The sequence below is a fragment of the Haemaphysalis longicornis genome, unplaced genomic scaffold (assembly GCF_048455015.1).
Source record: "Haemaphysalis longicornis isolate Haplotype H1 unplaced genomic scaffold, Haemaphysalis longicornis Haplotype H1 scaffold_2, whole genome shotgun sequence".
NCBI classification, from domain to species: Eukaryota; Metazoa; Arthropoda; class Arachnida; order Ixodida; family Ixodidae; genus Haemaphysalis; species Haemaphysalis longicornis.
In genome coordinates this window covers 67,239,061-67,361,918 of record NW_027526295.1, presented here as the reverse complement: position 1 = coordinate 67,361,918, position 122,858 = coordinate 67,239,061, and the positions used below count along the sequence as shown (strand labels likewise).

At 46.3% G+C, this 122,858-nt stretch overlaps 2 protein-coding genes across 2 annotated transcripts; both read left to right on the top strand.

Annotated features, from left to right (window-relative positions):
- The first annotated feature begins 8,880 nt into the window (after window positions 1-8,880).
- Window positions 8,881-34,159, top strand: LOC144168033 (phospholipid-transporting ATPase ABCA3-like). Its single transcript, XM_077697122.1, has 8 exons — window positions 8,881-8,983; window positions 15,283-15,437; window positions 18,347-18,502; window positions 22,501-22,673; window positions 24,177-24,387; window positions 31,858-32,023; window positions 32,824-33,083; window positions 33,965-34,159. Exons 1-8 carry the CDS (start codon window positions 8,881-8,883, stop codon window positions 34,157-34,159), a joined length of 1,419 nt encoding a protein of 472 aa, XP_077553248.1.
- A 194-nt stretch (window positions 34,160-34,353) lies between these two features.
- On the top strand, window positions 34,354-121,971 carry LOC144168032 (retinal-specific phospholipid-transporting ATPase ABCA4-like). The gene is made up of 12 exons (XM_077697121.1): window positions 34,354-34,362; window positions 37,183-37,452; window positions 49,536-49,689; window positions 52,437-52,562; window positions 56,125-56,382; window positions 62,953-63,203; window positions 66,215-66,367; window positions 90,132-90,290; window positions 91,680-91,861; window positions 95,199-95,372; window positions 112,270-112,492; window positions 121,733-121,971. The coding sequence occupies exons 1-12, from the start codon at window positions 34,354-34,356 to the stop codon at window positions 121,961-121,963; spliced, it is 2,190 nt and encodes a 729-aa protein (XP_077553247.1). The 3' UTR covers window positions 121,964-121,971.
- The last annotated feature ends 887 nt before the right edge of the window (window positions 121,972-122,858 follow it).

The following is a 122,858-nucleotide window of genomic DNA, read 5'->3' as shown; positions in this document are numbered from 1 at the left end:
AAATTATGGGGCATGCCATCAACGGTAGGAACACAAGAGCGCAACGGTAGCTCCTGGGAGGGAATCGTTTTAATTACCCCTGTCGGATTCCCCAGATGTAGTTGTTTGCCGTAAACTACCAGGGTTCTGTTGATATGAGTAAGGTTGTAATTCTTTGTTGTGATTTTCGGTATACAATCCAGGCATACATGAAACGTTTTATGTGCAGCTGGATACAATTCGGCTATAAATGAAAATTGTAACTACGGGTAAGTGCAAATCTAGAGTGAGAAAATAGTGCGGATATTTATCGGGCTTACCTGCGGTTTTTGTGATAAGTCACGTTGGCTGGCTGAAACGCGGGCTCCAGAGAGCAGAGGTGGTGTGGAAGAGGTACGCGACCGCGCTGTGCTTGGTTAGGGCTGTGAAACCATTTGTCGAATGGCAATTCGCAGAGGGGGAACTTGAAGGAGGGGGTATTCGATGCGTGGGGCAATTCGTAGTAGGGTGATTCGTCTAATGGCGATTCGTCCCTATATTTGAAGCTTATTGTGTTAAGACTGCTGTGAACTGGGCTAGATTGTATTGGTTCATTTCACCACTCGGTTAAAAAACAAGGACAAATACAAAGCCATGCAACAGTGGGCCGCGTTCATTGTTATTTATTACAGAATAATTTATAAGGCGCATTCTTTGCGCATGCGTACAATGGAAACACGGCGTACATTAGAAACGCTTAGGCGCAAGCTCACGAGGCACGTTCTTTCGTTTTACTCAAGATAGTTTCTTGTAGTTATCGAGTTTATTCCCACGAACAATGCCTAGAGATTAGTTTTGTTTTTACAGGGCGTCGCCATACCCGGTCATTCTAACCACGCCTGTCTGCTCAGACAGGGAACGCGTTTCATCTTCTCATCACTAACTTGACTGTTGCTATTCAAGCGACAATGTTGTCAATCTAATTAGATGATCCTCGGAAGGAGAAGGGTTCTGAAATACAGGCTGAGCGAATGTCACGGCACCCGATTCGACGACGCATGTCTGTGCTCGCCACTATTCTTCTTTTATTTGCCTGTGGAGGGCCACCTTGAGCAGTTGCTAGGCAGTCCAAAAGCGATCCTGCAATAGGAATTCTATGGGCAAATAAAATACGGGGCTCCTATGAAGTAGTTCTGACCCATCCAAAGGACAAATAAAGCGCTGGACACATGTACGACTGGTGCACGCGATTCGCATGCGACTCTTCGTTACAATTGATCGTTAGGACCTGTTTTGGCGTCGTTCGCTTGTCGGAGGAGGCTCACGACGTGCGACTGGCAAGCCAGATGCAGTCGTTCCAGCGTTGCGATCGTCGTGAGGCCGGTGAGGCCACAGCCAATAAGAGCCCGCTGAGCCCCAACCACCCGCAACCAGCTTGCGTTGCTCGGGTCGGCTCCGGTGTTGGGAACTTTAGGCTTAGCGTCCTGGCGAATATTTGATCACCGCTATCTGTGTAACTGCGAATGGCAATCCGTAACACAACTTTTCACCACGCTATCATCCCCTTTCTTGCATGTGAAACTTTATTTAAGCTATAACTGCCGTTTGAGCGATCGGTGACCAAGACTTCTGCGTAGCCTATTTCGATGCTCCCGCGCAGGTATCGCCATCTCTCGGCCGCTCGGCGCACCGCGGTGACTGGTCAGCGTAGGCTTGCATCGCAGCAGATATGTGATCACCGCTTTTAAAATAAGCCCTGACAATAATTCCTCGCACAATTTTTCACCACACTAACACCTACTTTCTCGCATGGGGAACTTCTTTTTTAGCGATCAGAATGATTCTGAAGAGCAGCGACAAGCGCGGCCACCATAGCGCGGTTGCTACCGTGGTGTGCGTCATTTCGAGCCGCTGAGTGTGCCGAGCTGGCAGGCGCGGCCGGTGTGTGCTCGGACTGTTTCCGAAGGCAGAAAACGCTTCACGGTTGCCTGCTTTATTCATTTCTTGCGAACAAACGCGCGGAATCTACAAATTCCGCTCAGCGATCGTCGTAGTTGACCATGGAGCAAAAACAGTGGGCGGAGCGACGCCGACGACGCATCGCATGCGCGCATCGGGCCATGTGTCTCAAATTCACGCGTACGACTAGTCGTGCCGACAGTCGTAACAATCAGTCGCATGTGAATCGCGTGTACCAATCGTACATGTGTCCAGCGCTTAAAAGAGGACTTTTGCGGACTGCTTCTTGGACGTGCGCGTTTTTTTTTTTTTTTTGATTGGGGAACACAAGCTCATTCCAATAAACATCAACTTACTTATCTGCGTGAAACTATCGTTTATCCAGTATTTTATGATGCAGTGAATGGCGCAACAAAGTTCTCTTAATAAAAAAACGTTCACTTCGAGCGAACTGGTGCCACGCGATAAACTAGAAGAAAAACTCCAGCAATGAAGAAGCAGTCCACATGTAGAGCGTCGAGTGAAAAAATCAGGCAGTAATGCAGCTTCCCCTGCACTGTCTGCTCAAGAGTGAACTGAACTTTTCTTCGAATGCTTTTCCACTTTATCTTAACTATAAATTCAATTCACGCTGTCTCCAAAAATTTCGGAATTCGGTAAACCTTTCAATGTTCAAAAAACCTTTTTGTGGATAACTACATCTCCTAGTGACGAATACACCTATGACAAATGAATTTACGCGGCCAATTGCCCTTCAACGACGCGCTGAATTACGTATTGGCCTATTACGAATTCTCTTTGACCTATTACGAGTGGTCCGTAGACCCTTGGTAAGCATTGCCACTTGGGTTTTGCTCCATGGTGGTGCCTCCACTCTTATCCCTGACCCCAAGTGCAGCTTTTCACACTCGTCGCAGGTGCGGTACTGGTTTCCAGCTGTCACGATTGTGAGCTCATCAGTGCAGCCGGAGAAAGAACCACAGAATTTCGAACCTGAGCCCAATGACCGAGACGTTGAAATCGAGCTTGTTCAAACGAGCAAGGTAATTATCGGGGCAAAGAATTGTTATCTAACCAGTAACAAATCATTCCTGCACTTGACTTGCTCACGCAATAGACATGTTTTTCTTCTGGCGCTCTTTACCCCCTGTTTCCAAAATTTTCACGTGTCACTATGACTATCTTCACGTTTTGGACTGACAGACTTTCAAACGCACATTTCAATTCTTTATTTTTTTTATTTACATCACATTCTTCCAATTATATTTTGCTCATTGACAGACCATGGAACTAGACATGGCGCTGTTTCGCCTCGGCTCTCTTGCAGTGTAAGCATGAACATACAAACATACACACATACACACCATACATACATACATACGCACCATACATACATACATACATACATACATACATACATACATACATACATACATACATACATACATACATACATACATACATACATACATACATACATACTGTGGTACCGGGGTTCTTGCACCCGGCCGCGGTTCCCCAGAAGGACACTGAGCCCCCTCGATCACACCTTTACTTGGAGTCCCGCTACGCCAAGGTACACCGCTCAGCCGATCCGGCTGCACACACGTAGCCCAGCCGAGTCCGCCATGTTCTATCCTCGCTCCTCTCGCGCCACCTCCTCATCCTCAGCCGGCACATGTCCATCCCCTGGGATTGTCCCCCGCCACTATTGCCGGATTACCACACTCTCCCCCCCTCCGAAGAAAAGGCCGACGCTGGCTGCCCTCGGCTGCAGTCGTCGGCACTCTCGAGGGACTCCCACGGCTCAGCCCGGATGGCAGTAGACCGGTGCCACAGGTGGCCTCCTAAGACCCGGGGGTCCTTGCAGAAGGTCCAAACGTGGCAAGGTCCTGTCCGCGGGCCTTGCTCCGCGGGTCGCATCGGCACTCTCGAGGGACTCCCACGGCTCAGCCCTGATGGCAGTAGACCGGTGCCACAGGTGGCCTCCTAAGACCCGGGGGTCCTTGCAGAATGTCCAAACATGGCAAGGTCCTGTCCGCGGGCCTTGCTCCGCGGGGGTGGTGTCCGGCGCAGTCGTCAGCAGCTGTCCGCCTCGAGCTCCTGCTTCATCTTGGCGAACTCCTCCTTGGTCATGGAGCCCTCGCCCTCGCCGAGCTTCTGGAGCTTCTCCCGCGAGGCGTCGAAGTCCGGCCGCGGAGGGGCCGGGGGAATGATCATCCCGGCGTAGTCCTCGCTCTCCTCCAGGGCGTCATGGAGCCAGATGAACTCCTCGTGCTGCCGAAGCACAGAGAACTCCGGCTTCTGGAAGTCCGACAGCGACGTCTTGGTGTGGACAGTGAACTTGACCTTGTCCCTCTCGCTGAGGGCATCCGAGATGTCCACCACCAGAGGCTGGTCCGCCAGGTCAATCGTGTCTGACCGCATCTTCAGCGAGCTGTCGGTCACATTTGCCGTGTCATCGCTGCCGTCCTGAAGAGTCATCATCACTGGGCGCTGGCCGGCACGGCGACGACGCAGTCCACCGAAATCACGCACGACCCAAAGCAGCGACCGCTCCGAGCCGGCCTCGCTGCTTCCTCCGTTCGAAAACGCCCACTCACCATGTCCTGTGCCACTGCATTCTGGGCGGGAAGAAGACCACAATGCCCTTCCCAGGAACCACGGCCGGCCCCACGCTCAGGGCGCCAAATGTAGTACCGGGGTTCTTGCACCCGGCCGCGGTTCCCCAGAAGGACACTGAGCCCCCTCGATCACACCTTTACTTGGAGTCCCGCTACGCCAAGGTACACCGCTCAGCCGATCCGGCTGCACACACGTAGCCCAGCCGAGTCCGCCATGTTCTATCCTCGCTCCTCTCGCGCCACCTCCTCATCCTCAGCCGGCACATGTCCATCCCCTGGGATTGTCCCCCGCCACTATTGCCGGATTACCACAATACATAAATAATACTTTGGAGAAGTAGCGGCCTCAGACCTCTGCCAACGTTTCGACAAGGGGACTTATCTTTTTCAAGGCATCAGGATCAGGGTTCATTTATAGATAGAGATTGAGTTGGAGAGAGGGGGGAGGTTGTTAAGAGCGGGGCTGAAATGAGGAAAGCAGAGTGGGTCAACGGTCGGTTGAAAGGAGCGAAATAGTGAGAGTGAAACGGAGGTGTGGCTATTGCGACAGGACCCCGCAAGAGAAAAAGAGGGAAGACTACGAGAGGGTCGGGGGAAACAGGGAAGAATGGTTTAAGCTGGGCTGCGGTTGTGCCAGGCGACGTCAAAAAAGGCTTCCGGGAAGTTTGGGGCCAAAAGGGGCGTCTTGGGGGTGAAATTGCAAGGTTACTGAACTGAAGGTAAGAGAAAAAACTCGTTAACAACAACATCCCCTATTGTCCGAAGAATTCCGGGTGGGGAGGCCAGTGTTCAGTGTTCGTAGAAAAATAGAAGGGGTATCCGCAGGTACGATCCACGGGGAGCTTTGCGGTAGATTCAAGGACTTCTTTTCTGTTTTCTTTCTTCCTTTTTTCCTTTTTCCTTTTTGCGTGTGTGTGTAAAGCAGACAGTAAGAAGAAATACCGAAGGTCAAGGGAGGCGATTGCGCGTGGTATGTCGAAATCGGCTAGGAGCAAGACGGGAGAAAAAAAGAGAACAGAAATTGTATTTAAGTAACAGCTTTGGGGATGGGCAGGCAGGGTTGTTGCGAATGGAGATGCGCACTTTTTGTAAGAGCATTATTTTTCTGTTCGATTCAGATACCGTAAGGTTTTTAAGCTGCCCTTCGAAGCATTGATTACAGCCGGCTCAAGGCAATAAGAAGGCTGTGGCTAGCGTTCCGTCCAGACGGAACGATATACAAATGCTAAAGTTCCGTTCAAACGGAACGGAGCGCTGGGGGTTAATTATCCTTCCGCCGAGATGGAATACAACTGAGAGCTTAGCGTTCCGTCCAGACGGAGCCGGCGTGAAATTTGTACAGTTCCGTCCAGGCGAAAGCAAAACAGGCTAATTAGACGCCATCTTCAGTATTCATATTTGGTGTAGGGGTTGCGCCTCGTGCTATGGCACTATCGTAGCTGGTTCGATTTCCCCCGGACATGCTTTTTGTGTGTGTGTGTGTGTGTGGTTGTGCCAGCGTTTTGTAACAGCTAACTTCGCGCCCACTTCACACTTCACGCGGTGAGAGCGGTCGGTCTAAATTTTGTACTCAACAGAGCCAAAGCCGACGTAACCATCACTAGTTACGCTCGATCTCCTGTAATTATTACCAGTGATTAATTAACAGCTGGTGACTGAGGCTAGTCTCAGTGAGTGGTAGCGGTTTGGACGGTTGGTTAAAAATGAATACCGACTGCTCTCGCTGAAATATTGTGAAGCGGGTGGCGGGTGTCGGTTTGGAGATCCGTTCGGATTGAGCTAGAGTTGGTCCGATCATCTGTGATTATTAATAATCATTAATAATAAACAGTGATTCTGGGTAGTCAGTGAGCGGAAGAGGTTTGGCCAGTTAGGTAAAAATAAAAAAAGACTGCTCTCAACGCGACTTGTGTTTCGTCTGGACGGAACTTTAGTGACAGTTGCCTTTCCGTCTGCACGGAACGCGACACTTCTCTCTTCGCGTAATAATTAACAGTGACTTTGGCTGCGATTTGGCAGGTTGGGAAAAAATAAAAAAAGACTGCTCTCAACGTGAGTTGTGTTTCTTCTGGATGGAACTTTAGTGACAGTTGCCTTTCCGTCTGGACGGAACTCGACACTTTTCTCTTCGCGTTCCGTCCAGACGGAATGGCAACTGTTCAGTCTGTCCAGAAGAAACATAACTCGCGTTGAGAGTAGTCTTTTTTTATCTTTACCCAACCGGCCAAACCGTTTCCACTCACTGACTAGCCTGAATCACTGTTAATTATTCACTGGAAATAATTACAGGAGATCGAGCGTCACTAGCGATGGGTACGTCGGCCTTGGCTCTGTTGAGTACAAAATTTCTGCCGACCGCTCACACCCCGTCAATTGGGAAGTGGGCGTGAAGTTAGCTGTTACAAAACGCTGGCACAACCACACAAAAAAAACATGTCCGGGGGGAATCGAACCCGTTACGATAGCGCCATTATCCGAGGCGCAACCACTACACCAATTATGAATACTGAAGGTGGCGTCTAATCAGCTGGTTTTACTTTCGTCTGGACGGAACTGTACAAATTTCACGCCGGCTCCCTCTGGATGGAACGCTAAGCTATCAGTTGTATTCCGTCTGGACGGAAGAATAACCCGCAGCGCTCCGTTCCGTCTGGACGGAACTTTAGCACTTGTATATCGTTCCGTCTGGACGGAACACTAGCCACAGCCTTAATTTATGGATTAAGTACGATTCTCGGTATTTCCGGTCCCTTGGAGACTTAAAGTTTGACTGCAGAATGTAGAGCTTGAGATTATCGAAATTGTGGTTCGGCTGGTTAGAGTGTTGCGCGACTGCTATGGAGGCCCTGTTATGAGTGTCGGCCCGATGTCCATTCAGGCGTAAGTTTATAGGTTGCCTTGTTTCTCCAATGTACTGCTTTTGGCAGAGTGAACTTTCTAGCATATACATAAGGTTAGAAGAATTGCACGTGAAGCTTGAATTCTTCCTGTGAACATATTGGCTGGGAGTGCTATTGACAATGCAATCCATCTACAGATGTTTGCAGGTCTTGCATCTAGGACAGAGGCAAGGGCTGATGACTGGTTCCTGGGATGCATCAACTTTGGCATGCACTAAAATGTCTTTTAGGTTCTTATTTCTCCTGTAGGTAACTCTTGGAGCTTCCGGGAACGTCTTTTTAAGTCAGTCATTACTGGCTAGAATGGGGTAGTATTTCCGCAGGAGGTTGTTTATATTAGGGAGCGCGTTTGAGAATTTTTTATTAAGGCTAGTGGCCGGGCGCTTCCGTTTCGACGTTGTTGCTTGAGCACTTCGTTGTTGCTTGAGCGCTTTTCTAGCTTGGATGATCTTTCGTAAGCCATATCCAGCGAGCTGTCCGGGTGTATGCATGTATGAATACATACATACATACATACATACATACATACATACATACATACATACATACATACATACATACATACATACATACATACATACATACATACATACATACATGCATACACACATGCATGCATACACACACACACATACATACATACATACATACATACATACATACATACATACGTACATACATACACACATACATACATACGTACATACAAAAACCGAGATCGCATTTTCGTCAGCGCTTTAAAACTCGATCGCGAATTTTATTATTTGTTTTTATATAAAATTTCCTAAACTTCCACAACCGAAATGCAGCTTCTGAGGCCACAAGATAAAAACGGTTACTTGCACGAAGTTGGGATAATACGCAGAACGAGTGCATTTACTGCGGTTCTGAAAATTAATAACGACAAGCGCCCGAATAGGCATCACGCCATCAAAGATAAGCCAAATAATGGAGTCGTCACAGGAACTTCCGATACTATGATCCCGCTGCTACATCCGAAAAATGTATTTGGTTTATTTGCGTGTCTGTTTGTTTATATGAATAGGCGTACTACAGTGTTATTCTTGTGTTAACAACGTAATGCACGCGTTTTGATCTAAACTTTTTTTTCCGGGATAAAATCAAACAGAAAAGTTTTCTGTAAACACTACCATTGAAATGGTTAATATGCAGATGAAATTTATGCAGCCACTTCGAGAATTCTTGTTGCTTCGTTTATATTAATTTAAACAAGGGCTCTTGCGAAACTTCAACATTTCTCCATGGCGATTGTGCCAAGCGGCAGTTACTACGCGGCTTGACAAATCTAAAGTTATGTGTAGCTAGGCGGCCATTCGATATCCATGGTAAATTCGTTTGGTGAGCACAGCGGAGTGAGCCTGGGGACCCGATCTGCTGTCTTATGCTTCACCCTATATTTGCAGAGTTATGATGGCGTAATGGCTGTGACAGATTTGAGCCTTCGAGTCTACAAGAACCAGATCACCGTCTTGCTTGGCCACAATGGCGCCGGCAAGACGACGCTTCTCAAAATGATCACTGGTGAGAGAAGCTTTCCCAAATTAGTTTTGCTAACGGTCATCAGACTTGTTTCTAGCGCTGTAAACCATAGTGGAATGTTCCCAGACATTTACCAAAAGTAGAATCACATAGAGTGGACGCAATTGTAAGCGTTTTGAACTTTCACTAAAGAGATGCACAACTCAAATTCTATATTTTTAAGAAATAGTCAGGCAGACAACTATTATTCTCTGTAAAACCAGTATGCAGTCGAGGGTTTATTACAAGTTTTTATGGACAGTGATCAGATAAGCAACCAGTGGGGTAAGGAAACCACCGAGCTTGAAAATACCCCCATAAAAATCTTTACAAAGGGTCCCGACCTTTGCATTCCCGCTTTCAGTCTGGAAATATCAACTGGAATATTACTAGTAGGTTAGTCTGCTGAATGGTAAAAAGCATGACAACGAACTTCGCACTTCTTTCACTGAAAAAAAAAACGCATTGACAAACGCATACTAATGTGGAGTAACCGTAGTGCATTCGATGCTGATTAATGTGCATTCTTTTCTCCCTAGCAGGTGTACTCTTGGCGTCGTTTTTAAAGACGATATTCTTTCTCGGGCTACTTAAACGCGAAAATTTTTGTCTGTCTGTCTGCCTGTCTGTCTGCCTCTCTGCCTGTCTGTCTGTCTGTCTGTCTGTCTGTCTGTCTGTCTGTCTGTCTATCTGTCTGTCTGTCTGTCTGTCTGTCGGTCTGTCTGTCTGTCTGTCTGTCCCTATATTTAGCCGTACTGCCAAAAATTAAATGAAATATTAAACGAGACGTATATGTGGGCAAAATATATCCAAACTAATAACCTGCTGGCAATGTTCATGCTTGTCAATATTGTTTGGCAAAAGCCAACATTGCGCATGTTTAAGGAACAACATCAATACATCAGAAGAATATGCAGTGTTCTTTTAAGTAAAATACATGGCTACTTGATTTTTACGATAGGAAATCAGAACATACGCCTTTAACAAAATGTTTTCACTCAGAAACGCTGATGATGATGATGATGATGATTTCTATTGGTTTCCCCTCTTGTATCGGGGGGGGATGACATGTCATCTTACCAAAAAGGACTAATATACCTATGTTTTACACTCTTGGTTTAATACTAGCTCTGCTAAGGACAGGCACAAAAAGCTTATAAGGCACAAAATACTTTTTTTCCCTGTTACAGGTGGTAACTGTCTTAGGCAATATTCCCCTCCCTGCTTTTCGTCCACCAGCATTCTAATCTTCTTTTCGTCGTCTCGACAGCCTTGAAGTTGACTTCCTCTGTGATACCCTTAAATCCTAGCGCTTCTGGAAGCCGAATATTTCCTTCATGTAGATTTGGATGGATACCCTCCCATTCCAACACTATGTGCCGCATAGTTTCTGTTTCTTTTCCGCAGACCACGCATACCCCATCATTTTGTGAATACTTCCCCACAAAGCTTTTAGTTCGCAGGCAACCTGCTCTAGCCTCAAAAAGCAAAGCACTGCCCTGGGAATTATCGTAGAAATTTTCCTATCTGATGTTCAATTTCTCGGCCCTGTACATCTCTAACGACGTGTTAGCTTCCATTTTTTCCCTCCATTTATTTGTTTCAATCTGCCTTGCCTGTTTTTTCATTACGTTGGCTATTTTGGATTCTCCACTGTTCCTTCCGTAATTCATCGTTAGCCTTCTAGTCTTCCTTAACCACTGCGTGTCCACGCTTTTCAAGTATAGGTACCTAAAAACCTTAGCTGCCCACCGTCGTTGATCAATTGCTCTCAACCTCATTTCAAAGCATATTTTACTCTGTGCTTCTCTAACTTCAAACGACGCCCAGCCCATATCTCCCTGAACTGCTTCGTTAGTTGTTTTGCTCACGAAGCAGTTCAGAAGCAGTTCAATGCCAAATGTCCCACCGTTCTCTGGTTCACTTCCAGGCCTGATAGAACGTCTGATTTTAAGCAGAGTACAGCATTCGCAAACGTGAGACCCGGAACCGTTACTCCTTCCCACATTCCTCTTACTACTTCATATTTGTTACACCCCCACAGCGCTATTTGCCTCATTACCGCTGCATTTCGCTTTCCCTTAACCTTAAGTAGCTCCTCGTGAGTTCTTAAGTAGTTATCCCCTTCGTTTATCCACACTCCCAAATATTTATATTCCTTCACTCTGGGTAATTCGCCTTACTGGATTGGCACTACGTCAGTGGTAGCATCATTGAAAACCATTACTCCTGATTTTTCAGCACTAAAATTTATTCCGAGGTCGGTGGCTTCCTAGCCGCTAATATTTATTAGCCGTTGCATATCGGTTTGGTTATCAGCTAGAAGAACAATGTCGTCTGCGTATAACATTCCTGGAATATGCTGTTGTACCACTTCACCTTGTAGCATATGGGTTAGGCTAAACCCTACTTGACTCTCTTCCAGTTTCTTTTCTAACCCTGCCATGTAAAGCATAAACAGTATTGGGCTCAAAGGGCATCCCTGTTTTAGGCCCCGATGGATGTTGACCTGCTGGGCGCATTTCTGTCCTTCCAATGTAAGGTGCATTATATTGCCTTTATATATTGCCATAAGGAACAGTAGTAACTCGTCATCTAGTCCCTTGAGTTTCAGCATCCTCCACAGCCGTTCCCTGTTTACGTTGTCATATGCCCCTTTAATGCCCAAGAGCGTAATCCATAATGGTCTATTCTGTGCTTTCGCAATTTCAATGCATTGCGTTATCACGAACAAATTGTCATCCAGTCGCCTGTCTTGTCTAAATCCATATAGCAGTTCCCCAAGTATTTTATTTTCTTCCATCCATGCTTGAATTTCTGATTTTATCGCCTGCATTACGAATCTATACACCACTGTCGTTACTGTGAGTGGTCTATATGAATCAATACTGGCTTTGTCTCGTCTGCCTTTATATATTGAATTAATCCTACTTTCTAGCCAGTTCTCGGGCATTTGTTTGGTTTCTATCACCTTATCTATTGCCCTCATAAACGATTTTTTACTTTTAGGTCCAAGCAAGTTTATCAGTTGCACTGGTATTCCGTCCGGGCCCACTGCTGTCTGGGGGGAAACCTTTTGCTCTGCTTTTTTTCCAATCAAGGTTGCTCAAACTTATTTCCCTTTCCGAAGTTTTCTGCGGCGCTGATGTTATCGGTGCAGGCTTCCCTATCACTATTGCCCTACACTTCTCACTAATCACTCCATGAATGTGCGCCAACGCGTGCTCTCCTTCTAACTGTTTCCCTTCCTCATCAATCAGGAATTTTCGATGGATATCGTTTTTTGAGCTTAGTAATTTTACATGGTTCCAAAACTTCTTGGATGCGCTTTTGTCCTTCTTCCGTATTTCTGCCATCCATTGTTCGCTTTTCTGCTTGATCTTTGCTTGCACCATTTTCTGCACCTCTAGTTTTTTCCCACGGTACACATTTCACTTCTCCTTCACTACCTCCCGTTCCATACCAGTTCTTTTTGCTTCTCTATGTTCTCTCGACGCCTTTCTTCGCTGGTCAATAGCCTCTTTTACTTCCTTATTCCACCAGCTTCTCGGCTTTCTCTTCCTTTTCCATCGGTTTCGTTGCTTTGCTTCATTCATCTTACCCTTTATGAACGCAATCATTTCGTCGTAATCCCAATTTTTGCCTGCGTATTGATTTATTTCATCTTCCAATCTATCAGCGATGATCTTTAACTTCTTATTGTTCAAATTAGTTCCTCCTATTGTACCTACTTGTACATTTATCCGGGTTGCGCCTCCAAAGTGCATGCTAAGCCGCTTGTGGTCGCTTCATAAGCTGTCTGTTCTATTTTCATCTATCCTCATGTCCCGCAACCTTTCGTATGCAGTCTCGGATACTAAATGATAGTCCAAAAGTCTAAACTGTAAACAAAAAGCGCTCGCGGTGGCCTCTAGGGGCGACATTCGAAAATGTCTAACATTAACAAAAAGTTGTACTAGATGGCGCGTGAGCAGTGGAACACGGGAAAATTGAATTGACATGAGACACGCTCCACTGTGGTCATCGCAGAAGAAGGGAGACGGGAGGGGAAGAGCGGGAAAGGTGGTCGGGAAAGAGGAGAGGGATCTGCGTGGCAGGTGCGCCTGAAGGCTATCGTCATTCGAAGACATTTGAAGCGAACCGGGCATATGCGGAGCCAGTTTTTAGCAGCGAAGTTGTTTAGCAACACGTTGATTCTGGCGTTTCACAAAACTCCGTATAACAGGATTAAGAAAAGAAATCACCGGCACCGGAAGGTATAACCACCTCTCTCTGGTAGATCAACGGAGTCAGAGTCAGACGTCTTACCCAGTCGGCTAGGACAGTGAGTTCGTACCCGAGAGTCAAAGGGATAACTCACTATGCTGTGACTGTAAGGCGAGGAATCACGTCACCTGCTCTACAGAGAACACGTGGTAGGGTACACGATGAACATGCGGGCGCCTTTTCAAATGCGCGCGTTTTGTTCGTTCGTTCTGCTTCTTTGATTTGTTTCTTCTTCGCCGTAATTGCAATAAAGATTCGAGTAAAGCTCGTTGCTGCAGAGGTTGCGTATAGCTTCGTTACCTTCAAGTCTTACGCGTTAGTGTGATGTTCCTTCATTTCTTTTCTTTTACACGCTTCATTCAGAGGAAAGAGACCAAAATATAGATAAAAGACAGTCGTTATTTCACAGCTGTGTCAAAAAATTACAAAATATAAAATATTCCAACTAGCTAACTGTCCTCTCAAAACTTCGAAGGTGACAACTACAATCTCCCAAAAATTATACGCGTCCCGCGCATCAGAAGGGCACAGTCTTATAGCCCCAAAAAATAAAAATGTAATTTTCCGCAAAAAAATGTAAGACACTTATTTAGTAATATAGCAAATATCAAAATACTCGGAGCACAAACTTCGGACGTCCTATCTTTCAACGAACGCACAGTGCGGGGGGGGGGGGGGGGGGGGGAGGGGGCGAGGGGTGAATAAATCATCGTGCCACCTCGATTGAGGAATAATTCAGGTGCCTATTCTGTAGCACCTTGTGTGAATATTGGGACCCACCTTTTGCAATTGTATTTTAACGGCAACCATCTCAGCAAAAAGTTGCAGGGTTGGATATGGTGCGTGCAGGAACAAACGGAATTACCTTGTTCAGACAACATTTTCCTTATCAAACGGTATGTCAAATGTTTCAGTTTCTTTAGTGCTAGCAAATTTCTGGAAGACTCCTTCTGAAACTTTTGAGCATCATCCAGCAATCGTGTGTTCGCCAGGGCCTGATTTTTTTTTTACTTTTTAGGGAAGGTTTTCGGGCAACTTCGTTGATTGCTGAAGGTGATCTGTCTATTTTACCACGATTTGTTTAATAGTAGTTCAGGCGTCGTGGTCAACTGAACGTTATTTTGTAGATGGTACTGCTGCTGATTTAATTTTCATGCCGTTATAAGCAGTCGCCTAAGCATTTTTTAGGTGACCTGAACGTCATTTAGACTCGCAGAATATATGAGCATTGCACTGGATGTTTAATTTCACTATATTGCTACTCAGAGTTATTGCAAAAGTTTCAAGCTTATCCACATGTGTAAGTTTACGCTACACAGGCACATATCACAAGAGGTCCTTCAGGCTGGCGCATGAAATCCCTTGTTGGGAAGAAGCCAGAACCGACGCCACATTTAGAAGTTGCTACTTGCACTGGGAAATTTTACTGCGATTTCCTGCGCATCTGAGAATTTATGAATATAATTAATATGCATGTCTGGTGAGCCGTGTGCGTTTGGATAATGTGGGAATTTTCGCTCTCAAGAGAACAATAGAGCAAAATGGATTGTACCACTTGACGGGGAAACATTCCAATTTTTTCTGATGTGAAGAGCAAAAATTAAAAAAAAAAAACCGCGCAAAAGAAGTGTTGGTGTACACATGAACCATCGTTCAGTATTTTCTGCATGCTTGCACACCGAATTGAGGGCGATACGTATTTCTACAATACACGTAATGTCTCCCAACACGTATTGCGGGACTTGTTACCTCATGCTCCTTTTATCACCCCCGTGTGTTTGCTTACAGACTTTTCGAAGTGTGCTATTACAACATGTGGGAAAATAAAATCACAGCAGCCATCGTTTGCAACCACCACTTTTCGCCCTGTTCAAGCGTAGTTCGATCGCGCGGTTCGGTTGCGTGCGGCTCATATTTACTGCACACATTTTGTATATGATCAGATACCAACATTGATTAGCAGCACTATATTTGAACTTGTGTATCAATCATAAGCAATTCTTTGAAGAGTGTGCCGTATTTTTATCTTCCTGCAGGATTTCTAGACTGCACTTCTGGCCTGGTATTGGTGAGGGGCTACGACATAAAAACCTGCACGAGGAATGCCCGAGAGAGCATAGGCTACTGTCCCCAGAACAACATTCTGTACGATGATCTCACTGTCGAAGAGAATCTCATGGTCTTCGCACTCGTAAGTCGCTTCCCCCAGTTTTATGATAGTCTTGCTTTGCTCGCCGGTGTCCCGCATGACGTAATTTAGCAGCGCTTACACCTAAGTAAAATAGAAACCTTTTCTATTACTTTTTCATTAGATACTGTTGTAAAAGTAGGCTATAACCGCAGTTTTCAACACTAAACATGCAGCAAAAGCTGTGCGTTTGTTCGGTGGTAACGCCACACAACTCTCATAGGGGTTGTATGGCATTCGTAAGGCAAGTACAGGTGAGACATGTGGGTTTAGCGCTGGTTGGTTGTGATCCATGCTAGCGCAATTTTAGTACACGCCGTAATGAACTTGTTTACATTTATAATATACGTGTCCCAGGATTCTTATAACTGCATGCAGTTTGTTCTTTAAACTCTTGAGTTGTTAACGAAGTTGCCACAAACAAGATTTGCAGTCTTCCTTCTATTTAAGCTGGCTTGTTCTGCATTTTTGCCTTTTTTTTTATTCTGCTACGGGTATTATCCGGTCCTGAAAAAATAGAGCACTGCAGTACAAAAGTGATCACTGTATCACAATTCGCCTTTAGGGCTTCGACATAGGAATGTGTGTCTATCGAATTGGTACCGAACCCTTGCTGTCTTGTTATTTGGTCGCATAAGGTTTTGTTTTACCCCTGGAAGACAGGACGTTTATTGCTTTGGGGTCAGGACATCAATTCCAGCAATGTTAAGGGTTTTATTTTTTGCACACAAGCCTGTGCCTTTCGCCTCGAGCATTCCTGGCCAGGTGACACTTCTTTTCGTTAATTCCTTGCCTTAAGACAGCATACGAGCGCCAGTTTCTTTCGGCGTAACGTATCGCGTGGAATAATTAGTATTCTGGAATGGTCTGCTGGTTCAGTTCGTAGAATGTTGTTAGGTTTAATTTTTTGGTGGTAACCCGTCGTACTTTTACCGCTTTCTCAGCCCTGTCGTATCCTTTATCTAATGAATGCAATGAAATAATTTCTAGGTTACTCTGATTGTTAAACTTCTAACACAGGATTCAATTCGGCTGCGACAATCGACGACAAAAACATTTCAGGGTTTTTTATTTATTTTTTCATACGCGTAAGGTCCACCTCATTGTGGGCATTTCGAAGATTTGTATTTACACCTCACGTCTTTCAATTCATCTGTGAAGTATTCCTGATTACTCGTATGTTGAAGTTAACGTGAGGCGAGGCGAAGTGTTTAGTGAGTGATGTAAGTAAATACTAAAAGCTATTAGTAAAAGTAACAGTGAAACGAAACAAAAGACAATTCAGATGGCTAGTGTATAGGGCCGGGATGATCATACAGGATAAGACAAGAGCTGCAGAAAATTTATCTCTCCTAAAAACATTGACGATGATTGGGTTTTTATGGCGCAAGGCCGACTAATGGCAAAGAGCGCCAAGGAAAAGTTGTTTTGTGAGGACGAAGAGATAACAAATTTAAAAAAAAATGAACTAAAAATGTGCCTGAAATGACATAAAAGACAATGTAGATGACTGGTGTAAAGGGCCATGGTGTCAACATGCATGGTAAGTACTGAAATGTAAAAACTGCATATCGCTGAGAAACTTAAGAGTACGCTTGTGGGTAATTAAGGGATCGTCCCCTAAAAAGTACGACGGGTCTAGTGGAATGTGCTATCTGTATAGATGTGAGAAGTGTTTGTATCGTGTTGTTTTTAGTGCCTTGCATTGTATGAGGATGTGGATCACGGATAGGCCGTCTCCACACCTGCTACACAGGTGCTGGAAAACCAGTGAGCAGGTGGGAGTGTGTTGCATGTGTGTGCCCTATCCGTAGTTTAGCCCAGGCGACTTCTATTTATTTATTTATTTACAGAATACTGTCAATCCCCCATGGGGATTATTAGAGGAGTGAGCATCACTGTCACAGGTTTTGAAGCATGCAGCAAAAGAAATAAGAATGAGAAAAGAACACATAATCAGTGTGAACATAGCAGTACAGAATAGTACAATCATACATAGTTATTTGTATCATATTACAAGTATGAATTCATCAACAAAAAAAACGGAGGTCAAGAAGAAAAAAGGCAAAGAAAAAAGAAAACGCAAAGCGGAAACATCAATTCAGGTATTATTATCGAGGAACCGCAAAAACAGTAAATATCTGTAGACAAGTGCTTTGGTATGACAATTCGAACCGGGAGGGGCTTCGTAAAAAAAACAGTTAATGACTGTACCTACTGATTCGTTTAGAATGAATCAGTACCTTCAATTAAATCCATAAATTTGGCTAATATTGGCTGCTGTGTAATGACTGCATCTAATGTGTTTCATTTTTGAATTGCGCGTAGAAATAAAGAATAACAAAAAGTATTATTACTGTATAAATATTCTTCTAGTTCTCATGCATTCCTTCGTCTCTTCGGTCTGGTGTCTGGTAAGTTCAAGTAAAGATCTGTGTTTATGCGGAATGATCGGTGTAAAAGTAGGTAAAGAAATATAAGCCGACAAATCTGTGCACAACTATCAAGGGTGGCTAGCCCGGCATGGTGTAATAGAGCGGTAGGCGAGTCATTGCTACCGTATCTGTTTAAGATAAAGCGCACTGCTTTCTGTTGAATAATTTCAAGTGCAGAGATATTATTTGAAGTGTGAGGAAACCACACAATACTGGCATATTCTAAGAACGGGCCGACAAATGGGACGTAAGCAAGAAGCTTCGTTTCGTCTGTGGCAAATGCCAGGGCCCGTTTAATAAAAATAATTTGATAAATAAAAAGTAAGAATAATAAAAATAAATTGCTGTGTCAGTGGTGTATTGTCCCAAGTGTGGCTTTATTACGTGTAAGTTGACGGATGGATAACTGCTTGAATGATCAAGAATTGGAATTGGTGTTTATTCATTTTTCTAAGATCCTGTCTTCGGGTATTGCAGATTAAGGGCATCCGGAGAGACAAAGTTCGCCAAGTCGTGTTCACGCTTCTCAACGATGTCGGCCTGTGGTACTGCCGGACCGCTATTGCACCCCAACTTTCCCCGGGCCAGCAGAGGAGTCTGTGCGCCGCCATCGCCATCTTGGGCAGGCCAAAAGTGAGCTACTGAGAGCGAATAAGTGATTGAGTGCCACTTTTCATTTGCGCTGTTTTGCAGAACTCGGAAGAATTTTTTCTCCGTTAAAACCCCCAAAAATGCTCACTTTACGCTGCTTGTCTAGGAGGAGGTATCTGTAAAAGAATTCCTGTGCAATTTATTACCAGTGCTTGGGTTTGAGCAGCAGGAACGCTCATATATTTTCCGTGAACTGCACATATCCATAAATTTGCCCCTATATTAAACTCCGTTTGGTGTTTCTCGAATGCCAGTTGTAAGAGTTGGTTTCTTCAACTTGTCTGTTGAGTACAACATCCGGCGTTTAAACACTTGTCTGGGCGAATTCACGCTCGTTTGGGAAGAAAATAATAGGCCTCAAGTGAAGAATATTTGGTAGTCCCCGCAAAAGAATTATTGCAGGACATTACCTCTATGCCTAGTCCTCAGTTTGCGGGCTATTTTGAAAACAGCGCATTGAAATCGTTAGCATTTTTTTTTCATAAAGCGTCATAGTGTAAATGAACTACTGGTTACAATGCGCAAAATGTGAAGTAGCAGAAATCTATTCATACCGAATTCGCCACTTTGTTTACAACTTAAAGCTTATTCTTCATGTAAACTTAGGCACAAGGTTAATGCTATTTAGTGTATTGTTACGGGGATGATGTATGAATGTCAGATGATTTTGAACGAATAACAATAGCGATGACAAGACGGTACTTTCGCGCGTTTAATTTTCATGTTTGTATGCAAAGCAACAAATGGTTGTCGTCATTTTCTAATTTTTTGTCAGTGACACGGCGACTGCTTTCGGCGTAGTTTTAGGGGCGAAGCTCGTCTTGCTCGGGCCCTGTCCCGGCCGTACACGGAACATTGTACACGGCACATTGATGATGATTGGGGCAGGATCCCCCTAGAGATTGGCGAACCAAAGATTGGCCGAAGAGTTCATAACGTTCAACGCATTCGTTGCTACCCAACAAGGAGGAGAGGAAGAAGTAGTTGTCGTTCGTCGCATGCGAGCTCAAGACTCTTGCTCGGGCCCTGTTCCGTACCTCGTTGCTGCCATACACGGCGGAATGATGACGATTGTGGCAGGATCCCCCTAGGGATTGGGCAACCAAAGATTGGCCGAAGAGGTCAAAACGTTCAACGCGTTCGTTGCTACCCAACAAGGAGGAGAGGAAGAAGAGGTTGTCGTTCGTAGCCTGTGAGCTGAAGACACGTACCGTGGGTACGTACGCGACACAAGACGCTTTGCAGAAGGCGACGGCCAAGATGGCTAAAATGTCACACACCGAATTCTCCAACTTACTCATGGAGATTCTCATCATCACAAACAAGCCCTACAAATCGCCACAAACATCGACGTCGTCGACGGGCTTGTCAACTGAGCGGTGGGAAGCTTGACGTGTCGAGTCTTTATATGATGTGTGGGCGAATTTTTCACGGTTTTGCCGATAAGAATTTTAGCTTCGCCCCTCTCATCATCATTCACTTCGTGGAGATGGCGGGATTTTTTCCATTCGCATTCGCGACAGCAGTTTTCGACGTTTTTTAGCTAGTTATTAACTAACTGATCCTGATGGCTGTCTATTCTCTGATAGAGAATGCAATCATCTGCAAACAGCCTTGATTTTTTTCTTCAACTGCATCTACGATGTCATTGATAAAATAGCGCAGCACCAGAAAAGTGGCCGCAGCCAACGGGAGAAGAACCCGCGTCCTCGTGCTCAGCAGCCCAACGCCTTAGCCACTGAGCGGATTGGCGAGCTTGCCGCCGAAAGTTCTCTATGACCGGCAGACTTGGATTCTTTCGTCCGCCACCTTTCACATCTCTCCCAGAGTGGACCACGTGAGCACGCGCTAGTTCCCGCGGCCAAGTCCAAAGCCAACGCCGGCGCTACGGACCCAAAGGAAATGCTATGATCCCGTAATGCAATTACAACTCAATCGGACAGATGCCGGTTTCATTACGCGAGGAACCCAGGTTGGATGCCGACCTCGGGAAACGTTCTTTTTTTTTCCAATTGGGTGCACATGTTATTGTTCTACGCCACTGGTGACCCTCGGGCCTTCTTTGGAGTGACCCAGTGGTTAGATTTCCGCTTTCATGCCGTAAAGGTCCCGGTTTCGATTTCTGAAACCTCAATACCCACATTTTTTTCCCTTGAATCTTCGAGGCTTTTTGGTGCGACGAGTGGAAAAATTATTCACCCCTCCGAGCTTTCTCGTAGCAGATTCTTTGGTTGTTGTCTGAGTTTGCACTATGTTAGCATTCGGAGAGGCGCCGCTTTCATGACGCGAAGGACCCAGGTTGGATTCCGGCCACTGAAGCGTTTTTTAGGAGCGGAGTACCTTAGGACTTCACAATGTCCGTCCGCATCCGTGCGCAAAGCATTTACAATCGCACAAAATCACACAGCATACCAGCAGGATTCGAGCCTGTGTATGTTAGACCAGACAGAGTTATTGTCAGTCGTCTTAACCACTGGGCTACGACCGTGAGTTAGTACCCGAGAGTGAAACGGCTTACTCCCTCGCCTGTAACGGTGCGGAGTACCATAGGACCTCCCAATGTCCGTCCGCGTCCATCTGTGAACACACCACCATCAAGCGAAAATGAAGCGCAATTCGATTTGAGCCGTCAGTTGCAGTTTCATTTAGGGAATAATCAAGGTGCAACTCACGGCTCAAATTGAATGACTGTCGGGGCGCAACTCGGATGTCGCTCGGGGCGCAAGTTGGGTGGTGTCATTTCGAGTCCCCGTACTGCGCACCCGCGCCATCATCCACGGAGTGGAGATGCTGCCTTTTTTCGGCAAATTATCACTAACTAAAATAAGATTTCATAAGGAACGAGCTGCCCGATGTGCACGCACTGGAGTGACAATACGTTGTGTGAGATTGCTGACCCGACTGCTGCCGCGACCGCATTCTGCCACGGTGCAGGAGTTCCTCCGGTCGTGTACCAGGATATAAAAGCGCTCGTACCAAATGCACTGGGCAACTTTTTGGACTAAACGTGGGGCACATAGACAGAGAACAAACTGTATATTTTGATTTCATTCGTCGGTAGCTATTCCACAGACAACGAGACCGAGCCGCATAAATATTGATATGCAGACTGCCATTCAATTACCGCGAAATGGCGCACCATCTTGATGACGCGACTAGCATTTAGGTCTTGAATGTTCTGTTTGTGATCACGCTATACGACGTTGTTTTTGTAAACATGTAAGGAAATAAAATTGAGGTTACGTCGTTCGTTATTTTCGTCCCCTGAACAAATCAATAGTGGTCTGCATACTTTAACTTACCTTAGAAACACTTGATTCTTGTAATTCATTTTCTACTTTATCTAACCTCAGAGATCCTCAAAAAGAGCAAAAGTGGTGACTACCCACATGTGCGACAAGAAACCCTATTCTCTAGCGGTGCTAGTAGTTTTCTTTAAGTTTTCTACTATTTTATCACTGTCATCACGTACCATTACGTACCATTACGTACCATCTTTCACATTTCAGGCCTTATACGGGGTTATATAAATTGACTTTTATTCAGTATTTCACTTTTGTGCATCATTAATATTTCGGGTACGAAACCGCTGCAATAATTCGACCTTCCACGATAGAATCGCCATTCTTTCGCTTAGCAGCCCTCGCTCCAGAAACCCAGGCATAATAACAAAACGAGCACGAACTGTTTGCGTTATACCGTAAAGTTTCATTCACTACGTATTTTATACTCAGAGACATGTCTCCGTGAAAGCATAGCTTCAAATACTATTATTTTTACTGGTAATGACTTTGTAAAACTTAATTATTTTCATATGGGATATCTGTGAGACATAGATTAGACACTATACCCTTTCTTTGAATTAAACCGACGTATAGAAGCCCTAGAAGTTTCAAAGAAATCCGCGTCCATGGAACGTCTTTCTTTAATTAGAAACGCTACAGCCTTTTTCAAAATTAAAATTTTGTTGACCACTGCAGGTAATCATCATGGACGAACCAACGGCATACATGGACCCGCACAGTCGCCGCGAGATGTGGGAGCTGTTGCTTACAATCCGTCGCAGCTGTACCATCCTTCTCACTACGCAAAATCTCGACGAGGCGGATGTACTGGGGGACCGCATTGCCATTATGATCAATGGGCGCATCAGGTGCGTTTTGAGGGCCCCGCACTATCTGTGGCGCCCATCCTTTAGATGCCCACCCAAAGTTAGCTACTCAAAAGCCCCTAAAGTTTTCAGCTGTAAGGGTTGTCACAAGTATATGTCGCAATATGTGACCATCATCAGACGGAAGGACGGTGAGGAATTCGTACAAGAGCTGCCGTTAGCTAAACGCCTCCAGTTGCGGCATGTCAGTTTACTGTCTCAGCGGCCTTTCTGCAGCAAAAGAAAAAAATCTGAATTCAATCTGAGGCATCATTTTCAACAAAAGGTTTCTAGCTATAGCAGTCTCTTTTATTTAGGTTATTTCAAACGAGGTTTGCTCTCGAAGAGAAGTAATTTGGTCGCACGTACAAAATGCCACTTTTTATCTTACATTGCTGCGGCATCAACAAGCTTCATGCCATATAAACTGTGATGACGCAACATCATTGTGAAGCCTGATCAGGAGGTTGCCACGTCAGCTCGGTTAACTCTGAATCGGGAAGTCACCGCAACAAGAGCATTTTAGTCCCGAAACAAAATACACTTTTTTTAAGTAAAACAGGGTGGATTTTGAAGTGCGAAAAACGAGGAAACTTAAAAGAATGAAGATAAAAAAAAATATCTGCGTTCATGTAATGCTCCCATCCTTGTCCCTCCCTGGAGAACTGAGTGTACACAGCTTTGAAAGAGAGAATCTGAGGCTGTTTGGCGCAGAGCTTTGGGGAGAATGGGGTGTGAATGTACACACTCACGAATCTGTTGTAGTGTCTTTCGCTGGTTTTCTTAATAAGCGATTCATTGAAGAGAAAGTCAAATTATAGCTAACAAGCCCACGCAAAACCAGGGCAGAACCCTTCAGCGATTACCACATTATGAGCTGCTAAACACTGTTGCCACATGTACCGGAGAACAAACGTTACAAACTAAAACAACTTAGCTTGATTTATTCTAATTACAGCAGCACTGCCAGCTTGTGTAACGTAAAAATAGTACAGACCTCCCATCTATATCATAGGGACGAGACATTTTTTGTCTTCGTTTTATAAGCTATATTACCACCCCTTTGTGATGAACTGCTTTCGCAGCCTCAGTACATATCTTACCACATTGACCATAGTCACAAAGTTGGTGTTGAATCATCTAACACACAAAGTACTTTGCTCAGTAATTCCCAAAACGTCCCGTGAATGTAACTGTCTTCCCGCCCATATCTTTTACACCAGTGATAATCACTTTTTCCGCAAGTATTGGAAAAGATTGTATAATCAAGACAGTGTATTTTGTGTACTTGAACACATGCACTGTTTTGTAACCACTCCCCCCTCTAATGCTCATGGTCTTAAAGGTAAAATGAATGAATAAATGAATGAATGAATGAATAATAAATAAATAAATACATAAATAAATAAATAAATAAATAAAAATTAAATAAATAAATATCATTTCGTATTGTTTCTTTTCGAAGTGAAATTGCAGCGTTTACAACACTTGTGGGGCAATCTGCAGATGCATCGGCTCGACAACATTCCTGAAGCAGCAGTTTGGTACCGGCTATCACATGCGAATAAACAAAATGGACGGATGCAAAGTTACACTCATCGAAAAGGTTCTGCGAAAGTACGCCCCGAAGGCCGCCCTCCAAAGTGACTCCGACAGGGAGGCGGTGTTCGTGTTGGGCCAAATCGCTACAACGCAGAACATCATCATGATGTTCACTGTGAGTGCTCTTTAGCTGTTCTTTGGCTATTTTTTGTGCGCGCGAAATTCTGCTTCAAGGGATCCTCTGCTATTCGGAATGGTCCTCGAAGTATGAACAGTGCTGATCCATGTCGCGCCATCCCCATTGCGTCTTGTGGTGTGCTTACAATTGCCATGCCTCTTGCTTGGCACATACTTGAAATGAAGCTCAATAAAAGCATGTGTGCAGACTGCTTAATTATTCAAGTGTCAGAAAAAGGTCTCAGCTAGCGTAGTACACTAGCCAGTAGCTACTACTTTCTGTGTATCAGCTCGTCGTCACGAGGGTTATTTTGCTCTTCATGGGGCACGTCTTGGCAGTTGTCTTGAAACTGCAGGTTTAGGTGCCAATAAAACAGAAGTCTCAAACACGCGGCCCACGGGCCGCGTGCGGCCCGCGGCCGCCTCATGAATTTCTTGGTCATTTATTTTTGTTATTTAAGCGAATGCGTGCGCCCTCCTTGTGTAGCCAAGGACGCAGGTGGCCAGAGACTGCTCGCAAACGCGTGGATATCGTCTTTCAAGGCTTCGCGTTACCAGAGCGGACACCCCTCTTTTCCGGAGGCCCCTCGATTCGGGCGCCGTTAAGTCGGGTGCACAATGGTCAGAAGCAACTGCGACTTGTGAATCGAGCACACTACAGTGCGCACAGGGCTGGGCGAGCACAGGCCGCGGAGAAACTCTCCGCGGCGTTTTATGACCCTGCGAACGGGGCTGCACTTCACTAATGAGAAGACGGTGGCTTGTCCGGAGTTTTTTAGGCTTCCTCGAAAGTGCGAAGGTTTCCGGGCGTTGTATGGAGTTTGTGGATATTTGCTTTCCTGTTCGTCTTTGTGTCAAACACTTTTACTGCGCTACAGCTGTGGCGAAAACGCCGCATCCGCACATCCGACTCTAGGTTCGGGCTCTAAAATGCACCCACGTGGGTTTAGGGGCGTGTCGCAGCGTAATTTATGGCCTGGGAGAGAGTGACATCTCGCTGCTGAGGAAAAGATTGCACATTGCCCTTCGAAACTGTGCACTTCCAGACATCAAACGCCACATATCTGTCCGCGTGCGCAAATTGAGACGCCAAACCAAGCGCCTATCCTCCGACTCGCAAGCTGTTGAAAGCACTGTGGATGGTAGCGGCGCCCCGAGCGCACTACATAATTGTGCTCCTACGTGCCTGTCACCTCCGTAAATGTGACAGGTGTCTTTTGACATTTTTTGGACGATCTTCAAACAGCGAAGCTTTCTGCTGTCTAAGTCTAGCGAGCCACAATGTCGTTGTCCAAGCAGTCTGCAAAACGCAAAGTGGAAGACGAGAAGAGATGCTTTCAGGAGCGATGGGAACTTTCTTATTACTTCACGGAATCAAGAGACAAGGTGTTGTGCGTAGTCTGGCATCAGACTGTGGTTGTGCCGAAGAAGTACAATGTTCGACGCCACTTCATGTCTTGTCATTACGAGAAGTATGGTGCTCTTACTGGCAACGTTCGCGAGCACACCGTGACTCAGCTGAAGGCGGTGTTGGGAAAGCAGCAAAACCTGTTCAAAAAGGCGGCCAAAGCAAGCGATGAAACGGTAAAGGCACGCTTCGTAATTTCTGCGCTTATTGCCAAATCTTCCAAGCCCTTCACTGAAGGGCTTGGAAGATTTGGAAGATTTGGAAGATCCTCCATGATATCCAAACAGAATTCGAAGGACGCTTCCAAGACATCACCAGCCTCACCGATGAATTCCGGATTTTTTCGTTGCCGTTTTCGGTGCCGGTGGATGACGCAGCGCCCGAGTTACAGATGGAACTTCTTGAGCTGCAAGCTAACACTCCGTTGAAGCAGACAGTTCAGGACGTGGCTGTGCCAGACGTCTAGAAGTTTCTTGACAATGCAAGTTTCCCGGCGCTTCGTCAACAGGCTGCAAGGATCATTGCCATGTTCGGAAGCACCTACCTGTGCGAACATCTGTTTTCCTTGTTGAAGGTGAACAAGTCAGCTCTCCGGTCGAGGATGACTGATGAGCACCTGCTATAGACCATCACGATCGTTTCCGCGCAAGTTCATGCGGACATTTCTTCTCTAGTCGCAGCCAAGCGTTGCCAGGCATCAAGCCAGCATGTTTAGAACAATAACAGCTACATTGAGGTTCTCAAAGAATAGTTTTGTGACTTTCATAAATGAAACTGGCAATATTTTCTTGTGAATTACTATCAATAACAGTTACTATAGTACGATACAAAGACGCAGCTGCCCTGAAGCCTCTTTTTGTGAGGGACCCAATGCAGTCACCACATGTTGAAGCATAATCGTTAACTAATATGTGATATTTCAGAATAGGCATCCACATTTTGGTCATTCTGGAGATTGGTATCGATATGTGTCTCGAATCCTGACGCCCAGCTCCATTCTGGAATGGCAGCGTTATCTGACATATTGTTAATGATCCCCTCCCCTTCCATTTCGTTTCAACCTTCTTCCCTCTCCCGGCCCTTGCGGGACTAAAATTCGCGACAGCGGCCCGCTCACTGATGTGAGTTTGAGACCTCTGCGAATAAAAGAAGCCCGAAAGTGGTTTTTGCGAATAAGAGCTATGCGGTACTGCAACCTACGGCCAGTACTACACGCTTTAAACTTGAATACATATATTATTCCAACCATCCAGCCTCGCCATTCGGCCTAACAATGGAGTATTGGGCTCGAGTTGAGGAAGTCCGAGGTTTGATTTTTGTTTCGGTTGCTGCTGATTTTTTTCCGTGACTCCCTTCGTGCAATTCATCTTTGGGCAGTATCTGAGCCGATTACCTGGTTTTGGACTGACCGTTTGTCTACTACCATTGAGTCCCCGAAAGGTTGAATGATTGTGGCAAAGTCAGTATCCCCCAAAAAATCAACTTTCGTTCTTTTTTGCACGATATTGTATATTTGTCGGCTAACTATCCAGGCCAACACTCGCAACAACCGAACTGTCACTAATCTTACAAAATCTTTCAATAACGTTTTTCACGTGCTACGTTGCATCTCCTACATACACCGTAGAATGAAGGATGAGAGAATTATTAGACTTGTTTTTGTCCTACCCATCTCAAGAGTCAGCTACTGCCCATACCTTACACTTACTTTAAGGGAAATTCAGTATTGGTAGACTCACACGCAAAGCACTTACTCCTAACTTCCCCATGACTACATCCCGTGAGTGCACTCTAAGGTATGAACTCCACATCACGGTTGCTGAACTGTTCCAAAGACGTTACTCCAGTCACGGTCGGCAATTCGCCGAAACCTTTAAAGATTCTGTCTAAAAGACTGTGAAATTTGTGAACAGACGTGTTATTATGTACGCTGTAAATCAGGTGGCTGAGGCCTCTGTCACGCCACGTTCACCTTTAGTCTCAGCTTCCCCTTGGTTTTGCCAAGAAATAAAAATAAAAAAAATATTTCAGGCTTGTAGGTTTTAAAGATTGTGTAGTAACCATTCTTTGCGGCATAGCCAGTCAACAACCCCTCGCTCATTACTGGCAACAACGTGTAACGTTAGGACACGACAAAGCCGGCTAAATGGTACTTCACACACCAAACATTTTTACACTCTTTTTGGCCGAAAAAGGTCTAAAACTCTTGCCTCAAGGCGCACACCTTTAAAAGTTATTTTAAGTGCGAATGCACTTTATAAGCGACCCTGAATTCCGTTGACCGCCGTCCGTCCACATAGCAACAGCTGCGGGTGCGCGCGCTCCTCGTCTTCCTTGGCAACGGGGGGAGATGGGCGCGCGCTGCCTGGCCGCTGACATGGCACATACCCACGTGGGGGATTGGCCAGGAATCGGGCGTGAGAAGGGCTAATGCACCCGCTTAAAGGAGTACTGACACGAAATTTCAAAGCTGAGATCCGCTCTAGCAATCAAGTACAACGACAACACAAATAGGTGTCTGTGCATGGCATATACCCACGTGGGGGATCGGCCAGGAATCGGGCGTGAGAAGGGCTAATGCACCCGCTTAAAGGAGTACTGACACGAAATTTCAAAGCTCAGATCCGCTCTAGCAATCAAGTACAACGACAACACAAATAGGTGTCTGTGAATAAATGCATCTTTCTTTCTTTGTAGTTGTGTGTGTGTGTGTGATCTCTCTTTCGCGAACATTACCGAACCGCGCAAATTCAACTCGTGCATTCGCACTTTCACATTCTTCCCCTCGGGGAAATGCGGGGAAATTTTTGCTAAAAAGGGTGTTCTGGTGAACACCCTAAATAAATGGTGTAAGGCTGCTTAATCCCCGCATACCCTCAAAAAAAAAGTGTGGGCAGCCCTGCTACGAGCGACATTGTGTATCGGCTGAGCGCGCAGCAAGACATACAGACACATTCAACACGCAAAAGTCCCACTTGAACCACAAATGAACTGAGCAAGAAAACCAGCGAGATGCATTGGAAGGCCGAGTACATACTTCCTTGGAAATATATCTGCTCATCTTGATTTTGTAACCATCAGAGAAACGTCCTCTGATAGCGTCGGCGGGCTAGATATTTTAGCGCCAATTTTGGAATAATGCATTTTAATGTGAGCAATACAAGTCAGCATACGGATTTGCAGAAAAGTTTTAATCGTGAAGTGGCAATAATGTTCAATAAGTCGTACAATTTCATTATTACCAAACAAATATTCCACAACCCACCAAGAAGAATGTTGATTGTTTCAACACCCTTTCTTTCGCAGGGGTGTAAAGCTACAAATTATTGTGTTGGAAACTAAGAAACGGTGTGAAAGGCCGTCAACTAAGAAAAACAGTGTAAAAGACCTTCAACTTTGCAGGTGTTTTATAGCTATTTACTCGGATGGACTGAAGATTTCTACAAGCGGGGGATGTTTTGTACCTCGCAATGTATAAAATAATATTAATTGCCATAATTTGTTACCATGCATGCAGTGGAGCTGTTTAAGCTTGAGCTAGGTTAGATTGCGTTATCGAAATAATACCAAGAAAAAGAACTGGGTGCACCGTGGCAGATAGGGTATTATAACAGTGAAGCCGGCACTTTGAGCATTTTCGAGTGTGAGCACAAGGGGTGCATGCCTATGCGCACCTCTTACTACAGTCGAGTCCACTTATAACAATATTGAGGTGCCATGAAAATATCATTGTTATAACCGATTATTGTTATAAGCGGGTTATGCTGAAAATAACAAAGAAAACGTGACAAACAAGAGCATTTAATGAGGGGAACATGATAAACAAGAGCACTTAATGAGGGGGAAGTTGCTTAACAGTGACCACAGAACAGGAACAGTGACAACAGGCAAGGAAAACGACGCTGGTAAGCACCAGACTCGGAACACGTGTAAACGGCGGAGCTGGAGACGTGGCCAAATTAGCGAAGAATAGGGGAGGTCAGCACAGTGCACACAGCGCTGCTGCTACGGCGGCTTAGGTGCCCCGGTGCTTTTTCAACAGGCGGCGCACCCTCAGAATGGACTGCCCCACTGCCCGTAGAGGCGCCCATCCGGTCCTCCTTCCCCTTCTCCGCGTCGCCCCGGCAGGCGAAAGCAACGGTGGCATGCGAGCCTCTTCGGCGCGCACTCGCCGCGTGCGAGGCCAAGTGCGTTATCGCCTGGCCGCCGCGCGTATGCTCTCATGCCCTTTTGCGTAATAGGCGGGGTTGGGGTGGCATTGTCGCAGCGTTTTTGCATTTTTGTTTAGTTCAGGGTTGGTTCCAGTGCCCACATTTAATTGTTATAACCGATATTGCATCATTACAGCATTATTATAAGCTGTTTATTTTGCCATAGAATACAATGAAAAGCTGACGGTGCCGCTGCTGTCTATTGTTATATTCGATATATTGTTAAAACCGGTATTGTTATAAGTGGACTCGACTGTATAACATTTCAAGGGTAAGAGTCTTTTGGGGATACTAAAACGAAGAAAATGGCGCAGCTTGTACTAGTGAGGCAAGACTGGAGAAACAGCGGAGCTGGGAGGTCGACCAAGCTTGTTCCCCCCCCCCCCTGAATCCTCTGTCAGTGTGGGGGATGCAATGTAACAGCCTCGTAAAATCTGTCTAAACTTGGACTCACCCCTCAGCACTCAGCCTAGGCAAGCAAGAACATCGCAAAACCTAACAAAATTTTGCAAAACTTAGCAAAGCCTAGCAAAACCTAGCAAAACATAGCAACACCAGGAGAAGCTAGGTCCACCTTCAGGTTCGCTGTTTTTTGTTTTGCAAATGAACACCTATTTCACACTCTTTCAGCACCATACAGAAAACCAGTGTTGCTGCAGTAGGTCAACACCATTATCGTAACAGAAAAAGAGTGTAAAGCTACCAATTAGGGGGTGGGAACCTAAGAAAAAGGGCGTAATGACTTCCCAATGCCCTTATTCCACTTATACCACACCTTTTTTGGCAATGAGGGAGAAAACCGTTTAGTGTGTATGTATAATCTTTTTAATTTTAGAAGTTCAAATTGACGTTTCACGTGCCACAGCTCAACTTGGGCCATGAGGCGCACCGTATATGGAAACCAGCGATCATTGCAGACGAACAATGTTTTTTTTTTGCTTTTGAACATTCCTTGCGAGGAGGAGAGGAGGGTATCCGAAGATGTCTTGTATTTCACAGTGCAATTAAACATGCATGTATGGCCTTAATACTTTTCCCACCTTTTTAACACCCTATCAAAAAGAGTGTTGAAGTTGGTCAACACCCTTTTTTCTACACAAGAACGGTGCAGTGCTACGAATAAGGGTGTTGAGGTTCAAGAAAAGGGGTTTAATGGCCTCCCAACACCATTTTCCCACTTTAGCTACACCCTTTTTGGCCAAAAATGGTGTAAAAATGTTTGGTGTGCATCTTTGGAGAAAATACAGTGGAACCCAATGTGGAGCACAACGAGCGCTATACGAATGGACACGGGCGGGCGCTAGTACCACAAATTACGGCCATACGACGGGCCCCCTGCACATACACAGCCGAGGTTCTGGTTATTTGGTGTGAAGATCTCTGAGCATACTTTCAGGAAGTGCGAGGTCACAAAAGTGGAATCTAACCCTCTTATAGAGGTTTAGATAGAGTGGGAGAATACCTACTACGGGGAAAGGTCACCAATTTCATGTTGTAGAAGAGGGAACACGGATAGTGGGGGTGGCAAAGGTACGTTCTCCGGGCTTCTAGGAGCCCACCTCCCCTGCTCTTCTTTCCAGCAATGGGTACCAGCTCACAGGGGATCCAAGACTGAGTACGTCTAATAATCCCCACGTTCGAATTTTAGGTGCAATACTTTCACCCACACGCAAAACTGGTTCCAATTATTGAGCACAAATAAAAACAGAATTCTATTTTTAGAAACGGAGTGGGGAACAAAATTTCGGCTGAGGCTCTCGCAGGTGGCTATTTCAGTGGCCCAAAAGTGCACCCGTCATCGCTCAACAGCAACGTAGTGAGCAAAAGTAACTTTTTTGGCTGCGTACAGGAGCTAGAGAACAAGACCAAGGTCCTGCGCATTCATTCCATGGGCCTAGCCGTGACGTCTTTGGAAGACGTGGTAATCCTAGTAGGCGAAGACCAGCCCACCTATGGCCGCCACGAACGCCCAGCCGCCGGAGGCGACGAGCAGCAGGTTCAAGTGGGCGTCCACGGTGAGAGAGGGTGATACGAACCTATATTTTGAAACAGCAGCTAGCATTCGGTCTTGGTCGGGAGCAAGCTTCAAAAAGTCTTCAATTATGTTGTCCCAGTGTTAGCTCCCCTTCGTTTTGTACAACAATACGCATGTAATTGTGTTCGTTATCCCCAATGATTGAAGGGGCACCTGGTCCGGTAGAAATAAGAAAATCCGTTGCCAGTTGGACTTAAGATGTAGGTTGAAGGATACTTGGGAGGCCTTCGCAACAAAAGCAGCACACACTCACAAGAAAGTGATTTGGCCTCACTGTGGGCAGTATTCCGCTGGAACAAATTTCCATACCGTGAAAGACCTTGGTCCAGCGGGACACTTATGCCGGAAAATGAATGAATGAATGAATGAATGAATGAATGAATGAATGAATGAATGAATGAATGAATGAATGAATGAACCTTTAGACTGGCACCGAAGCATTTACCTCGGCGAGAGCACGCGCTAGTTGACTAACACTTGAATGCAGAGGTTGCGCCCTAACGGGCATATTATGAGATTATTTGCGTTTAGAGTAGTCGTTCAGGCAGCGAAGTTATCTCTTCTACTTAATTCCATTTCTTGAGTTATTGAATTTTCTGTCAGCTGTGAATTTCTCAAGATACTAATGACAAAAGGTTGCCCTAGATGGCGACAGTGACCGTCGTTTGGTTTTATTGCGATAAACGCGATTTGTTCAAATGAATAGGGTGTTGATATTTCATGAAGCAGTCTGTGTTCAGCGCATAAATCGTGAGATCTGCTTCTTTCGGGTGCCCGCAGAATCTCAACTGAAAGTTGTCACCAGTGCGACGGCGAACCAACCGTCCTCTGCCGCGGTCGTCCGCGCCCTCCTGAAGAAGCGGGCCATTCACGCGTGGCGCGAGAGGAGGATGCCCCTGTTCATCTGGGTGATCCCACCCTTGCTGCTGACACTGCTCTTCGTCCTCGAGAACTTCGCGACGAGAGGAACGGGCAACGAAGTCGAGCGCACGGGAGACACGCTGCGCTACTCGTTCCCCGATGTGTTCATTTTCGCTACGGTGAGTATGCACTGTAGTACCGCCCTGCAGGTGTTACAGATACGCTACGGCAAGAGTCAAACGGGCTTATCAGCCATGCAGCTGCAGTGTCAATAATCAGGATTCAACTATACAGGCATTCAGTAGACCTGCCAGAGAAATACGCTCGACGATCGCGTAATCAATCGCTCAGTTGTGCAAAAACTGGCGTCGGAGCTTTGCTGAACGATGCGGTATCAATAGTTGGCAAGGCGTGCTCATCGAGAGCGCGCTGAAAAAGTAAAACCGAATTCCCATCTAGCAGGCGGGTTCAACTCTACCGTCTGAAGAAAAAAACGCATGCCAAACTGAAAATAACAAAACAATGGTCATTATCATTTCCTCGAGGTTGTACAGCTAGCTGTAGTAGGTAGTAGTGAGCGTCGCTAGTCGAGAGTAAACCGAGTAATTGTCATTTTAGTTCTATCTCGTCAGTTTGAAACCTTATTACGTAATTGGAAGCGCCTGTTGACGAGCGGGTTGCCTCGGTGTTGTATGAGTTAGATGAACCCGACACGTTTGTTGCTCGAAAGCGCCAGATGAACCATTCCCATGAGCAGAGATAAGCGAAGAGGGAAAAGAGACGTGAGGAGGACATGGTGGAGGAAGGCGAGGAGGCCGCCGCCGCAGCTATAAGCGCGCGCCACAAAGAAAGGCCACGAGGCCACGTGCGGCGCAGAAGGCGAACATTCAGCTGTGGTGCCTCGTACAGCGGCGAGGCTTAAACTACGAAAAAGAGGAAACACGCTACTGTTGCATACAGCTTCGATATCTTTAAGTCTTACGCATTAGTGTGAGCTTCCTTCCTTTCTTTAATTGCCTGCAAGAAAGGATCCTAATCTCTGCGTATCGATATCCCACAGGGTTTTGTGCAGGCCGACACACAAGATTCCATCCTGAAGAATTACCTGGAGCCAATGTTCACCAATGATTTCGACATACTTCGCGTACCGAAGGAAGATGATATTAACACGTATCTGCTCGAGTACGCCGGGGACTCGCTTCGTAAATTTGTGTTCGACCTTCATTTTGGCGTGCAAATGACGACAAATGGGTGAGTGTTTCAACATAGGTAATGCTGCAGCTTGCCAGGATTGTGCGAGGATGCGCAACGTTGAGCGATGGGACTTCTTCGCTCCTTTGTTTTACCCACGTCCTTTCTCAACAACAAAACAAGAAACTAAGGCTGATAGGGTACCACGTCTGGCAGTGGTTTAGCAAGAATTCAATTGCGGCGCGTAACAGATAGGGCATGTGGAAGGTGGGCACAGATTTGCGCCTCCCATCCGTTACTAACGACAAGAGAGGAACAGGGAACGACCGAGAACATGTGGAGAGGACTATAAGCTGATCCTATCGAGCCTCCAGAGCCACCGGCTGTGGTGGTGCTGCGTTAGCAGTTGCTAAGGAAACGTGAAGTCAAAGCTGTGCCGGCTCGCTTCTCTCTCTCCGACCGCTCCGTCGTGCGGCTCCTGGACGTGTCGCATCACAGCTTCTTTAAATTGACAAATAGAGAGTGATGCGAGCGCCGAGCAAGAGTTGGTGACAAACAGGATGGACTTGGAATGACGATGGCAAAATGCTGATACTGGTGGACAAAAAAGGAGCGAGCGGCAGCCAATGGCGCTACTAAATCGAGGACACGTGACCACTTAAATGGTTGGCGCGCAAACCATGGTTGGCAGGGTGTGCGAGAGGTGTACGAGAAACATTATGTTGTGGGCTTCTGACGCCGTAGCGAGGTATGCGGATCGTGGGCGCTCATGTTCGCGTTGGGGAGCGACTAGGTGCTTAGGTATTCGTAAAGTTGCAACTACGGATATTGCAATAGGTTTTTAGTGGTGAGTGCTAGTCATTTCGCGAGAGCAGAGGAACGTCGTGCTTTAGACTGCTTTCTCTGTTTACGCGATGCGGGAGTTACGTGATTGCACAGGATTAATCTCGTCATCACCTCAGCCATGGCGTTTAAGGTGTTGGTTATGAGGTTATCACAACTTTATCTCGTCTCCCGCTTCCTTCTGGCTACGTGCACGATCGGAAGAGACATCGTCACGCCCCCGATTACTTAAGCTGCGTTTATACAAAATAATAATACGCCTATGCATGAATCTGTCAGTTCTGCCTGAGGCCACCACGAAGATTATGTAACTGATTTCATTGAAAGAGCAAATAATCGCAGCGCATGCCCCATTCTCGCTAAATTTTCTCAGGTGTCAAGACTAACATGTATGAAGACTACACCGAACGTCCGCCGACTTTCATATTGTAGGAAATTAGGAAACTCTGAAATTAGGGCTAGGAATATATCATTAGAATAACAAATAAAAGTTAGGAAGCATGGCACTGTGATGTCGTGTCATTCCACGAGGAAAAACTGTTCTTATACCACTTGAAAACTGCGGCAGACTCTGTTCTGACTACAAGTAGAGAAAAGCTGATTCCATTGATTGCATGACGGTGCAAGCTAAGGAAGCTCCTTTTCTGGCTCGCGTTTTCTGGATTACAGGCTCTCGGTTTGTTCAACTGCAATGTAAAACCCTAACAACTTGCATAGTTGTACCAATCTTTTTGCTGTTTAATAGTGCGAAACAATGCACATTGAGGGCAAAGTCGCACGAAAACAGAGCTGAAACCCAATGTTATTCTGTTCTCTAGTTCCTGATCTTTTTAATAGCGGAGCTGTTGAAGCTTCAGCTCTGTCTGTGGGGATCGTTGACAAAAAACTGCGCTTGGCGAAGGGGAGAGGGGAAAATTCCATGCCAAGTACTCTGAGTGAAAGTGGCGAGACGGACAGAAGCCCCCGAGCAGGTGCGCTTCAAGAAACAAAATGTGGTTAGGGACGTCCTACGAATGGAACCCGTAAGCTTTACGCAGTGAAACCGGCAACCTAACCCCTGGGCCACCCCAAAAATTCGACGGGTGCGGGGTTAGCAGCTGCGGGGAACAATAACACGTGCAGCCAATTGGAAAGAAAAAAGTTGTGTTGGCACGCACTTCGCAAAACTTACCATGAAAATATACCAGATAGGACGTTATTACAGCCGAGCGGGTTAATTTTGAAGTGGAAAACAAACCTAACAAGTTTAGGCTCCCAGAGCGTGAAAATCTGTTCCATCACGCCTTCAAAAGCCGCCTCGTTACGAGACGGGAAGGCAAATGCACACGTGGATTTGGGGTGTTGCACAAAGACAAAAAAAATCTATAACACAACCTATAAATTAGACACAACAGGAAATGATTAAAAGAATAGAGAAAAGCCCGGGGAAAAAACTGTTCCCGTGGTCGGAATAAAACATGGGTCCCTCGCGTTATAAAACCCGCGTATATCCGATAGCGCTATCGTCGCATTCGAGGCCTACAGCATCTCCGCTGGGTTCGTAGCGTGGGTGCTGGCTTTGGGCTTTGGCTTAGTTGAAGTAGACTTTGGCTTCTGGGTTGGTCAGTTAGGATTTTGGACACTTTAGAACGTGAATAGCGGACTTTGATTTGACTCAGTTTTTATGAAGGAAGCTTAGCTTTTTACCCATCTTTCTCTTCAGAAAGGGGCGGGCCTAAGAAAAGATAACTTAGAGCTAGTGAAGGGCACCAGCTCCGCTGTTTTCTAAGTCTTCGAATCTCAATTGCGAAGGTGGCCCAATTTTCGTCGCCGGCCAAAAACCAAGCCACGTTTGTGGGCGTTCACACCATGTTCCTTGATTATCACCAGGCGCGCAACATAATTTTCAGGTGTGGCAATTTATTTCCCAATTCTAATTACCATGAAAATGTAAAAAAATAAGCGCAAGAAAAACAAATTTCATTTTGCAGCTAAGACTTACCTGTGCATTGACAAGGCAATTCACTGCACGAGACAGTGAGAAACACCGTACACATTAAAAAACCGCATGCGGAGCGCTTGTGCACGTCACTTCTTTACTGTGTTCCCTGTTTGGGCAATTTCGTTTTGAAACGTAAGACTTGCCCAACTACAAAACTTGCTACAATGCAATGTAACGTGTTGTCAAAACATGGTAGACCTACAAAATACCACGATATACCGCACATTCTCCTTCGCAGGACCGTGTTGTGGTTCAATGGGCAGATTCAACACTCGGCCGTACTGGCGACAACCCTGTTCAACAACGCTCGCCTGCGGAACGTGACCAACGTTGGCGACGCCACGTTTAGCTTCGACGTGTCCACGTTCGGGCTCGAGGCCCTTCCGCAGTTAGATTCGTGGAATCGCTACAGCAGCCACAACAAGTACTACCAGGTGCTGCCCGAGGTGCTCCGCTCCATCTTCTTCCCCCTCTGCTCAAGTCTCATGTGCTGCGCCTTCGTGCTCTTTCCCATCGCTGAGAGGGCAATGCAGGTGCGTGCAGGGGGCCACTGCGGGCGCCTCGCTTTGGAAAAGCATGTTAAAAAGATGAAGGAAGCTCGCACTGATGCGTAAGTCCTGAAGGTAGCGAAGCTGTACGCAACCTTCAGGACCACTACGAAGGTTTAAAGCATAGTTTCATACATAGTTTCATACACCAGAGGAAATCTGGCGCCACTGTCTGGGGGAGGCGCGCTTCGGCGAACGTTCCTTCATGTACCGGCCTTGCACGTTCCACATTTCCTTGGCATGGCTCATGAACAGCCTGAAAAGTTGGCTCTGGCTGCACAAAAAGCAACAATATTAGTGTAAAGGTTCATCAAATTTGTTTTTTTTTACTATAAAATTGAACCTCCAAAAAGATTATTTTGCAGTGATTATGTAGAAGCTTCATGCACGAAGGACAAGAGAAAAGTGTTAGTTTTTTGTCGCTTTTGGCTTCGAGACAGAAAAGAAGCCATATGGCTAGCTAAGCAAAGTAGGCGAGGAACGTCGCTAGAGGCAATGGCGCCGCCCCCGGCGGCTCATTTCTGCAGCGCAAAATTTCCCTGTAGTATATATTCGTATAAAACTCTATGGTTTAAACGGACAGACAACCGATTTTCGTCGCGTATATGCTGTCTATCACAAATGAAAGAGCACCCCTTGAAACACCTTAGCGCGACATGGTTTTACTGATAACGCCCTAGAAATTTTTAAATCAAAATTTTTGGAACCGTGAGCCGTATGTGTCCTCCCAAAATAATGCTGGCAACTATGACATGCAGTAGCGCGGCAACATACTTCTGCCTGCGTGCGAGATGAAAAGCCGTATTTAAAAACTTGTCCCCAGCCTAAAAATAGTGATTTCAATTCTTTTTTTATTAATTGATGTGTTTTCTGATTCAGTAATCCATTTTGCATGAAGGTGCCATCTGTAGGGATGAACGATAGGTAGAATGCTGGCTTCATGTTGTGGAGGTCGGCAGTTCGATTCTCCCCGGGTTTTTCCTTTTTTTTAAGCTGCCGTTGGCGTTTTTGGGAACTGAAAACGAATATTTCGCCAGAAGAAACGCCCCTGATTCAGGCATGATCGTCAAACAACGTACAACACAAGCAGGTAGCTCTTTCACTCGGTCTGTTTACTGAACGCTGCCGTTGACTCTGGACTGGGCATGGAAGTTCAGTTAGCCACACTGAGAGAAACGCTGTGGTGGCTAGTAATGCAGCGGCGGCGGTGGGTGGCGTGTGTTTGAAATGTTCAAAATGTTTTAAAATACATATACAATTTAAACTTATACAAATACATGCGTTAAAAGGTTTTAAATAAGTGAATAAACGTTTCAGCTGTTTCAGTAGCTGCAAGCTTTGCAGGGCACGTGACAGGGACACATATTGTAATGCCAAGTTTCTACGCTACGAACCGCCACCCTTCCGATTTAGGAAAGTTTAGCGCCAAATTACAGTTATTTCCGCCACTTTGTTTATAAATTGCTTGTGGTTACCCCCCTATATAAAACGCTGGCTTTCATATGAGCCAGAGGACATATGCTCGACAAAAATCGGTTGCCTGTCCTTTTAAGTCCACGATTGCAGCCAATTTGCTTCGTCTTCGCTACCACAACGACTTTTACTCCATCATTGTTGGTATAAGTGCGAGCTTCCTTCACTTTTTTGGAAGTGATAAGCATTGGACGTCACCTTCCACGGGCGTACGCAATAACGCGTCTTTCTCGTTCCGAGCAAGGGTTGCCACGATTACGGCGAACGCTGGAGTCTTTCTCGTTCGGAACAAATGTTGCCACAATTACGGCGAACGCTGTAGTTTTTCATTCTTTTTTTTTGCCAATCTCCCTAAGTGGGTATGCTTGGCTTGACGAACGTGCGCTGGAGACGCTGAGTGGTCACCGTGACGCACGCACACATGAGCACTCGGCATTTTCTTGGTTTTTTACTTGCCGGTCGGTCGCCGCAGTTTTGGCCGTTCTCCCTAAGTGGGTATGCTTTGCTTGACGAACGTCCACACGGGCCGCTGGACGGTCGCAGCGAGGCCAGCGCTCACGTGTGCGTGCTTGGCAATGCCTTGGTATTCTTAACTGTGACACGATAATTACGGTTTCCTAAACAGCTTCGCTGTTAGAAACCAAACGTACATGATTTGAGCAGACGCTTCAAATAGCCGTGAAAACAAAATACAACTTCGGTTCCATAAAAAGACCGATTTGTCCCGCTAACAATGATACCAGTTTTTTGCAAGCTTCTACCAAATAATCAAGATAATAAGAAAACGTATGAAGGAGTGGTGACACCCCTGCCACTTTCCAGCGATTTCTCTATGACGTCACTGAATCTTGTTTGCGTGATTGGCGGCCGCGAGCCTAGGCCACTGCAAAGAAAGATGACTTGGCGATTGTTGTGGTGCCTGTAGTTCCATTTATAGGATCACTTGAATGCTAATGTGCAGCTGACACAGTGATAACTACGTTTTTGGAGCTGGCTCATATTACGTCACCTAGGTTTATATTGCGTCACTGTAGCCCGAACATTAAAAGTTCTTTAATATTTCTTGCATTTTCTAGGTAAAAACGTTGAAAGGTATTTTTAGGTGCGGAGTACCTTAAGACCGCACAATGTCCGTCCGCGTCTGTGCGCATAGAATTTACAATCGCAAAAAATCATACAGCCACCGGCAGGATTCGAGCCCGTGTCTGGTAGACCAGACAGAGTTATTGTCAGTCGTCTTACCCATTGGGCTATGACCGTGAGTTGTTCCCCGAGAATCAAACGGCTTACTCCCTCGCTTGTAACGGTGCGCAGTACCTTAGGGCCTCCCAATGTCCGTCCGCGTCCATCCACGTGCACACCACCATCAAGCGAAAATCAAGCGAAATTCGACTTCAGCCGTGAGTTGCAGTTTTATTTAGGAAATAATCAAGGTGCAACTCACGTCTCAAATCGAATGACGGTCGGGGCGCAAATCGGATGTCACTCGGGGCGCAACTTGGATGTCATTTCGAGTACCCTTACTCCTCACCCTCGCCATTATCCTCACAGTGGAGATGCTGCCATTTTTTTGTAATTGAGCTAAGTTGTACTTTGTCTTCACGTCCCGTTTTAAGGGCACAGGGTAAGCCTAATACTTCCCATGCGTTCTGACCATTTTGATGTACCTTTTTTCTCGGCATCTAATGAAGGTATCTACATAATTCATACATTTTTTTTCTCTCATATTTTAGGCTCTTTAACTGTCACAGAAAATATAAATAAGACTAAAATGAAACTTTTATGAATTTTTTGCCGCCCGTACCTAAATTTTGGCTTTGAAAATTGCAAATTGTGTAACAAGAAAACCGCTGCGTAGATATTCTCACTTGTGGCACAGTAAATGTGACAACTTATGCCGATGATAGGAAAAAAATCACGTGGTTATCCTGGAAGATATAGGAAATAATGGTACCGATGTAATAAAAAAAAAACATTGCATTAAGAGACGAGTTTAAAGTAAGAAAAGAGGTGAAAAACAATACTTCTTTCCCACAAACACCACCTGAGTCACTTATTTAGTAAACACCAACTTCGTAATCACCGTACAAGTCATTTTTTTTATCTTAAGCCTGTCGTCAATCCTACCTTGCCCATTTTGGAAACAGTCGCGCAGCTCTGTTCGCAAAGTATCTTTCCTTGTGGTCATCCTCTTTTAGTCACTTTATGGTGGTGTTCCGCCCAGGGTTTGATCCGAATTATTTCAAAATGCTGGATCGTGCTTTGCTATAATCATTGAATGAAAGAACAGCGTTCAATGTTGCAATCTTGAGAGTGTGACGTCCAACAAAAACATTGCTTGGTGCGCGGCTCCGAAGCACAAATGTGTAAAAAACGCGCGCAGCGTCCTTCGGTTGTCTTGGCTGAAAAATCACCTATGCATTGGTTGCAAAACAATTTCTTAATACAGCTGGCTGCAGAAAAGTGCTTTGATCTGTAGCTGGTAGTTTCTTGATGGAAAAAATGACAATAAACACGGAGCAGATTCTAACAGGAGACGTGGTTACTTAGCACTTGCTTACGAAACAACTGTTTTTGAGCCCGACTTTCAACGAAACGTGTGATTATTAAAAATGTGCATAAGGAAATGAACTTCCCTTTGCTAACAACTGAAAAGTCTCTTTTTTAAGTTCGCTTACCCTGTTCCCTTAAGCTTAGCATTTCCCTTGTCACCTGTTCGCGTAATTTCCCAGTTGCAGCGGTGTTAATCAAAAGATTCTGCTTCTTTTTTCGTTTTATCAGCGAAGTAAAATATTTCCAAAACCTAATAAAATCACCAATGATGTCACTAAAGAAACGTGTAACATATTTGCTGCGTAATATGCGGATTTAGGGGAACGCTGAATGAAGGTATGTATTTGATTGATTGTACGGTTTAACGCACCGATGAGGGGCGCTGTAGAGGAGGGCTCCGGATTAATTTTGACCACCTGGGAATCTTTAACGTGCGCCGAAATCTCGTACACACGGGCGTTTTTGCTTTTCGCCTCCATCAGAAAAGCGGCCGCCACGGCCGGGAATCGCACCCGCGACATCTGAATGGTGGTATAAACTGTCGGGTTGCTCTGCAGAAATAAAGTCGAGGACGCGTAGGCTATGGTCTGAAATTGTAAGTCCACTTAGCGCGATTTAGAAAAAGACACGCATTAAAAATGCAAATACTTTTTTTTTAAATTGCTGAAGCTATGGCGCCGCATTCACCAGTGTGCAGGGCTATGTTTCCGGGAGTGTTGTTCAACGCAGAAATTTGGGCTAGTTGGTGATACGACTTCCACATGGTAAAAAAGCGCACTAGATGGAGACAGAAGAGACAGTGACACGGGAAGAGCGCTACGCATCAACAAAGGCTTTATTGGCAAGAAAAGGCAACATACATATAAAAGCGCGGAAACGCCAAAAAAGATACGGGAGGCGCAGCTTTCACAGACAGTGTGATTGAAGCTGTAGACAGGCTTTTTTTGTGTGTGCAAAGCCAGAGACGGTGTGCTCATGCATTCGTCATTTTGTTTGATAATACAGAACGCCTCGAAGATCTCTCTTTGCAGTTGCGTCGTAAAGCTGCGCAGGACGCGTGTTTCCTGAACGTAAGGCGTGCAAGAGCACCGCCGGCAGTGATCTGCAAATGTCCTCCACCCGCCAATGAATTTACGGCTGCGCGATGACCTCTCAATCGTTCATTAATGCAGCGTACGGTCTGCCCGACGTAGCATTTTCCACAATCTAGTGGAATCCTGCAGACCGCACCTATCTTACAGTCCACCAAGCATGTGTTGTGCTAAATTGTGCAGCCAGCTTTCCAGCTTCTTTGTTCACGATTTTGCGCATACGTGCAAGCTTGCCTGGCGCCGAAAAAAACCATGGTGCAGGGCCTTCCCGCCTATTTTGTGAGCAAATGGTACAGGTCGTGTACAGTCTCCAGCAAAAGTTTGCGGGATGTGCAGCGCGTGGCGGAGCGGCGCAAAACTGCATTGCTGCGCCATCTGCAGCCAGCAAGCGCCGGGTCGAGGCTCAAGGAACTGGCGTGTTAGGCGCGCTTTGTGCATGCCTGTCCTTATACCGGGCATCTCTGATCGCTCGCTTGCCCGTGACATGCTTTCGATATTTGCGGCAGCCGCGGAGGCGCCGCGTGACCATCGTCGTCGTTGTGCTATCACTGGGGCTACAAAATACGCAGCCCGCGGCCGCCGTTTTTCGCGGCGCGCAACGTTGAATAAATCTTAGGCTATGTTCAGACTATCGACGCAAAAGCCATATCATGATCCATGGACGTAAAAAGACGGCATGTCACGCTGTTAGGTGGATTGAGACATGAAATAACGCCATTCTTTAAAGTTAGTTACGACAGTTGCGGACAGTCTGAACCCGGTCTTATCTTTCAAGAGGCAGTGGTGGTTGAATAGGAAATACTTTTATTTTATTTTTAACCTAAGCACCGATAAACTGTCAGCTGACCCACAATTGCCGTTGTATTCGTCTCAGGGGCTAATTATCACAAAAGTTTCTTTGGGGTAGTTCCAACAAAACAAGAGTTACAGCCATTTTCTGTAACTGTACGTCCTCCTTAGTCTGCCATGTATTGAATGCCGCATCGTTTACGGCTTCCCTAAAAACTAATTATGGCAAGTAAATGTGATTCGGAGTAATGCTAACGGTCGTCCTCGCGGGCAATTTCAGTATGATGTTTACATGAGACCTACATTACATTGAGAGCTAGATCTTTCCCAGAAACTTTGCTTTGCCGCAAGATTAAATTTGGCTACGCGACTTTTTTCTAAGCACCACATCGAGGTACGCAGTTTCCAACAGGTAGCCTTTATTAGCTCCTGTAAAATAAATTTTGTCGTAGACCATTACATCACTTGGAAGATGAGATTTATTGAATGCTGCACGCCGCGCAAACGCCGGCCGCGGGCTGCGTATTTTGCCGCACCAGTGATAGCAGAACGACAGCGATGGTCACGCGGCGCCACCGCGGCTGCCGCGAATACCGAGAGCATGTAACGGGCAAGCGAGTGAACATAGATGCCCGGCAACAAATAAAGGACAGACATGCGCAAAGCGCGCCTAGCCCGCCAGTTCCTTGAGCCTTGACCCGGCGCTCGCTGGCTGCAGATGGCGCAGCAATGCAGTTTTGCGCCGCTCGGCCACGCGCCGCACATCCCGCAAACTTTTGCTGGCGACTGTACGTATGGCACGAGCACAGGTCGTGTCTTATGGTTGATTCAGGCTCGCCTGCCTTCCTGAATTTTCATCTTTGATCAAATTCAAGATCCTTGGTCAAGGCACGTGATTCACACGTGCCTTGACACAGTTTGCGGCGCTAAGATTCTAAAAGTCTTTAGATATGTAGATGACTACTTGATTCTTTGGAAGAATGTGCGGGCTGAGGAGTCGGTTGAACTCGTGAACAGAGTTCTAGGCGTTTTTAATTCATGTGGCAAAGGGCTCAAATTCACCTTTGAGTTACCTGAAGTAGGATTCCTTCAGTTCCTCGATATAAGCGTCCTTTTCCATGAGGGTCGAGTGTGCTTGAGATACCATTCACGGTCCGAAAAACCAGTCCTTAACTACGATTTGGCCCATTCCAAGACTGTGGAAAGGTGTACTATAACCAAAAACTGCATGCGCGCTGCTCTCAAAGAGCCGTGTGACCAGAAAGTTGGATGTAGCCTTCAGCACCAAGCTCGACGCCTGTTCAGTGCTGGTTTTCCTGCAGAATTTTTGGCTTCCATAGCTGGAAGCCTAATCAAAAATGCATATTCAGGGAGCCAGGCAAACCTAGTCAACCTGAACGTCATAATGCGCGGCCTGCAGTGTGGTCGTGCCATACGTACACGGCCTGCCCCACCGGCTCGAAACGGGGCAGGAAGGTGCGGCACCCCGGTGGTTTTTTTGGGCGCAAGGTAAGCTTGCACGTACAGGTCCACGCAGAAGTAAACGGAGCACGGGAGCGGTGGCAGAACTGCATCGCTGCGCCGCGTATGGGCGCCGACGGCAACCAAGGAGCGCCAGTCTCAGAGTATGTTCGCACTGCCCCCGCCGCCCTATCTGATATGTTTAGTCGCCGTTCTGCTGCCGTGTCATACTGGACGTGACGGTTTTCGAAAGGCAGCGCTGGTTGCACTGCCGCTCACAGGCATCAGCGGCGACCGAATCTGCCGCTGTTGAGCTGGAGGAAGCTATGCACGCTCGGAAACGTGCCTTGTTGCGCGCTGCAAAGGGGGCATACAATTGTAGGCCGCTGAGGTCTGCCGTAGAAAGTATTTGCGATTTATTTCGTAGTAAGCCGATAACAAAATTACCCTGCACAATACAGAAAGCACATTCACCGAAACTCATTATTCGGGAAAAAAATCCCGCTTCCAACATTTTTTTTTAAGTTTGGGTTTCTCCCAAGTGATTCCTGCCACTCAATTCGGATCTGTTCCGAAGAAAGGAAAGTGTAAAATTCCCATGCGGTGGAAAGCTTCTGGGTTACGGAACGCTGTAAAGAAAATAGATGCAATCGTTGACTTCTATTACAGCGGCACTTATAGGCGGCATATTTTATTGTCGCAGTAAAACCGGCGCTTATTGTCGCACTGTTTTATTGTTTATTTTATTGTCGCATCAAAAATAATCATCAAAAGTGTTAAAGAAAACATCAAATAAAGAACCCCCAAAACTACAAATAGTAAATTTAAATAAAGCCCCAAAATTAGTTACTGGAACGCTATGATAAGCTTTATGATGTAGCTTTACGTAAATATTCAAACTAAAGTTATCTAGAACCGTCAAAACCGGGGACGTTGTCCATTTCTGTTCACGCGCCCTCAGAAATATGGACCTAATTGAAATAACGTTGCGCGCTGCTACAGAGTAAGACCAAGTCTGAACAGCGGAGTTGTTCTAGGGCTGGGCTCTGCGACAGCCGGGTGTGGTATCGCGTCACACTCCTTACGGAGCAGGTTTTTCCGCCCGGCAAAAAACGGATCCCATGGAGGAAAAAATTTGTAAGCCATAAAAGTGGTCCTACTGCCTACATATTTAATAGAAGACGGATCATATTTCCCCTAAAGTATTTCTGCTAGCAGTGCATTTGTGCTTAGAGCTGAAGCCGACTTGCAAAAGGTCAAAATATTCGTGGTCTTTGTAGGCTGGCTTTCCCACATTGGCTGTTGCGCCGTGAAGCATAGCCATCTACTGAGGGGGAGAGAAAAAAATCACTCGATTTTCCGAGCAAGTTGGCTTAGGAAGGCGATGGGGGCGACGATGTCGGCTCGGTGAACCATAAGTAACTGCACCCCTGCTTGCGAGTTTCCCAGCGCGTCCCCCCACTGCTCCATGCTGCAAATTGGGGGAAATGGTTGGTGGCGGGGGATAGCTTGATACTTGAGAGTACAGCCCACATGGTGTGAGTGAGGGCGTCAAAAGAGTCACAGAGGGGACAGTTAGGGTAAGAGATGGATCTTGTGGGAAAGGGATGGAGCTTGTGGGGAAGGGAACGACTGGCGTGGGAATTGGTCTGGAGGGGTCGCCATAGGCGCTCCTGGGCGTTGGGGAGCGATGTGTGGTCAAGGGGGATAGCGGCGGCAAGAGAGACGGTGATGATCCCTGATCCGTGGTTTCTTTGAGGGCTGTCGATCGCGGCATACAGAGAACCATGGGGGGGAGAGAGAGAGAGAGAGAGAGAGAGAGAGAGAGAGAGAGAGAGAGAGAGAGAGAGAGAGAGAGAGAGAGAGAGAGAGAACCCAGTACGGCTAGAATGTTTGCGTGCTGATTTGTGGGCCGCGTCAGGGAAGGATGATTACAGTAAACGGGTCCAAATTTGGGGTTAATGAGTTCACAGTGAAGCTAAACACGATGCCCAATTTCTGCCTGCTGTGAATACATGGTCATCCACGAAGGGAGTTTGGTTACAGACCACGGCAGGAACTGTTGCTTTACAGGAACTATCGGGAAATAAATTATATGACAATTAGCCGTTGCCACGACTCTAACATTACGCACCACAGCTCCACTGGTCATCCTTCTTCATAGATTGGAAGGGAACTGAATTTTTTTAATGGCGCGTGTCAAAGCGTCAGCTAATTAATATTTTATTTACCTTACCATCTATATAACAGCAATAACGGGTTTAATTCAAAGCTGTAATCTTCGTCAACTGATAAAATACGCTCGTTAAAAATAACAACGCCGGTTTTAGTGCGGCAATAAAATATGCGGCCTATAAGTGGTGCTGTGATAGGAGAGAACGATTGCATCTATTTTCTTTACAGCGTTCCTTAACACAGAAAATATACACCGCATGGGCATTTTGCATTTTCCTTTCTTCGGAACAGACCCTAATTGAGTGCCAGCAATCACTTGGGGGAAACCCAAAATTAAAAAAAATGTTGGAAGTGAGATTTTTTTCCCGAATAATGAGTTTCTGTGAATGTGCTTTCTGTATTGTGCAGGGCAATTTTGTTATCGGCTTACTACGAATTAAATCGCAAATACTTTCTATGGCAGACTTTATCGGCCTACAATTGTATGCCCCTCTGTGCAGCGCGCAATAAGGCACGTTTCCGAGCGTGCATAGCTTCGTCCAGCTCAACAGCCGCAGATTCGGTCGCCGCTGATGCGTGCGAGCGGCAGTGCAATTAGCGCTGCCTTCAGAAAATGACACGGCAGCAGAAGGGCGATTACACATATCAGATAGGGCGGGGGGGCAGCGGGAACACACTCTGAGACCGGCGCTCCTTGGTTACCGTCGGCGCCCGTACTCGGCGCAGCGATGCAGTTCTGCCACCGCTCCCGTGCTCCGTTTACTTCTGCACGGACCAGTACATGCAAAATCGTGAACAAAGAAGCTGGAAAAACTGGCTGCACAACTTAGCACACCATACGCTTGGTGGAATTTAAGATACGTCTGATGTACAGGATTGCACTAGATTGTAGAAAACGCTACGTCGGACAGACCGGACGCTGCATTAATGAACGATTGAGAAGGCATCGCGCAGCCGTAAATTCATTGGCGGGGGGAGGACATTTGCAGATCACAGCCGGCGGTGGTCTTGCACGCCTGACTTCCAGGGAACACGCGTGCTGCGCAGCTTTAGGACGCAACTGCAAAGAGAGATCTTCGAGGCGTTCGGTATTATCAAACAAAATGACGAATGCGTGAGCACACCGGCTCTGGCTTCGCACACAAACAAGCCTATCTACAGCTTCAATCACAATCTCTGTGAAAGCTGCGCCTTCCGTATCCTTTTTGGAATTTCTGCGGATTTATATGCATGTTTCCCTTCTTTTAATAAAAGTCTCAGTTGATGTCTTTCGCTTGTCCCGTGTCACTGTCTCTTATTCTGTCCCCGTTTAGTTTGCTTTTTACCATGTCGAAGGCGAAGTGCTGGAATGTTTACCCGTACATCTGCGCGTGAACGAAGTTAGACATAATTATGAAATCTGTGAAAATCAAGATTAATTTTACTAAGTACACAAAATATAGTGCGAACCGTGATGTTACTGAGGTAGTTCGCGCAGGGGCCATGTGCGGCACATAAAATTTTCTGTCCTGCGACTATATCAGGGGAAAAAAACTTTTTGGACTGCCAACGGTGAGCCAAAATGATAAATTACAGAAGTAAAAGTGCGCAATAAATTCCTAATGGAGAATTCAGCAAATTTACTTTATTGGCATTTTATAAGAAACAAAGGGCGTTTGCACCGCTTAAATGTTGTTTGTTCATGCAGAACTGTGTTGCGTAAATTAATAATCCGTAATCCAGTGATTCTTACAAATACTATACCCTTCTCGGAAAGCTAATTATTGCGTACCGTTATAGAAGTGCGAAGCTGGTTACGCAAAGTATGATTTTCACATAAATATAAGCGCTCAGTTGTTCTCTGTAGAAAATATGTACGGAGCTGAAGGCATAAAATACACCAAGAACGTAGAAGTGCAAGGGCGGAATTTTCGTATCGCTGAATACGCTTTAAAACACTCTTGGAGATCGCTAACGAGAAATCACGTGTTATTAGAAAGGATGTATTATATGACCTTTTTTTTTCTAGCTAAAACATGTTCTTAAAAAGGCATGAGCTTCCTTCTGGTAAAGACAATCGTAACACAAAAAAAAGGCGTTGGTTAAATAGTTGGAATGTAGTTGTAATGATTCCAGCGTAATGTCCATACAGCAAGGCATACACTATCACGGCCTGAATACGGTTAAATTTGGTTGTATGAACTCGAGCACTCCGTTACGGCAGAAAGGGCCCTTGGAAGTTAGGGGTTGTGGTGCGAGGTTTCCGAGGTGTATGCAAAGAAAAGCAAACGTGACGCGGGCACCGTGAAATATGGGGAACTTGCAGCCATGGGGAGGGCGTACATCAAGGAGGTTTTATACAACCTCCTTGGCGTACATACGCACGTCGTAGGCGAGGCATTCGCATACTCGCAGTATACGACAGTGAAAGACGGTAGTTTGAAGCGATAGCAGAGCGTGTATTGTATGCGGTTACCACGGTAGCCGGTTGTCCATCCTGCCGTAGTACTGATTTTTAGAACTCTGCTCCACTTTCTGCGTGCGCAGGTAAAGCATCTCCACATGATCACCGGAGTCTCCCCGCTTTTGTACTGGCTAACAAACTTCGTCTTCGACTTTTCGTTCTACCTGGGCACGGCGCTGCTTGTGCTGCCGCCTGTGGTGTATTTCCAGTATGACGTGCTCACCCCCTCCGATATAAGTGAGTACTTCGCAGGAGGCGTTGCAGTAAACCAGGAGTAACCCAGTACATTTGTAAAAGTTACCGAGTTCGGAGAAACGAGAAACAACCAAAAAGGAGGAGCAAGTTTTTTTCCTATCATAACTAATTCCACCGCAGTGCTGATACCGCGCCCCCCGGCAATTCTTTTTTTGTGAGAAATGAAACAAAATATTTATAAGAAATTAATTCCTCGAAATGTACGCTGATCTTGCAATGCGGACGGCTTTTGACGCTCACAATTGTGACGGCAGCCAATACAAAAATTGACTTCCTACCCTTCCATGGGTTTCGTGGGGTGATGGGCGAATAAAAAGTACAGACCCACAGTAATAAATGAAATTTTTGTTGCTGCTGCCACCGATGTTGGAATGTTACGCTCAGAGTATGAAAAAAATTGGCCAGGCTTGTGTGCAAACCATTTCCGAATCCGACAACTACCGCTACGTTAGCCTTATTATGGGAAATAGGATAACGTGTTCATACTACAATAGCATCAAAATTGCTGCGGATACCGCCACCTCCCTGTCTCTGAGCATTCTAACATTGAGGTTAGTCAAACATCTCAAGTAAGCAATATTTGGTTGCTACAATGTAGCGCTTTCTTGCAACGTGTCTTCTTAACTTTGCACCAGATATTTGAAGCAGGGAATTCACAAAACTTCAAAAACGCAGAGCTGCTGACGGTTGGTTCAGGCTGCTCGGTAATCGGGCTTTATTACGTTGTCTGCCCATGTCGAGCGGTGAGGTTTAAACACGCGCCCATAATCTCTCAGGTAACCCAGCACGTCGGCAGGATCCTGGAAAAGCCTACATACGTACCTCAGTGTAAATCCACCCGACAGAAGCGCGCACTCGAAAATAATGCCGCAGAATGTAGTAGTCACACAGCTTTATTTGGGCACCGTTTAAAACTGTTAAGCCTAAGGTCCAGGGAAGCCGATGGGCCCTGCGAGATCCTGTAGAAGGGTCCCAGTGTTGGAATTGTGCTTAGATTCAGGGTATGTGACTTAACGCCCCGAAGCTACAACGGGGCTATGAGGCGCGCCGTAGTGGATGACTCTGGATTAATTTTGACCACCTGGGCATGCTTAATCTCCACCGAAATTGCAACCCATGTGCGTTTTAGCTTTTCGTCTCCGTCAGAAAAGCAGCCACCGCGGCTGAGATTAAACCCGCGTCCTAGAAGCACAGCGCCTTAGCCCATGCGCCATACGGCGGGTCTCAATTGTGTTCCAAATGCAAAAAAAGTCTGGGAAAAGTTGCAGAATATGGGATGCGATAATTGGGTTAGGACCACGAGGATGATACAGATTAAAAGCTTATACTCGGGACTGTGAAATCACACTCGGGCATTCTGAGCGAGAATATCCGTAAAGCTAGCCTACTCCAGCAAAAAAGAATGCATGAAGCACTGGTGTAATCGGAACAATTGCAAGTGGAGATGTTGCGATACTGCGAGCCGGATGTCATCTGTGTCTCAGGTTGATCGCCGCTGACCAACTGGCTACACCTGCCCTTGACAATAAATATGTTTTGATACGATGTGCCGTAGTTACCTAGTTTTATCGCGTGGCTAATTTACCAGGGACCTCAATATTTTTAAACACATACAGCAGTTCTTAATTGTCCACAACACGAAATATTTATTGATGGGGGTCGCAAAGTGGTTCCTGTAGTATGGTCATACTTGTCTAGTATGGTCAAATTATTCCCAGTTCCCTTTCTCATCCGTGATAATGACGTACTTGCCCACATTTAATGTAAACTTGTTGCTCTCCGGTGATACTTATGAGATGCCTTGGAGAGCGCAAGAAATTAAGCGAGAGGTACTTCCTCAGAATTGCCACCTCACGGCCGCTGTCGCCTACTGCACTCAATTTTTTGCGGAATACAAATATCAAGAATAAAATGATAGCAACTGAGAATTTTACTCTCTTTCTCTTCGATCGCTTCGGGTGTTTTGCAAGCAATACTGCTATCTTGAAATCTAGAAGATCAGCGATCCGTCTGACTAGAATGTTTGTTAGTACCACCGTTCAGAACACAAGTGCCGAGGAATGTTCGGGCATTTTTCAAGCGTTGACCTTTGTCACATTCTGGATCCCTTAGGCCTAATTTGGAGTAAGGAGGGATGAAGGAGAATCGGTACTGTGCACTTCGTGGTGCGAACTTCAAAGAAGAATGACAGCAACGTTAAATGGAGGAATGTAAAGGGAGAACTGCACATCGTGGCCCTGCTTCTGCTTCCACTCTGACGCAAAGCCACTTCGACTTTCCCCGCATACTCGCTAAGCAATGCTCTCCATTACCGCCCTCGGGGAGTATTTTTCTTCATATTTTTTATTTGTAAGTCCCTTAATGGTGGTTCAAATTTCCTCCCTAACAAAAGCTCTGATGTAGTTATTTATTAGTTTCAGTTCGGCATGCGTTTTTTTTTTGTTGTTAAATATTTCCCAACGAAATAAGTTCGTAATTGTCTACATACTTGGACGAAAATTAATTGCTTTCTTTAAACGTTCTGCTGCGTACAGATCGTAAAATTTTCTATTTTTCATCGGCATTATAACAAGCAAAAAGTGTTCTACACAGTTTCGGTGATGCGTTAAAGGGAGTTACAACTGCGATGGCTGTATAGAGTGCACATCCTTACTGTGGCACATTTTGATTGTTGAGCACTGGTCAGACAAAATTGTGAAAGGTTCTCAAACCTGTTTCTTTTTTCACAGAACTAATCTTCGCACTCAACTGTCTCCACGGCTACGCTGCTCTACCAGTCATCTATGTTTTCTCCTTCATGTTCAACAATCCGGGCGTTGGTTTCTCGACACTTGCGGTCTGGACATTCATAATATGTGAGTCCCCGAAGCTTTTGTTTGCTGCTCCTGTTGTCAGACTATGAGGTTGGTGGCGGGTGCTGGTTCGTGCATCCGGGTACAATACAGTTTATGCTGCATGGTGAGGCGTTTCGTTTATACGGAGGCGAGATCTGCTGACGAGACGCTTTCTCTTTCTACAATCGATAGGTATAGTTATTGTGTGCATACGGCAGAATTGTTTACTTATTTCAATGTCTCCTCTCATGTACCACACGCAAAGGAACGGGGATAAGCTATAGGAAGTGGCCTGACACCTGGTGCAGCATAAGATGAGCATACTATTTGCACCATCAGCAATAGGCGAATAGCACAGAATGTACCCGTTAAAGTCATCCTTGCTTGACGATGCGAATGCGGCTGTATGCTGGGTTATATTAACAGAAAAATATAAGGGACACAAAAGGTAAAGAAAGGTGATGACAATGAGAAGGCATATGCGCGTTCCCTAACTGGACATCCAAGCTTTCGCTATCACTATGTGACAAGAAGTGCCGAAGTGTGCTCGTAATTTTTTACTAAGAGTTGGTTTGCTTGCTCCAAAAATATTGCAACGCGCATGCCATCGGTACATGGATAGGTTCTCATTCGCAGTATGCACAAGCGTGAGTAGTAATTTCAGATTCAACGTGAACAAATGTTTCAAGGGTATTGGGAAATGGCCGCAGCGTTTTTGAACCCTTGTAATGGCTTGTAGATGCTGCACCTCTCTGTATTATCAGAGGAAGACAGCGCAGGTGGCACAAGGACAAAAAATTCACCCCACCTCCGCGAAGGGAATCGTGAGGAAATGCGAATGCATTTCTTTTGCGCGAGAGTGCGCGGAATTTATAATTAATGAGGGGATGGTGATTTGTAGCGTAACCATTTATTTAACACCTGTTTGTGTTGTCGCTGTACTTGACGGCCACGATCACTGTCTTGTGGTCGGTAAAGTGCACAGTCAAAGGGTCTTTGAGAAGCATGCGGGCGTGGGAGAGTGGGGCGAGCGTCGAGAGGAGAAGCACCGAAGCACCGCGCTACCCTCGCCTACACTCTCCCACACACGCGGGAGCTCCGGCGAGCTCCCGCGATGCGAGCGCCCTCACACGCCCGAGCGCGCTCTTCCTCTCCACTCACTCGCCGCTGAACCGCCCGCACCACCTGCTCCGGTTGCTAGGGGTGAGGAGGAGCGCGCGCGCTCGCAGCTGTTGCTATGGGAGAGGGGGTGAGAGCGGAGAGATAACACCTGCGGGCGCGTGGACGCTGCACGACGCCTGACATGGCTCGACTAAGAAATGCATTCGCATTTAAAAGATGACTAGACACACACGAACGCTGGGACCAACAGTATATTCAAAACTCTCACACACGCGCACGCGCACGCGCACGCACGCACACACACACACACACACACACACGCACACACACGCACGCATACACACACGTGCGCGCACGCGCACACACAGCAAACGAACATTTATTGGGAGGGGTGGGTCAAGGCCGCATGGGAGAACGGGGGAAAGTGAATACGAGGGCATCAATAATGTCCTAACATGGAGGAGTCATGGACGAACTACCACAATGCGGATAAAGCCTCTGTGAGACGGCCTTGGACGGATCCCTCGTTTGTATATATATATATATATATATATATATATATATATATATATATATATATATATATATATATATATATATATATATATATATATATATATATATATATATATATATATATATATATATATATAAAGTAACAAAGATTGTGAGCTGTGCCAGCTGCGCTGTCTTCCCCTGATAATCTTCACCCAACACGCCCAAATATCCGCCTCAGTGCATTTCATCTCTGTGTTGTATTATTCAGTGAATATTTTTGTCACGCAACGACCGGCATCGGACTGAAACAATTCGTTCAGTTCTAAATCACGGTCTTGGCAAAGGGTTCCAACGGTATTACGGCGCCTTCTTCCTCACGGAAATGTTGGACTTGTTTTGCCGTCCTCAAGATGATTTGATTATGGTTAGCTGGTGCGCGACGTTGTCTTACGCCTGCCTGCTTATAACGTGCTCTGGCGGTAGACTTCAACAAGCCTGCTTTCTTGTTTTGTAAACCGAGTTCGCTGGGGGCATAATGCATGGAAGAAATTAGCAGTGCGAATATTTTTGGTTTATATTAAATCCTTCGGTAGAGCTTAGCAGAATTAGCAATCAATATCTGAGCCTTCCGCACCTCGATTAGAACTTATCAGTTCGACGATTAGACAGTAAAACTTTACTGACCAAAAATGGAGGCTAGGATTTTTATTACAGGAGCACAAAGGCATTATGTGGAACCAACAAGTGAACAATGGGTGCCGCAGTAGTGGAATAGTAGTGTTAGACTACGTTACGATCTTCAGCTTGCATTAATTTCTAAACTGTGGGGAGATGATTTTTTGCCCCACCGTCAAAATTTCCTACGCGTGTGGGGTCAAATCGGCAATTTTATCTCGGCCATGGCGGTCGCTTTTTCGATGGAGGCGAAAAGCTTAAAACGGTTGTGTGTTCCACATTACGGCGCACATTTAAGATGCCCAGGTGGTGAAATCTAATTCGGAGCCCTCCACTACGGCGTGCCTCATTGCCTGCGTAGCGTCGGCGTTTCGGACCCCACAATCAATCAATCAATCAATCAATCAATCAATCAATCAATCAATCAATCAATCAATCAATCAATCAACCAATCAAAATAATTTTGTCTCCAAAATCACAGCCGATCAGCACACGCGGCAAAGGTACGTTTTATTTAAAAATGCAATCAGGACTACTGAGGTGTGCAAGTGGTTTGCTGTTGCTTGGCTGACTGCCCGAGTAGTGTAAAAAACTGAGAGAATTTTTCAAAACCATATACATCTCGAGGTTAAGCTTGCCTACATTATAATTTTTAAGAATCTTTGGCCGAACGGGAGCATACAAGAAGTGGAGTGAAATACACAAAGCCTGGTAAAAAGCTCCAATTCATACAAAGGGCAACGAAGTAGTATTGCTGACCGCGAGGTCTCCACAGTGACTGGCTCTAACTGGTGTGATTAGCTACATACTTGGCTTGGAACCAGTTTGAACTTGGTCGAATACAGAAGTCGAGACTTTGGTTATAGTACTACAGGACCAGACCTGCCCTTATTTCTGCATTTATTTTTGTGTGAAGTGGTGTGAGTTCGACGTGCTTTCCATTCAGCCCTTAGGGCATTGGTTTTTCTTCCTCTCAGTAAGGCATTCACACAGAGTGAAAAAAAAAATACTACAAGCTTACGTCAACTCAGACAATGCTTACAAAAAGGCACAGTTCTTCATTATATTTACAATGTATGCGGGGATGTCTTGCAGGGGGCAATAAAAAGCGCCCATGCTGCTTTCGGTGTAATGCCTTTGCTTTCTGTGATAACGAAGGCAGGTGCATCGATGAACCCTGAAAGTAATGCTTTGTCCAAGAAGCTTTATAGCGTTGCTACAAAACGCTCAAATTGAATAATGAATAGCTTTGCTTCTCTCCCTCTCTTCTGGCACTCAATCTCGGCAGCGGCCATTGGTTGCTTCGCCTCGGTGTTCGTCGATCACTACAGCCACGGCGAGTCCAGCCCGCACTTGGTGATAGCAATCCGGATGCTACTCCAGGCGTTGCGGATGGTGCCTTCCACTTCGTACTCGCGGGGCATGATCAAGGTCCTGCAGCTGGCCCACGAGAACGCCGTCTGCTGGAAGGGAGGCACCGAGCTCGAAGCGAGCTGCCGCGGCGAGGCCAACCAGCACCGCCTCTCGCTCATGCAGTGCTGCAGGTGTAAGTGCCCTGCAAAGACACAATTGAGGTCTGCATGGTGGCCCCATTAGAGCTTCGCTGGCGTTATTTGGGATAATTTGCAGTTTGTTTTATAATCTCTTTGTTTTATAAACGTTCATGGTCGGTGCCAGTTTTAATCATTTTTGTCATAATTTTCAGTTTATTATTTATTATTAGAAAAGCGTACAGGGCATTAATAGTAATATAGATAGAGCGGTTCCAGACTGTGACAGTGTGTTGGGACTCCTTGTAAGTGAACACGCAGGAAAACATCCGCACAGGTTACAAAGACTGGGCATGCCATTTGATTGTCACATGGAAGCCATACGAAGAAAGCCAAAATCAGTAAAAGTTCTGCACAATAGAAGAAATTTGGCTCTGGCTAGATCCATATTTGTAGTTTCAGCGCAAAAAAAAATGGGCGTGAAAAGAGAAGACGAGGATAAGCGCTAACTTCAATTAGAATTTTATTGAACTACAGTGATATATATGTAGACTAAAAAGACAGAAATCAAGAGATACACAAAAAACTCTAACAACGGATCAACTTGGTGCCACCCCGCACGCTACCACAGCCACTACCACATCCAGAACTTTTTTAGTTAAGTCCACTACTTCTAATTAGGACAAGGTTACCTTTGTAGCGCTGACACATTCGAAATCGCCTAGTCGTATTTCAGCCACCTTTACTATCTCGCGTGTGCGTTGATCCGAATAGTGAAACAATATGGCAGCGTTTACAATGTATAGCACGCACTCGTATTCGCCGCAGTGAGTAGGGACGTTATCGATATTTCCTTTGTGGACATTGTTTTGATGCTCACTTAGTTCTAGTTTACGCACCTGCCGTTTGTTTTACATGTACATTTTTGCAGGCCAACGCAGTACAGTAGAATCCCGTTACCACAGCCGACGCACTAGTTGGCTTGCCCCACACTACAGACCTGTATCAAAAGCTCTAACAGAAATCCCGCTTTAAAATGCACCAGCAGTGTACATTACTGAAACCAGCGCTAACTTTCGACTTTGAGTTTGGCTCATTTACTAGGTGAAAGTTTTCTTTCTGCGCTGACCTTCGTACGCCAACACTTTTATGGGGCAACTTGAAAGCTCTTTCCGGCATAACGCCCAGGTTTTCGTCCGCTACATAAATGATATCTTCATTATTTGGGAGCACGGACGCACAAGTCTGCCAACCTTTGTATGGCATACTAATTCCTTTTAAATGGCTATTAAATTCTCATGCCGGTATTCTCATATTCTCATGCCAGTATTATCATCAAATTCTCATGACGCTACCGTGGTTCTACATAATGGTGAACTATAACCGCACTTTATATAAAGCAGCAAGAGTACTATGACCATATCAGTCATCAGCGGCATTGCAAACAGGAGATATTTGTAGGACAAGCTTCCAGACTTGGAAGTTTGTAGTGATGACAGAGACTATGTAAAGCATCTCGACGAACTGAACCCCTCCCTAGAAAGCAGAAATCACTCAGTCGGCTCGCTGGATCAGGCCTAGGAACGTACTACCTCTAAGCTGGAAAGAAATGTAGTGCTCAAAGGCTGAAACGAAAGCGCCAGGCCGCCTGTCCTAATAACCAATTTCTCAAGCGCGCTTCGTAACGTAAACAAAATCCCTCAAAAATACTAACCCATTTAAGCTAGCAATTCCCGACCTAAAGTGGCTCTCCCGGACACGCCAAGGGTCACCTACCTAGTAAATAAAAACTTAAAAGATACCTCTGTGCATGCCAAATAGGTCCTTCCTAGCAACTGGCCATAAGCCCACGTCACTGTCCTAAACGCAAGACTTACGCACATCTGCAGACGGGCTGCATTTCTAAAGAAAAGCCAGCAGTCCACAACGCCAAGGGAGGCACAAGGGAATAGTTTGGTTTTTTATTATGTTAAGTTGAGGTAACCTAATTTTATTTAGAAATGAAAGTGGAAAAAAACATGCGTCCACAGTGGGGACCGAACCCACGCTTCCTGATTACATGCCAGGTGCCTTACCAAATCGACTATCTGGGTGGCCGGATGCTTCTTTCCTTTCTGGGGTATATATATTTTTACACTGTATGCTGCACTTAAGTGTGGTAGCCAGCACCGCTCCGTCTACCTTCCTGTAATCAGAAAGCGTGGGTTCGGTCCCCATTCTGTACGCATGTAGCTATATATATATATATATATATATATATATATATATATATATATATATATATATATATATATATATATATATATATATATATATATATATATATATATATATATATATATATATATATATATATTGTGAGCCGTTAGTCGTGTGCTACCCTGTCGGGGCATTGACTGCTACTAGTTACCTAATGGTTACTATACCATACCTCAGCTTTTTCTCATAATCATCCTATTCATCATCATGTTCCATCTCATCGGCTCGTGGTCTTTCTCTTTACCTTCGGCTGAGCGTGTGTTCCGTGACGGCTGCTACGCCTAATAAACATCTTGGAGCAAGTCAGTCGTTCGGGTCATTGTTGTAGCATGGAACAGCCAACAAGGTCGATAATATTGCGAAATTTTCATTTTCATGGTTCCGAAACGAAACGTTTTACTTACTCTTTGCGTAATATTTTAAAACAACGTGATTCGCCTTTTTTTCTGTTGTTTTCCGTGTAAACACACTTTTTTGAAAAACTGGCGCATTTGATGCCCCTTGCTATATCTCTGCTCCGAGGCACAGCTAACGTTGCAGGGCGGCAGACTTATTTTAACCAGCTGGTGATGTTAAACGTGGATCAAAATCTTGGTACACGGACGTTCTCGATTTCCATCTACTTCAGAAAAACGATCGTGGGGAACAGAGCTCGAAGCTACTTGTGGTCAGAAGCAAACGGCTTAGCCACTGAGCAGCTCCTGCGGTCACACTTGTCAAGTATTAACAATTCGCAGGTGTCGGGCCTTTTAAACAAATTATGAAATGCAAAGAGTTTGCACACATCGGCTGTGGTCTTTTGCTGTTGCGCGGTGGAGCACTCCTGCAGCCTGATTGCTCCAATAAAGTCGCAGCTAGGGAAGGGCAAAGTCGTTTTATGTTCCATTCAAGCTGCCGAGAACGACATTTCGTTTGGTCAGCTTGCACTACGCTCGCGCTTCCAGCAGCAACAGACCGTTGCTACAATGGTTCTCATTCATTTCTTCCGTTGTTACATAGAGCGTGATAGTGTTCAAATGTCTGGAGGGGAAAGTGCGCGAGCGGGTACACAGTTGATGGTACGTAAATGAAAAAAGGCCAATGCATTGACTGTGCAAAATCCACAACGGAGGGTCGAACCGTATCGGCATGGACCGGGAACCGTATGTCTATTTTCGGTTCAGTTCCGGCTTTCGGTTCGTCCGGTTCGACACCCTGATATATATATATATATATATGTATATATATATATTGTAGAATATATATATATATATATATATATATATATATATATATATATATTGTAGAACAGAGACGTACGGGACGAGGGATTCCGTAAGGACCCATATCAAAGTTGCAGTCCTTATTGCCAGAGCTGTTTTGGCGTTTTAACAGTGGTTTTTTTTTTTTTAGTGCCAAATGAGGTATGATTGCCTTTTTTTATGCAGGAATAAATAATTGAAAATTCAAGTCGAGAAAAAATGCGCCGTTTTTTCCGGAAGCGTGAAACGAACCCACAAGCTCCGCATAACGCGTGCGGTGCTCTACCATTGAGCTAGTTCCGCGGCGACTCCCTTCTCGACTATACCGCGGGGTTTTGTATTTACGACTGCTCAGAGCCCGGTCAACTAGCGCCGCCCCTCGACCACCGCTTCCGGAAAAAACGGCGCATTTTTTCTCGACTTGAATTTTCAATTATTTATTCCTGCATAAAAAAAGGCAATCATACCTCATTTGGCACTAAAAAAAAACCACTGTTAAAACGCCAAAACAGCACTGGCAATAAGGACTGCAACTTTGATATATATATATATATATATATATATATATATATATATATATATAGTAACGGTGCCTTTAATTACAGCGGCGACGCGTGGTCAGTCCTGCTAGCGTTAGCGCGACAGTGAACTGGAGGAAGAGAAGAACGAATGCCTTTTGCCAGTGCTTTTGCCCCAGCTTTGTCGCCATTTTTGACCACCCGTGTGCTTAGTTATTCGAAAGTTCCCCCTAGTTTTATCTGCACGCTACATTTTTGGTGGAAAGTGCGGGTCGTGTCCCCGTATGCATCAAGAAGCTAGCGTTTCTGGAGACTAAGTGCCTCGAACGGAGTTGACTCCTGCTCACCAACGCACCAGTCGCCGACTCCAAGGTGCTCCACCTGAATTTAGCCACGTCAACCAGGGCGCCGATAACACACGTCATGTCCTCGACTAGGACGCAAACCGTCTATTCCGAGGTAACTTCGTGATCCATTATCCGCGAACACCGCGATCATATCACGGCGATGTCTGTGAGGACACTGAACACTGGCTTTACCTCTATGAGCCTGTCGTGACCTTTAATAGTTGAGATGCAGCACTGAAATGGCGATATGTGTATTTCTCCCTCGACCACCACGCCAGGACGTGGTTTGCGAACCACGAAAGGGAGTTCTCAAACTGGGATGAATTTCGCAACAGTTTCTGGCTGCCTATACAAGGCGCGACAGGTGGGAAAAGGCCGAAGCTGCGCTACACGTCAGAAATCAGCGTCCCAATGAGAGCGTGGCAATGTACTGCGAGGACATGCACCGCCTTTTCATACGCGCCGTCCCGAGTGTGACTGAAGAAAAGAAGCTGCGCCACCTCATGCGAGATGTAAAGCAGGATCTCTTTGCTGGGCTTGTACTCAAATCACAACAACACTGTCGCATAATATATTACAGAAGCAACAACAATGGAGTGGGCACTGGAACAGCGAGCCAGAGAGTATGACCGCAATCTCAGCTGCGCGCCAGCGGATGTGCTGTCTGCTGCCTTGGCCACCAACCAATATGTTCTACGGGAGCTAATTCGTTCTATTGTACGGGAAGAACTCCGTATGTCCCAACTGCCTAGGGCTTCGCCGTCGTATGCCTCTCTTGCTCAGTTGGTTAGAGAGGAAGTAAGGCAAGCTGCTCGAGAACCCGAGGATCTCAATCTGCAGCCGCCTCCTGTCAACTCAGCCTCTTACGCTCAAGCTCTGCAACCACCCAGCACGTCTGCTGCTGCGAGTGTCGCCCCTCCTCGTGTCTACCTCACCTTATACGCACGGAAATGGCGCCGTTGGTCCCCGCCAGCCTGGAATCCGGCGCACTCAACTTCCTTACCAGGGTACAGTTCGCAAGACGAATGTATGGCGTGCACCAGACCGCACTCCACTGTGTCTGTGTTATCACTGTGGAGAGGCTGGCCATCTCTCCTTCGCGGTTTTCATCCTGATGCACCCGCACAGAAAAAAATACACCGCTTGTATTGAGGGCGTTCAGAACAGAGCGCTAAGGTTTAGCTATCACGTATACGGGAGCCATGTTTCTATTACGAAATTACGCAACAGGTCCGAGCTCCCAACGCTTGAATAACGCCGCAAAGTTCACCGCCTCAAAACCCTGTTCAACATTGTCAATTGGCACATTAGACTAAGCTATCATGACTATGTACAATATAACACAGCGCATGAGACGCGAAGGAAGCATGAGACAATCCTGGTTCCTCGTAGTAAAACAAACGCTCGCCGTTTCTCTTTTTTTTCAAAGGACGATAAGGGACTGGAACGTTCTTTAGTTCGACGTGGTAAATGCGTCATCCTTGGATTCTTTTTTGGCGACCCTCGGTTCTAATCCTTGAACCCAGATCTCAACCGACATGTCTTATCTCAAAACCCGACAACTGCTGCACTCTGGCTTCGTACATCTGAGTGTCGTTGAACCATTCAATAATATGAATTTCGACGTGTTGGCTGTTGTCTCTGCTGTTTTTTCTACGCCTGTATTTCCCCTGGTCATGTATTTTTTGCATTAACGGCAATGAGAGTAGCTATGTCCTATGTATGACTTTATTGTCTTTTTTTGTTCCTCATAAGCTACAAGTAGTGCTACGCCTGTCGTATACTCTATTCCAGTGCGTACTTAGTCATTTACATGCCCAATCATACTGTTACGAACTTGTTCCTCACGCATTACAGAATTCAGAAATAATTGTTAATTTTTTGTCACTGTTCTTTGAATATTCTGCATATTTGAGTTATATGTCTAATTTATCCCTTGTTCCTCTCATTTGCTCGCAGTCTGCAAAATGCATTATTTCACTGCTTTGTACATTCCTGCCTTGGCAGCCAAAAGGCTGCTGGCAGTATTGACCAAATGATTAAGTAAACTGTAACGATAAATTTTGTGTAATTTGAAAAAAAAAGCACTCTCGATGTGAGTATTGCAGGTCACGTTAGAGTATTGCAGGTCACGTTAAGAATATATAGCTCTGAATTGGAGAGCACAGATTGTCGATGTATTTGTCGAATCGGATGCAGCACCGGTGACGTGTCGCGCATGCGTGCAATTCGAAGTGTGTATCTTGCCCGTTTTAATGCAGACCTGAAATCAGGGGACGCTGACCAGCACGCCATCCATCCCCTGGACATGCATTCGTATTCGGCCCTTTCCGAAGTGCTCAGCCTGTCCTTTGAAGGTGCTTTGATGTTCGGGGTCCTCCTCTTCGTGGAGTGGTATATTCCCCGCTTCAAGATGTGCATGAGCATGCTGGAACCGTCGGCCTATCTGCAAGGCGTCCAGGTCCCCACGTCGACGCAAGCAGCTCCACACAGCCTCCCTAGGCCCATGAAGGCACTGAATTTTTCTTTACTAGCTCGTGAACAATCTTAAGTTTGATTTTGACAAACCTACATACAACCTTTTTTTTTATGTGAACAAACTTAACTTTATCTTTACAAACCTGCATGCAACCTTTTTTTATGGGAACAAATTTAAGTTTGATGTTTACAAACCTACGTGCAACCTTTTTTTCTATGCGAACGGAAAATAAGTTTGATGTTGACAAACGTGTAGGCAATCTTTTTTTCGATGTGAATAAATTTAAGCTTGGTCTTAACAAACCTGCATGCGACCTTTTTTGCTATGTGAAGATATTTAAGTTTGATCTTGAAAAACCTGCATGCAACCTTTTTTTTCTATCAGCTCATCGTGCACTCGTACATCATTTTTAGAACTACTTTCGTAGACATACGGTCTTAGAAATACGTTCAAAATAACGGCTCACTGCAAAGGGGACCGCACGTTCATTTTATTTATCTTTAGCAAAAATTGATGTGGTGAGTTCTGACCGTGTCCTGCGCAGTTTTGTATTCTTAGGTCTTTCTCCAATCTGCTCTGATTATGAATGTTTGCGGACTAGCTCGATTCTCAACACGTCAAGAATTGCTGCCGTACTGAAATGCCTTTACAAGCTGTATGTGGCAATTTGGCCCGTCTTTTTTTACAGATATTGTCGATATTTTCTAAATGATAAGTTTTCAGACATGCTGAATTTTCAATAATGGTGCTTCACAAACAGGAAATCGGAGCGCACACTCGCCTCTGGATTTCTTCGGAGCTGCTTCCCACAATGCGCATGTTTGAACACGTATGCCTTTACGAGGGCGTCTTTGTGTCTAAGTTCGGTCTTCACTCTATGGGACGATTTTGGTCCGTAGGCATTTCTGATAAAGTGTCCTCCGGAACAAAGACCTTGTAGCGCATTCTGCTAACTAGTTTTCGTACGAAGTCTCTGGGAACACTCACAGGGCTGTTATCCGCCCGCGTGCTTGTTTGGGCATATTTTAAAGACGATAGTCTTTCTTGGGCTACTTAAACCCAGAAAATTTAGTCTGTCTGTCTGTCTATCCGTCTGTCTGTATGTGACTCGATTCAGCCACCCGGCCAAAGTAATACAAGGTCTGCGCAATAGTCTTATATAGTCACAGCTAAATCTACCCTTCGAAGTCCGGTGTTATGTTCTTGTCAACATTGTTATAGAACAACAAAACATTACGCAAATATAAGACAACAAATTAATACAGAAGTGATATTTGCAGTGTTCCTTTTTTAAAAAATCATACATGCTTGATTTTTGCGAAATTAAATACTTCATCAACCGCAGAAAAAAAATCAAGCTATATCCACGGAATGAATGATGATAAGTGGGGCGAAGCTCGAAAGGGGGTGATCATCGGTAACCGTAACTCTCCCGTGAAAGTTCGCCCATTACATCATTAAGAAAGACGTAAAACTGTGTGCGTACATTGTACAAATCAACTTTTATTTTCGGAGTCAATGCTCCCAGGAGCAGACCTGGTGAAAGACCCCGCGCCATCGAGGACTACCCCGCCCCTCTACCACAATTTGTCACGTAGGATGGGACACAACGGTAAAGAAAGAACTTTCATTTATGGCGAACTTGTGCCCGAACAAGACGAGAGGAAACGAGCAAAGGTCCTTGCGTCTCGTTCGATCTCCGAGAACGACTGCCTGCGTCCGTGGCGTGATCTCTTGCGTGATCTCCCCCTCGCAGTGCACGTGCGCTCGCGCCTCCGTTGGCGAACACAGACAAGCTCGCGCTCCCGGTGCCGAGTTTGCGCTGCCGGTTGCAGCCGGTTCTTGCGCGTGCAACGCGGCCCATTTTGCGACATCTCCGAAAGCATGCGGCGGTCACGTACCACGAGACACAAGGGATGGACAGACCCATGGCTTTAGGAGCTTCGCCCCTAAAACACTCCGCCGTCGCCTGCTGTAGCCCGCGCCACTATAGCTTCTGGCGCCATTCTAAGAAGTCAACCGGCAGCAGTTACGCAAGGTTCCACTAGATAGGTTCCACGTTCTGCTTGGAACGCACGTGGAGTAGGGCAACGTGGTTCTATAAACGTAGGGCGCCTCGATTCGCACGCGTCTCCGCCGTAAGGCAGCGTTGGCATCGAAACACCGGGCCTGGAGCAGTGGAATGCGGTAAATTTTTAATGATTTAAGTAAACCTTTGGCGTCTTTACCCTGAAAGGAGCGCGACGCAAGACGAACAACATGAGAGGTGAGCGGGGCAGCGAATGGAGGCATTTAATTGGCAAAAGTCGATAAAGACTATTGTCTTTTGTCGACATTTGCTACGAAAAGAGCAGATACGCGGCCAATTTTTTTGCGTGCGAACTTCGTATATCGTTATTTCCATCATATGCGGACAGTCAGATGATCGGCGAGTCTGTTCTCCTAAGCATATTGAACGTGATCGCTCCTTATACTTAAAATTTGGCTCGTCGCCTAGTGGCCACGTTGAATAGTGGTTGGCCTCGCTTCCCTTAATGCGTCGTTCATCCTGACAGGCAAACTAGATTGCGCTTCATTTTACCTGAAAGAATCGGCCTTACCTTTCCGTTCACCAATTCTGTTAGGGTTAGCAACTGTTACGCGAAATGGCGAATATGCGTAAACTATCCCCGGGAGACTCCAGTGAGTAGTAGGGCGATGATGATAGCATTTATAAGACTCTGGCGTAAATTCTGTTGGGTGGAAGGAAACGCTTCGAAGAATAGGAATTACCAATCTCAGCGACTGCGTTCTCCACCACACTAACACGACACATTTTTCTGGATATATGACGACGGTCAAAGCGTGCTAAGTTCGCACTCCCTTTTTTGCAAACTTGTGGGGTCTCACCTCGCTTTACAGGCCTCGTATAAGGCCCAACGACAAGTCGAGGACAGAACGGAGGGATGCGAAACGTAGGAAACCTCCGAATTAAAACACGCCTGCGTGTGCTGCTTATATGCAGCAGTGCTCACAACCGTGTGGAAACACTCTTTCTGTGGCAGGGAGACGTGGAGGACACGGACGTTGCCCGCGAGAACGAGATCGTAGCCGGTTTAGTGGCCGGCCGGCTGGTGCCCGACACCGCGCACCCGTACCTTCTTGTGAACCGCCTGTTTAAGTCCTACGGATATATCAACAGCAATCCGGTCCTGCAGGTAAGTATGCATCGGACAAAGTTGCCCGTGCAGTGCGGTCTCCTAAAGGTTCATGGTAATGATCAGAAGCCTGAACCGTAGCAAGCATATAGGAAATTGTCATTAAATTGCTATTGGGAAATATTTAGGAATAAAGCTGCCGGTGTAGAAGGACACTCTTCCCACGTTAAGGGGGAGTACTAGAATCACTAAATAAGCTACGCTTAAGAGTACCGCCACTTCGTGCACCCAGAAGCGTCGGCGGGCCATTTTGGTTCTGGCTTGCAGTGGTGCCATCTCTCCCAACGAAACGCCGCCGGTAGTGACAGGCAGAGTGTGACGGCCGCTCTAGCGTCCGCGAAGCAGAGAGAGAGAGAGAGAGAGAGAGAGAGAGAGAGAGAGGGGGAGACCGGAAGCAAAATGGCTGCGCCCATATGTAAACAAATATCACGTGGTGCCGACCGACCAATGAAAATCCTGGCTGCACATAGCAATGAGAGAAAAGAGTGCCGATACTCTAAAAGCCTTTATTCAGTGACCCTAGGGAGTACCCGTTAACATTCCTATGGGGCTTACTTTTTCATGACCCACGTACTTATAATCCATCGTGCACCAATACGAAAAGCTTTACAGATATGTACATATCAATACTCACAACGGCCTGATGTACTTATTTTGGAGATATGTCAGCTCTGTACTGAAATAGAAAAATAAATCTTTTGCTTGCTAGACAACTAGCGAGATCTAGTGAAAACTGTATCAAGCAAAATGCGTCTATTGTTTATTTTTTATCTCATAATGTAGTAATATATGTCTAAAAGAAGCAAACAAGGCCAATTTCAATGAATTTGTAAAGCCTTTTTTATCGGTACACGATGCTTATGACACCCATGGGTCATGATTCCTGAATTAGTCCCATAGGAGGGTGAGCAGGTGAGTCCCCCTTAAACAATCCCCCTACAGAAAGATGTTACTCACGCTGGTTTAGAAAAAAAAACTCTTGTCTTTAATAGTTGGTATTTCTCGGCAGCATCTGCATTGCGCCAAAGAAATGACGATTAAATATAACACCACAACTTTTAGTGGAATAGACTGAACTGGCCTCTCGGGATACAAGGCATAATTTCCTTAACAATATGCTGACATGGATTTGCTGTGGCAGGAACTTCTGATCAGCAATATTGCATAAAATCTGCATAGAGTACTAATTGCCTAATCCATTGTGAACAGGGTAATATCTATTTTCGAACAACCATGGCTAAATCTTCCACTGTTTAATTTATTATGATTTTTTATCTGTACGAAGTGCGCGGTTGTTCATACGCAAGTATAAAGGTGCAACAAGTCCAATGGTTTTAAAAGCTCCGCGTGGCGATTCCTCACCGAAAAGCTTGGAGACCAAGACGTTACAAATAATAAAATTAAAGACCATGCGTTAGTGGAAATATGGTTAAAACGCGAAACTTTCCCCCATGCAAGCCCAGTCAAAGTCAAAGATCCAACCTGCTTCGACTGTGTCGGAATGGCGCGGTCGGATAGAAATTGGCTTCATGACGCGAGGAAACCAGGTTAGATTCCGACCACGTGAAGCGTTTTTTTTTTCTTGAGGTGCTTGATGGGCCTTCGCTTATCATCATGATTGTTCGGTAAAACACATTGTCTAAAGTTGGTTTTCCTGCAGGGCGCTTTGGGGTCGACATCGAACGCCAGCAGTGAGGCGTAGCAAGCTCCGCTCTAAAATGTGTGCTTACAGCCGAGATTACACGAGAATCAACCCCAAGAGATCCTACCGTACCTGGCGCTTACAGCGGCGCAGTTAGAACACTGAAAATATCCGCCACGTAGACGAGGTGGGGGGGATGTGGCGCCAGAAACACTACCGTATTCGACCTCACCTAGAGCGAAGCAAGCAGATACGTGCACAATTCTCTGCACTTCATTACTGCTTGATATGTTGCACTGCTTTCGAATGTTTTAAAACCCGTCTTTTAACACGAAAGTGTTTATTCCCGGACACACGAAGATTTCGCTAACGTCGTATCCGTCACGGAAGTGACGCCAGTACAACGAAGCAAGCGCCCTGTAAATGGTGCACCCCTGCACACAGGGTCTTCTTGCTGGGAAGCAACCTTTAGTACTGTAGCGCCACCATCATCATCTTCGTCAGCGCCACCATCATCATCGGGAGATGGGCCAACGGGGCACGAAGGACACGCACCACTCAGCACCGGGTCTCGGAAGGGTGTTTCCGTCGTAGCCAGGGTGTGAGGACTGTCGGAGGCAGTCTGATCAGTTTCGAGTGAGGATCTAGAGCTGTTGTCGACTGCTGGAAGCTGTTCCACCACTGACGGGGGAGAGGGCTCGCATTAGCGGGGAGGAGAAGGGTCTGAAAGATCATTCTCACCCGTTCCGTGCGGAAAAGGCGATGAAGTGTCCCAGTTGTTAGCGGCAAAGCAGTCCACACCCGGGTGGGTTTGGGCAGGAGACGCAACAACGTGTGGGACTGCACCATGGTGTGGAGTCGAGTTGACTAAGTGCAACGCCAACTCCGAAGCGCCGCAAGTCGAAGTCGGGGCTGGCGTTTGTTGGTCATGCGAGGGTGGACACACCGGCGACGTGCAATCCACTGATGCCGTTGAAAGGCGTGGTGGTGTGGACGAAGGCGGTGCTATACCATAGTGGTTTAGGACCGCAGCCTTCAGATCGTAGTATGCACGTGGGCCTGGCGCCGGCAGCTGGATATGCCCAGTGAGGTCAGCAGGTAACTTCTCTAAAGTGACGCGGTACCTGGTTTCCTGGGACTGGGTGTCGTGAACATAAAAATGGCTCACCAGGATGACGAACCATGCAGCGTGGTTTCTGATGGCGTGAAACGGAATCAGCAAGGGAAGTTCTGGGAGGGCGATGGACGTTCGTCGCGTGCCGTTGTCCGCATGGTGGCTGGGGAAGCAGCGGTGTGATGCCATGGCGAAGCCGCTGGTCCGGGTCACCAAATTGTAGGCGGCCGATGAGGCGGTGCGGCCGAGCCCACGTTTATTGAGGTTGAGTTGGCTGTGCCATGGTCGGAACGAGGCGCATAGAACGAGGGGGCCCTTCCGAGACCCGGTGCTGAGTGCTGCGTGTCCTTCGTGCCCCGTTGGCCCATCTCCCGATGATGATGGTGGCGCTGACGAAGATGATGATGGCGGCGCTACAGTACTATAGAGTACGTTGTACTTAAGGTTGATCGTTTCCGGGTTTTATATTTTAACACGAAAGTGTTTTATGTCGCGATATCCCGAGATTTCACTGTCGTTAGATCCGTCACGGAAATGACGCCAGTGAACCTTTGAGAAGAGACCCGCCAGCAGGACTTCGCTTGCCAAGCACACCCACAAGGCATCCGCCCACCCGTAAATCATGCTCATAGCAGATTTGGCTGCACATTTCACTTTCGTATTTTGCTGATTCCTATGACAGAGGAATCAACCGCAGTTTTTTCTGTGTTCATATCGGCTGGGGTAATTGCCTCTTATTTATAGTTTTAAATCGCAGCTTGTAGGTATTTCTGCCTACCGAGGGGGTTCAAGCAACAGCATCGTCAAAATCAACAGCATCGTCAACAGCACAGAACATTGCGAAAGAAAAAGGGGCTTTACTGCAGCAGCAGAAACGAAATATAAATGGCACAGAAGATGCACATCACCAAAGCACTTCAAGGTCCGGAGGCTTACGCACGACAGGGCGGACGGCTGACCGCTTGCTGACGTGCCGGCTCCTTGGAAAGTTGCTGGCGGCGGTCGCTTCCCTTTCGGCTCGCGGCACTACCGGCCGGCGACTCCCCCCCGATAACAAGCACCGCTGCCCTTATCTAGCGTGCCCAAAACGTGCCACGCCCCCCTCCATCGCACAGTCTTTCCGCCGTGTGTTCACAGATGGCAGGAGAGGTGGCGCGCGGCCGTTTGAACCGAACAACGGGAGCGCACACAGGGGAGAATCTCCACACTTTCCCCCCCTTTGAAAGAGAGAGAAAAAAAAATCTTGGCTCCTTGCCCCACGAAAAAAAAAGTACAAGAAAGAGAAGAACAAAAAAAAATGTCCGAGACTCTTGTTTACACACAGTCTTCGGAGTCCAGGATTGCGTCCATTGCTTGGCGCCGCTGGTCTGGGCGCAACCGCCGTAACATTGCCAAGGCTTCTCGTCCTGGCTGTTGTTACCCTCCGGGTGGTTGGCGCGCAAGGCTCTTGAACGCTCTCTGTGGAGAGCCCCGGCACGGTGGTGGCGCCAGCTGATTTCCGGCACTTGGCACACTTCGCACAGCGCGGCCAGTTCTTCCTGGGTGTATACTGGCCGTGGTTCTACCGGGTGACGTTCTGCGATTGTGAGCCCCTTAAAGGGTGCCGGGACGGAGGTGCGCGGAGTGCCAACGAGTACTTGAGGCTGGTCTGACCACTCTAGACGAGAGTACCAGCCAACCGGCTGGCCGGAAGGTGACAGCACCGTCCACGTGGCCACCTCTTCCGTAGGTCGTGCCAAACGGTACGGCGGCGGGAACGGTCGGCGCCGTGAACGCTGGGGCGGAGCCGAGCGTTCGGGTTGCCGACGGTGGTAGGGGTGGGCCCGACTGCTGTTCCGGGACATCTGCAGGCAAAAACAAGGAAAACAAAAACGAGCAACTAGTTAGTGACGCGTGCGCATATTGTATCGTGGTGACGGGGAATACTGATGTGGCACGCGCTGCCCGCGGCAGTCTTCTCGCTGATCCCCGTGGACTGCATCCTCCCGTGAAAAATGCCGCTTTAGTTCGGACACGTGCACCGAACCGTACGATTCACCTGTGGAAGAGTTCTTCAGCACATACGACAGGTTAGACTTACTGACAACGGTATACGGGCCATCCAACCTGTGTGCAAGTGAGGCGGTGAAGCCCTTCGAAGCATCACTAAGTGAATGCGTTCGCTTCAACACAAGATCACCCACGGAAAATTGTACATCCCGTCGGCTCTTGTACTGGGACGTCTGGTCGAGTCGGGAGATGTCAAGATGTTCGCGAGCCTCCCGGACGGAATCTGTCAGCCGCTTGCGGAGGTCAGCCGCGAATGTCACGGGAGATTTATCGGTGCGATTCTGCGTGGGTTGGAGCGAACTGTCGAGAGGAAACTTGAGGTCTCTGCCGAAATTCAGTTGCGCTGCAGTGAAACCGGTAGATCTGTTAATCGTTGTCCGCGTTGCGAAGCCCATCTCGGGAAGCTTATTGTCCCAGTCCTTGTGCCGGCCAGTGTGAGCAATGAGCATCGACTTAAGGTTTCGGTTGACCCGTTCCGTAATGTTCGCTTGCGGGTGGTAGGCCGAGGTGCGCGTGTGGCGTATTCACAAGGCGTGGCAAGAATCTCGGAAAACCTTGCTAGTGAAATACGTCGCTTTGTCCGTGATTAACTGCGAGGGAAAACCAAACCTCGTGAACACTTCCAGGAGGCATTCCCACACCTTTTGAGAGGTTAGCTTGCGCAAAGGAAACAACTCGACCCACTTTGAGAAGTGGTCTGTAATTACCAACAAGAACTGGTTGCCCCGAGGACTTCGAGGAAACGGCCCCATCACGTCGCATGCAACGATTTGCCACGGCGAGGTGCTGTGGACGGACGTCATTGTTCCAAGCGGCAGGCTTCCACGTGGTTTGGTTTTCTGGCATATGGGACAGGAGCAAGCATACCGATGTACATCTTGTCGCATTCCCAGCCATGTTGCTGTGCGGCATAACTTTTCATAGGTTTTTTGCCCAGACGAGTGACCCGCTAGAGCGGAGTCATGGTAATAGCCAATGAACAACTTACGCAATTTGCGGGGAACGACAACTCTGAAAGGAGTTTGTGTTGAGTCGTCGTCTGCCTGGGGGATGTAACGCAGCAGCATACCGTGATTTCCAAGCAAGTAGCTGTCAACCTCGTCGTCCCGGGTAGTTTGTGGAGAGTCTGTTGTCGAGAGCTTGTCGATGACTTTGCGACATAGACCATCGCTCCGCTGTGCCGCAACCAAGTCCTGCTGGTTCACCAACGATCCCCACCGGTCGTCCGTGGGGGCCTGCACTGCTGCAACCACCATACTTTCTTCGTGTTCCACCTGTGTATCAGCAGAAATGGGAGCGTGTGACAGCGCGTCTGCAACTGTATTAGTGGTGCCTTCCTTATATTCGATAGAGTAGTCATAACCCTGCAGCGCGAGTGCCCAACGAGCGAGTCGTCCTGCTGGGTTTTGAAGCCTCTGAAGCCAGCAGAGAGCTTGGTGGTCAGTCTGGATGGTGAAGCAAGCTCCGTCTAGAAACATGTCAATTTTTTTCAGCGCGAACACAATCGCTAGGCATTCCTTTTCGGTGACGGAATAATTGCGTTCGGCTGGCGTCAGCGTGTGACTGGCGAAACTGGGATCAACACTTGATCCCACTGTTGTATAAGTACCGCCCCCAAACCGAATTCACTGGCGTCTGTTTGTACCACAAACGGCTTGTTTAGGTCAGGGAGTTGCAAAGACGCATTTTCTGCTAATGCTGTCATCAAGGTGTGGAAATCGGACTGTGTTCGGATGCCCAGCACCACTTCTTGCCTTTGCGAAGTAGGTCATTAAGCGGCACAGAGATGCTCGCGCACTGGGGAATGAACTGGCGATAAAACGCAATCATGCCAAGAAACCGTTGCAAGTTTTTGACGTCGCCCGGTGGCGGGTATTGGAGTATTGCTTGCAGTTTCTCTGGATTTGGTCGCAGAATGCCCTTGCAACAACAAATCCGAGCAAGTTGATTTTTTCCCCGGCCACGGGGCGTGGCACCAGTGACTGTTCCCGAACGAAGTTCCTTTCCGTCGATAGCGGACTTCATTGCTGGACGCCTACGAAAACTTAGCGAAACAAAAAACTCGGGCGAAAGAAAGGAACAGCAACAAAATACATTTCGCTAAGCTGAAGTGCTCAGTTCCTAAAACAGCTGCCACTTGCAAAACAAATGTCCGAAAGGTTTACTCGCAACTTGCTCCTGTGCGTAATTGCCCTGCTGAAAAAGGACTGTGCCAGCCTAAATACACGTTGGGCGCCACTGTAGGTATTTCTGCCTACCGAGGGGGGTTCAGGCAACAGCCTCGTCAAAACATTACAGCATAGAACATTGCGAAAGGAACAAGGGGCTTTACTGCAGCAGTAGAAACGAAATATAAATGGCACAGAAGATGCACATCACCAAGGTCCGGAGGCTTACGCACGACAGGGCGGACGGCTGACCGCTTGCTGACGTGCGGGCTCCTTGGAAAGTGGCTGGCGGCGGTCGCTTCCCTTTCGGCTCGCGGCACTACCGGCCGGCGACTCCCCCCGATAACAAGCACCGCTGCCCTTATCTAGCGTGCCCAAAACGTGCCACGCCCCCCTCCATCGCACAGTCTTTCCGCCGTGTGTTCACAGATGGCAGGAGAGGTGGCGCGCGGCCGTTTGAACCGAACAACGCGAGCGCTCACAGGGGAGAATCCCCACAAGCTTTAGTGTTCTGAGGGCTGGCGTCTGTAACGCCAAGTCGCCCTGCAGGAAAGCCAACTTCCTTTGACGATTGTGGTGGATGCAGGGTGTCGAACCGGAATTTTTTCGGGTTCGGTTCGGGTTCGGGTTCAAGCCTTTCGGGTTCGGTTCGGGTTCAGTTCCAGAGCACCATTCCGTTCCGGTTCGAACCGGTTCGAACCCGTTAGAACCGGTTCAAACGGGTTCAAACGGGTTCGAAGAAGAAAAAAAAGCAGGCGTGTTTTTTTCTGTTAATTTTTTGTGCTCGTTTTTCGTTTCCTTATCAAATCGGCATAACAACAAATTCATAATGAAGGTTTCTTTGTCCAAATCTTTTGTCTTCGCCAAACTAAAGCGACCCTGCAACACGTTTTCAACTTTTGTCTAAATCTTGAGTGCTTGCAGAAAGTAGTCAACCAACGCATTACACTATGGGGTCGCAATGTGCCTCAGCCAAAAATTACTGTTCTCTCCTCGTCAGATAAATAGAAACTTGCTCAAAAATATTTTTCTCTCCTTCCCGGTCTTCGCGTTCTTCGACCGCTGAATGACGTCATTACAGCGGTGTAGCGGCTGTTTGCCGGCTTTCCTTAAGTTGCAGAATAGAACGCATTTGATGGCAATCTAAAAAAAGGCACAAAAGCGAAGCAGAAACGGAAGGTGTATCCGCAGCGACGAGCAAATCACGCACTGTTGCTCTGTGCTGGCAATAACTATAGTTTTCGCAGTGCTTCCAGATGCGAAGAAGATTGAAAGCGTTTTCGAAAGTGTTTATTTATTTATTTACTGCTTTTTATTTATTTATTTATTTATTTATTTATTTATTTATTTATTTATTTATTTATTTATTTATTTACCTAGTTATATTTATTTATTTACTGTTGGGTTTAACGCGCCGTCGCAACGCCGACGACAAGGCGCGCCATAGTGGAGGGCTCCGGAATAATTTTGACCACCTGGGGATCTTTACGTGCGACGAAATTTCGGACACACGGACGTTTTCGCTTTTCGCTTCCATCAGAAAAGCGGCCGCCGCGACAGGGAAACTAAACCGCGTCTGTGTGCTCATCAGCGCTACGCCTTAGCCACTGAGCCACCGCGGCGAGTTTATCTAAGGTGTTGAAGAGCTCCTTTAACTGTACCCGCAAAATGTTTTCTATGGTAGTGTAACGAGTATGTGGCGCCTACTGCCAAGCGTGGCAGGTGGCATTTAGAAAAATTTTCTACTGCTCATCTTTTATCTTCAAACAGAGCTGTTAGAAAGAAAGAATGTCTCTAAAGACTCATTGGACGGCGGGTATAGGACGACATTGGATAGGGAACCACTGGAGATAGGAACTTGCTAATGGCCCTTCAGCGACTGGTGACAGCGATTGGGCTCTAGGAAGGATGATAGCCAAGTGAAGTCACAAGCAGCAGTAATGATCACTTGTAGAGAGAGAGAGAGAGAGAAAATGAAGTTTAATTCAATCGAGGCAATGTTTAAGAGAGGCGTCCTCATTCGAGGGGGCCGAATCGACAGCCGTTTCCATCAAGAACAACTGATCTTCCAGGCCGCAGCTGGCCATGGCTGTCTCCCAATTCTCTATGGAAACGTGAAGGTTGGATGGATCTACGGCACACTAGTCGCAGCCGCCTACTATGTGTATGAGGTTCCCAGGCTCTCCACAGAAGCAACGCAATGGAGAGAGTTGTGTCCCGTCAAAGAGGTGAAGTCTGGCGTTGTGTGGGAAGGTGTATGCCCACAGGGTGCGGAGTAATGTTTCCTGGTTAATCGGTAGCGATTTGTGCGGGGAGGAGTACGTTCTATGGAAGAGGCCAGAGTGCTGAGTAACTTCTTGGTCTGTGACTGCAGGATGCATGCACTCGGGCCGGGCATCATCAGCGCCGGCTAAGCGAGTCAAATCTCGAACCACGAGGTTGGTGATCTTGATTGCCGTGGATGCCGGTATGAGCTGGCACCCATACAATCGTGACTGGTCTGGTTGGTGGTCTCTGATTGAACATCGGAAGTGTTGTAACATGCAGTCGACAGTTGGCAAAGTTGGGCCACGCCTGCTAAGGGTCTGTTATGAGAGTTTTGACGCCGCTTTGGCTAAGCGCATGTGCTATCGCCGCTTCCTCAGCTTCGATGGGGCTGTGTTCGGCGGCTGAGATGCTACACCTGTGGGAGGCTGCAGAACGGTAACACAAAAAGAAGGTACTGAAGAATGCTATCGGGCGGCTCTTGCATCAAACCAGTTGATCGTCCCTCCCTTTTTTTCTTGCAGTTTAGTTTCTTTCCAACTGTCTCCCCTCATATATACACACGTTTTGAAAACTGTTTGATGAATATACAATATGCATTAGGCAATTAGTTATTAACTTTAGTCCGAGATGTCAATTTTAATATAGCAACAACATAATAGCGCAATACGGGCATAAAGAAGGACCTTTTATAGCATTCAGGCGGTCTTCACATAACTTTGCGGCTACTTTGTGCGTGACAAAATTTCCTGATTGGTCGAGAAGGAGAACGCTGCAAAATTTCCAAATGCCAAGGACCCCAAAGATATCATGTTTTGTCCGACCGTCGAATCCGCCTTAACTGACCCGCTAATTCTTTTAATCAAAATTAATCAACACACCAGTCCCAATAATTCACATTAGCTCATTCACTCACCTAACTAATTTCAACTTCAACTTCAACTTTATTGAGCATTTCGTACATAGAAATGCGAGGACAAACACAAAAAGCTGCAAAACTGCAGCTTGACGAGGTATTTGCACCTTACGGTTGGCGTGGCAGAGCAGAAACAGGAGTTTAAAGCATACGCACAGGAAATAATCCTAAGAAAATAATCTCGCCTTAACATGTCGATATTACATACAAACATAAAAGAAAGCATTAAAACGCACTATAGCTCAAAGTTTGTAAAAGATACTTATTAAATGATATACATACACGCATATAGGCACCCGTAGGTACATACATACATATAATGGTTACTAAACAAAACAGGGTACACAGGTACATAAAAAGAGAAATATTGGATATGTACGGAAAATGTGTAGACACAAAAAAAGCAAAAGACAAAACTTGAAGAAAAAGTCATGTTATATACAGGTATGCATACACTCATCAAAATCTGCACTACAGAAGTATCCACATAAATAAATACACACAATATTGGGAAAAAATCAATGTGCGGTACTTTTTAGATGCTAAAGTTTGCAGGGAATGAAGACAATGCCAATAAAACGCTTGAAAAATATTACAAGTAATTTTGGCTAAACCAAGGTTGCCACGATAGACAACGCTTAATAGATTGTCGGTTAGAAATGTTCTATGTTCAGCAGTAAACGTTTCCTTAAGTCTCACTTAGAAATTGTATTTATAGCTATGCCACTCTCGGCTAGGTTATTTAAAAGGCGGGCAGTTCGGGATTGCAACCATTCATTGCCATAATTCGTTCTTGAAAACGGCACGAACCATGTACTCCTTCCCCTAATTTCGTACGGTACGTCCAACGGTTTTCTTAAACTGCATAGACTTAGATATGCTGCACCGTTGTGTTGCAAGCTATTTTTATACTTTGTTAGAAGATTAAAGTTGTAGATACATTGGACAGGAAGCAAATTATACTGCAGAAATAGTTCGTTGGTGTGAGAGTCATATGGTACAGTTGCGATATGTCGAATGGCCTTTTTCTGAAATAAATGCAGCCTTTTTATATTTATTGTGGAACTGGTTAACCATGCGAGGCTGCAGTAATTGATGTGAGCTGTGAATATAGCATGATAAAGAATAAGTTTAATATTTCATGTAAACACAGGCCGTAACCTACAAAGCACCCCACACGCTCGAGATAAATTAGTGCAGACGTGATAGACATGGGCATTCCATTTTAAATGTTCTTAAAAAACAATGCCTAATGTTTTTATTTCACTGACTATACAAATCTTTTCACATCCGATGTACAAGCTGAGGTTTCTGTCAACAGATCTTTGAGCTGGTAAAAATAACACCGCTTTAGTTTTCTTAGTATTTATTTTTAACGAGTATGCTTTAGTCCATTTGTGAAGCTTTTGGAGGGTTATATTTGCTAAATGCAAAAGCTGAGTAGTATCACACGATTGAAAGAAAATGTTGGTATCATCTGCGTAAATAATAAAATGTGCAATGTCAGTAATTTCTATGATATCATTCATATAAATATTGACCAGGATTGGCCCTAGAAGACTGCCTTGCGGAACTCCAGCCCTTACTTCTTGTGAAGAAGAGTTGCGTTCCTGTATTGCTACGACCTGTTGCCGGTTACTCAAATAAGATTGCAAAAGAGTAAAGCCCCCGGAATCCATAATGTTGTAATTTTTAAAGCAATGTTAAATGACTAATTCTATCAAATCCTTCGAAAAAGTCTATATTACCTTCTTTTCTTCAAATCCCTGTATTATTCATTCTTTTTGCGTTAGTAAAGCTAATTCGTTGGCATATGTTGACGAAAACCGAACTGTTTTGATGATATAATAGAGTGTTTGTCACAGAAGGACACAAGGTGTTTCGCGATTACTTTTTCTAGCCTTTTAAAATAACTGGAAGCACAGAAACCGGTCTATAATTGGAAAAAATTGATTTTGTCCCCGGATTTAAACAGTAGCGTGACCTTAGCTTGCTACATCTTTTTTGGAAAAACACCAGTAGTAAGGCATAAGTTATTTATATGGCTAAGCGGCGATGCAAGAAGGTTCAGTACAAGCTTAATAGGCCGAATCTGAAGCCTATCGATGTCTATGGCTTTGCTTTTTTTTAGTGACAAGAAAATCGACCATATTTTCTGAGGCGTTACCGGAGAAAAAAAGGCTCTGTGGGGGTTAGAATCCTTTAGGAAGCTCATAGCGCTTTCATTGTGGGAGCATTGCATAAGATTCGTTAAATAGTGATTAAACTTGGTTCCCAGTTCTTGACCCTTGAGTGGTTTATTATCTACTGTCAATTCAAAGTCGTCGTTACGGGGGGTAGTGGGTGCAAAAGTTTATTCAATTCCCGCCACATGACATCCCGCCGGGAGGAAGCCTCAGAAAACACATGTTCGAAGTACATTTTTTTAGTATAGCGTAAGAACTTTGTCACAAAGTTTCGGTATTTTTTAAAGGCTACAAAATTGTCCCTGTTCTTTGTTTTTACAAACTTATGGTACAATAAATCTTTTTTACGGATCACATTCAGACATTCGTCTGTAATCCATGGTTTCCTTATATTCTTATTTTTCTTGACCATCTTAAGAGGAAAAGACTTTTTATATGCATCTTTATATGATTCTAGAAAAGTATCGTAGGCATCATCTGCAGTTGTTGCACAGAAGTAAAGTGTTCCACCAAATAGAGGGAATTTTCTGACGAAAAGTAGTCAAAGTATTCTGATTAATATCGTGAAAAGCGAAAGATTCGCGGCATTGCTTACATCTTAGTATTTCTGTGTGCATTGAGAACATATATATAGCTAAATGGTCACCTATATGTACACCAGTCACACCGGACATGGTACTGCTACTTGTATCACTGGTTATAAATACATCAATAAGACTTTGGGAAAGACGGCCCATACGAATCGGTTCTTTGATCACGTTCATGCAGCCGAAATAACCGAAAAGGAGCTCTAGATTACGCGAATGTGCGCTTGCCTGTAATATGTTAATGTTAAAGTCCCCACCAATAGTTATTTGTAAACCATAAGACGAAACAAAATTGAGAAGGTCTTCTAAAAATGCGAAACAATTTTCGAGTTTTCCATGAGGGGGGCGGTACACAACAACAAAAATAGCATTTTTACATTGCACCGTTAAAGCTTCATAATCTGTCGTAACTGTCGAAAATTTGTTCATTGTACTACAACAAAGCTGTGTAGACACGAGCTGTAACACACCGCCACCTCGCGGTGGGACCTATTTAGAAAGAACGTGTTGAATCCCGAAAGGCGCAACACTTCTGTGTCACTCATATACCAGGTTTCCGTTATCATGACAACGTCGAACTTGAAACTTTCAAAGCTTCGTTTTCTTGTCTTGTAGTTTCACATTCTTCTTTCATTTCCTCGTAGCTTTTGTTGAAGAATTCGCAGCTTTTTTGCATTTCCACATTTTCTTTCCTAGTGGTTTCATATTCTTTTTTAATTTCCTCGTAGCTTTTCTGCATTTCCCTTACTTCTTTTCGAAATTCACGCTTAAGATCAGCGATCTCGCGTCTTAGGTCAGCAATGTCAGTTTTCATGATAAAAGCAATGCGGGATTATACACAAGGGCACACAATAGCAATGACACTGGGTGGTTGGCACCAGAGGCAACAGAAAAAGTGACTGAGTAAGCGAACAAAGATTACTGCAGAATATTCAAACCTGTGAAATAGGAAGGCGACTATCAGGCGACCGTTCTGTTCGCTGCCTCCGCTGCCAAGTGATGCTGAGGTGGACGGAGCGTTCTTTTAAAGGATCCACTTCGTGACGAAAGCCACACGTGGTCCAGGAAACAAGGGGTGTGGAGAGGCGATGTGGCGAGGGGGTGTGGCGTGTCTACCCGCTAACCCGCACTAATCGACTTCAATCCATTCACCTCTTAAGTTTAAGGTTAAGCAGATTCTAGATAACATAAAAATGCTATCAAATATATTTTAAAAGTGGAAATTAGGATTCCCCATTTTTTTAAATCTGATGTTCTCTTAGAGCAGTAACCGAAAGACACAACGGCACTGTATACAAGAAAAAGTTACGTCAATTTTGAGAACTGCGATTGTCTGTGTCTCAGTGCTGTTTGTATATAACTGCCCATTCAAACTATAAGTGGAAGATATGGATGTATTGTTGATGGTGTCCCTGAAGGCCTTCACAAGCGGACAGAGATGCATGCGAATTAACAAGACATTAAAAACTTTACGCGATTTTAAACACCATGTAGAGAAACCATGAAGAATATTCCATGATATGTTGCCTCGTAATATGCGTTATACCTTAAGTTATTCTAAGCGTAAAAGATAATTGGGAGAGATGGGCAGTGCCTAACGCAAACTGATAGTATATACGGACAACTTTACATTAAATTATGGATGTATTGTTGATGGTGTCCCTGAAGGCCTTCACAAGCGGACAGGGATGCATGCGAATTAACAAGACATTAAAAACTTTACGCGATTTTAAACACCATGTAGAGAAACCATGAAGAATATTCCATGATATGTTGCCTCGTAATATGCGTTATAACTTAAGTTATTCTAAACGTAAAAGATAATTGGGAGAGATGGGCAGTGCCTAACGCAAACTGATAGTATATACGGACAACTTTACATTAAATTGAGGGAAATAATTAGAAGAGAACATGATGGGCCTTGGGAACTGCAGACTACGCAAAATATTTCATGGTTCTGTCTGGGGAGTGGCAAAATATCTTCAGACGCAAGGTATGGTACCGAACTGGAAAACTAGAAATCACATTTTTGAAGCTCCGGAACCGGTTCGGAACGGTTCCTTCGATTCGTTCCGGTTCGGGTTCAGTTCCAAAATGGCGGAAAAAATACGGTTCCGGTTCAGTTCCGGTTCCGGGCAAAAATTCGGGTTCGGTTCCGGTTTTCGGTTCGGTTCCGGTTCCGGTTCGACACCCTGGGTGGATGATCATGAGGGAAGCGAAAGAAAAAAACGCTTCCCGTGGCCGGAATCCAACCTGGTTCCTTCGCGGTATGAAGCCGACGTCTATGCGATCGCTCCATTTCAACATGGTCAAACCTCAGTCCAAACTCATGGGACAGACAGAAAACCAGTCACGAGAAATCTTCACGTTCAACCATCGTCGTCGTTCAACGGACGGCTGCATGATTTGTCTTGATACTTCTGGTTTCCTCCATTTTTTTTTTGCAGTCCTGAAATGAGCTTTAGGATGAGCTATTTTGACTCTAAGAAAAATAATTCTGGGGCTGGTAAGAAGCTTTAAATAGGATTTTGAAGGGTGCCATTTTAAGGTCGCGGTCGTCGGAGTACTACTCAAAGAACGTCCTCCCGCAAAAAACGGTTTAAAAATGTTAAGTATTAGCCGAGTTATCGCTCACTAAAAGGGGCCACAAACCAGGCCTGAGGCTTTAGCTCTTCGAACCTCAAAGCACTGCGGATGATACAAGCTCACCAGCTAGGACCAAGACCACCTAGAGACTCCTGTTACGGCTCTGACCCTCTGAGATACGTGTAGTCATTTGTTCCGCTCGGCGCAACGTCACGCTTGTTTTAGCAGACGACGCGCATGCTCCACTTAATACTGGTTGAATGAGGGTGCCGCCGGTCGCTGCTTCTCTCACCCGCCGTGCTGGCGTCCACCCATTACTTTTTGAATAGGGACGTCGAGTGTTCTAAGGCCCGGTGTAGGGGGGGGGGGGGTACAAATTACAAACGGGCACTCACGACAATTTTTGAAGATTTCCATCAAAAACTAGCAGCCCGCTTGCGTTTCTTACATGCGGCGCTTTAGCGCTGATCTGGTCCCTCCGCGGCGGCTTTCCCTACAGCATCGCCGCAGATTTTTGATCGCCGCTTTCACAAGCCAATGCGACCACGATCCCCAGTGCACTTTTCCGACACAATACCATCCCCTTTCCCGCATGTGTAATCAGGTTTTCGCCCATAGCGCCGTTCCGGCGGTCGGTGGCAACTTTTAGCCGCTTCGGCAGACGTCAATTCCCGCGCGCACATATGCATAGCCCACCGCGCAGGGAGGTGATTGTTGCGTTCGCGGGTGGACACGCACGTTTCCGCCTGCAGGAGACGCTGCATGCTTTTAATAAATTTAATAATAAATTTGTTTATTGATCCATAGTGACAATACAGTTATTGTCAGGTCAGCCCAAGCCAGAAAGGCTTGTCGGGCTGTACCCGGCAGTCAGAGGCAGAAACAGAAGGCGTATACATCAGTGCACTGAAACCCGCCGGTAACTAAAAAATATATAAAACTGAACTAACACGTAGGAAAGCAAGCATTCCACATTTCAAAACAGGTTTCCACGGATAAATAATTTCAAAGAACGTTTTGATTGCACAGCAAATATGGCATCAGGAAGTGAATTGAAGGTGGCGGGAACATAATATTTTCTAACGAAGCGTCCAAATCGGTGAAGCATCTGGGTACATCGAAGCGCATATGGTGTCGTAATGGTCTTGCAGGTACATGATTAACAAGGAAATCACTGTTCCAGAAATGAGCACAAATCACTGTTTGTAAAAACAAGTTGTCAAAGGAAGGCAAGTGTAACGCTGAAAAGAGATTGCTGTCATTTGGAAGATTGATATTATAGGCGACACTACGAAGTATGTTTTTCAAAATGGAGTTGACCTTTAAACGCCACGTAGTTGAACAATGATAGTAAACAGTAATGGCATACGGTAAAGAACGGTAAACAAGTGCATGAAGAATGATTTTGCGAGTCTGGAATGTCATAAGATGTCGGCAGTTATAAAAAATGCACGATAATCCCCTGAGCTTACTACAGATATTAGTCAAATGCGTATTCCATGTCATATCATAGTCAAAAGAGATCCCTAAATATTTTACACTGTCGGAATACAAAATCGGCGCACAAGTGCAGGAAACACAAGAAGAAGGGTGTAGAAAAAGTTGTAGATTGAGTGAAATTTGCTTGTGCGGATTTCGAAAACATACGAGCTTTGTTTTTTGTGTGTTTACCGTGATGGAATTAACATCAAACCAGTTCATAACAGAATGCACATCTTTTTGAAGTGCATTAATTGATTCACAGTAAGCGGGGCGTGTCGAGAAAAGGACAGTATCATCAGCGTATTGAAAAATACGGCAATATGTCACCACCAAAGGCAGATCATTTGTGTAAAGATTAAACAATAGGGGCGATAAAATTGAGCCTTGAGGCAAGCCAGATTTTAACAATAATTTAGAACTAGAGTAATCCCCCACACAAACAATCTGCGTTCTGTTGTCCAAGTAGTCCCCTAACAGTGCATTAAATGGACCCCGGAACCCTAGAAGATTTAATTTTTCTAGCAAGAGATTATGGTGTACGAAATTGAATGCTTTGCTTACGTCAAGAAAGAGGCCACATGAAACCTCGTTATTTTCAAAAGCAGTATACAGCAAATCAGAAAAGTCTTCCAAAAGTGCAGTTGTGCATTTTCCCAGAGTGAAGCCATATTGTTCTCGCGATAGGACATCAAACTTTTCCAAAAAACTTGTCATGGTTACGAGAAGATGTTTTTCAAGAATCTGGACAACGGTAGACAGAATGGAAATAGGCCTGTAATTTTCAATTTTTTTGAATGAACCTTCTTTATGTAAAGGCTTTACGAGAGCAGTTTTTAATTCCTTGGGTATATAAGAGTGTTCTATGAAACTATTTATCATTTGCAGAAGTACTTCTTCCAACACTAAAAAATTACGCTGCAGTTCGTGAACACGCACTTTATCGATACCAGGTGCTTTATTTGGGCTAAGGCTAAATAAGATGTCGCGAAGGTTTGCTGCCGTCATCGGGGGGAGGTGCGCTGAAGAAATGTTACTCCTAACATTTCGGAGAGCTTCAGTCCTGTCCAAATGGCCCCCCAAAGGCACCTGAGAGAAAAAAGTGTTGAATTTCTCTACCGTGTCCTGTACGTTGCTGAAATTTTTAGTGATTACTGCCGCTGCGGACCTTCGAGTATTCCGACCGAGTATTTCATTAATGGTAGACCAAGTGCGTCTGGGGCAATGCTTGTTATCCTGGAAAAATTTATTGTAGTGAGAACGTTTTGCGGCGCGCAGTAGAGCGGTGACCCTGTTACGTAATGTTTTGTATTCATTCTTTAGAGAGATATTATTAGGGCAGCGCTTGCAGCGTGCCCAGAGCAAGTCTCTCTCCTTAATAGATCGAAGTATAGCGTTACGTAACCATAGAACATTCCCATTACGTTTTGTTACAATGATGCTTTTTTGAGCACTACTTCTAAGAGTGTTGAGAGTTTTCACAAACTCACTATAAATGTTGAAATGGGAGACGTTCCTTAAAAACCCTGTCCAATCAAAAGTTGCGATCAAACTATCAAATTTTGCTACATCCAGTATTGTTAAGTGCTGCTTCTCTATTCTAACTTATTCTCTATTCTAACTCTATTCTCTTATTCTCTATTCTCTTATTCTTATTCTCTATTCTAACTCTATTCTCTATTTTCACGTTGTCCATTTCGTGTAAACGGCGCGCCACATCTGCAGACGCAGCTAACCTCGTGTGATGTATGGCGGAGATCGACACTCGTCCCTACCAAGAGACGCCGCGTTGCAGGAGAGTCGCTCGCACAGACGGCTGCCCGAACCGCCTGAATCACCAGCGGCCTCCCCGGGAGATAGTGTACTAGAAGAGAACGTTTGTCGTATCGTCTGGGGCTGGTCGCGGGTACTGTAGTCGCGGTGGTCCATTTCGCGATGAACATTTCTGCCAGGGCGCTTCTGTTGTAAGCAGCGACCCTGGCGGCCGTTGCTTAGCAGTCGGCTTCCCAAGTTTCGTTTGTCAAATTATTCTTTTTTATTACCTTAAAAATATTATTTCTCCATCGTATGTGATAAAGGTTTATAAAACACCTGAAATAATTGCGTTTGGTTAAATAAATTTTAAATGGCACTGCCTGTAACAGGAGTTCGGGGAACGCCGGCGCAACATACAATTTTTTCATCGCAAAAAGGATCCGCGTTCTCCATTGGTTCGTCCCCCGCACGACACACCTCTATCTTTTAGTACACTGTACACGGGAGCCGAGAAAGGTAACAGGCTGCAGTAACCGACAGAACAAGCCACTATTGGCGCCGTAGTCTTCAACGCAAGCGTCGATAGACTGCTTCACATCGTATACTCTTATCACATGTGACGTCAATGTTTGGCAGAATAGCGGCGAGTTTTTGCATGTGAACACGGAAAAAACGGAAGATCATTTTTGCATGCTTGTGCGGCCTATGCATTATGCAGAGGTGTGATATTTCTCATATTATGTCGTAAATGCGCACTGTAGCGACTGCGCGCGTGAAGTCACGACCTGTAGAGGCCTACGTAGGGCCCCTATAGGTCTGCTTACAAACGTTGAATGCAAAACCCTAGTGACAATTGCGGTTCCTAAACTGGAAATCAACTACTGATGGTAGCTGTCTCCTTCATATGCATATTTTTTTAGTGGCACGTGGTAATTGTAGGAGGGTATGTTGACGTCGATCACGGCAGACTGGTAATTGGCGAATCAGCGGTGACCTTCTGCGGGCAGGTCTGGGCATGTAAAAATAGGCATAATGCTAGTAAAAATGTCAATAGTACCTTTTTTACTGAGAAAATACAAGTGTGTGTTATTGTAGATACACTGAATTATAATGCCATAAAGCCACCCCTTGCCCAGAAAAGGTTTGTAAATCGTCATCAGCCTATTTTGTTCAGCAACATCTTGCATACCCGCCAGGGTGGACGTCAGGCCGGCGCATACTGGCGTTCGCAGCCAATAGAGACGTCAGGCCAACGCATACCCGCAGGCCGACACATACCCGCTTTTGGAGCCAACGCTACCCGCGTTCGCAGATAACTGCAATTTTGCGCCACGTTTCTGGCGTCACGCATACACGGGGACAGGACGCTTTCCGCCACCTGAGCGACGTAGTGCTTGTGTGAGGCCCACACCTGAAATGTTTCCCGTGTGTTCCACCCTTCCCACTACATCGCCTGGCAGCACTCCGCGTTCCACACCTGATAGCGCACGTTGTGTTTGTGAAGTGAAACTTGTAAGCGTTAAATTAAAAGCGAACTCCTGAACACCAATGTTGGAGTGGGAAGGGGTGACGAATGCCATGACGGCGCAGTTGTTTCAAAGTTTTGGATTTATGTGGCCGCGCAGGAATTTGAGAATGTGACCGTGCCATAATCGCTCCCAATTCATTTAAATGTTGTATCTTATTTCAGCACATTACATCTTGTTCTATCTAATAACGACAACTGCCACTTCATAAATGCTCGTTTGTGCTACCCAGGAAGGTGAGGTCCACTGCAGGAGAGGTTCTAATCTCCACGGCGGGGAAGGGTGGCCGCTCTTGCTCCTCTGGGTTTTGACGATTGCGCGGCTGCGGGATACGACGGTAGTCGCGCGACGCAGTTACATTGGCTTACCTTGGGTGCCAGAAACGTTATACTTGTTTAGGGCTTCCCTTCTGGCGGATTCACTGGGAGTCACTACTTTCACCCACGAGTTCACAGCAGCTACCGAAAAACTAAAGACATCGATTGGCCCCTGGGTTGCAGGGATGTTGGTTCCAGAGCCAGCTTGGCTGTAGGTGCCTGCTTAAGATCGAGAAAACTATTCTAAAAACTGAGCTCATCCCATTTTGTTTCCATTCCGGGCAAAAGGCGCATAATTCCATTCTGATTCTATTCCTCCAAGCATTGTCGGAATTCCATTCCCACTCCATTCCGGGGTCGCAAAAAAAGCGGAATGAATCCAGTCATTACAATCCCGAAGTGGCAACTCCGCAACATTGACACGCGCACAAACACAAGCACGCGCGCACACACACACACGCACACGCACGCAAGCACGCACAGAAACACGCACGCAGGCGCGCGCGCACACACACGCGCGCGCGCTTGTATTTTCGCCCAATGAGGCAAGCAATGCTTCCTCATTGAAAAGAAAATTGGTCGTTCGTCGTTCGTCTGCTACGCTTTTGGTGTACTCTTGTGATAAATTGAAATACGAACAACAGTGCGCGTGGTTTCCAGTACATGCGGCACTCCCCTGGTGAGGGGCCGTGTATACAAAGCAGGAATAAGGTTGGGAAAGCCCTCTGGTAACTTATTCTTTCTGCGCAGGACAAGCCCCTCGCTTAAAATGCGGGTCATATATACTAAAAACCACGCGCACCGTCGATCATATTTCAATTTATCAGGATAGTACAGTAATTGAAAAATGAAACGCTATCGCGAGCGAAAATATGAACCAGAACGCACAAATATCGCGATTTTTTTTCATACAAGTCAAATTGAAGTCAGGCCGTAACGAAGTTCACAAATGTGGCTTTCTAAATATACCACTAGTGTGCTATTGGACATTAATGACATCAATGAAGAGTATTTATCAAATTGGCATGTTCTGGTTGATATTTTTGCGTTAGCATTTCATTTGTGCATGACTGTACCTATGGTTTGAACGGCGTTTTATCTATCCGGGAGCCTGACAGTGCTAAAAACTCCCACCTCCCCTCGCGGGAACCCCTGTGTAGATGCGACGCATAGGCGGAGCGGCGAAGGGACCGCGTTTCGTAGCGCGCATAACGTTGAGGGGACTGCCGGTCCCAGTCGATGACGGCGTTGGCGTACTTGTAAAGCGGCGTGGACTCTAGGTGTTTGAGCTAAGCGTGGATGTTGCTTCGCCGGGGAACGGCACACCAGTTATATGCGCAGCGCGCCCGAAGGAGCGGAAACCACGGAAGAGAGAGTACTGCACATGCGCCGGCCCCAGCGCGTCTGCCGCGGCTATGACGCAACCCAATCCAACACAATCCACTTTATTACAATCCAATCCGAATCCAATCCAATCCAAGCCAAGCCAAGCCAAGCCAATCCAATTCAATTGAATCCAATCCAATGCCCCTCGCGAGAGAGTGTTCGCTATCGGAGAGGAGAGGGGGTGAGCGGCGGAGAGCGCAGCTGGCGCGGCGAGGAGAATGGGGGAGGGGTGGACAGCGCCGACGACAACGACGACGACGCCGGAGGGACAAGGCGAGTGAATCAGATGCTCTGCATCTAAAAATCGAGAACTGTCCGGCGTCGGCGTCACCCTTACCTGTCAAGCGTGTCAGATGGCATTCAAAGGGGTTCCATTGTCCCCACCTTCCACCTACTAACAGGCGAGCCAGAATGAAGGAACAGCTATAAATACTCACTGACTATAGGGAACCTCCGGCGATCGTAACTTGCTAACGATACTTCAGCGACAGGTGACAGCGATTGGGTTGTAGTAGAGATAGTAAGTTGCTTAGTGAGTTCACAAGCAGCTGTAGTGGTCGCCTGCATACCAAGGCTGCAGAACAGTAGCACCAAGAGACAGAAGGCATTGAAGAACGCTATCGGATTTCCTTCGCATCAAACGAGTTCATCGCTGTAGTTTTTTTCTTTAAGTTTAGTTTCTTCCTACAGTCTTATCTCACATAAATACTTGTTTCGAATACCCTAGGATGAATACAACACGCATAAGGCAACTATTTGCTAGCTTCAGTGTGTGATATCTATCTTACGCTAGCAACGACATAAAGAATGACATTTCATAGCATTTAGGTTGCCGCCACCCAAAAAGATTCCGGCTATTCTGTGTGCACCTAAACCTTCTGATCGGTTGAGAGGGAGAGCGCCGCAAAATTTGCAAATGTCAAGGACACCCTAAATATCGAGGTTTGTCCAACTCGATACTTTTTTCTTGACACTAGGCGTTCCAAAACCGTTTCACTAGCCGTTCCCGGAACCGGTTCAGAATGGTTCTTTCGATTCGTTTCGGTTCGGGTTCAGTTCCAAAATGGCGAAAAAAATACGGCTTCGGTTCGGTTCCCGTTCCGGGTAAAAATTCGGGTTCGGTTCCGGTTCGACACCATGCATGAAAGAGCAATGAATCCGAAATGTAGCCAGTGAGGCCGGCGGTTCGGGCCTCATTGGCTACGTGGCAATGGCGAGCACCGGTCTCATGTAACTTCGAAACGGGAAGGTCACGCGTTATACGTATCCCCGAGGAGCATACAGCTTACGATTTGCGACGCCAATAGCAGGAACGGGAACAAGCGAAAATACCGCAACCACTCAACGGGTAAGGAGAAACGTTTTAACGAACCGTAAGGAGTAACACACGAGTAAACACCATCAGCACCTTACCGTTTGGTTTTACGGAGTGGCATGGGCGCACACTTAGTCGTCCCCTTTTTTCGCTTAAACAACGTTTCTTTTTTTGGGTGTGTGGCTGGGTTAAAATCATCTCGGTTACCAAAGGCTAGTTCTTTGAAATTTGTAAACAAAGTTTTACCTTGCAAACGATACTTCGAATGCAACAGTTGCAGAGTAGTCAAGTCACTCCCCGTGACGGCGTAGCGGGGATAGAATCCCGTGTCCGCCACCTGTTTTTTTTTTCTGAGTTGAATGTGCGTGGAACTTGGTGCCATCCGCTGCTCACGACGCCTGTTTTTTTGCCTCTTGGGGTATGTGATGCTTTAGATATAATAAAAAAACGTCACAACGACTCATTTCTTTCAGGGTTTGAGCTTCACCGTGCAGAAGGGCGAGTGCTTTGGCCTGCTTGGAGTGAACGGCGTTGGAAAGACCACCACGTTCCGCATCTTGACTGGGGAGCTGCTCCCGCACGAGGGCGATGCTTATATAACCGGTGTTTCACTTGTACAGACACCGCGACAGGTGAGAACCTGACCGCATGCACTTGAGGAGCGATAGATCCTGCCGCGAGACGGCGGATTTATTATCCCCAGTGAAAATGGAAAACCGATGTAACTCATTGTTGTTTATAATGACAAGCGCAAATCAGATACGTTTATTCAAGAAGCTTTTACAAAAGTTCAGCTTGGATGACCTGGCGAAATGTTTTGATGAAATCACGAGAAATGACGTCAACGTCCTCACAACAATCAGACGCGCCTGGAGAGCTTTGTGCGCTTTGATGTAATCGGCTGAAGGTGGACGGGCACCTTTCAATGTAGGGTTTCTTGATTTAAAGCATAATTACTTGGAAATATTGCACCATTTTGCGATAACATGTTCAAACAATTTCCATATACCAAAAGTCATCGGTTTGAGAAGGTGATATCGAATGTGCCGCCTTTTTCTTGAGCTAAACAGGCAAAATTTTGAATTATTGAGTTGAGTACGCAAGTTACTAAAATGTTAAATTTATGACCAGAAATCACTGAACATACTATTTACATTGCCGCTTTGAATACTAGGTTGGTATTTTATAACGGCCAGGAGAATTACCCACGTTCAATTATAGCAAGGCATTCATTAGAGCTTCTGTTACACACAAACACATCACTCTGGTTCTGAAATTTCAAATTAATAGGAGCATCGTTATACTTATGACTGAATGCGGAATTCAAGAGCGTTAAAATTTTGTGATATTAGCAACGAGTGCCGCACACGGTACCATTTACAAGTATTCCACTCATTCAGGACGTAATATTATAAGGTAATTATAGGGTTTGGTACAGTGACAAAATGTTTACAGGGCTCATATTCTTGTCGAGCGCTGAGTTCCGATATTACCATAGTGTTTAGCGAAATTTAGTTACAGCGCACGACATATTAAGTGCTTTAAATAATTTATGTCAAGAGAAGTCCACAAAATATGTTCATACAAGGGTGCGTTGTTTTTGTGCGCACGTATACCATAAAGTGCCTACACCTACGTCAAACTGTGCACATTCCTTACTTGTACCATTAGCTTGAAATTGAGGTACGAAGCCAGTTCCTGATAAAGACAGACGTACATCCGGATTCGTCAAAATTTTAAATGTAAGCTCTGGTTCCCGGGTAATGCTGTGCTTAAGAGAAATTAGAAACGTATGTAATGACGGCTGTTCCTTTTATTTTTTGCTGCCGATTGTTCTAGACAATAGTTTTCAACTCCTCCTTGAATTAGTTTGTCAAGAAACTGCACTGCTGTGACAGAAATTTAGACCAAAATGAAAAAATAACCAAGCTGTCATTCAAAACAAGCCTGGTCGTCGAAAAAACACTGAGCTTTGTCAAACCAGCCACCATAAAAATGACTCGAGTGGTTTCCGCTTTCAGTTCCGACGCTATATTGGTTACTGCCCCGAGAAGGACGGCGTGCTCGACGTGTTGACCGGCAAGGAGACCGTGCTGTTGTTTGGGCGCCTCAGAGGCCTCGCCATGACTCCTGAGTACACGAACGTCCTCCTCGACATCTTCAACCTCACAGAAATTGCGAATCAGCTCGTACGAACATACAGGTACCAACCAACCGTTTTTTGTGACTCTTCAGATTCTTGCACATCGATCATATATAACAAAAAAAGCATGAGAAAACGATTCTATGAGATCGGCACAGAAATAAGAACGTTTTCTAATTTTGGGGAACTTGTTTCTGGTCTTTCTCGTGTGTCGTTTTTTTACGCTAATAATCATGCTCTTAGTCTTGTTTATTGAACCCTGTAGTATTATGCCTCATTCCGGTGAACTCAGCCGAAGTGACGATGAGCATTGCTACTTTGTGCTAGCAATATGTCTTTCACAGCCTTGTTTTGCTATGAAGAACTGGTGTTTGTTTCTCGAAATTGAACCCTGTAGTATTATGCCTCATTCCGGCGAACTCGACTGAGGTGCCGATGAATATTGCTACTTTCTGCTAGTAACATGGCTTTCAGAGCCTTGTTTTGCTATGAAGAACTTGTGTTTGTTTCTCGAAATTGATATTAGCTCTAACTAAAAAGAAGAAGAACCACATTTTAATGCAGAAAACAGGCGCTCTTGATAGAGCCACGCATCAAGCATTCTAGAGAGCAGGCTAAGCATTCGTCCTTCTTAGGTATTGTGACCCATACAAAGTTTTTGCTCAAGTATTTGTGTCGCAGACTCCACAACTCACCGTCGGCTCTTAATAAAAGCTTCTCCTCTGGGGTTCGTAGCAGGAGACCGACGTTACTGAACGCGTGAAACTGTGGTCCAGGTTTATACATACAAACATATCCATAACAGTCCTAGACACGACGAGCCATTTTGGGAGAATTTTTAGCACTTCATTAAAAGCATCGATGGTGATACCACCTTAGATTTTGAAACAAAATCGGTCATCTTGGTCATGGCCCACAATGTCCACCTTGCTGAAAACCGGTCATACACCCTGAGGAAATGGTTGATACGAACAAATTCACCTGGCAAAGTTGCTTTTTCTTTAGGACAAGGACACCTCAAAGAAAGACAATTAAAACCTATACGTTGCAATACAGCTACCTTGCAATTGAACCGGCCCGCCTACTGCGCTTTACATGCATCCTAGCTTATTCCAGGATAGCTACACGCAGCATAGGTACACCCGTTGATAGCTACATTGATGGTTTGCTCTCGCGAAAGCATTATAAGCCCTATGAGGCAAAAGTACCGGCGTTTTGAGCAGTGAATGAGCTCAAAAATATTCTTGCCTTCAAATAATAAAGTGCAGGGAAGGAACGGGAATCAAGCCCAGAGACCCGCAGTGACAGCCAAGTATCCGAACAGCTCTACATCTGATTTTTATTCGCAAGTTTTAAACATTACCAAGAACAGTGCTACATATATTGACAACGCTGCCTTTTCCAAAGACATCGTAACATGTCAAAAACGACGCATAGAAAATACATCTCAAATGTGTTGAGAAATTGTGCAGAAGCCACCCAGACGTACATGGTTGAACCTTGACTACCTGTACAATGTGGTGGAAACTTTCACAAAAATAGTTCCTTGGAGGTCTGCCACCAACTTTTAAGTGACCTGCTGAAATTCGAAACCTGCGTTTTTCAGGGAGTACCGAAGACGCAAGAACATCATTAAACACCACATTACCATTTTCACCACTGAAAATAAGATACATCAGGATACAGCAGAAGATCTTTTTTAGCCTTCTCTGAAAAATCTCTTACAAAAGCCCAGAAATACATGTGCAACAGTTTCGAGTTAACTGCACAACAAACCGTCAACTCCCCCAAGTCTCAAACAAACCGTTCTAAAATGTACATGTTTAACGTCTACTACAACAGCGTCAATACCTTACTTCTGTGCACACTTAAGTCTGCGTATGTCCTTTCAGTTGGAAAGCACTATGGGCAGTAATGGCGACACTCTATGCTACATCGCATGTGCATCACCTTCGTTTTAAATGGATACCTTGTTACCTATTCGTAGCAGCTCAGTGCGGGGTTCCCATAGGTTTTCTGATTGCCCACACGAGGAGAAGGCCAATGGCGACAACACCTTCAGTCAGTTGCAGGGATGCGAATCGAACCCATATGCACACAGGGACACGTGACTTGAGATTGTTTTATCATAGCGCGTAGCTATGCTAAACGACTCTCCAACAGCGCATGCGCACGCGGGCACTGCGCTGGGAGCTGTTCCACCTGCGAAAGAATGTGCGCAGACACATTGTCTTTAGAACGGTCGAAATGACCCCTTAATTAATGGGTGCGTGCGCACTCGGGTGCCGGGACCCGCAACCGGAGGGGTAGCTTACACTACCCCCTATGGTAAAGCCCTCCAAGAAGTATTCTAAGCATGCGCTACCTGGACAGTGCTCTTCAGGGACATCTATGTCTCCTTACGTGCTTTGGATGCGAAAGCACAATGGCTTCTCCTGGCAAAAGCTTGCCGCTTTACCCCGCCTGTGTCATACTATGTTAGCGTAGTACAAATACGTCCCGGTTTACTGCGGACTTTCTAACGATCTTCAGAACGGTCACTCAAGGGAAGATGGACCAATGAAGATAACACCTGTAATGAAACCTCACGCAAGATTTAGCAATTTTTATTTCGCTGAGACGACAGCATAAAATTCCCACGTAACCCCTAAAATGTATTGCCCAAGCAAGAAGGCAGCATACCGCCTATCCACAATTTTATATGGTCGCAGTGTTGCACTGAAACCACTTAAGAAGACTTCAAGGCCCTAGTCATTTTTTTTTGCAAGATGAAACTGCAGCTGAGCAGTGGCCATTGGAGTGAGAGGATTCAAAGGTTAAAATCGAACAGAAAACTCAAACTAGGCATAATGCCATGGTATTGCTCGCAGTACGTGTCCCAACATCTAGAATTTATAGCACTGGTATCAATACAACCTGTCGCAACTTTAGTCATTTTTTGAAACAAGTACGTGAGATTTGTGTTTGTCCTCATTTCTGCAATTTTTAAGGTTTAAGCCTTCCGAAACACTTTAGCGTTTTTTCCCCAGCCGTGCAGCCAAAATGTCGTTCGAAGATACCACCAGGAAATTTTTTTTATTCCTAACACTCTGTAGCGGTTTCTCAATCTCGAAAATGTTTAACGACCATTTTCTACATACTTGCTACTTCGTTGAAAATTTTTGGTTCTGAGGAGCTTGAGGAATCGCCGAATCAACAATCGCGGAATGGTTGCCGTTTTTTACTTTCAACGGCGCGCATATTAAAAGTAGAAAACCACCTTTTCTTCGGCACCATAGGAAGTTTCGTGATCATATGTGTTACTAGCACGGGCAATGTAATCGGCAGTTGGATACATTAATTTTTATCTGCCGACGTTGGAAACTTTGAAATACTTTTTTTATGTGTGCACTCTCAGCAGCGGCAACCGGCGGACACTGTCGTTGTGCATCGCTGTGTTAGGCGTGCCCCGTCTTCTGCTGCTGGACGAGCCGTACGTTGGAATCGGCAGCTCGGCACGCAAGCGCATCATCAACTTCATCAGCGCCATCCAGAAAGCTACCGAGGCTTCCATCGTGCTCAGTTCTCACAGGTGTGTCATTGTAAACGTTAGTTACACAAGCAAGTGCCCCAAGCCCTTTTTTTTGCTTTTTGGGATCAAGCTTAGGCACAACTGCTTCCAGTCGAGGCACAACGAAGTTAGTCCTTGAAACAGACGCACCAATGTTTGTATGCATGCATGTATGCGTGTACGTATGCATGCATGTATGCATGCATGTATGCATGTATGTAGGTAGGCTGTATGTATGTATGTTGGTAATGGGTGTAGGTATGCATGCATGTATGAATGTGGGTATTATGTATGTGTGTATGTATTTACGTGCGTAAGTGTATGTATGTACGCACGTACGTACTAGCGGCAGTACCCGGCGAGGAGGAGGAGGAAAACATTTATTCATATCAAATAACAGCGCTGCGAGTGGAGTCCTCAGTCCAGGACCCCAGTAGAGCTTGCTGCCGCCTTCGCCCTCTCGATCAGCCGAAGCTGACGGTCAGGATCTGAGCTGGCCAGCTCTCGCTCCCACTGCTCTAAAGTTGGATTTCGTATTCTGCCTATATTCTTATTATGTTGACAAGCCCACACCATGTGATATAAGGTTGAGAGTTCTCCACAGTGAGGGCAAGTGGATGTATACATTGGGGGGAATATAGCGTGGAGCCTGGTAGGGTGCGGAAAAGTATTGGTCTGTAGCTGCCTATGTGAGGTTTCTTGCTCTTTTGTGAGGGATTTATGGCCTGGCGGATATATCTGTCGGGAAAGCCTATAATGTTGAGTGATCTCTCTGTACGTGACTAACGGCTGGTTAACCCTCTATTGATCTTCTTGTGGAGCCCGGCCGGCTAATTCTCGGGCACTCGTGTGAGCCACGACGTTTCCACGAAGACTGGAGTGGGCAGGTGTCCAGAGGATAGTCACATTTCTCCTAGGAGGGTTTTGCTGGAGGATTTGAAGGGCGGTTTTGGAAATTCGTCCATTTATATAATTCCTGCATGCTCCGTGTGAGTCTGAGATTACAGTCATGGCTTCAGTTTGAGAGATGGCAAGCGCAATGACTGTTTCTTCCGCTTGCAGTGTATTGGCGAGTCTGAGTGTCAGGCTCGTAAGTGTTCGCACCGTGTCAGTGACCACTGCCGTCATAGCATGCTGTCGGGCGTAGTCTGAAGCGTCTGTGTACACCACCCTGCTTTGTTGCCCATATATTGTCTCTAAGTTTTCGACTCTGGCTGTTCTTCGGCCCTCATGGTGCTGAGGGTGCATATTTCGAGGTAGAGGGGAAACCTTGACGTTTTCTCTGATTTCTTCGGGAATATCTTCCATGGCAGGCCCCGAATTCACTACTAAATATCTGAGACGGCGCAAAAGGTGACGGCCAGTTGGAGAGATGGCGAGTCGTTGCTGCTGAGCGGTCAGGTGGGCTTCTATGAGCTCGTCTACGGTGCTGTGGAGTCCAAGCCCAAGCAGTTTCTCGGTCAATGTGCTTATCGGTAGTCCGAGGGCTTGTTTGTAGGCCTTCCTGATTAGTGCGTCCAACTTATTGCGTTCAGACGTTTTGAGTGTGGCATAGGGAGCGATGTAGACAATTCTGGATACAACGAAAGCTTATACGAGACGAATCGTGTCTTGTTCTTTCATTCCGTGCTTCTTGTTTGTGATACGGCGTAGCATGCGGGTGATTTGACTGATCAAAGGGTCGAGTTTGCGGATCACCTGAGAGTTAGAACAGTCTTCTTGAAGGGTCATCCCTAATATTTTGATGGAGGGTGAAGGTTTGATGAGGACCCCATCTAATTCTATTTCTATGGTTGTCTTAGTGGCATTCTTGAGTCGAGATCTCTTTTGCACCAGTAGGAGTTCTGACTTCTGAGGGGCGCATTTGAGGCCGCAGTTTGCTGCATAGGTTCGGACAACGTCTGCAGCCTGTTGTAATTTGTCTTGCATTTCGCCTTCTGAGCCTTCCCCTATCCAGATCGTGATGTCGTCAGCATATATTCCGTGGTGCAGACCTGGACTTTGATCCAGTTGCTTTGGAAAGTTGATGAGGGCAATATTGAAGAGAAGCGGGGAAAGCACCGCCCCCTGCGGAGTGCCCTTGCATCCAATCGTGATGGGTTGAGAGATCACGTCCCCAACTTTGATGACAGCCACACGACCCGTTAGGAAGTCTCGAATGTATGCGTACATTCGTTCCCCGCAGCCAAGGTTATTAAGGTTTTGGAGGATGACTTTGTGATTGACGTTATCGAACGCCCCCTTTAGGTCGAGGGCCAAAATGGCCTTCGGTGTGAGCTTGTTGGTTTTGCTCAGAACATCTTTAATTTGTAAGAGAATGTCTTGAGTTGAATGATGTGGCCGGAAACCAAACATTGTGTGTGGCATGCGTTGGGATTCTTCAAGCTAGCCCTGGAGTCTGTTAAGAGCAACATGCTCCATGAGCTTTCCAATACATGAAGTAAGAGAAATCGGTCTGAGATTTTTTATGCTCGGGTCTTTGCCCGGCTTTGGGATAAGCCTGACCTCGGCTTCTTTCCATGTTGAGGGTATGGCGTCTCTCTCCCAACAATCGTTCATGTATGCCGTGAGTGCACAGATTGAGTTGTCATCAATATTTGACAGAGCTCTGTTGGTGATTTGGTCCATTCCTGGTGATATGTTCTTCCAGATTTTTGCAAGGGCTGCCCTAACCTCTGCCTCGGTGATAGGGCGGTCGAGGTGAGCGTTTGGGGTGCCATTGTACGGAGGCGGGTGGAAAGGGGGTGAACTGGGTATGTAGCGCGATTGGAGAGCACGAAGCAAATCGTCTGTGGTTCTCGGAAATTGAAGAATGATTGTCTGCATGGTTTTACTAGTTTCTCCTTTGCTTTTTGTCGGGGTCAATGAGGTATCGGAGGAGACTCCAGGTTTTGGATGTGCTTAGAGTGCCTCGGAGCTCATCACATTTTCCAAGCCAGTTCTGCCGGCAGAGCTTCGTTGCGTAGGCCTCTGCCTCCTTCGTCAGTTTTGCAATGCTTAGCTTAAGCTTCCGGTTGTGTTTTTGTTTCCTCCATCGCCTAGTGAGGCTGTGCCTAGCTTCCAACAAATGAAAGAGATGGCTGTCTATAGCTGGGGTCTGGGTGGTGGTTTGGAGGACTCTGGTGTGGTTTTTAATGTCTTCTCGCAGTTTCTGTGCCCAATTCTTGATGTCTATGATGTGGTCCTTTGGAGTTTGTTGCCGGCTTTCCCTTAAATTATGCCAATCTGTTATTCGAGCTTCACTGAGATGCCTTCGGTAGAGGGATCCCTGAAGCTCAGTCTCGATTATCATGTGGTCACTCCCAAGGTTTTCCTCCAGATTGTGCCAGGAGTTGTGGGGGGCGTTTTTAGCGAGAGTGAGGTCGGGGCAAGTATCCCGCGAGACGCTGTTCCCCACTCTTGTTGGTTCGGCTGGATTAGTGAGTAGCGTCAGGTTCTCTTCATCCATACAGTCTGCGACTTCTCTCCCTAGATTATTATAGTAGGAGTACCCCCAGGCAGGATGAGCTGCATTGATGTCTCCTATTATAAGGAGGGGGCTTGTGCCCGCTTTCATAGTCACCTGGTGGAAGAGAGAAGCGAGACCAGCTCTTTTATTCTTCGGGCGACAGTAAACATTGAGAATGAAAGTGCTGCGTTCTTTGCCGGGTTTCTGTGTGATTAGTTCCGTAAGCGTGTGATCGTGCTTGCTTGCAGTGAGGATGTGTTGGACGGCAATAATGTCCTTTATGACGAGGGTGCAGACATCTCGACCTTCTTGCGTGGTGTGCGTAATGTAGCCAGGAAGCTTGGCAGTGGCGTTAGTTTCCTGTAGGGCAATAATATCTGGGGGGTATTCAACGGAGCCAATGTATTGATGCAGAAGTCTTTGCTTTTCCTTGCATCCTCTACAATTCCACTGCCACATGCGGAGGGTGGGGGAGGTTGCGTGTCCTGGGGCTAGCCATTGTTGATGGTAGACAGTTCTATCTGGGTTGCGTCGGTGGGTCCTGGGTATTGATACGGTTTTTCTTTTCTGGCCAGACGACCAAGGATTGATGGCTGTTGGGCTTCGAGCTTATCTAAACGAGCGTTTATCTGCTTAACGGTTTGTTGATTCTGAGTAGATAGCTCACTTATTGGTGACGACAGGCTGTGGTATTCTTGTAGCAGCTCAGCTATGGTCCCGGATTGTGCCATGTCTGGTGCGCTCGAAGTGGGGGAGGAAGCGTCTGATTTCGGGGCAGATTCTATCTCGCGCTTTTTGTCGCTGGGCGGAGTGTTTGGTTTAGCCGTGGCGGGGGGTTGTTCCTGTGTTATTAAAGATTTAAGAGTGTGTAGCTCAGCACGTAATGCTTTAATTTCCTGTTGTAGCTTTGTACAATCACTACAAGGTGCTTTAGGGGGGCGAGCAACGGGAGTGAGAAGATTGGCCAAGCTCACCTGATTGATGTTGCTTCCCGCGTTGTTGGCCCGATCAACAGGTGCTTTGGATTTCGAACGGCTCCGATTATTGCCGCTGCGGAGATCCCGGGAATGACTGGAACCTGGACCTGGCCTGGTAGCTTGCTTCTTTGCCCCTGGACTTGCTTCTGGATCTTCGGGTGATGTCTTCCTGTCGTAGGGTGTGTTCGCTATCCCATTTCTTTTTCTTGAGTATATAGGGCTCCTTGAATTGTTATTTGCACTCCTTGTCAGCCGTTAGGTGACTGCCTTGGCAGAGAGCACAGGTAGGGTTGCACAGGTGTCCTTGCTCAGGATTGTGCACTCCACATTTGCAGCAAGCCACCACAGTAGGGGTTGCGCACACGTCCGCACGGTGTCCGAGTTTCTAGCGCGTGAAGCAGTACTCGACCGTCGTCCTGTAGATGTAGCAGCGGGTTTCGACCCCCTTGTAGTAAACATAGAATGGTACTTTGGAGCCCAGTATTGTAACGACGACGGAGTTGGTCTTTCCGAGTCTTCTGGACGCCACGAATTCATATCCTGGTAGCCAGAGGTCTCCTAGGATGTCTTCCGGGGTGTAGTGATCTGGTACGTCGTGTATGACCCCCTTGCAGGAGTCATGCGGGTAGAGTCCGTAGAGGCTTACGCCGTGTGTGCTGTCTTGAAGTTTGAGCTGGGTAGCTGTACTGAGTACCCGTGCTACTTGCTCGTGCGGTGTGCTGACGGTCATGATGTTCTGACCGTGATCAGTACGAACACGCAGGTGGGCCTGCTTCCACGTGAGTCTTGCTGCGGACAGGAGGCTGTCGGAGAGCGTAGCTGCATGTTTTCTCAAGTCAAAGCCGTCTTTGGGGCGGATGACCACCTTGAAGTCGTTCTTGGGGAGTGTCGGTGGTTTTGGGGGCGTGATTTGTTTAGTACTCTTGATTGTTTCTATCTCGGGAACGAGGCTGTCTGCTACTCCATCTCCGGTCAGTTTCTTGGCCGCCTTCTTCGTATATTTACTGACGACGTCGATCCAATCTTCTTGGGTGTCCGCTGTGCTTGAGGTTTCAGCCTCATCTTCGATATCCATGCCATTGTCTCGCGTCAGGGGTGCCGCGTCATTGTTTGAAGGCGTCTCCTCTATCACCGCTGGCGGCGGAATCGCGGAGCCGCGCCGGTGTCAATCTTGTTCCAAGTAGGCTTAGCGTGCGACCGCCGTTTCGGAACTTCAAATGGCGATAAAATCGTAAAATATTGACTCACGGTGGCAAATGTGGTATCCCCGTGATCCTTATGCGTTCCGCGATCTGGTACTGAGCTTCTTTCGTCGAAGAAAGGGTTTTTTTTCGTTGGAACGAAACCTCCGGAGCCCATGCTGAGATGGACTGCTTGCGTTGGCCCCCTGGTGGCCAGTGGCAGTACCAGGCGATGCCAGGATGGGCCACTGTACGGACTACACGAATGGGTATAAAACTTGTTGGATTACCTCTTATTCGTCTTACCTCGAAACTGTACACAATAAGCGACTCCTGCTTGCTGTCAATGCATGGAGTCCTCCTGGAGGCGTACGGATATGGGAAATTGCTGGAACTCGTGCGTTATTCGAACTATTTTGATCGATATTCTTCCAAGACAGTGTATTCAAAGGACTACTGACTCATGGAACTATTATCTTGTAAGTGTAAAAGATAGCCATCAATCACTTATAATAAAGAACATGGGCTCTTACGGGATGCGTGTGGTCGCAGAAATTCCCAACAGATGGAGAGCGCTCTGCCACAAGAGAAAATGGAAATGAATTCCATTTAGAGAAGCGTGTAATTTCGAAAATCCCGCTCGCCTCTAATATTCTAGTTGGTCTCAATACTGAAATTTGTTTTTAGACAACTTTACGGGCAGAATTGATAACCAAAAAGGAATTGTATGTATCAGAGGTCGGAGCATTTAGAAATCCGTAAGAACAGGTAATGTTCCAAAAATACTTATCCTCCCTATCACATTACAGAAATATTTTGCAAAACAGCTTTTCCGCATTTGCATTGGTTACGCATATCAACAAAAACCTGTTAGAAATCTCAACCAAATATTTAGCAGTTCTCGGGGGGCTAAAGTGTTAAAAAAATTCGGCCGTATCGAGCTCTTTCACCATAATAGAAATGTGCTCATCAAATTTGAAGTATCTACAACCAGCTGCTTGCTTCAGCAGTCACATCAAATGTTAGGCCTTTTCGACCCGTCATGGGTGTAATTTTTAAAAAAATCATTTTCCTGCTTTAAGTGGCATCGCAGGCCGAAATCGTTAGAATTGGTTTGGTGCATTTCTAGGAGTAAAATTTATCGGTGAAAACCAATTGGTTGATTCAAGCAGTGAAACACATATTAGGGGATCTTTCGAAACATCGACATTCTCTGCCACATGCAGACTATAGCCAATAGTGTTGGTTTGGGTAAAACTGTGAAATGACTTTTTAGAGAATCTTACGAGCTAAAATCAGCAAAAAACTATTCAATACCTGAACGGGGGAGCGAGATAATCACGAATTTAGAAAAACAATTCAGGCCAACCCACCATGTGGATGTGGTTGGAAAACGAAGCTGTAAACGGCACCCACAACGATTACGCATGGGGCGTCACTTGAATTCCCTCACGTCACTCTACAAATAGTGAAACCAGAGAGAAATGAAATGCACTTAACCACACCCGTTGTTAGTTCAAAGAAATATTCTTAGTAAGTATTAAATCAATGCATGATGTATGAACGGTGGTTGATTGAGTTGTATTGGTGTAGCACATGAGTGGAAACATTTTTTTACAAAATTAAAGGAAGCTCAAAACCGGTGTTAGACGATCTCACTTCTCCGTTTCTGCCGCCGCGGACGGAGGCGACGAGATTGGTGGCATAGAAGGAAGGAGGAGCAGGATGAGGAGGAAGAAATACTTCTATTCAGATATCTGAACGGCCCAGAGTGTGGCCCAGGAGAGTGGTTCCTTCTTCACAGTGCGCGCCGCCTGTCCACCAGCTGAAGTTGGGTAGGCGGAGAGGGGCTGGGCAGCAGCAACTCCCATTGCTTTTGTTGGTAGTTGACGGAAAGAGAGGAGAGTGCTCAGGGCTAAAGTCGCCCACCCCGCGTATGTGGCGGAGTGTTCCTACTTCTGAGCAAAATTTAGATTCAGCGTAGTGGCGATTCGGGTGCATTAAGGGAAGACACGTCGAGTGTGGGAAGGAGCCGGATTGTAAGAGCCGTAGGGTAGTTGTTCTCTGGAAAGGTCAGGTTAGGGCGAAGGTAGGGTCTGTCTCTGAAGGCGATAATGCTGGGCTATGTCCCTGAACGTGACGAGCGGTGACTGTCCTCGTGTAGCTCCATAGCCGGGGAGGGGGGGGGGAGGGGTTAAAGCGCAGGCTTGTTGGTGGGCGTGTTCGGTGCCCTTCATTGAAGCGTGAGCGGGTCTCCAGATGAGCTGGATGCAATCGTTTGTAGAGTGTTTTTTTCTAGCACACGCAGTGCAGGTCGGGACACTCAACCCGACTGGTAATTTTGCTAGGCTTTGGGAAGCGGTGACTACCTTCCGAACCCCTGGTTGAGTGAGAGACAAGGCAATGGCTGCCTCTTCTGCCGCCGTGATGTCTTGGGTCTTGAGTGAGGCACACGCAAGGAGGTTAGTTCTGGAGGTAGCCACGATGATGGCCTACTGCTGCTCTCGATGTTGGGAGGCATCTGTGTATACGACTTCATGATCGCCACCGAGGATGAGGTCGAGCGCTGGAGCCCGTCCTTGTCGGCGACTCCCGTCGTGTGAGGGGTTCATATTTTTAAGCAAAGGGAGAATCTTTAGTTCTTGTCGTCAAGAGTCCGGGATTACATGAAGCGGAGTTACATTCTGTGCTGACCATCAAGGAGCATTCGAATGTGTTCCTTGATGTGTCGTTTGGTGTGAGGGCGGACGACAAGTAACTGTGATTTCTTGCTTGAACACTGGAGGCCACAGGCTTTAGGACATTGAGATGACATGCGTTGGTGTTAGCGTCCTTTAATTTTTGCAATTTCTAGCACACCCGCAAGGCGCGCAGGGCCGCTAGACGTGCCACGTTACGCGAGAGGTCGCGTAACGCTATCACGTGATATTCAGCGAGAATGCAGGGGGTAAACCCGTATATGAATGAGCTCGGTGAGTACACCAGCTGCATTCCCCGTTTCCGCTTGGGCTCGTACTAAATCGGTAAGACAACGGGCGCTCGCTTTGGTACTTTATTAGTTCCAGGTTCGATTCCTGGCGGCGCCAGGAAATTCTTTTATTTGTTCGCGGGAGTTTTCTGTTGACACCAATGGTCGCGAAAGAACCCTTGGGGGGTAGAGGTGAAAAGCTTTGCTTTAAAACACAATTCCCCCGCTTTCTTCTGTTAAGCATGATTTCCGAAAATCACGCTTCAGTGAGCACCTACACCATGAGAAAAATATGCTCCGAAAGTTTCAAGTCGCTGGGTTCAGCACTTTCCGTTAGACATTTACGATCAGTCAGTCAGTCAGTCAGTCAGTCGGGCGCTTCATTTTATAAGTATGGATTTATGTTGTATGTGTGCATATGTGGATGTATGGATGTATGTATGTATGTATGTATGTATGTATGTATGTATGTATGTATGTATGTATGTATGTATGCATGCATGCATGCATGCATGTATACATGTTTGTATGCAAGTACGTATGCGTGTACGTATTTATTTGTGTGTGTATGTATGTTTGTTTGTATGTATGCATGTATGTATGTATGTATGTATGTATGTATGTATGTATTTATGTGTGCATGCATTTATACATGTTTGTATGCAAGTACGTATTTATTTATGTGTTTATGTATGTTTGTTTGTATGTATGCATGTATGTATGTATGTATGTACAGCCACGATCAAAACTTTACGGACCAGGGCAATGGCAATTTTAGAATATTTCTCTTCCTATGGCAGCCCGACAAACTGTCGAATGCATGCAAGATGTATCTGTACTGAACTAATGAAAACTACCGCAGATAGTACTCTGGGCTGCCGTGTGGCAGAGAAATAAGTCAAAATTGCTGCTTCCGTGGTCCGTAAACTTGTGCTCTTGGGTGTATGTATGTATGCGTGTATGTTTGTATGTATGTATGTATGTATGTATGTATGTATGTATGCATGTATGTGCGTATGCATGTATGTATGTATATATGTATGTGCGTATGCATGTATGTATGTATGCGTGTATGCATGTATGTATGTGTGTATGTATGTATGTATGCGTGTACGCATGTATGTATGTATGCATGCATGTATGCATGTATGTACGTGTGCATGTATGTATGTATGTATGTATGTATGTATGTACGTATGTATGTATGCATGCATGTGATTGTAGGGTTTAACGCGCCGACGCAACGAAGGCGATGAGGCGCGCCGTAGGGGAGGGCTCCGGATTAATTTTGACCACCTGGGGATCTTTAACGTGCACCGAAATCTCGTATACACGGGCGTTTTTGCTTTTCGCCTCCATCAGAAAAGCGGCCGCCGCGGCCGGGAATCGAAACCGCGACCTCGTGCTCAGCAGCGCAACGCCGATATGCATGCATGTATGCATGTATGTATATATGTTGTGTGTATGTATGTATGTATGTATGTATGAATGCATGTATGTATGTATGCGCAGTCTGCCAATATTTTGTAGGCCACGACCACAGCGGCCAAAGCAGGCGCACGGCCGAGCAGGGGCGCGGCGGTGGCCGCTGTCGGCCGGTTGCGCGGCTAAAGAGAGCGAGGGAAAATTTCGCTTTTGCTTTACTGGTGTGGCAGTCGCGAAGGATTGCACCCATACGGAGTGACTGTGCTGAGAAACGGGAAGCGGGAAGAAACGCACTTACCGCGCCAGCCGCACAACGAAAACATGAGCAACAGTTCCCCTCGCTCGCTTTAGCACCGCAACCAGCAGACAGTGGCAACCGCAGCGCCCCTGCTCAGCCCCTCGCCTGCTCCGTCCACGGTCGCCATTGCGCCGACAAATTATTGAGAAAGGCTGCGCGTACACGTCTATTCCCCTATAAGCTCTCATTTTACAATCACGTTGGTTACGCGTATGCGTTCTTGATAACCGAAAAGCGGTACCCAAGCAGCTGCCTTATTTTATGTAGAAATTAGGACATCGCAATAAAGCTGTCGAAAATGAACGATTTGACCGGCAGTTGTTCTTCCTTCTTTGTTCATTTACTCACGCTATACTAACCTGACAAAGAAACTGATGTAGAGAATGTGTATTCGGTTGAACTCACGGAATAGAAAAAAAACAAAAATATGTCTTAGTTCAAAGCACCTTTAAACCTAGTTAGCACGCAGTGTTTCGTGTTAGGTTGAATTTGCTTCAGGTTTTGCATGCAGGCTGCCGTCTAGGTACGTGTATGGATGATTGAATTCGGCGGGCGCGACATCGATGGCGAGACGAGGAACCAAGTACCGGTGAAGCAACCGTTAAACCCAGAGTTTCTTACTACATACACTAGAGAGGAATCTGGCGCTAGCGTCAATGCGGCTCGCATTAAGGCCGTCTGTGTCATCATGGGCCGCCATTATAGCATGCGCCCGCCTTAGTTTTATCATTGGCTTAGATTGAAACGTTTTAGTGGCCGTATATTCGAACACAGTGCCACAAAAACACAAAGAATGGTGTGTTATTATATAAGCGAAAAATAAAACAGGCTGTTTGAAAGCTAACAAAAAAGGAAGTGAACCGCATTTTTGCAGGAACGGTTGTGCCTACTATTCTGCAGGTTGTAGTTAACAACAATGTAAATATTTTGGGAGAAACTCGTTATAGACTCTCATTTCATTAATTTTACCATTACTTCAAATAATAAACTTAAGTTGTTAGAAAACCGTGGAAATGTTTTTGAGCGTGCCTATGAAAACGTCGCTTCGTGGTGAACCACGTTGCACCGACCGCCAGCTACAGCTTAAGAAAATTTGTTGCTGCACGAGTTGGTTCATACTTGAACAAAAAGGAAAACGTGGCGTTAAGCAGTCGTGATAGAAGACATGGACGGCCGCAGGCACCCGTATCTGTCGTATCTGGTCTTCGTCTAAATACATTTGGTTTCTTTGTTTTTGTCAGCTACAACTTTCGCGGCGGCATATTACTCGCTCAGGGCACTATTCTCGACTGCACAAATTCCCGGTGAACTGTGAATTTTCCGGAAGTCTTTTCTGATTGGCTTTCAATTTTGGCCACGTCCTTCCGGTTGTGTGTGATTTCGTCGTTTTGACGTTTCAAGACGTTTCCTGGCACCAGTTCTAAAGTTTGCCTTATTTCTCTTTACTTAAGGCGTATATTTCTTGGCCGGCAATGAAAAACCAGACTAAATTCAGCGGACATGATAACGTACACCTGTCTTTGCTATTCAACAACAATACGCCTTCTATGACACGCACTCTGTGATTGACTGAGAAGGCGTGGCGAAATTTACGCAACTGGCGGAAACGATTACGTCACACACTGGCAACTTCAGTCTGCGTAAAATGGACGTAATGTTACGTAACAGCTTGAAAATGGCGGCTACTGGCGCCGTGAAATAAAGCAAAATATTTCACCGACCTTCGGCGCCGTGAAAACCCCGTGAATTTGCTGTAGGCGCAGTTTCGCATGACGCGCGATTTAAAGCTGTTTTCTACCGAAAGAAATAATAGTTTTGACTGTTTCCAAGTCAGCGATCACGGAGCATGCAAATAACGTGCCGTATTTTGATTTTATGTTTGTTAATAAAATTAAAAAAATTTGTTTGGCGTAACAGCAGCATGAGAGGGCAATACAAGCCTCTCCATGACAAACAGAACCCAATGCATGGCATTCGTCCACACTCCTTCTAGTAAGATGCTGGGTCACACGTTCGAACTCATAAGGAAAATAACAAAGAAAAGTGACTGTTTTAATCATTACTGCGCGGATTGAAGTCAAGCTTGACGAATGAGTGAATGAGAAATTGGTGACATTGGTGCGCGCCGTAGCTATCAGGCGTAGCGCTTCGCTGCCTTTACGCGTCATGCAAGCGATGGTCGCGGCCGTGTTTTTCTGTGATCACGCCATAAACTTGTAACATAGCAGCAGAAGATAGCGTGCTGGTGGCGGTGGCGCGGGGAGGTGATAACGCAACAATGCTTGCATGGAAGCAGCGAGGTAAACTATGTTGCTAAAAGTGATTTAAAGAAATAAATAGATACGGTAAAAAGATTTTTTTATGTTCTTTAGCTCAACATCCCCCTTTCGCTCACTTTTGGATCAACGTTACTCGATCGCCTTGCGGTGTGGACGCCAATTTTGACCTGCATAAATGTGTTTCCCTTTCCAGCCTCCGCTACCGTCTTAATTTTTATAACAATGCCAAGTGTTTTTATATCTTTTATGCCCAATATTTGATACCATGGTTGTAATCTTTTTTTGAGTGAAGCGTCAAATTACACTGCATGTCGTCATAGCTATACGTGCAACACGTCACTGATTGCTTACGCTGTGCTTACGCGAAATCATGAGGAATTCACTGTGAATTTGTGCAGTCGAGAATAGGGCCTTCATTCATACGTTCCTTCGACCCCGGCACGACCACTATAGGTGCGACCACGCACTTCCTGCTCTTTCACCGAGCACGCAGTTGCCACGGCCCACGGCTACCACAGAACAGGGAGAATTTCAGCTATCTTGTAGCTCTTTAACGTATTAATGCATAGTAACGAAAGCAAATCCAAAAAACCACTGAAGAATTCAACTGTCATGCCAAGCCCAAGCCAGAAGCGGTGGTCTTCCCAGAACTCCCCACCACGACGTGGATTCCCAGGTGCAGTTTCCTCTCTGGTATGCTTACAAAGAAACTCTATAGGCTCCGGAACGATCGCCGGGTGGCGCTGCACTCTCCCCTCCGCCTGGCTCCGCGGGAGTACGCGGTGGCTGCCATTGCTTCGGCACGTGCTTTTTTCGCTGCACGCATGCTGCATTTATCGCGCTACGGTGAGGTCTAGGTAAAATTTTCTTTCGACTTATGAAAGCATACCCATTAGCAGGTGTCCAGCAAGTTCGGTTTACACGTAGTGTAGCTACTAGGTCCATTTTTGCCGGTGCTTGTCTTGTCGTCTGCTACGCGCCAGTCGAACGGCCGAGCGCCCCGGCGGTTTCACGGGATATAAAGAGTGCTCTTGTGGGCGACCCTTGGCTGGTCTAACCACCTCAGTCATCGCGAAACGACTGCGTCTGGTGAACGGCTTTTCAGCGCCCTAAGCAGACGCCCCCCCGCCCGCTCCTCCGCGTCTGGCAAGTGCACGCGCAGCTCCCGCTGTCTCCCGCACGGCCTGAGGCATCCAGCCTCCTACTCACGAATGCGAACAAAGCGACCGCCGGCTGCGCGAGCCACTTAAGCCAGCACGTAGTACAAAGGGCGGCGGTAACACTCCTCACTAGCCCGAAACGAAAAGATGAAACTGAAGGCGAAGCAAACCCCCCATATTGTTGCATGGTCAGCTGCCACGACAGTAACAAGGCGGAAGACGAGGATCCATTCGTTAAATTCTGCATATTCCCCGCGAAAGCGCACCAAAAAGATAGACGGTAAGCATGGATCACGGTGGTTCGAAAGGTGAAATAGGCTGGCACATTCTAAAAGCATAGCATTTCTTTAACTCACGATGTCACCCGGCGTTGGCGTGCCTCGGCGTCCGCAACAGCCTTTCCAGGTGCGCCCTCTCCCCCACTCTTCCTCGCCTGCTCTCCGCTGCTCCTCGCGTGTTCTCTGCGTGCTCGGATCGCGTTCAGCAACAGGTGGGGCGCGCATGCGTCGTAGTTTGGCGCGGGAGCAACAACAGTTGTGACGTGATCGTGACGTAGTCGTGACGTGGTCGTGCCGCGGTCGTGCCGTGATGGGGCGGTTCTCGGCGTTCGCTCTCGCTGTCAATTTTAAATGCAGAGCATTTCTTTAACTCACGATGTCACCCGGCGTTGTCGGCGTTGGCGTGCTTCGGCGTCCGCAACAGCCGTTCCAGGTGCGCCCTCTCCCCCACTCCTCCTCTCCCGCATCACGCTACCCTCCTCGCTCTCAACAACAGGTCCGCACCCCTCCCCCTACACTATATAAAAAAATAATACTTACCGGCACCTGGTTTCGATCCCACGACCCTGCGGGCAGAACGCAAGGTACATGGTGCTCTACCCACTGCGCCACAAAGCCGACACAGAATGGAAGGCTACGAACGCGCCTTATATCCTTGACTCATTCAAACTACGTCAAGAAGCTGCTGATACAACGCATTCACTACCACCAACTCCCCAAACAGTAAACGTTAACGCAATACACCCACCCCCTATGCGACGCATTTACTCGAGTCCTCCTCGCGGGGAGATGGGCCCTTTCTTTTTTGTTTGTATCTGTGTGCTTTCAGTTTACATTACCCGGCTTTGAAAATGCGAGTCCTCCCCTCTAACGAGTCCTCCTCTCTACAATTTTTATTGCATGCATGCAATGAACTTGGTAGTTGTTTAGCTGGTGCCGTTCGATATCGTTCATATATAACACAATAGGTTGACATTTTGCATAGGTGAAAAAAAATAGTTTCTAGCGATTCACCTAGCCGTAGTAGCTCTGGTCCGTCTTGTCATGGTGACTTGTGTTCTGCACGGGATTGCTGCGTTGTTCATTTTTTTTCCCACATTTACAAATACTGGTAATTAAAAGAGGTATACACCAAATTCTGTATATTAATAGTAATTAAAAGTTATACGCCACAAGCTGTTCTGTTGTTTCCTCGAAGTGCCACTCTAACCCATACTTGTACTCCAAGCGGGTGACAAACATTTCGAACAAAAATTCCTTCAAGGACAAGTAAAATGGAAATGCGGCGCTGTCAGCGCACCCCTTAATTAGCGTGTGCCTTTCTAATGCGTTTTTTATAAGTTGCAGCTGATCGTTTCAAGAGTAAGAAATAACCTATTAGCATAATCAATCATGTTTATCCTACATTTTCGCTAGCCTCAGTGTTGCTGCAGTCCAGAAAATCCGGATGTCCGAAGCGCGAGCACGCGAAGGGAGTACGCGAAGAGAAAAGTACTCCGTGACAAGCTTAACAGCTGTCGCCTTGCAGACAAAAGGACAGCAGCCGGCGACTGCCGAACAACGCGTTTCCCCCCTTAAAATCGTCGGGGCAGTCTGCCGGTCGAGCGGCGGGTCTGTAGCAGACGGCAAGACAAACGTCGACAAAAATGAACTCAGTAACTACTCTACGTTTAAACCGAACTTGCTGGACACGTGCTGACGTGTATGGTTTCATAAGTCAAAAGAAAATTTTACCCAGCCCTCTTCCTAGCGCGAAAAATGCAGTACGCGCGCAGCGAAAAAAGCACGTGCCGAAGCAGCGGCAGCCACCGCGTACTTCCGCGGAGGGGAGAGTGCAGCGCTGCCCTCGCCCGGCAAACTTTAGCTTCGCCTCCCTATGGTTAAACCCCTCGCCTAGTCACGCCGTTCCACTGCGCTGACACCCACTCACACACGGCTCTGCTGGTGCTGAACAGTCAAATGCCTGCGCAGCAGCCGCTAAACCCTCGCCCAGTCACGTGGTACTTCAGCGTTGAGGCTCCTAGGGAGCGAAACAATACGAAAGGCGCATCTTTCGCGCCTTCGGCTTACGGTCACTTGCTACGCGCTGAAGTACCCGGCACGATGAAGTACGATGAAGCCCCTTGAAGTACCGTGTTTGCCCAATTCTAACTCGCACCTTTTTTCACTTAGATTACCCTTAAAATTTACGTGCTCGTTACAATCGAGCTCAAACCCTACATCAGCTTTCAATGTTCCCCGCTCTGGTTTTAACGCCAGCAGGAGCTGGATAAGCAAGTTTGTGAAAACGAGGAATTTGCGCTCGTACAGTTCGTGCGTCAAAAAATGTCTTGCCAGATATAGTGATGTCATTTCTTTTACATGGGCGCGGTAGGATCGGCGTCAAATTTTTTTTTTTAGTTTCCATCAGTACACTTACCCGTGCGTTACAATCAGGGGCGCGCTACAATCGTGCAAACACGGTATGCAGTGTAGTAAAGCTTTGGCTCGAAAAGAACCAGCGGTGATTAGCATACATACTAAAATTTAAAGAAATCATCGCACTAGCGAACACTAAACAGAGGCAAAGGTAAAAGAGGCGAAACACACGCTAGCCTGTGTTTCGTCGCCTCTTTTACCTTTGTCTCTGTTTAGTGTTCGCTAGTACGATGATTTCCTTAGTAACCAACTCGCCCAACTTCCTGCCTTAGTTAAAATTTAAAATTCAAGTCGTTCAAATCCTCACAAGTAAATATCAGTGGCACAGTAAATCCCCTATTGATCCTTAATGGGTTCCAACAATATGCAGAGCCATTTCATTAGCGGTTGCACCGCTGGAGCGGAGCTTTCTCCTGTAGTTGAGCAGCAGTCTGTGCCGTCAGACGGCCCCAAACGCACTATCCTAAAGCCTCGGTGCTCGTGCAGCATGGCCGATGTGGAGTTCCTGTGCAACCGCATCGCCATCCTGTCTGACGGCCAACTCCAGTGCATCGGCTCGCTGGCTAACCTGAAGGAGAAGTTCGGAAAGGGCTACACCATCATCGTGAAGACGTACCCTTATCGCAAGCAAGACGACGACTATCTGCGTGATGTGGCCGAGGCGATTGTGAGAGCCTTCCGCAGGGCAGAGCTCATGCAAATCTACGAGGTAGTACCGCTTTTTTTACACTAGCAATGACGTAGTTAGTGCGTGGTGGAAGTAATTACAGAGTTGTCTGCAACGCAAGGCCACAAAGGTTGCAGAAATTTTATTAAAGGAAGGAAGACCGGCGGCGGATAATTGTTGACAGAACGTTTTGCTGTGGTTTTATTTGTGAAATTTAACTCTGGATTTTTTTTTTTTTGCACCGTGGTCGTTTTTGTTGTAAAACTGGCACGACAACAATGAGTTTATCTGTTGCAACTGTCCTTCTGGTCCAGGAGGTTTAAAATTGCGGTTGCAGCAAAAATTGTGCTATGGCCCGACAAAGTGTGTCTTCTGTGTGGTTCCGTAGCAGCTGGTGATTTGTAAAAAATAAGAAATGACGTAATTTTCCTTACTTATTTTATTATGGTTCGTTTTTATACAAACGAAGCATTTGCACAAAGTACGCAATTCGTAAGTTGCTCAGTTTTATAAAAGCCGGGCCTCGGTGCACAAGCTTTATGAATGCTCCCATGCATGCACTTGTGGCACGGTTAAACCCGTGCAAGTGACAGAACCTGTGGTCGGTGCGTGAGTGAGAATCCAGCACGACAGAAGTAAAGTAGTCGCTGTTTACCAGCTACACATTTCGGTTCAGGACAGCTTACCCGCCGTTGTGGCTCAGTGGCTAAGGCGTGGCTAAGGCTAAGGCTGAGGTTAAGGCTGAGCACGAGGACGCGGGTTCGATTCCCGGCCGCGGCAGCCGCTTTTCTGATGGAGGCGAAAAGCTAAAACGCCCGTGTGTACGAAGTTTCGGCGTACGTTAAAGATCCCCAGGTGGTCAAAATTACCTAGAGCCCTCCACTACAGCGCGCTTCATCGCCTGCATTGCGTGGGCGCGTTAAAGGGACACTGAAGTGAATTTGTCAAGCTCCCGTTTTTGCTTGCACTGCGTAGACTGGCTCAAATTAGCACACTTTTCATCGTTTATCCGGTTGACAAATCGGTAATTATTTTACAAAGCGCGAAAGAAGAAAAACTACCATGCGCGGTTTGCGGCGGCCGCACCAACTAAGGCTGTGACGTTGAGAGGAGGGGCGCCGTGATTGGACGATGCCCAAGGTTAGCAATCACACAAGTTTCGGTTTCGGTTCTGTAAAACATAACCAATGGCTTTGTTGGATGGGCATTCTCAATATCTCAGTAATCATCGTACCGCGCTTCTGCCATCTTATCGGCTGTAAAATGCACAAGATAAGCCTCCCAGGACGGCTTGTAGTCGTAGCATTCACTAGCCGAGACCTACGCAGTGCATGAACGCCCTCCGCGTACCCGCAGACGCCCAAATGTCATGCGCTTTTCCCCCATATTTGGAGCTTGCCTCCCTCATGCCTGTATCGTAAAAAGCGTGTTCGCACCAGGCCAAGGGTCTGTTCATTCTGGCCTGTGCCCACTGCCTGCAAGCAGTCGGTGCTTATGGCAACAGCACGCCAACGAGAACTCGCTAGCGCGCCAGTGCCAGCCTGCGCGCGTTTTGTGAACTAGTTCGTGTAGCCATGAACGTTGCGGCCCCAAAAAAGGTGAACTCAATATAGAAAACATCGGCGGAAAACAAAAAAGTTACAAAAAAACAAAGCACGTACCCGCGGGGATTCGAACTCGTGACTCGCAAACTATTTGCGGTGAATTCCGAGCGCCCCAGACCGCTAGGCCACGGAGCGGGACGAGAATGCCTTGCTAACATAGGGTATATATTGCACAACCGGTTTACACTTTTATTTAGTTTTGGCATTTCAAGCCGCTTAGGTGACTATTTGTTGTACTGCAATCGTGCAGTAAGCGTCGCCCGAGTTTCCACAGTAGCTCACGTCTAGCAATTGCATTTCGTAGACGGAAAAGCGTTCGCAGATACGTAGTCGTGCTGCTGACCGCTGTGCTTGTTCGCCCAGCGCAAAAAAGTGCTTCCCGCGCCCTAGTTTTACGCTGTACGGTAAAAATATCAGTTGATTTTATTTACTTAGTACCTATATTGACTTCGCTGACTCTTCTCCCGCCTTCAAGAGGCCTTATATTTTCCTACTGGCGTACCAGTCAGCGAAGCGTCGCATGTTCGCTTCTGCAGCAATTGTGTGAAGCGACCTTGACTTGGAGCTAGATACAGTGTACAAACTAGCCAAGTAAAGAAAGGCACATTCTTCCATTCACAAATGTGTCCTGGCTTCGTTTCAGCTAAGCGAACGAATTGCGACCAAGCAATTTTTTTTAACCTCCTTGATTGCGACGACCCGCCGGCGGCCGGCGGACGAAACGCTGGGCCGACTGACTCTGTCGGCCGGGGAGCCGTGCAGTAGCGCAGCCGTGGCGCAGCCAATTGCCAGCTCATCCCCTCCTGACGTCACACGAAAACGCCACACAAAATGGGCGAGTGTAAAGACAGGAGGACAGCGTTTTCGAATTAGTTTTTCTAATAAATAAAATCGCGTAAACGCGCCTAGAGCGGTCGAAACATGGCCTGGGGACTCCGGACTACAATTTGCGCTAGTAATCCCGCAATGTTTACATATCACTTCAGTGTCCCTTTAAACCCTATAATCAATCAATCAATCAAGACAGCTAACTGGGGAAAGTTTCATTGAAAATTGCACCATCGTTCAGCTTGGGCTACTCAAATCAAACGGTTCGTAGCGACAATGTACGGCGCGTTCGATATTAGGTATTGACTAATAATTCCGCTGCACCGACCACTCATTTTTAAAGAATCCTTATTGTTTTACAATATTTGGTTTTGAAATATATTCTACAAATAAACTTGTCTTTAATGTGCGGAGAAAGCAACTGCGCTTCCGCTTTCATGGTAGTCAAGGGCTTTCCATAGTGCTGTGAAAATAATCTTTAGAGGAGCGTTCTCCTCCTCAGTAGGCAGGGTTCTGAGCACAAGCACGTGTCTCGAGCTCCCCAGTGACTTGAAAGCTGCTATGCTACAGTGACTGATTCCATGTCTCACCCGAAAAAAAATTTCAGCATTTACAGTACGAAGTGGGAGTAGCAAAATCTGGTTGGGAGTTTATAAGGACTTGTTGGTGCGGAAGTTGGTGCAGCTTTAACGTAAAAAACACTGCGCGAATTGAGACGACCACAAAAAGAACAGAAGGTCAGAGAACAAGGACACAGGACAGAACACAAGTACAGGTTGTAAGGGCATAGCTCATTGTTGCACCACACGCCCAAAACTGCTGACGGAGGATAAAACGATAAAAAAAAAACTTTAGGAGCAGTGAGGACGCATATCATTAAAAATGAAAAAGTGAGATGTTGCACTGTCGATGATCACAACGCCGATGGTAGCCTTAAATACGAGGGTGGACGTTTCCCCGGCCGGGCCAAGAATGCATGATGAATGCAAGAAGAATGATGCACGCCTACCAGCGTGCTCGCATAACTGTTCCTTCTTAGATGCGTGCCTGCTTACCAGTGTACGACCGCAAGCGTGCCTTCAAGAGAGTGCCCGCGCGGGAACGACGCATGAGCTTGCCAATTTTACTGTATACCTGCTCAGACACGCCTGCTTCCCGGCGGGCCAGCTGCCGGCATATTCTACTGGTTCTCCAATGTTTCCGAAGGTGAAAATAGACTCGCGCAACAATTTTCGGCAGAAGTGTGTTGAGCGAGGCAATCGTATTCAAAAATATTTCGTGCACTCGGAGGGAACTTTGCTAATTCAATGACGTTCTCTTCTGCGATTGCGGATTATCATCTGAGCTGGAAAAAATAGCCCCTTACTTTCTATTCTGAAAATGCCTTTGTTTTGTCGCTATAATTCATGTATAGGCAGACTTCCAACCGCGGACACATTCTCGGATAAAGTCCAATCGATGCCTCTACGCCGCTGGGTAGTTGGCTCATAAGAGTCGGTGCGGAAGCGCTATCGAAATGCCCCGGAAACGCGAAACGCGTAAGCCCATTCCTTTACCGCTGCGATACATCCATGTTGAAATCATCCACTGCGACCTTAAAGGTAGTGCCATGCGAACTCACCCGCGGTCCGACGACAGTCCAAGGGCGCCTGAGCACTTCTTAAAGGTTCGGGATTCGAAAGCTGTAATGTCCAGTTTGGCGACTGAAACGCCCTCGCTTCCACCCCGTGTTCTTGACGGAGTTCGTCCCCTTGCTGCCTGCCACGATTTGGTTGCCTTACGCTTTCGAATGACTTCGATCGTCTCTTACGCGTTAAGCCTATGTTTGTTCCCGTTCTCAACTGCGAGTTGAAGTGCGTGCTATCGAACGCCTCGCGCTTCAAAGACACGTGGGGCCGCGTGTGCTTTGATGCAGTGTTGTACACGTTCCTCCAAAATAGGAACGAAAGCTCGTTCCTCGTTCCTTGCCAATTTTGAAACGAGTTCCCGTTACAAGTTCCTTTATTACGAAAGGAACGCGTTCCAGTTCCACTTCGAAAATTGGAACGTGTCGTTACATTAACGTTACAATTATGTTTTTAAATTAAAATATAGTGTCGGATAATCCTGGGTCGAAATTAAGTGAGACATTTAAAACTCACATCGAACAACGTATATTATACGAATATTAACACCACCGGCAGCAGATTATCTGGAGATAAAGATAATCAAAAGAAACGCTCCTAGGCGAATTTTTTCAGGGAGCACCGGTAACTCCAGACGGCTCCAGGACATTTCGGTGCAGGATATTTCGGTGCGGAAATGTCGGTGTACGGGCGTTTTGGTGCACGCACATTTCGGTGTACGGACATTTCGGCGACCAAATTATCCGGTGCTTGCCTGTTTGCGACAGCCGTTATATTTTTATTTCCGCTTAACGTGGGTTATGGACAACAATCTGGAGCAGTGAATTTATTTTTTTGATTGATGCCATGTTCGATCGTTGCCAGGTACTTTTAGAAATTCTACATTTATATATTTTTGTTTAATACATCTTCCTGGGGACACCTCTTATGCAGCCGATTGAATTCTTTAGCACACGTTTTTTTTTTCATTAATGACAGGTTGTTAATTTATATTCTCTCTTTTTTAGCTAAGACAATTACCCGTGTTTACGATGGTCTACCGCCTCTTTTGTATTTTTTTTTAATTACACACCCTCAAATTACATAAATTACATGCACACTCTCAATATCCAAAAAGTAACAAACATTAGCTAGCCCCCCAGAATGAAGAAAACCTTATGAAGAGTATTACGTAGGTTGGGCTGCCTTGCTAAAATGAATTCGCGAACACTGGTCTAGGATATTGTCGGGGAGGAAAAATGGGCCTTTTGGAAAACAGCCGCAGGTCCTAATGTCCTAAATGCTGATTAAGCGCGTACCGGTTGTGCATACAAATTCTACCCATTGTGTTCGGGACAACCAACCTTCGTTTAATGTTTACAAGCCTACATTTACCACATTTTAATTCTTAGTTCTAGCGCCCCCCCCCCCCCCTCCCACCTCCCGCCTGTACGCTCGAATCTCGACCAGATTTCTTTTTCAGCCATATTATTTTCGGTTTCCCCTGAAAATCCTACTGGCGTGGTGGAGTTCACGGTCTCCGAAGCGTAACCGCAGTGATTTTTTTAATTTTTATTTAGAACATACTGCTAGCCTCTTAGTGGAGGCTTTTGCAAGAATTCGGTGATACATTCAGAACAATGACATAGCACACTTCACGTTTAAAACAGAGAAAAAGCTTTACATTCACCATGGGCGCACGAAACCTCTATAATGTGACACAAAAAGCCGCCCAAAAAGCCGCTGAGAACACAATGACCAGTATCGTTTGCCGGCTACGGCCTTCCGCGCGTCGCGGTCATATCGACGGCGCCCCCACTCCAGGAATCGCTCTTTCTGCGCCTTCAGTCGCCCCCTTGGGAATTAACTCCTAAAGTCGCGCATATCATGGACACCCCAGGTATACATCGCTTCCTCCCATTATAAGGAGCAAAAAAAAATGAATAGGCTAGTGTAACGAGAGCGGCAACAGTCGTCTTCAAGTTTCCGAAGTCCAGTCGACGCAATGGTGAAGCACAAGTGACAGCCCTCTCTCTCTAATTAGGGGGATGATTGCCGGCGGGGCTCAGCTTTCCCCTCCCCTAGGTAACGCCACCGTAAGTGCGATCGTTGGTTTGTTAGTTTTAAGTAGAACTGACACCGAATGCAACGAAAGCGAGATTGATTGAGATAATAATTAAAACTAAATGCACACGCGACTAATCGACCTCGTTTTTCTGTTGTCGTTTTGTCGCGGAAGTTTTGCTGGGGGGGAGGGTGGGAGGAATAGACCAAAAGCAGCAGCGTCTTGCACCGTTGGGTGAAGTGAAAGGAAAGCGCTTTGGTAACACTTAAAGTATCAGGGTTTTTCACATGAATGTTAAAATAACAAAACAAAATGGTTCAACGGATCCAAATTAACAGCGTTAATTTTTACCATCTGCTACAGAAATTGGGTTTACCGTGGCAATGCTCCGCCAGGGTTTTCATTTCCACGAACGGCGGCGCAAGTACAAGTCTCGAACGTAAAATCATATCAAGTCACGAAATTACAATATTAAAGCTAAAATGTTCAAAGAATGCCTGGGACATTCCCTCACTCAAAATGTCTAGGCCAAGAGGTCGTACACCAAAATGTCCGTGCACAGAAATGTCCACACCGAAACGTCCTGGACCGAAATGTCCGACACAGAAACGTCCGGATCCCGTTTAGCAGTCAGTCCGTTTCGGTGGCTACGTTGTTGCCGGGTTGACCAGGACCGGTCTCCTCCTGAGCGCGCCGAAGGGCGAGTAGGAAAGGTGCGGAGGAACGGACATGGCGAAAGCAGGCCCGCGGAACTAATTCCCCTACTGCGACGAATGCCCAAGTGCCCAGCCGGGTCCCGGTCAACCCAGTAACAACGCATACGACAGAACGGACGGACTGCTAAAACTCTCTATTCTTTCCCCGCCAGGGAACAATTCTATCGGCCAGACGCGCATTCTGGCCTCGCCAGACAAACGATGAAGGGTGAAAAGCATTCTCGCGGCTACGCTATTCACCCGTCGCACGCCGCGTAAGCAACCAGCATGAAAGCAAGCACAAGCTGCGGCCTGCTGCGTGGTTATTCTTCTGCCTTTGACCTTCGAGGAAGCACGTACAGCTGAAGGGCGGGCAAACTGACCATCTTATAGGAAGAGAAACGCAGTAGCGCTTTGTGGATTTTTGTACTCGAGCCTTGGCATCAAAAACAGCCAAATCCTAGCGATGTAACGGCAGGAACGCCGTTCCTTCAAAAACGTAACGAGTTACCGTTACAGTTCCACCGATCCATAATGGAACGGTGGCGTTCCTCCGTTGCTCCAAAAAGGAACTAGTTCCAGGAACGTCGTTCCTAGTAACGCCGTTCCGTACAACACTGCTTTGATGTGAGGACATAGAAGAAGGTATGGAAACTTAGTATAATGCCTCCGATATAAAATGTGCTTGCTACGTCCACGCGAGGCCAGCGACACGGGCCACTCGCCTGGCGAAGCGACGGAAACGCAATGGGTCGCCCCAAAGTAAAAAAAAAAAAGAGAGATTCGAGGAGGTCGTCAAAGATAGTAGCAGTCGGTTTGTTTGAATTGCCGCAATGTGTTTCTATAATTTGCAGGCACTTTTGTGGCCCAGGGCGGGTTTCGTACAAGCGACGTAGTATGCACGAGGACGCCAAAAGGCCATTCGCTATTTGTCTTCACTGTTGCTCGGATGCACGATTTCTCATTCCTCACCCGCCACGGTGGCTCAGTGGATAAGTCATTGTGCTGCTGAGCCCAAGGACGCGGGTTCGATTCCTGGCCGCGGCGGCCCCTTTTCAAATGGAGCAGAAAAGCGAAAACGCGTTTTTTGCCACACGTAAAGATCACAAGGTCTTCAAAATTAATCTGTAGCCCTGCACTACGGCGTGCCTCATCGCCTGTGTAACGTCGACGCATTAAAACCCATAAACAAGCAGGCTTACTGAATCCCCGTTTGGTTAACACTCGACAACTTATGCAGGAAATGACAATTTTGTTTAAAATAATAGGGGTCTGTGTCCATTTTAATCAACAGCGTATAAGTAGCCTGCTGAGAATCGGATGACAGTTTTAGCGATAAAAAAACAAAAATCCTTTACGTAGCGTTTTTCCCTCCGTGTATTCTCATTCGCATTGCAGAACACACGGCGAGGCTAATGATTTGTGCCCTCAACAACTCACGAGGATGGCTTGGTGGGCAACTTGGTGGTGCATATTAACAGGGTTAGCAGCACACGCGTTGGGCACAGCAGGAAGGAACGACAGGACAAGGCGCTCATACAACTGATTTGTTATTCAGAAAAGAAAGGCATATAAACCCCCGCACATCCAGCAGCATGGCCAACACAACCTTCCGTCAACACTTATCCTCTCGCCTTCAGCATGTTACAAACGTTGCGCCAGATAATCCTTGGCTGCTTATTATGACTGCTTATTAAGCGCACTCCGAGAATAGATGTTGCAATGAAATCAGTATTCTACCTGAAGATTAGCACACAAGTATTACGGGGATCAGACGTATCGAGGACCTGGGACTGGTGATCATATTTCAGGTGTCTAATAACGGAATTTTTGTTATGTTCTTGTTTTAAGTGCAGATCACTTTATGGACTCGCATTGTCGTCGTAGCTCGCTAACGGTCGATGCGTCTGCCAGAATCAGGCGGCGCAGCGAGATAACGGACCCAAATACAGTCTTGTGTAGAGTCGTCAGGGAGTCACGGTGAGGCTTCGAAAATCACGCGGTTTAATTTTTAAATAGTCATAACCGTTGGAATTTGCGTAATAGTTGCGTAAAAGCGTCAGGTTGCGTAACAGCGTCGCAACACCCTGCATTTTTGAATTCCATAGGGGCGATTTCCCGTGCAAGCCGGGTGAACTTCCCAAGCGTTGTAGTCCCACACAAGCGACGAGCGCCAGGCCGGGGAGTCGCTTGTACCTATTTTACCGTTACGTTTCCGGCGCCACCAAGGCACACGAATGCACGTGGTGACTTTTACATATAGCGCCTGTGAATTAAAACGGGTTTGATCCGCAAGTAAAGCGCTCGTCTTGTGTACTCCTTCTCTTTGCTTTTCTCGTTCCCCATTATTGCAAAGGACGTAAAATAAAGTAGCAATGGATATATAATCATACCAACTTCCCGTCGTTCATTCCTAATCCAAGTCTATGTTAGTGGATGTGCAGCTGTAAGAGAAAGTATTTCAGTGCGTTGTGGCTTTCTCGCAGGGTCAACTCGAATTCCACATGTCCCGAGTGTACCTTCTGTGGAGCGACATGTTTTCGCGTATGGCCAACATAAAGAAGCGCTACAAGCTGCAGGATTTTTTCATCACGGACACCTCCCTCGAGCAAATCTTCCTCAGCGTGGCGCGCAAGGAGGCCAGCAGTGCAGACACCGCTGCAGCCAAGGCCAACGCCAGGGACGCTGGCTCCCCACCTGTCGCGCTTGGAATATGAAGCCGACATCGACCGAATTTTCAATAATGCAAAATGGACACTTCTGCGATTAGAACGTTTAGGTTGTGTTGTGAGGTCGTAACTGGGCGGCATGTTCCGACAACTACTTTCATTTTGAAGACACCTATGTAGAATGTATATAACTTTGCTACTAGCAAGCAAAAACTGAATGTCAAACGGCAATATTCTACCAAAAAAACCTCCCAAATAAAAACGATCAGCTAAATGAAACTCTAAAGCTTTTTTTTCAACCAAATTTCGCATTCAAAAAATCAAATTTGTTTTATGAAGGTGGTCAAAACGTTAAAAACAGCAGATTTACGGGGACGTTTGCTTTCTAAGGCTTTGATAAAATTACTAGCTGGTTGTCACCCCAAGGCCTCCATTGTCTTGGGTGGCTAACTACAAGCTGCTTTAAGATCATTCTTGTTGATGAAAGTGCCGCCACTTGTCGGAGCCAAAGCGATCTTTTTCACACGATGGACATTTCCGCGGCCGGATCGGTGACGTCGCGTGACGCCAGTAGACGGTCCGGCTCAAGGAAGCATACACAGGAATGATAAAGCGAGCAGACGACAGCGCGGACGAGCAAAGCGTACTCTCGACGCGTTGCTCGTCTGCGGGTATAGTGAACTAGAAATTCTAGTTCACTCTACTGCGAGCGGCGAAAAGCGCAACAGGTCGAGAGTACCGGCTTCGAGTGGTCGAGAGTACCGGCAAAGATGAACGCCGACCGGAAGCGTCGCGGAGCGGCTAGAAAGAGGAAAGAAATTCTTGGGTCACGTGATCAAAACGTGACGTTCCAGGACTTGTTTTTGAGCGCCTAGTGACAACGCCGAAGTAGGCGCAGCATTTCCCTGGGTCCCCCCCGAGTGAATGATTTGCGCTGTCAGTA

Excerpts from the sequence above, each read along its gene's own strand:
- LOC144168033 (XM_077697122.1), top strand. The coding sequence starts at position 8,881 with ATGGCTGTGACAGATTTGAGCCTTCGAGTCTACAAGAACCAGATCACC. Across the intron at positions 8,984-15,282 it reads GCTTCTCAAAATGATCACTG|GATTTCTAGACTGCACTTCT; the intron begins GTGAGAGAAGCT and ends ATCTTCCTGCAG. Across the intron at positions 18,503-22,500 it reads CCATCTTGGGCAGGCCAAAA|GTAATCATCATGGACGAACC; the intron begins GTGAGCTACTGA and ends TGACCACTGCAG.
- LOC144168032 (XM_077697121.1), top strand. Across the intron at positions 37,453-49,535 it reads TCGCTGAGAGGGCAATGCAG|GTAAAGCATCTCCACATGAT; the intron begins GTGCGTGCAGGG and ends CTGCGTGCGCAG. Across the intron at positions 49,690-52,436 it reads GCTCACCCCCTCCGATATAA|AACTAATCTTCGCACTCAAC; the intron begins GTGAGTACTTCG and ends CTTTTTTCACAG.